At 48.9% G+C, this 123,323-nt stretch overlaps 2 protein-coding genes across 2 annotated transcripts; one reads left to right on the forward strand and one right to left on the reverse strand.

The window, feature by feature from the left end:
- Positions 1-2,178: 2,178 nt before the first annotated feature.
- On the reverse strand, positions 2,179-79,510 carry uroc1 (urocanate hydratase 1). Its single transcript, XM_080218618.1, has 20 exons — positions 79,299-79,510; positions 75,967-76,097; positions 70,318-70,411; positions 68,649-68,708; positions 56,975-57,103; positions 55,330-55,391; positions 53,171-53,237; positions 46,776-46,919; positions 40,834-40,922; positions 37,415-37,477; positions 35,342-35,521; positions 33,839-33,936; positions 28,870-28,942; positions 24,776-24,897; positions 18,174-18,247; positions 16,899-16,997; positions 14,553-14,652; positions 13,569-13,650; positions 4,559-4,658; positions 2,179-2,470 (listed from the first exon to the last, which is right to left on the reverse strand). Exons 1-20 carry the CDS (start codon positions 79,422-79,424, stop codon positions 2,330-2,332), a joined length of 2,034 nt encoding a protein of 677 aa, XP_080074744.1. The 5' UTR covers positions 79,425-79,510; the 3' UTR covers positions 2,179-2,329.
- Positions 79,511-88,926: 9,416 nt separating this feature from the next.
- On the forward strand, positions 88,927-119,409 carry LOC145362926 (netrin-4-like). Its single transcript, XM_080218620.1, has 10 exons — positions 88,927-89,058; positions 92,940-93,481; positions 98,149-98,424; positions 106,076-106,202; positions 107,627-107,815; positions 111,199-111,412; positions 113,687-113,820; positions 115,570-115,638; positions 117,290-117,460; positions 118,362-119,409. The coding sequence occupies exons 1-10, from the start codon at positions 88,992-88,994 to the stop codon at positions 118,496-118,498; spliced, it is 1,926 nt and encodes a 641-aa protein (XP_080074746.1). The 5' UTR covers positions 88,927-88,991; the 3' UTR covers positions 118,499-119,409.
- The last annotated feature ends 3,914 nt before the right edge of the window (positions 119,410-123,323 follow it).

Here is a 123,323-nt window from a genome sequence, read left to right on the forward strand (position 1 = left end):
AGCTCCTTGAAAGTGGAGTCACAGGTGGACAGAGTGGTGAAGAAGGCATTCAGCATGCTTGGTTTCATTGGTCAGAACATTGAATACAGGAGTTGGGACGTCTTGTTGAAGTTGTACAAGACATTGGTAAGGCCACACTTGGAATACTGTGTACAGTTCTGGTCACCCTATTATAGAAAGGATATTATTAAACGAGAAAGAGTGCAGAAAAGATTTACTAGGACGCTACCGGGACTTGATGGATTGAGTTATAAGGAGAGGCTGGATAGACTGGGACTTTTTTCTCTGGAGCGTAAGAGGCTGAGGGGTGATCTTATAGAGGTCTATAAAATAATGAGGGGCACAGATCAGCGAGATAGTCAATATCTTTTCCCAAAGGTAGGGGAGTCTAAAACTAGAGGGGTATAGGTTTAAGGTGCAGACCAGCAGGCTGCAGTTGTTGATTGTGATGGTCCCTGGACAGGCCGGTGGGAGAGGCCGAGGTGGCGGCTCCATCCCTGGACAGGCCGGTGGGCGGCTCGGCCTCCAGCAGCAGGTGAGGGGGAGGCCGGGCAGCCAGAGCCACTCAAGGGGAAAGATACAAAAGGGTCCAGAGGGGCAATTTTTTCACACAGAGGGTGGTGAGTGTCTGGAACAAGCTGCCAGAGGTAGTAGTAGAGGTGGGTACAATTTTGTCATTTAAAAAGCATTTAGACAGTTACATGGGTAAGATGGGTATAGAGGGATATGGGCCAAATGTGGACAGTTGGGATTTGCTTAGGGGTTTAAAAAAGGGGCAGCATGGACAAGTTGGGCTGAAGGGCCTGTTTCCATGCTGTAAACCTCTATGACTCTATAGGGAGGGGTGTAGGGGGCTGGAGGAGGTTATCGTGATAGGAGGGGGTGTAGGATCTGGAGGCGATTACAGAGGTGGGGGGGGATGAGGCTATGGAGACAGTCCCCTCCTTCTCCAGTATGTGGCAGCAACGCCCAGTGCTGGGACTGATTCCGAAGGCAGCGAGTCGGGACTGGAGCATTGCCCAAAGTTCATTCTCGGGGCAGTGGGGAGCGACTCCCTCCTGGATCCATCTGTCTGAAAACACTGTCCTTCAGGACTAACGCGAGGGAGAGTGCCAACAATAGCTTACTGGCTGCAAAGCACTGAGCTCAGGAAAGGTGCTATATAAATGCAGATCAGTTTATTGGGCACCTCCTGTTTCTGGCAGTTCTGCACTTTGTTTCTCCTGCTGGCTCGAACCCAATAAACCAACCTGTTCAAAATAGATTCCAGCAGCCTCATCTGCATATTTAAAGTGACCCCTCGCTCAGTTGCTTCGAGTCCAGTGCCCAGGGCAGGGGCTAAAGAGGGAAAAGCAGAAACAACACGAGTTGTTTCCAAGCTCTGTTCCGCTGACAGAGAGAGATCAAACACACCATCAGCCTGTGACAAATGTGAATCAAATGCTTCCTGGGTCAAAACACAGGAAATCATCATTCAGTAATTTGTTCACAGACAAAACCATTAGTTATTTTTTGAACTTCAGCTGATTCTGGTTCCCCCTCCGCCCCCACCAAGTCCCCCTTTCCTTCCCCCCCCCCCCTCCTCTTCACCTCCCCCCACTCCCCTCCCCTCCTCTCCTCCTGCCCTCTGCTCCCCTCCACCCCCCTCTCTCTTTCCCCCACCCCTATCCCCCTCACCTTCCCCAACTACCCTCCCCTTCTCCCCTCCATCTCCCCCCTCACCTCCCCCACCCCTCCCTCTCTTGCCCCTCTCGCCTCCACCTCCCCTGCCCCTCTCCCCATCACATGTCCCCCCCTTTCTCCTCTCCCCATCTCTTCCCTCACCTCCCCCTCTCCCCCACCTCCACCCCTTCTTCTCTTCCCCTCTCCTCTCCCCCACCCCCCCCCCCAGCCCTGGAGGGCTCAGTGTGTGTGTGTTCTACATATTTAAGGGGGTCATCACACAAGCCCACCTCCCTGACAGGAAGCAGTTATCCTGACGCGTGTGGTTTCAAACAGCGCGACAAGACAATCTGCTGCAGTCCGAGCAGGAACAGCGAGCTCTGATCACTCAGGATCATCGACTCTGGCAGTTCCTGCTCGGAGCAGTTGGGGTGAATTATTTTTCCAGACGCTGCGATTTCTCCAGTCCTGTGATAAATGACACCTTCTAGAAAGACAAATTGAGGGGAAGCAGTCTGTAAATGAAGCAGTCGTGAGCCGTTTATTGTCCAATCATCACAGACATTTAATGTTGAATAGTTCACATTAATCTCAATCACAGCCAGAGCTTGTCTCCTTCTGTCTGGACGGGGAGACGGGGAGACAGTTTCTGCGGCGATCCCGCTTTCTATTTCTGCAATTCTTTATCCAGGATCCCTTCATCCTCGACACGGTGAGGGAGTGTTACCCTCAGGCCGCTCTGCTCCTTCATCGTTCTGCAGATCACCTCGTAAGCCTTGTGACTGCCAGACCAGCAGCGACGTGCTACCTGTAACACACACAAATTGCATTGTCATAGCACCTTTCAGAACCCCCGTCCTCTCATGTGGATGGGAAAGATTCTCTCTTGTCTCTCGGACAACATTTATCTTCAACCTAGTAAAAGTTGATGATCTTGTCCTGATTTAATTGCTGTTTATGGCACGTGTTGTATGGACCTGGAGTATGCAGGTGGATACTCGACTTGTTGGGCCGCATTACCAACACACCTGGGAAGACAATGTGCCTATTTCAACTAACAAAGTGGCAGCCATTCGCTGGTTCATTCTTCAGGATATTGCCTTGACCAGAGTCAAGCTGCCTGGTTTAAATTTCAAACAACACTTGGTAGTTAACTGTCAGTCACCATCAACTAGTGCATTCTCCACAGAAACACTTCTACCAATCAGAGTACAGGTGCCAACCAATCAGCCTTCTCTTCTCATACAAGTTAAATTATTGCTCCCTTTATATTTGGCCTTCTTGCGATTGTCCTGATGAGTGCAAAACAAAAACACTTCAACAAAAATGCCCATTCTTTCAGCAATGCTGACGCTCTGTATCACCAAACAGAGTTACCAGAGTACAGAAAATGGGATTACTCTTCCAAAAACAAAGTAGGTTGTTGGGGGAAGGGGGGGTGGAATTTAACTTTGTAGAGTTTCAGTAAGAGTAAATAAAAGTTTCCACTGGAAGGGAATCAGTGGCCAGAGGACACAGATCGATGGAAATCAGCAAGAACTCGAGTTGAGTTGAGGAGACATTTATATTTTTAGTAAGTCATTATGATCGGAAATTGCTTTCCCTGGGTTGAGGTTTGACCCTGGGTGAGCCTCTGGCCACATACCAGTGCCGTCACCAAAACCATTTAATCCAATCAACTCCACCACTGCCCCAACCTCCCTCCGGCTCATTCACGCTTCTGTTACCTCAGGACAGACTATTCCCAGTCCGTCCCTCAAGTCTGTGAACTTGAGCTCATTTGACATTCTGCTTTCCCTGTCCAGTTCACGGTGTTATCCCTGCGTTTGATGACCTACACTCACTCCTGCTTAAACAATGTCTCAATTTTAAAATGATCATTTCTTTTTCCCAGTTCTTCAATGGCAGTGCCCCTGACCTATCTGCCCATGACCCCAAAAACTACAAAGGGTGGTGAATGTAGCCCAATCCATCACACAAACCAGCCTCCCATCCATTGACTCTGTCTACACTTCCCGCTGCCTCGGGGAAAGCAGCCAGTATAATTAAGGACCCCACGCACCCCGGACATTCTCTCTTCCACCTTCTTCCATCGGGAAATAGAATCAAAAGTCTGAGGTCACTTACCGACCGACTCGAGAACAGCTTCTTCCCTGCTGCTGTCAGACTTTTGAATGGACCTACCTTGCATTAAGTTGATCTTTCTCTACACCCTCGCTGTGACCATAACACTGCATTCCGTACTATCTCCTTTCCTTCTCTATGAATGGTATGCTTTTGTATAGCGCACAAGAAACAATACTTTTCACTAAATACTAATACATTTAACAATAAATCAAATCAAATCTCTGTAACCATCCCTCTATCCTACAGCCCTGGGCATGACTCCGATTCTGGGCTCTGGTTCAGAACTGATCTTAACTGTCACTTCATTGTTGGTTCTGTCTACAGTTCCACGTGGTGTAAGCTCCGGAATTCCCTCCCCTGAACTCTCCATCTCATACTCCTCCTTTAAGATAATCCTTTAAACTCACCTCTTTGACGAAGGTTTTGATTGTCCATTCTAATATCTCCTTTTGTGGCTTGGTATCAAACTTTCTTCACAACATTTCTGTGTGGGGTGCATTGGGATAGTTTGCTACATTAAAGGTTTTATATAAATTGTGGTTGGAAATGAACAGGAGAAATTTGATATGTATTTGAAAAGAGACATCTGGAGGACATGAGGCAAAGGCATGTGTAATGGATAGCACTATCAAAGATCCAGCACAGATACGATGGGCTGAATGGTCTCTCTGTGCTCTACCATTTTACTTTGTTTTAACACATGCAAATATTTGCTGAATTAATGCAATTTGTTTCAATGAAAGGGAGTGGAAATAAGGATGTCACTCACCCCGTTGGAGACATCCCAGTTCAACATCATCATAGCTCGTTCCTCAGCATCCTTGGAGCCATCAAGGACCAGACCAAAGCCACCATTTATCACCTCTCCCCTTTGAACCAACAAGAAACATCAGCAGTCAGTGCACAGATCTAGTAATACTGTCCCCCATCAAACACTCCCAGGACAGGTACAGCACGGGGTTAGATACAGAGTAAAGCTCCCTCTACACTGTCCCCATCAAACACTCCCAGGACAGGTACAGCACAGGGTTAGACACAGAGTAAAGCTCCCTCTGCACTATCCCCCATCAAACACTCCCAGGACAGGTACAGCACGGGGTTAGATACAGAGTAAAGCTCCCTCTACACTGTCCCCCCATCAAACACTCCCAGGACAGGTACAGCACGGGGTTAGATACAGAGTAAAGCTCCCTCTACACTGTCCCCCCATCAAACACTCCCAGGACAGGTACAGCACGGGGTTAGATACAGAGTAAAGCTCCCTCTACACTGTCCCCATCAAACACTCCCAGGACAGGTACAGCACGGGGTTAGTTACAGAGTAAAGCTTCCTCTACACTGTCCCCCATCAAACACTCCCAGGACAGGTACAGCACGGGGTTAGATACGGAGTAAAGCTCCCTCTACACTGTCCCCCCATCAAACACTCCCAGGACAGGTACAGCACGGGGTTAGATACAGAGTAAAGCTCCCTCTACACTGTCCCCATCAAACACTCCCAGGACAGGTACAGCACGGGGTTAGTTACAGAGTAAAGCTTCCTCTACACTGTCCCCCATCAAACACTCCCAGGACAGGTACAGCACAGGGTTAGACACAGAGTAAAGCTCCCTCTACACTGTCCCCCCATCAAACACTCCCAGGACAGGTACAGCACGGGGTTAGATACGGAGTAAAGCTCCCTCTACACTGTCCCCCCATCAAACACTCCCAGGACAGGTACAGCACGGGGTTAGATACAGAGTAAAGCTCCCTCTACACTGTCCCCCATCAAACACTCCCAGGACAGGGGCAGCACGGGGTTAGATACAGAGTAAAGCTCCCTCTACACTGTCCCCCCATCAAACACTCCCAGGACAGGTACAGCACGGGGTTAGATACAGAGTAAAGCTCCCTCTACACTGTCCCCCATCAAACACTCCCAGGACAGGGACAGCACGGGGTTAGATACAGAGTAAAGCTCCCTCTACACTGTCCCCCCATCAAACACTCCCAGGACAGGTACAGCACGGGGTTAGATACAGAGTAAAGCTCCCTCTACACTGTCCCCCATCAAACACTCCCAGGACAGGGACAGCACGGGGTTAGATACAGAGTAAAGCTCCCTCTACACTGTCCCCCCATCAAACACTCCCAGGACAGGTACAGCACGGGGTTAGATACAGAGTAAAGCTCCCTCTACACTGTCCCCATCAAACAGAGGTTTTGTGGATTTTAATGTTGAACCTGGCCATCAGATCGCCTCCCACCCTCTCTCACTCTGAGCTACTCTGTGCTATCGGCCGCCCGATCTTGTTCCCTCCTCTTTGTCACACATTCCCAAAGTGATGAGATTGTCTCTAACTGATTGGTTGATTCTTGACAGTCAAACAGTCATTCTCCCACCTGCAGCATTTATAATAATGTACCAAAGTAAATGGAAGACTACTTTTAATCGCTGCTGAGACTTTCGCAGTGGTGACTGGAGATTAATCTTCAGTTCCTGCAGAGTTGGGGCTAATTCTGAAGGTTCAGTGATTGGATGTTGGATGGAAGCGGATGGGTCAGAGTGACATTGACTGGGATTTTCAGCAAATCGGATGACTCAGAAACCATTTAAAAATGGCGGTCATGCCCTGATCCTGGGATTCTTGACCCCATTCCTGGTCTGTTTGATTTTCAAGAGTATCTTTTCAGGGTGTGGGATGGTTCAGGTCATGACCCCCCCCATACATCCCTCTGCCATCTCCATCACAGAGTTAGGCATCTCCTACTCCTCCACAATTGAGTGGGGCCAGCTTTCAAAGCTCCGTGCTGTATCCGTAACATTGAGCTGCTGGTCGCGGCCTCTCAGTGCACCATAGTCTGCATGAGGAGCTGTGCATTGAAAGTGGAGTCACAGGTGGACAGAGTGGTGAAGAAGGCATTCGGTGTGCTTGGTTTCATCGGTCAGAACATTGAATACAGGAGTTGGGACGTCTTGTTGAAATTGTACAAGACATTGGTAAGGCCACAGTTGGAATAGAGTCATAGAGATTTACAGCATGGAAAAGGCCCTTCAGCCCTTTTATTTTAAGCCTCTAAGCTAATCCCAATTGCCCACATCCCTTTATACCCATCATACCTACATAACTGTGTAAATGCTTTCTAAGAGACAAAATTGTACCTGCCTCTACTACTACCTCTGGCATCTTGTTCCAGATACTCACCATTGCCCCTCTGGACACTTTTGTATCTCTCCCTTCTGACCTTAAACTGATACCCTCTGGTTTTAGACTCCCCTACCTTTGGGAAATGATGTTGACTATCTAGCTGATCTGTGCCCCTCATTATTTTATAGACCTCTATAAGATCATCCCTCAGCCTTCTACGCTCCAGGGAAAAAAGTCCCATTCTATCCAATCTCTCCTTATAACTCAAACCATCAAGTCCTGTGGCATCCTAGTAAAATTTTTCAGCTCTTTCTAGTTTAATAATATTCTTTCTATAATAGGGTGACCAAAACTGTACAGAGTACTTCATGTGTGGCCTTACCAATGTCTTGTACTATTTCAATAAGACACCTCAACTCCTGTATTCAATGTTCTGACCAATGAAACCAAGCATGCCGAATGCCTTCTTCACCACTCTGTCCATCTGTGACTCCACTTTCAAGGAGCTATGAACATGTACCCCGAGATCTCTTTGTTCTGTAACTCTCCCCAACACCCTACCATTAGCTGATTAAGTCCTGCCCTGGTTCAATCGACCAAAATGCATCACCTCACATTTATCTAAATTAAACTCCATCTGCCATTTGTCAGCCCACTGGTCCAATTGATCAAGAGCTTGTTGCAATTGGAGATAACTTTCTTCACGGTCCACTATGCCACCAATCTTGGTGTCATCTGCAAACTTACTAACCATGCCTCCTATATTCTAACCCAAATCATTTATATAAATGACAAATAACAGTGGGCCCAGCACTGATCCCTGAGGCACACTGCTGGTCACAGGCCTCCAGTTTGAAAAACAACCCTCTACACCCTCCGGCTTCTGTCAAGAAGCTAGTTTTGTATCCATTTAGATACCTCATCCTGGATCCTGTGAGATTTAACTTTATGCAACAATCTACCATGTGGTACCTTGTCAAAGGCCTTGCTAAAATCCACGTAGACAACATCAACTGCACTGCCCTCATCTACCTTCTTGTTTACCCCTTCAAAAAACTCAATTAAATTTGTGAGACATGATTTTCCACTCACAAAGCCATAGAACATAGAACACTACAGCACAAACAGGCCCTTCGGCCCACAAGTTGCGCAGATCATATCCCTACCTACTAGGCCTATCTATAACCCTCAATCCTATTAAGTCCCATGTACTCATCCAGAAGTCTCTTAAAAGACCCTATTGAATTTGCCTCCACCACCACTGACAGCAGCCGATTCCACTCACCCACCACCCTGTGAGTGAAAAACTTACCCCTAACATCTCCTCTGTACCTGTTCCCCAGCACCTTAAACCTGTGTCCTCTCGTAGCAACCATTTCAGCCCTGGGAAAGGCCTCTGAGAATCCACCCGATCTATACCTCTCATCTTATAAACCTCTATCAGGTCCCCTCTCATCCTTCGTCTCTCTAAGAAGAAAAGACCGAGCTGTCTCAACCTATCGACTCTCTGAACCTATCGACATGCTGACTGTCCCTAATCAGTCCTTGTGTCTCTAAATGCCTGTAGATCCTGTCTCTCAAAATACCTTCCAACAATTTACCCACCACAGATTTGAGGCTCACTGGCCTGTAGTTCCCAGGCTTTTCCCTGCAGCCCTTCTTAAACAAAGACACATTTGCCCCTCTCCAATCTTCAGGCACCTCACCCATGACTATCGACGATTCAGATATCTCGGCTGGGGGACCCGCAATTTCCTCTCTGGTCTCCCACAATGTCCTGGGGTACGCTTCATCAGGTCCCGGGGATTTATCTACCTTGATGTGCTTTAAGACTTCCAGCACCTCCTTCTCTGTAATATGTACACTCCTCAAGACATCACGATTTATTTCCCCAAGTTCCCTAATATCCATGCTTTTCTCAACAGTAAATATTGATGAGAAATATTAATTTAGGATCTCACAGGTCTCTTGTGGATCCGCACAAAGATGACCTTGTTGATTCTTAAGAGACCTTACTCTCTCCCAAGTTACTGTTTTGCCCTTTATGTATTTGTAGAAGCTCTTTGGATTCTTCTTTGCCTTATCTGCCAGAACAATCTCGTGTCCCCCTTTTGCCCTCCTGATTTCTCTCTTAATTCTACTCCTATACCCCCTATACTCTTCAAGAGATTCACTTGATCCCAGCTGCCTATGCATGTCATGTGCCTCCTTCTTCTTGACCAGGGCCTCAATATCTCGAGTCATCCAGGGTTCCCTACTTCCACCAGCCTTGCCCTTCACTGTAAGAGGAATGTGTTTACCCTGAACCCTGGTTAACACACTTAAAAGCTTCCCACTTACCAGACGTCCCTTTGCCTTCCCTCAGACTCCCCCAATTAACTTTTGAAAGTTCCTGCCTGAAACCATTAAAATTGGCCTTTCCCCAATTTAGAATTTTAACTTTTGGGACAGACCTATCATTCTCCATAGCTATCCTAAAACCAATAGAATTATGGTCACTGGTCCCAAAGTGATCCCCTCACTAACACTTCTGTCACCTGCCCTTCCTTATTTCCCAAGAGGGGGTCAAGTTTTGCCCCCTCTGTAGTCGGGACATCCACAAACTGAGAGAAATTCCTCCTGAATACACTCAACAAATTTCTATCCATCCAACCCTCTAATACTACGGCTGTCCCAGTCAATGTTGGGAAAGTTAAAATCTCTGACTATTACCCCCTATTTTTCTTGGAGCTATCTGTAATCTCTTTACATATTTGTTCCTCAATTTCCTGCTGATTATTTGGGGGTCTATAGTACAACCCTATCAAAGTGATTTCCCCCTTCATATTTCTCAGTTCTACCCACAGACTCGGTGACAAAACCCTTGGATATATCTCCTCTCAGTACGGCCGTGATGTTTTCCCTAATCAAACGTGTAGCTCCCCCTCCTCTCTTACCTCCTGTTCTATCTTTCCTTTAGCATCTGTACCCTGAAACATTGAGCTGCCGGTCCTGTCCCTCCCTTAGCCACGTTTCAGTAATTGCTATAATATCCCAGTCCCATGTACCCATCCATGCCGAGTTCATTTGCCTTGCCTGTCAGGCCTCTTGCATTGAAATAAATGCAGTTTAATCTGGATTTCCCTTGCTCTCAGTCTTCCTTTTGCCTGACCTGTCTGGTACGAGGATTGCTAACACTCCCTTTACTACTTAATGTGCTCTCTTCAACTTCTGTGCTGTCCTCAACTTTCTCTTCTGTCTCCCTACTGCTTTGGATCCCACCCTCTTGCCAAGCTAGTTTAAACCCTCCTGAGTGGCTCTAGTAAATCTCCCCACCAGAATATTAGTCCACCTCCAGCTCAGATGTAACCCATCCCTCTTGAACAGGTCACCCCTGCCTCAGAAAAGATCCCAATGTTCCAAAAATCTAAATCCCTGCACCAGCTCTCAAAGCACACATTCTTCTGCCTAATCTTCCTAGAACACTGGAATACTGTGTACAGTTCTGGTCACCCTGTTATAGAAAGTATATTGTTAAATTAGAAAGAGTTGATGGTTTGAGATATAACGAGAGCTGGATAGACTGGGACACTTTTCTCTGGAGCGTAGGAGGCCGAGGGGTGATCTTATAGAGGTCTATAAAATAATGAGGGGCACAGATCAGCGAGATAGTCAATATCTTTTTCCCAAAGGTAGGGGAGTCTAAAACTAGAGGGCAGAGGTTTAAGGTGAGAGGGGAATTATACAAAAGGGCCCAGAGGAGCATTCTTTCACACAGTGATGAATATCTGGAATGAGCTGCCAGAGGTAGTAGTAGAGGTGGGTACGATTTTGTCTTTTAAAAAGCATTTAGATAGTTACATGTGTAAGAGGGATATAGGAGGATATGGGCCAAATGCGGGCAATTGGGACCAACTTAGTCATTAAATAAGAAAGGGCAGCATGGACAAGTTGGGCCAAAAGGACCTGTTTTCATGCTGTAAACCTCTGTGACTCTATCTTTGGAGTATGGGAGCACCCAGAGGAAACCCACACAGGTATGGGGAGAATGTGCAAACTCTGCACAGACAGTGACCCATGGCTAGAATTGAACCCGGGTCCCTGGTGCTGTGAGGCAGCAGCACTAACCACTGTGCCACCCACTTTCAATAACCTGGAGTTATTGTTGGATATGGGAAATGATCGTGCTCAACGTTCCTCTGACCTTCCCGATCAGCTCTCCTCAGCCATGGACAACCTGAACCACACATCCTCCCACTTTCGATTCTTTCCCTCCCAAGACTTTGAAACCTCAGGAATTGCTCAACTCTTCAAGCTTCCTTCCATCTCAGATCGACAGGGTCTAAAATCCACGTTGAATCTGGTTGAGACTCTGATGGTCAATACTTCTCTCTTTCAGCGTTAATCTTCTCCGTCTGCTCGAAGGCCGGTGTGGAGTTTGGGCTTTTGAATCTCAGTTTTGTTTAACGGTGAAAAGGAGGGTGAAGGAGATGCTGTCAGGTTCATACTGAGACATGTACAGGTCACTGCTACATTAGCTATTCAATTAAATCTCCACAATAGAAACATTCACCGCTGTTCAGAGCTAGCCTAATTGAAGCCACAAGCGAAATAACATTTATGGACTATTATGGAGGATATTAAAAAGAATTCAACAGTATCTGATATCACCAGAGTGTTCAGTGCCAGAGCCCAAGTGTTAAACAGATGCTCGATACGTGGGGAGAGATTTTCATCCTCATCTTCTCTGTGCGAGGGGAAATCCTTTTGGATCCTTTATAGAAGCTGCTGGATTATTGTCCCCTGATCTCCGCAGACAGACAAAGGGGCTCAAATTCAACTCATACAGAGCTCTGGGTCGACTCAATCTGGAGTAACCGTGCCCAGTTCCGGGTCCTGCATCTCCTTCGAAGACGCACACAGCAGTTTCACCAGAATGAATGTTATCATCAGCCAGATCTCTGCCAATCTCCCCCATTACTCCACATTCAATTATTTCTAATCAAGTTTCCAGACAAGCACAGTGGCACTGCTGCCTCACAGCACCAGGGACCGGGGTTCGATTCCCAGCTTGGGACACTGTCTGGGTGGAGTTTGCACATTCTCCCCATGTCTGTGTGGGCTTTCTCCAGGTGCTCCGGTTTCCTCCCACAGTCTGAAAGACGTGCTGGTTAGGGTGCATTGGCCGTGCTAAATTCTCCCTCAGTGTACCCGAACAGGTGCCGGAGTGTGGCGACTAGGGGATTTTCACAGTAACTTCATTGCAGTGTTAATGTAAACCTACTTGTGACACAGATAAATAAACTTTAACAATGTTGTAACATGGAAATGACCTTTATCAAAGTCACAGTTGATATCTTGTGTGACTGCAGCTAAAATAAACTCTGTCCTTTCTTTCCCATTCTATCTGCAGCTATGCCACAGTCAGTCACATCACCTTCCTCACCACTCCTCAGCACTGTTCCCCTCACTCGACTCACTCACTGCGGGAGAAGGCACTCAGGTCATTTCCCATTGCCTGTCCAATGGTTTGGCCTTTGAAGCACTTTCTCATTCGATGGGCAACAGCCAAAGGATGAAGAGGTGCACCTCCATTTCTGATTTGGGGTGACCAGAGAGGCAGGACAACCCATCTGGAGCCAGTACCAGACATTCACCCAGAACACAGAGTTGGCTCTCTGACATTCACCCATCCAGAATGTTTCTTCAGAGGGAACTCTTCAAAATGCAGCTCATGAAAATACAACAAAACTTACTCCAATTTATAAATCAAAGAAAGATTTAATAAAGGAATGTCATAACTCCAAACTTGGAGCCTCACCCTGAGCCAATCCAAACTCTCCACAATGTGACACAGTTCCTTATTTATAGTGAATCAGCTGGTCAGCTGACCATTACATCACTCTGTGATTGGTTCCACGTTTTACTGGGTCAGCTGACCCTTATGTCTTGTTTCCATTGGTCACATTACATCCAAATCAAAGTTGTCACCGGTTACATTCTAACAGAGAATGTCTGGACAGGGTTCAAATCCTACTCCCAGCCGTCTGGCTGAGATTCAATGACCCAGCCCCCTGATCCAGTGGTCAGTCTGTCTGGATGCAGGATCCCGTTGGTGACTCTGTTTCACATACAGGACTATTGGCAAAGAGCAGAACCCTCAAGTCCTCTCCCCTCCCTAACTCGTAACCGCTTCCAGTCCAAAAACTTTCCAAGATCTCCACACCCCTCTCATTCTCTTTAACCATTGGTGGTTTGCCTTTAATCGCAGGGGCCCTAAGCTCTGAACTGTCCCTGATAAAGTTCTCTGCCTCTCTCTCCCTCTCACTCACCTCCTCCAGGCTCAATTTAAAACCTATCTCCATGACTAAATCATTGGTCACCTGTTCCGATGTCTCTTTGTGTGGCCCAGTGTCAGGTTTAGTTTTATAACTTTCCTGTGAAGCGCTTTGGGACGTTTTATTACATTCGAGCACCACAGAAATATGTTGGGTGTTGATCATTTTCTCAAAGAGCTAGCAGGCAGACAATGGCCGAAGGGCCTCCTGCTCGGCACTGCCTGCTCGGCAGGGTTTCACCTGCTGCTTTGCGAAGAGGGGAATTCTGTCGCTGAGTTCAGAGTTCGCTCCTGAGACCGTACACCATTCGCACCTTTCAGTTCACACTCACCATCCCACTCCTCCGCCATTGTGCAAGGAAACCCACGTGGCTCCTCGGAAGGAATCGCCAACAAAGTTCTGCACTGCCATATCTGGGAGAGGGAAGACACAGCCCCCTTAGACAGTCCAGAATGAGGGAAGCATCTTTTCTGCTCAACAAAAGCAATCCACTAATCACCCTGACCGGACAAGCTTCTCCACACTCGATGCAGCAACTCAAACTCTGTGTGGGGTTGGTCACCTCGGTGGGTTCGGTGGCCAGCGTGGATCAGGTTGATGCTAAAAGCAGGCTGTTTGATCCCTCTTTGGGCTGGGATGGATTTAGGACCTGCCCCACCCCACCCCGGGTCCTACCCATGGTGGGGTTTGTGGCACTGAGGGTTGTGACTGGCCTCCAGGCAGTGAGCAGAGGAGGAATGGGGATAGTGTGGGTGAGGTAGCGTTACGTTGGACAGCGCTTTGACAGAGTCAGCGTGGGGTCCTGCTGTCAGTTCCACTGCAGCATCAACACTGAGATCTACCGGTCATTTGTTAGCAATGAGCATTGAGTTACAAAACTACAGCAGGTCGATACAGGTCAGTCATGGGTGGCACAGTGGGTTAGCACGGCCGCCTCACAGCACCAGGGTCCCGGCTTCGATTCCCGGTTTGGGTCACAGTCTGTGAGAAGTTTGCACATTCTCCCCGTGTCTGCGTGGGTTCGGTTTCCTCCCACAGTCCAAAGATGTGCAGGTTAGGGGGATTGACCAGGCTAAATTGCCCCTGAGTGTCAGGGGGATTAGCTAGGATAAATACATGGAGTTATGGGGTAGGGCCTGGGTGGGATTGTAGTCGGTGCAGACTCAATGGGCCGAATGGCCTCCTTCCACACTGTGGGATTCTACAATCTCATTGAATGGCAGACAGTACAGGATCGAGGGGCTGAATGGCCTCCTCCCATTCCTATGTAGACTGATGCCTGTTTTACAGATTCCATCTGGCGAATAACACTGACCTGCACAGAATGCTGACCCGTCATAAATATTGGAGGTTTCTCTGTAAGGGCTGTCTGTCCCACTGACATCGTGGTGGTCTCGGCTAATCACCACTGGACCCTGTGGAGTTTAAAGAGATTCGGTTAATCCGGGTTCTCCGATTTCCTCCCACACCCCAAAGCTGTGCAGGTCCAGGGGGAGTTACCATTGTAAATATACAGGGTTACAGCCGGGATAGAGGATAGGCCTTTCAGAGAGTCAGTGCAGACCTGATGGGCCAAATGGCCTCCTCCTTCTGCACCATCCGGATTCTACGGAGAGAGTTCGAAAATGAGATTACTTTGTGTAAAATTAAACTCTGAAAGGTTGAACTGTCAGGAAAAGTTGAACAGGCTGGAGGATGTTTCTCTGAAAGAGAGAGGGTTTAGGGTAGAGATCTTTAAGATGAGGGAGGGTTTTGACAGGGTCGGTGTGAATGGCAGCGTTCGGTTAGGTGGAGCGACTCGAGAAGTTGGAGATCAGCAAAGAGCGACTTAATAAAGAGGCCAAAAAATAAGAACATTTTCAATCGAGTGAATAAGGAGAAGCTGCTTCCAGCTGATGGAGGTTGGAGGGAGGGGGGTTTTGGGGGAGGGGTGGTCTGGGGGGGAAGGGGTGACAGGGAGCCAAGGGGAGAGTGGGGGGTGCGTGGGGGGGGAGAGGTGATGGGGAGCAGGGGGAAGAGGGGGAGGTGTAGGGAGAGGGGTGACGGGGAGCAGGGGGAGGGTAGGGGGGAGGTGTGGGGGGAGGGGTGATGGGGAGCGGGGGAAGGGAGGGAGGTGTGGGGAGAGGGGTGATGGGGAGCAGGGGGAAGGGGGGGAGGTGTAGGGAGAGGGGTGACGGGGAACAGAGGGAAGGGGGGGAGGTGTGGGGGGGGAGGTGTGGGGGGGGAGGGGTGACGGGGAGCAGGGGGGAGGTGTGGGGGGGGAGGGGTGGGGGGGGAGGGGTGAGTCAATAACTGCAGGTTTGCTGCAAGTGGCAAAAACAAAACCATGGCAGTGAAAAGGAGAGCAGTTTTACACGGAAAGACCGAAGGTGCTGCCTGGAAAGACGGTGGAAGCAGATTCAATATTAACTTTCAAAAAGGAAATAAGATAGAGATTCGAAAAGGAGAGACTGCAGGGCTGTGGGGTAAGAATAGTGAGTGGGTGGGACTAATTGGATCGCTCTTTCAAAGAGCCAGTCTCGACATGATGGACTGAATGGCCTCCCTTGGTACTGAGAGATTCAGTGCTCCTTTTTAATGTGATCAAAATTCACATTACACATTAACCTCCGCTCTCCCCTGGCATCTATCCTCGGCACCCTTCAATTTCTCATCCTGCTGCCCTATGGTGACATCTCAGTTCACTAATGTACCCTGATAATACTGAGCTTTGCTTCATCTTTCAACAATCCCCTCCCCTACCACCCCCTCTCCCCCTCCTCCCCCCCTCCCCTCCCACCACCTCCCCCTTCACCCTTCACCTCCCCTAACCCCCACCCCCCAGATTCTGCTAATCCAGTGTCCAGTACTGGAGGGGCTCAAATTTCATCCAATTCAATTTTGGGAATATCAAAGCCATTGGCTTCAGTCTCCACTCAGACTCTCCGGGTGGGATTTTCCAGCCGCTTTCACCCCCAAATTGGAGAATCCTGCCCAAGGTCTGCGGACCTTTCCATGGTCCTCCACCCGTTCCCCCCGCCCACATTGTCAACAATTGACAACGGTTCCAAAATCACCAGGAAACTAATTTTTCCACTGCAGATTTAAGAATTGAATTTCAATCCCAGCCACTCCCCTGGTGGGATTTGAACCCTCGTCCCGAAAACATTAGTCCCAGCCTCTAGATTAAGGGCCCAGTGACATTCACACTGTGCAACCATCTCCCCCAACTCACAGAAAGCACATGGAATTAAGTCAAGCTAACCTTTGGGATAAAGCGGACCACATTACACAATGTCTCAATCTTAAAATCCTCCTTCTTGTTTTCAAATCTCTCCATGACTTTGTCCCTCCCTATCTCTATAATCTCCATCAGCCCCACAGCCCTCCAGGATCTCTATGTTTCTCTAATCCCAGCCTCTTTAGCATTCCTGATTTTAATCACTCCACCATTGGCGCTGTGCCTTCAGCTGCCTGGATCCTAAACTCTGGAATTCCCTCCCTAAAACCTCCTGTCCTCTTTCTCCCACTTTCCTCTTGCAGGACACCCTGAAAACCTCCCATTTTGACCAAGGTTCTGCCCTAATATTCTCTCTGTGGCTGACATGGAACTCTGCTTTCCAATGTCCCTGAGGGATGTTTCATTCATTAAAGGTGCTACATGAATGCAAGTTGTTGTTACCTTGATCTTGCCTGCAGCAACAGCTTGGTTTATTGCGACCGCTATCTTCACTCGTCCTTTCTGGTCTGAATACAGAATTCGAGCTTGAGATCCAACAACCTGAAAATCCAAGTCAGGAAATTTCAACCGAGTCAATGACAAATAATTCTGACCCTCCGAGTGTATCAATTTCCTCATTTTTGCATCCATTCATTACAGAGTCAGAGAGGTTTACAGCACGGAAACAGGCCCTTCGGCCCAACTTGTCCATGCCGCCCAGTTTTTACCACTAAGCTAGTCCCAACTGCCTGCATTTAGCCCATATCCCTCTGTACCCATGTAACTGTCTAAACGCTTTTTAAAAGACAAAATTGTACCTGCTTATACTACTACTTACATCTACTACTACAATTTTTAACTGCTAATCTATCTCTATGAAATCTAATTCAAGCAACATTTCCCTTAGAGACTTAAACCCCTCTTTATAATTAGTTAGTAAAGTACAGGCATACGTGCTTTGACTTTGGTCACCAGGCTTGGAGCTTTCCTAAAACCTCTGGAGAGAGAGTCAGAGAGGCGCTGCTTTCTTCTAGAAGGTCCAGACAGCAACTGCTTGTACTTTGAAATGAAAATGAAACTGAACTTTCCTTCAAGCTTAGCTCCACTCATTAACCACATGACTCTGTCCCTGTCAATCAACCTAATCAGAGACTCACATGACTCTGCATACCTAGTCTAAAATCCCAGGAGAGCCTAAATAAACAAAAGGTTCATTAACTCTTCAAAGTAACACACTCCACGCTCAAAGCAGTATTATTCTGCACTTGTACGTTTACACCTTGACTCCTGTAACAACACACTGCCTCTAATGCAGCCCTACCTTATACACAAAATATATCAAAAGAGCACAGTATCCTCACACCCAGTAAGCACCATCCAGTGCAGCAGTGACCTACACAGGACAGTAAATGCTGGTTACCTGCTCTGTTAGTTCACCTCAACCATGTACTGGACACTCAGCTGGACTTTTACTGAAAGAAAACCGTCAGCAAAGCTCCCCTGCTCTTGATCAGCACGCGTGTCCTGGGCTGCACACACGTGTCCACCAGGGTTGACATGTGGAAATGTCGGTGACATATCAGAGGTGGCGTGGGGCATGATGTTGTCGGGGGGGGGGGGTGGTGGGGTACGGAAAGGGAGGGGGATGGGGAAGCGTGACTAGTTCCCATGGTGGTGAACTCCAGTCACAGGTGAAGTCTGGAGGAGAGAAGAAGGTTTATTTCAGACGATACAAACCATGTTGTGCTTTGCGGCCTGTCTGATCCAATGGATGTTGTCCAAATATTGTTGCTTCACATAGCTACTGGTCTCTGGAAATAGATCACAGGAACATCAGTGTCACAGTCAGATCTACACAAACTGAACAAGGATTCACCTGGGCGATGGGACAAGGGGCCATTAGATGATAAGAAATAGGAACAGGAGGTGGCCATTCGGCCCCTCAAGTCTGCTCCACCATTCAATAAAATCATGGCTGACTCGACATTCCTCGCATCCACTTTCCCGCCCTTTCTCCGAAACCCTGGATTCCCCGACTGACCAAAAATCTACCCATCCCAGCCTTAAATCTACACAAGGACTCTGTCCCCACAGCTCTCTGTGGCGAGGAGTTCCAAAGACTCTCCACCCCCTGAGTGAAGAAATTCCTCCTCAATAAACTGATGCCTCTTCATTCTGCTGTCCGGTCCCAGGCTCCCCGTGAGGAAAAATATCCTCTCAACAATTACCCTGTCAAACCCCTGAAGAATTCTCTGTGTTTCAATGAGATCACCTCTCATTCTTCTAAATTCCCACAACTACCTCCCCAGGTTCATTTTCTAAGGGGCTTATGTTCACTTTAACCTCTCTCTTCCTTTTTATATATTTAAAGAAGTTCTTATTGTCAATTTTTAATAATCCTCGCGTCACGTGAGTGTACCTTTAAGAAAGTTTTTTTAAATCTTGCAGCTTACAGATTCAGAGATGTCACTGAGGAACAAAGAACAAAGAAAATTCCAGCCCAGGAACAGGCCCTTCGGCCCCTCCAAGTCTGCACTGACCATGCTGCCCGACTGAACTAAAACCCCCTACCCTTCCGGGGACCGTATCCCTCTATTCCCATCCTATTCATGGATTTGTCAAGACATCCCTTAAAACTCACTATCGTATCCGCTTCCACTCCCTCCCCCAGCAACGAGTTCCAGGCATTCACCACCCTCTGTGTAAAAAATCTGCCTCGTACATCTCCTTTAAACCTTGCCCCTCGCACCTTAAACCTGTGCCCCCCCCGAGTAATTGACTCTTCCACCCTGGAAAAAGCTTCTGACTATCCACTCTGTCGATGCCCCTCATAATCTTGTAGACTTCTATCAGGTCTCCCCTCAACCTCCATCGTTCCAGTGAGAACAAACCAAGTTTCTCCAACCTCTCCTCATAGCTAATACCCTCCATACCAGGCAACATCCTAGTAAATCTTTTCTGTACCCTCTCCAAAGCCTCCACATCCTTCTGGTAGTGTGGTGACCAGAATTGAACACTATATTCCAAGTGCAGCCTCACTAAGGTTCTATAAAGCTGCAACATGACTTGGCAATTTTTAAACTCAATACCCCAGCTGATGAAGGCAAGCATGCCGTATGCCTTCTTGACCACCTTCTCCACCTGTGTTGCCACTTTTAGTGACCTGTGTACCTGTACACCCAGATCCCTCTGCCTATCAATACTCCTAAGGGTTCTGCTATTTACTGTATATTTCCTGTCTGTATCAGACCTTCCAAAATGCATTACCTCACATTTATCCGGAGCTGTGACAGTTCAGTGATCGGGGCTTTTCCTTTGGGCTTTCAGTTTCATTTTGAGAAGTGTTTGGCAGCAGTTTAGCAGTCTCTCTCTCTCTCTCTCTCTCCCTGTACTCTTCCTCTCGTTTGGTTCTGCCTTAAAGAAGCCGTGTTTTGGGAAACAGATTTGATTACAGCGTCTTCTGAGTTTCTTCAAAGGGATTCTCAGCATTCAACCCAGGAGGTTGGATTCCTGTAATGAGTGGGCATTAACCTATGCTGTATTGTGTTTATTTGGAGGGGTTTGTGTTCTACGGGCTGTTAGCTTTGGTTGGAACACATTAGAGATATTTCCTCAGGAGTTAAATATTATCGTTGTTGTTGTATTTCTTGTTTGTAACTGTTCAAAGTTCTTGCTAATCGTCTTACTGTAAATGTTAGTAATATTCTTAATTAAACTTTGTTTTTGATAAAAGCTCCTTGTGGGTCAGTTAAATCACAGCTGGAGTCAAACCTCTCACGCTCATCCTAGTTAAATTCAACATAAACCGTTACAGGTCAGGCGAGCTTCATAGAACACCTTGAATTATCCACCCTGACTGGTAACACTTGCTAGTTTGTCCTTCATAGTTTATTTTCTCTCTTTCTCTTTATTATCTTTTTAATTCTCCTTTGCTGGATTCTGGATTTATCTCAGTCTTTGTGATTTTTGCCTCGTTATGTGTTTTTCTTCCAATTTAATACTCTCCTTAACTCCCTGTGTTAGCCATGGTTGGTGTATCCCTCTCTTAGAACCTTTGCTCCTTACTCTCTTTTTGTTGAGAGTCATGAATTACCTTCTTAAATATCTGCCACTGCTTGCTTAATGTCTTTCTTGCTAATCTATCCTCCCTGTCCCCTTCAGCTAACTCTATCCACATTTCATTCTCACTCCCTTTATTTAAGTTAAACACCAATATGAGACAGGCCCAATTCAGAATTCCTCATTCCAAAACAGTATCTGACTAGTCAGATGGAAATGAAGAGTAGTGTGGGCAGCACAGCAATCAAGAGAGCAACACTGTTCCATTTTAATCCTGTCCTTGGAGTGTTTGATGGGGGGACAGTGTAGAGGGAGCTTTACTCTGTATCTAACCCCGTGCTGTACCTGTCCTGGGAGTGTTTGATGGGGACAGTGTAGAGGGAGCTTTACTCTGTATCTAACCCCGTGCTGTACCTGTCCTGGGAGTGTTTGATGGGGGACAGTGTAGAGGGAGCTTTACTCTGTATCTAACCCCGTGCTGTACCTGTCCTGGGAGTGTTTGATGGGGACAGTGTAGAGGGAGCTTTACTCTGTATCTAACCCCGTACTGTACCTGTCCTGGGAGTGTTTGATGGGGGACAGTGTAGAGGGAGCTTTACTCTGTATCTAACCCCATGCTGCAGCTGTCCTGGGAGTGTTTGATGGGGGACAGTGTAGAGGGAGCTTTACTCTGTATCTAACCCCGTGCTGTACCTGTCCTGGGAGTGTTTGATGGGGGGACAGTGTAGAGGGAGCGTTACTCTGTATCTAACCCCGTGCTGTACCTGTCCTGGGAGTGTTTGATGGGGGGACAGTGTAGGGGGAGCTTTAGTCTGTATCTAACCCATGCTGTACCTGTCCTGGGAGTGTTTGATGGGGGACAGTGTAGAGGGAGCTTTACTCCGTATCTAACCCCGTACTGTACCTGTCCTGGGAGTGTTTGATGGGGGGACAGTGTAGAGGGAGCGTTACTCTGTATCTAACCCCGTGCTGTACCTGTCCTGGGAGTGTTTGATGGGGTGACAGTGTAGGGGGAGCTTTACTCTGTATCTAACCCATGCTGTACCTGTCCTGGGAGTGTTTGATGGGGGACAGTGTAGAGGGAGCTTTACTCTGTATCTAACCCTGTGCTGTACCTGTCCTGGGAGTGTTTGATGGGGTGACAGTGTAGGGGGAGCTTTACTCTGTATCTAACCCATGCTGTACCTGTCCTGGGAGTGTTTGATGGGGGACAGTGTAGAGGGAGCTTTACTCTGTATCTAACCCCGTGCTGTACCTGTCCTGGGAGTGTTTGATGGGGACAGTGTAGAGGGAGCTTTACTCTGTATCTAACCCCGGGCTGTACCTGTCCTGGGAGTGTTTGATGGGGGACAGTGTAGAGGGAGCTTTACTCTGTATCTAACCCTGTGCTGTACCTGTCCTGGGAGTGTTTGATGGGGGACAGTGTAGAGGGAGCTTTACTCTGTATCTAACCCCGTGCTGTACCTGTCCTGGGAGTGTTTGATGGGGGAACAGTGTAGAGGGAGCTTTACTCTGTATCTAACCCCGTGCTGTACCTGTCCTGGGAGTGTTTGATGGGGGAACAGTGTAGAGGGAGCTTTACTCTGTATCTAACCCCGTGCTGTACCTGTCCTGGGAGTGTTTGATGGGGACAGTGTAGAGGGAGCTTTACTCTGTATCTAACCCCGTGCTGTACCTGTCCTGGGAGTGTTTGATGGGGGGTACAGTGTAGAGGGAGCTTTACTCTGTATCTAAGCCCGTGCTATACCTGTCCTGGGGGTATTTGGCAGGTTTTTGAACAATGAATGTTGGTTGTTAACCTGGGAATGAATTAAAAACATCAAAAGGCAGGATTGGTTCACAGAATCTCTTCTATCTGATTGGTGTGAATTGTCTTGCTGCTTCTCCTTGTTTCTGTGGGAGTTGGAAAGGGAAGTGGCCTCAGTGTGCCTGTGCTGCTGATTGGGGTTAAGCTGTTTTCAGTTGCGGATTTCAGCTTTGTCGCTTCATTGAAGTTAACATCTGGAACTGGGATTTCAGCTGACTCGAGCCAAAGATATTTCTGATTCCCTTCTGTCCCAGGATTAAACGCAGCTTCGTTGCGTAGTGACAAATGATGTCTCGTTGGGAGTGTGCAATCAGGGGCCTGCGTGGATTAACGAGTCTGTCTGAAATTTAACTTTTCAATTTTACTTGGCAGGAAATGAGGGAGAGGAATGTGGATGGAGAGCAAATCCTCAAGGTGATTCGAAGCAATTGGTGTTCAAATGTAACCTTTCCACTTTTAAATCCAACCTCTTTGACATCTGAATGAGTTTACAAGCGTGAGGGATGTGGGATGTATTAACCTTGCCAGTAAAACAGACCAACATTTTCTTAAAATTACAAAGACTGCCATAAATCTTACAAGGAGATTTGAACCGAATCGAAGCCCCATTTCTTTATTCGTTCCTGTGTTTCTCTTTTCTACTGTGCTGAGGTTTGTGGGCCCTGGAAAATGTCTCACTGCCTCACCGCTCCCCCCCCCCACCCCCCCCAAGGCCTCACCCCCCCACCCCAGGCCTCACCCCTCGCCCCTACATCCCCAATCCCACTGCCTGCACAAACCCCAGACAGTAATCCTGACCAGGGAAGCCAATCAGCCCCTCTGATCTTGACCATCTTGCAAAGAAGTCCACGGCAATACAAAGAACGAAGAACAGTACAGCACAGGACCAGGCCCTTCGGCCCTCCGAGTCTGTGCTAACACATGATGCCCTAACTAAAAATACCTTCTGCTTTTTCTCAGCCCAGTGTGTCTGTGAAATGTACTGTCCAATACCTCTGACATGCTTTTCCCATCAAAGGGTCATTGTTCTTTTCTCTTCTCTGATCAGATCAACAACAGCATCCCTAAATCCCCCAAAATGTCACTCTACCCAGATCAGGATGGAATTAGATGCCATCATTCAGCATTGTGAACCTTTCAGTGTCTCTGGGAGACAGGGTTCCGTGTCCTTGGTGGAAATTTCCAAACGGCGCACAAAGGGAGGTGTGGGAAATGCTGTGACATTTGTCGGCTGCAATAATGGGTTTTCCCACATTATCCCGTCAGAGCGAAGTAAATATCCATCCAACAGAAAGGCTATCTCCGATTTGCCCACCACACCGTAATCTCACCTCTGCCCCAGGTGCTGTGGTTGAAGTGTAATCTCGCAGACCGGGGCTGATACCCGGTGAGGAACCCTTTACCAAACCAAAGGAGATCGCTGCTTCAAAGTTCAGTGACACCTCCCTGGACTGACCGCTGGCTGCAGTTTGAGGTTCGCTGTGATGTCCCCCTCCCCACCCTGGCTACAGGTCCACCAACCTCACCACTCCAACTTGGGAAAGGCTGGTAACGGCACTGAGTGCCAACTGGCCACACAAGACGTCCAGTGCAGAAAGAGGGTGAATGATCTCATCGATTGCACCAGGGTACATCAATCAGCGAATTCTTCTCATCTCACAAACTCCTCAACTCATTGCACCTTTGCATTGATCTCACTCGCACGCTGTCAGCTCAATGGACGCCACCACTCACGTTCTCACTCACCTTCACCTCTCCATTCGGCTTTCATCTTCACTCCATCCACACCTCCGCTCACACACATGCCAAGCATCCTTATCATTGGCCTTGGCATGTGAAGGGATACAGGTCTATAGCAGCGGATGAAGGGAAACGTATGGAGTGAGGAAGCTGAACTCGTGTGACTGTATTTGTGTGCGATGGAAAGGGTTAAAACTTTAGTTTAGCTCCATGCTAAACACCAATGTCTGCAAGTCTATGACTTTTAGTTTCACTTTAAACTTTGCCTGCATTATAATTGCATGGTTTATGAAGCAAAGACAATTACAAGTTTTAAAAAAGACTAGATTGTTGCTTAGTAACCAGGGGCTCATATTAAAAAGCAGAAACATTTGAGTTCAGTTGAACAACTGAGAAGCAAGGAGCTTCCCACAGAAACTGCTGGTACAGGCAGGACAAAACAGAAAACAATCCTAGGAGTTAAAGAACAGAAAGTTCTAGAAACCAGGGAATGGAAACCACGGATTAGGGCTCCCTTCAGGTAACAGTCAAAGAGGGTTGGTGGAGTCAAAACCAAGGGCAACACCAAGGCTAACCATGTGTTTTGCTGAAATTAATTTGTTGCAGGAAAGTCCTGGGGCGATGGAGACGCAAGAGTTGAACTGGGAGTCAAGCGAAACGGAGAGAGGGAGCAGCCAAAAGAAGTCAAAAAACATAAAAACAACAAATTGGAAACAGGTCAGTTTTCCGTTACCTTCTTCATTTATAATGTCTTCCAGCACTGCCGTAGCAATAGCGTCTGTCACAGCCAGGTCAGCAGGGTCAGCTGAGGTGCAAACCCAACGAAATGGTCCAAATCCCAGAGAGAAAATGTCACTGTGGAGGAGAAAGAGAAGATTGGTTCCACCAGCAGCCTCGGTGAGGGCACGGGGAGGTTCTCAAGCGGGTATCAATTGAAGGATGTGTAGGATGCCAGGGGAACATTGGAACTGGGAGAGGCCATTCAGTCCATTGAGCCTCCATTCAATCCAACCAATGGCTGATCTGAAACTCAATTCCATTTATTCACTGCTTATCCAATGAAAACTCTGTCTATCTTGATCCCCAAATCTGCATTTACCACAATGTCCAATGCTTTCCATAAATTTCCATCTCCTCCATCTCCTTCCTTGAATGAGCTGGTTCCAGTTTTAGACTTTTCCCTCCTTTATCTGGACTTTCCCACCAGAGAGAATAGTTTCTCCACCTCCCCATTACCCATTATTCTATTCCAACTGCCCTTGTCATTTAACCCTTTGATCCCTGGCAGCATTTTGATACAGTCTGATGTATTCTGGTAACATCTGTACAGCAAGGTTTTAGTTCTAAGACAGTTGGGGGGTAAAATGGCAATGTCAAACTGGCACAGTACACGGTCCTCATTCCACTGTTCACCTCTGGCTTATCTAACATCTGTTTGCAGTGGCACCATCTCTGCTGTATGGCAGCGCGGAAAACCAGTTTGCTTTGTTGTCATATCAATACAGAAAGCCAGAGGGAATACAGAGGAGGTTCACTAGGCTGATACAGGAGATGAGGGGCTTAGCCTACGAAGAGAGATTGAATAGACTGGGTCTGTACTCGTTGGAGTTTAGAAGGATGAGGGGGGATCTTATAGAGACGTGTAAGATAATGAAGGGGATGGATAGGGTAGAGGTAGAGAGATTCTTCCTGCTCAGAAAGGACAGTAGGACTAGGGGGCACAGCCTTAAGATAAAGGGGGGGCGGTTTAGAACGGAGTTGAGGAGGAACTTCTTCACTCAAAGGGTGGTGAATCTCTGGAATTCTCTGCCCGTTGAAGTGGTTGAGGCTGCCTCGCTAAATATATTTAAGTCACAAGTAGATAGATTTCTGATAGGCAAGGGAATTAAGGGTTATGGGGAGAAGGTGGGAAAGTGGAACTGAGCAGCGACAGATCAGCCATGACCTTATTGAATGGCGGGGCAGGCTCGAAGGGCTAGATGGCCTACTCCTGCTCCTATTTCTTATGTTCTTATGTTAAATAAGAGGTCAAACGAAAGGTCACTAAAGGTCAAGACTGATTGGTGGGATCTCCACCTCTGGAGTCCATTGGATCCCATTCCAGAAATTCCTGGTGAGTGGTAACTGGAATTCTGCCTTGGGACTTTGGGATAATTGTGTCCAATGGGTGTGGGTAATCTTGGGGGTTTGGGGGGGGGGTCTACAAAACCCTTTGTACAGCTGGTCACAGCCACAGGAGCAGAGTTCACACAGCAGCCTGTCAGGCTGGGAGGGACGACCACTATCTGGATGCACATTCAGAACTAATCCCCCAGCCAAGTCAGCCCAGGAATCCTTCCGCTACTCTACACTCTGCAGGGAGCGTGTGAAGATTCCAAAACAAGAATAACTCCATCCCACTAGACCGTTAATAATGTATCCGCCTGTCAGTTCAAACTATTCTCCAAGAGCAGAAAACAAACATTGGAAAAGAACAACAACATGTCACAGGCTTTCACAGACTCTGAGAATTCTATAAAAGGCCTTTTGGCCCCTCTAGTGCATGCCTGCTGTTTGAAAGACCAAGCCCATGTTTCAGAGCTTGCTGTCCCCCTTAGTCATCTAATTATTTTCCTTTCTCCAATGTCCTTTCGAAAGTTCCTGTCCAATCGGCTTCCACCAGCCTTTTAGACAATGTTTTCCAGATCACAACAACTAAATTCCTCATGTTCGCAATCGCCTGAAATCTGTGTCCTCTGGTTACTGAGCCTCCTGCCATTGGAAACAGCTTTTTGTTTTAAAACAAAATTAAAGAATAACAGATGGATTCTCAGACAAGCTGTGAAAAATTGTGCGCTGTTCCAGGAGTGTGTGTGTGTGTTGACATTGTGAAATGGTGCTTGTCTTGGGCTGAAGCCATCTGACTGAGGATCAGAACAAGCTATCACAATCTGATACAGATTACATGGTGATGTTCACAATGCCTATTAATAGCATCCAGAATCATCTGAATGGAACTTGGGAAATTTAAGAATGAGACAGAACGATTTGGCCCATTAAAGTTCAACTATTTCCAGTGAAATCTTCCCTCCCCTGTGCCCAGTAACACTGTGGGTATCTCTGGGGGAACCATGGTCACTGACTGGAACCACATCAAGGGCATTCAGTGTCCAGGTGCAGGAGCTCCAGAACCAAGCAGGTTTCCATCGGGAACAGGAGGGGAGGCGTGGGGGTGGGGGTAGTGGTGCTGGGAGGGAGGGTGGTAGTTGGGGGGAGGGTGGGGAGCACCACTCACTGGCCACCACTTTGAGTTTGGGCGGGAAGTGGCCTTGAAGTGGTTAGTTATTTGTTACTCAACGGAGACGGGGCAGACGAGCTGTCCAGACATTCGGCACCCCTGAGTGAGGGGGTCAGGAGGGAAGGTGGTCGGAAGGCCACCAGGGGAATATTCCGGGCTAGTGAGACCTCATCAAATTCCACCCCTGAGGTGAATGTCACAAAACTACTCAGTTTGTTTTGGAATCACGGTTTGAGAAAACAGGTTCAACAGAAGCTTCTCTGGGCAGTGGGGAAGTTGCACCCTGCTCGCAACGCCCACACCTCCAGAATGATCCATTCAAAAATCAAGAAAGCAAAATCCTTCAGTTGGACTGGGAGGGCAGCAACATAAACCCAACCTTAAATCATGAATAATTTTATCCTGTCTCCATATACGGTGCATGAGTGTCTCAGCAAGAAGGTTGTGGGATCAGCCCAGAGATATGTGTACTAGAGAGGGGCACAATGGTTAGCACTGCTGCCTCACAGCGCCAGGGACCTGAGTTCAATCCCGGCTTGGGTCACTGTCTGTGTGGAGTTTGCACGTTCTCCCCATGTCTGCATGGGTTTCCTCCTGGTGCTCCAGTTTCCTCCCACAGTCTGAAAGACTTGCTGGTTAGTTGCATTGGCAGTGCTAAATTCTTCCTCCGTATACCCAAACAGGCACCGGAGGGGACTTTCACAGTAACTTCATTGCTTTTTAGTTTTTTATTCATTCGTGGGCATTGCTAGTTGACCAGCGTTTACTGCCCATCCCTAGTTGCCCTTGGAGGGCAGTTAAAAATCAGTCACATTGCTGTGGATCTGGAGTCACATGTAGGCCAGACCGGGTAAGGATTGATTTCCTTCTCTGAAGGACATTAATGAACCAGATGAGTTTTTCCGACAATCAGCAATGGTTTCATGGTCATCAGTAGATTCTTAATTCAGGATTTGTTTTTAACTGAATTCAAATTCCACCATCTGCCGTGGCAGGATTCGAACCCAGGACCCCAGATATTAGCTGAGTTTCTGGATTAATAGGCTGGTGGTAATATCACTGGGTCATCACCTCCCCGCAAGTGCGGTGTTAACGTAAACCTACTTGTGACGAATAAATAAACTGTAAAGCAACCAAAAGGTTTTAGCGTGTTATCTGATCATTATCAGATTCCCGTTGGTGGGATCTTGCTGTGTGAAACTTGGCTGCCGTGTTACTGACATTACAACAGTGATGATACTTTGGCTAAGATCAAGCATCAGATCAAGGCCAAGATGGGCTGAAAGGCCTCTGCTTGTCAGCTTGGATCGTGTTTGTCTCTCCTGGGGGGACCTGGAATCGGGTTCAATTGGATTTTGAGTTTGTTTTTGGGGCAAGTACGGAATGGATTCGGATTTCCGCACTCCACTCTCAGCCCTGGCTTTGTAACGTTAAGCATGGAGTAAAACATTTAAAAAGTATGTAAATGGCTATAAAGTATTTGGAGCATCCTGGCAGGGACAGGTGCTATGTAAATACAAGTCTATCGATAGCTTTTCCTCCAAACTCACCCCATGATATGTTGCACATACGAAGGGAACTTGAATTCCAGCTTCCCACCTCCAGCTTTCACCACATCAGCACCTAGAAGACATTGAAAAGAAAAATAGTTCCAGATTTTATGTTTCAAGATGATCCAGGGGCGAGTTTCAGCCTTGGGATATCAAAAATTATTCAATTCAGGAACTCACATTGAGAATCAAACACTTCCAGGACAGGTACAGCACGGGGTTAGATACAGAGTAAAGCTCCCTCTACACTGTCCCCATCAAACACTCCCAGGACAGGTACAGCATGGGGTTAGATACAGAGTAAAGCTCCCTCTACACTGTTCCCCCATCAAACACTCCCAGGACAGGTACAGCATGGGGTTAGATACAGAGTAAAGCTCCCTCTACACTGTTCCCCCATCAAACATTCCCAGGACAGGTACAGCACAGTTAGGTCGAAACGACTGGGTACGGAGAGTGCGCTGGAGGAATATAGAGAGAGTAGGAGGGATCTAAAAAGGGGAATTAGAAGGGCGAAGAGAGGGCATGAAATGGCTTTGGCTGGTAGGATTAAGGAAAATCCGAAGGCATTTTATTCCTATATTAGGAGCAAGAGAGTAGTTAGAGGGAAAATTGGTCCTCTTAGGGACAAAAGTGGGGAGATATGTATTGAGTCGGAGGGAATGGGGGAGCTCCTGAATGAATACTTTGCGTCGGTATTCACGAAGGAGAGGGGTTCGGAATCGTGCGGTCTGTTAGAGGGAGCTGAGGATCAGCTGCAGGAAATATCTATTACGAGAGAGGAAGTGCTAGGGCTTTTAGGTAGCGTAAGGACGGATAAAGCTCCGGGGCCTGATGGTATTTATCCCAGGCTGCTTAGGGAGGTGAAAGATGAAATTGCTGGGCCTCTGGCGCAAATCTTTGTCTCTTCTTTGGACACAGGTGAGGTCCCAGAAGACTGGAGGGTAGCAAATGTGGTACCGCTGTTCAAAAAAGGTAGCAGGGATAACCCTGGGAATTATAGGCCGGTGAGTTTGACGTCGGTGGTAGGGAAATTAATGGAAAAAGTACTTAGGGGTAGGATGTATGAGCATCTGGAGCGTTGCGGTCTGATTAGGGATACGCAACATGGCTTTGTTAGAGGGAGGTCTTGCCTTACGAATCTGGTGGAATTCTTTGAGGAGGTGACAAAAACGGTTGACGATGGGAGAGCCGTTGATGTCATCCATATGGATTTCAGTAAGGCGTTTGACAAAGTCCCTCATGGTAGGCTGGTAGAAAAGGTTAAGGCGCACGGGATACGAGGCCAGGTAGCTAGGTGGATTGAGAACTGGCTGGGTAATAGGAGACAGAGGGTAGTTGTGGAGGGGACTTTGTCCGGCTGGAGGCCAGTGACCAGTGGTGTGCCGCAGGGCTCAGTACTGGGACCTCTCCTCTTTGTAGTCTACATAAATGACTTGGAAGAGAGCGTAGGTGGTGTGATCAGCAAGTTTGCTGATGACACCAAGATGGCAGGGTTGGCGGGTACTGAACTGGATTGTCAGATGATACAACAGGATATAGATAGGTTGGTGCAGTGGGCAGATAGGTGGCAGATGGAATTTAATCCTGACAAATGCGAGGTGATGCATTTTGGAAGGAATAATGTAGAGAGGAGCTATGTGATTAAAGGTAGACAAATTAGGAGTATAGAAACACAGAGGGACCTGGGAGTGCAGGTTCACAAATCCATGAAGGTTGCGACACAAGTGGAGAATGTTGTCAGGAAGGCTTATGGAATGCTAGCCTTTATAGGAAGGGGGACAGAGTTTAAAAGCTGCTGTCTAATCCTTCAGTTGTATAGAACGTTGGTTAGACCGCATTTGGAGTACTGCGTCCAGTTCTGGTCACCTTACTACCGGAAGGACGTGGAGGCTCTGGAAAGGGTGCAGAGGAGGTTTACCAGGATGTTGCCTGGCATGGGGGGACTGGGTTACGAGGAAAGGTTGGAGAAACTGGGACTGTTCTCCTTGGAAAGACGGAGATTGAGGGGGGACATGATAGAGGTATATAAGGTACTGAAGGGAATAGACAGAGTCAATAGTGAGACACTGCTCCCTAGATTGGTAACAAATACAAGAGGGCATGATTTAAGGGTGAGGGGGGAGAGATATAATTTGGATATGAGAGGAAGGTTCTTTACGCAGAGAGTTGTGGGGGTATGGAACGCGCTACCGAGTAGGGTGGTGGAGGCAGGAACGTTGGACTCGTTTAAGGTTCAGTTAGATAGGCACATGAGTGAAACGAGGATGGAGGGTTATGGTAGGGGTTATTGAATAAGGGTTAGAACCTCGGGAGACACCGGAAAGGCAGGCTTGTGATTAACATTTTTGTCTTTTATTCCACAGGTGGAGGTCCACCTCGTTGTCAAACGAGGGGCATGCACACGGTGGGTCGTGCGTGGGCTACTGTTGGAGGTTCCAGGAGTGGCCTAGTACTTCATGTCGGTGTGTGTGCTTGATCCTGGACCGGTAGACGGGCGCCGCAACAGCTCGGTGACTAGCACTGCTAGCTGTGCAGATACATGGATTTGGGCCTGTGTCTGTGGGAGTTTGTGCATTCTCCCTGTGGATGCGTGGGTTTCCTCCGGGCGCTCCGGTTTCCTCCCACACCCCAAAGATGTGCTCTTAGGCTGATTGGTTTTACCAAATTGACACTATTCTCCCCTGAATCTGGCTAAGTCAGGGGTTCTATTCGTAGACATGCAGGGTAGAATAGGTGTAGGGTGATGCGGCGGCACGGGCTTGTTGGGCCGAAGGGCCTGTTTCCCGTGCTGGGTTGTTCTTTGTTCTTTGTTTGTTCTTTAGCACAGGGTTAGATACAGAGTAAAGCTCCCTCTACACAGTCCCCCATCAAACACTCCCAGGACAGGTACAGCACAGGGTTAGATACAGAGTAAAGCTCCCTCTACACTGTCCCCCATCAAACACTCCCAGGACAGGTTCAGCACGGGGTTAGATACAGAGTAAAGCTCCCTCTACACTGTCCCCATCAAACACTCCCAGGACAGGTACAGCACGGGGTTAGATACAGAGTAAAGCTCCCTCTACACTGTCCCCATCAAACACTCCCAGGACAGGTACAGCACGGGGTTAGATACAGAGTAAAGCTCCCTCTACACTGTCCCCCCATCAAACACTCCCAGGACAGGTACAGCACGGGGTTAGATACAGAGTAAAGCTCCCTCTACACTGTCCCCCCATCAAACACTCCCAGGACAGGTACAGCACGGGGTTAGATACAGAGACAGAGAGTTAGTGACTGGACGGTTTGTGTGCGCAGGTTGAAAGGAGCTGAGATGGGAATTGGAGTTGGAATTGTTTGAGAAGCCGATGTGAATATGTTTGCTGTAGCCTGCACACGTGCATTCCATTTCCCACAAGACACAACAAAATTACATCCATTAACCTCAAGCCAATGCAATGTGTGCTGTTTTCAAATTGAGGACAGATCGCACACCATAGCTGAGAGTGAGATTCAGAGAGGTCAGCAAAGTAGAACTGGATCATTCAACCCTTCTCAGAACACAGAGCCCTCCTGAACACAGGCTTTGGTTGGTGAACGGTTGGTGATCATTCACTGTGGAGGGTAGATGTGTTACCAGTAAGTCATTAAAGAAGGAACTTGCAGAGAAATAGCACCCTTTACAATATCAGGATTTCTCCGCGCGCCAACATTATCCACCTTTTTTTGAAGTGTGGGGACTGATGTCGGAAGCAGGGATGGGGTAACCGGGGAGGGTGGGTGGGTGGGGGTAGGCGCCACAGAGTGTGTGGGTGAGAAACGTGGACTGTACACACAAAATGATGCCCGTGTATTCCTTCAGCCTCCCTCCAATGGGAGCAGAGACTGTCAATTCACGTTAATGAAATAGAAATCAAAAACAGACTCAGAAAGGATTTTTTTGATGAAAGCGTTATAAATCCTGGATTAAACTATCAGGCACAAACTGAGAGACAACTTGTGGATTTTTGGGTGTCTCTGGATTCTGGGCAGACAGAATTACTCAGCTCAAACTAACAAATGGACTTTTCCTATCCTGATACTTATCTGAGCTCCTAACTGGTACTGGTGTAAAAATCTGTAAATATCTGTTAAAAGATCTATTAGGTGAGTTATAAATTAACCTCTACACATGATAGCACAGTCCAATAGCATTCTGATTGAAGATCTCAGGCCTGAGAATTAACTCCTGTTTCTCTCTCCACAGAGAGCAACTAGGATAATTTCATAGTAACTTCATTGCAGTGTTAACATAGCCTTACCTGTGACTAGTAAATAAACTTTACTTTCTGGGTGGCACAGTAGCACAGTGGTTAGTACTGCTGCTTCACAGTGCCAGGGACCTGGGTTCAATTCCTGGCTCGGGTCACTATCTGTGCGGAGTTTGCACATTCTCCCCATGTCTGCGTGGGTTTTCTCCGGGTGCTCCAGTTTCCTCCCACAGTCCAAAGGTGTGCGGATTAGGTTGATTGGCCATGCTAAAATTACCCCTTAGTGTCCTGAGATGCGTAGATTAGAGGGATTAATGGGTAAATATGTAGGGATATGGGGTGGGCCTGGGTGGGATTGTGGTCAGCGTGGACTTGTTGGGCCAAATGGCCTCTTTCTGTACTGTAGGGTTTCAATGATTCTGTGAGAGACTTCCAGACCTACTGAGGGTTTCCAGCATTTTATCCCGAAGATTAGCTGTGATAGTATAAGGGTTTGGCACATGTAGGATTAATGTAGGACTGAGTACATCACCACTCCAACAGAATACATGATACAGTTGACAGAATGTGCGTACCCACCAGCCTAGATACAACTCCCCGCTTGTACCTTTAACTGTATATGTGGAAATATCTCTAAGGGTCAGTAAAAACTGCAAGTTAACCTGTGTATGACAACAAAGACTTTTCCAGACTGACGGAGCACCTTACAACAAATCCTGGTCTTAAATTTCACCCACCTGCTCTTTTAGCTTCAAGTAGGAAGGCATTCCCATAATCCCAGAAAAACATTCCCTTCTCTGAGAGCTTGCTGATGGCCTTTACTTGTCGCCTTAAACTAAAGGACAAATTCAACAAAATCAAATCTGTTCGTCAAAGATTCCCCCTCTCCATCTCCCCCCGACAGTCAACCTCAGCAACAGCAAAGAACATTTAAATAATCGCAATCCAGATCCTCAAACCCCTTCCATCCACACCCCCATCTCCACTCTCCCCCTCCCACACCCCCATCTCCACTCTCCCCCTCCCACACCCCCATCTCCACTCTCCCCCTCCCACACCCCCATCTCCACTCTCCCCCTCCCACACCCCCATCTCCACTCTCCCCCTCCCACACCCCCATCTCCACTCTCCCCCTCCCACACCCCCATCTCCACTCTCCCCCTCCCACACCCCCATCTCCACTCTCCCCCTCCCACACCCCCATCTCCACTCTCCCCCTCCCACACCCCCATCTCCACTCTCCCCCTCCCACACCCCCATCTCCACTCTCCCCCTCCCACACCCCCATCTCCACTCTCCCCCTCCCACACCCCCATCTCCACTCTCCCCCTCCCACACCCCCATCTCCACTCTCCCCCTCCCACACCCCCATCTCCACTCTCCCCCTCCCACACCCCCATCTACACTCTCCCCTATCACTGACTGTACCCCCCATTCCCCCTCCCACACCCCCATCTACACTCTCCCCCTCCCACACCCCCATCTACACTCTCCCCCTCCCACACCCCCATCTACACTCTCCCCCTCCCACACCCCCATCTACACTCTCCCCCTCCCACACCCCCATCTACACTCTCCCCCTCCCACACCCCCATCTACACTCTCCCCCTCCCACACCCCCATCTACACTCTCCCCCTCCCACACCCCCATCTACACTCTCCCCCTCCCACACCCCCATCTACACTCTCCCCCTCCCACACCCCCATCTACACTCTCCCCCTCCCACACCCCCATCTACACTCTCCCCCTCCCACACCCCCATCTACACTCTCCCCCTCCCACACCCCCATCTACACTCTCCCCCTCCCACACCCCCATCTACACTCTCCCCCTCCCACACCCCCATCTACACTCTCCCCCTCCCACACCCCCATCTACACTCTCCCCCTCCCACACCCCCATCTACACTCTCCCCCTCCCACACCCCCATCTACACTCTCCCCCTCCCACACCCCCATCTACACTCTCCCCCTCCCACACCCCCATCTACACTCTCCCCCTCCCACACCCCCATCTACACTCTCCCCCTCCCACACCCCCATCTACACTCTCCCCCTCCCACACCCCCATCTACACTCTCCCCCTCCCACACCCCCATCTACACTCTCCCCCTCCCACACCCCCATCTACACTCTCCCCCTCCCACACCCCCATCTACACTCTCCCCCTCCCACACCCCCATCTACACTCTCCCCCTCCCACACCCCCATCTACACTCTCCCCTATCTCCTTTTCTTACCTTTCCTGAACGAGCTTACGGAAATTTTTCGGGTCAGTGTGCATCATCTGATTGGCTGCCTGGAAGGTGAGTTCTGCTGGGTAATATCCTCCGCTGAATGGGTTATGGCAGGAGGTCTGGTCTGAGCCCAGATCCACCAGTAACTCTCCAGTCCGCTCGTACTCCTGTACCAGCCTCTCCCTGGGGGTAGAATTGTATTTTGTCAGTATAGGCGCCATCTTGCATCTCCTAAGGTCCTTGGATCTCTCTTGACGAATGGCCTGGAGATTTGAGAGAACACACCCCATCTCTTTATCCTCCTGATTTCGCCCGAAACCTCTTGTCTGACATCAGCCTAACCCTTTAATCCACACCTCCTTCACTTGCTAAGAACAGCCGATGAATCCTGCGTTTCATTCATTATTTCAAGTTATGGAATTTCTACCAGACTCTCCCTTGTCCCTGTGTTTCCAGATATAAAGCTCTATCTCATCCCCCACCTTTCACAAGATGTCATTAGGCCTACAGAGACTGGACTCCTCCATCTATCGGATATTCGCTCTATTATTGCTATCGAGATATATTGAGGTTACAACACACAGTCTGACCATTCAGCCCAGTCAGTTCATGTTGATGTTTACCCTCCAAACAAGCAAGTCAATCCCATTCACCCACCCTGTTACCATCTCCCTCCCACTCTTTATCCACCACCCTGCTCTTCAATCCAACCCTCGGTACTGACACATTTCTCCCTCAATCGCTGATTCTGGGAGTGAATCCGCAGCCTCACAACTCTGTGAGATGTTTCTACTGGCCTTTGTTCTCAATCTCTGACGTCATGTGTCTGTGTCCCCCTTGTTCCCGACCTCTCACTTGCTGGAAACTGTCTGCTTCAGTCTACCTTGACCCATCACTCGCATCATTTTAAGCCTCACTGTCGCGTTGCCCCGTGATCTGCATTGTTCTCATGAAAACACAAACAATTTTTCAATCCTCCTTTGAGTTTGTAGTTGCTCCATTATCAGGTAGTGTCTCGGTCAATCGATGCTGTTCTCTCTCCAGTAACAACCCATATTTGGAAAGCATCTTTAGTCTCATGAATTATCCCAGGGCATTTCAGAGGAGCGTTAGAAAATAAAGTGAGACAGCGCATCACGCCAGGAGATATTAGGTCAGATATGGAGAGTTTGGTCAAAGAGGTTTAGGGAGGGAGTTCCAGAGTTTGGGACTGAGGCAGCTGAGGACATGGCCACCAATGGCGGAGTGATTGAAATGGGAGCCACGCATGAGGCAGGAATTAGAGGAGTGCGGAGATTATGAGGGCTGGAGGGGATTACTGAGGTAGGGAAGGCCATTGGAAAACTGGGAGAAGAATTTTAACATGTTGTCATTGTCTAATTGGTGGGCAGTGTGGGTGAGGGAGCACGGGGGTGGGGTGGGGTGACAGGGGGATGGGACACACTGCGAGTTAGGACGTAAGCAGCTGGGTTTTGGATAACAAGTACAGCCGGGGAGCACTGGAATAGCCGAGGTTTTCCACAGTAGATCAGCTGAGATGGGGTAAATTCAGGTGGTGTTACAGACGGAACAGGCAGTTTTAGTGATGTCATGGATACCAGATCGGAAATTCATCTCCGGATTAAGTGTGACACCATGATTGTGGTGATTTCATCTCAAACTGTTGCCACGGAGACAGGTGAGTCGGTAGCTAGATATATTCCTACAGCGTTGTCACCAAGTCAGACATTAAGGAACTGCGTTTGGAAGTTCCCGTGGTCCCTTCAATTTGTATCACATCATCCCAAGGTCCCTCCCGCTCTTCCCGCCAGTCACTGGCGCGTTCGGGAGGATTTGGGAGGTTCACCTTCCTTGGCCATCGGGTCCCGGGGGTGGGACTCGATGCCGGAGCCTCAGGGACACTGTCCTCAGCACCACACAAACTCAGGAGGGGAAATAGAGCTGGTGAAACGGGAAATGAGATGTTTGCTTTAGAACCTGAGTAGAACGCAAGGAAATCCACTCAACTTTTACCAAGCAGTTGGAAAGTAGGCACTCACAGCCTCTGCATCTTTAGCATCTAATTCCGGCACTCACCATAGATCCACCATGTTTCCATGGTAACCAAGACTAAGGGTTGTTTTCTCTCGCCGAGCTTCCCTGAGATTCAACAAAGGAACAAAGTTTAATTTAACGTTAAATTCGATTGGTTAAATCAGTTCCTGCAAATCCATCGCGCCCAGACCGAGACAACCAATCAGGGATGGCTATGGTAGCACGTTCAATATGATTGGTACACAGGCCTCGAGTAACATAGAAACAGGAATAGGCCATTCGGCCCTTAGATCTGAGAGGGTTAGGAGGGGATTGAAATACTGAGATCCCGCAATCCTCACTCATGTCTGTTTACACTTTATAAAACTCCAAACCAGCCCATTGACAAGAGCAGCACAGAATTCCTTCTCCATTTCTGTGATCTCCTCTAACCTCACACCCCTCTGAGGCCTCTTCCAATTCTGCTCCCCCTCTCCCTCCCATTTTGGCATTATTGTCAGACACGCCTTCACCGGAGCTCTGAAATTCCTTCACCCAAACCCTGCCCTCTCTCTACCTCTCCCTCCCCCTTCCAAACCCTCAGAAAACCTGTCCCTCTGATGAGGTTGTAGAGGCTCCTTGGCCTGATCCACCTTCCTGTGGTGGAAAGGCCTGGCAGCCAATGGTGGAGTGATGGAACAGGAGGATGTGCGAGAGGCCAGGATTGGAGGAAGGAAGGTTCAGCTTTTGAAATGTAGACAGACTGACTGACACCTCAGGCTTTCCGTAGCCGTGTGACCGCTTCTGGAGGCAGACATCTAGAGATCAGTTCTCTAAAAGCCTCTCGCAGAAACACACTCAAGTATCCGTCCTTATCCTCGCAACAGCGGGGACTGCAGATGGTTATTGAACATGGAGAGGTCGGAGCCCTAAGGACAGCTGAAGACCGTGGAGGGATTTGAACATGGGAGGCGTTGCCAGACTGGGAGCCAATGTAGGTCCATGGGAACAGGAGATGATGGGAGAATGGGATGTTGTGTGCATTAGGACACAGGCACCAGGAAATGGAGTTAAAGCCACAAGTCATATCAGCCATGGTCTTACTGAATGGCAGCAGGCTGGAGGGGCCGAATGGCCTCCACCTGTTCCTATTTCTTGTGCTGTTATGGAGTTTTGGATCAACCAAAGTTTATGAAGGGTGAAATATGGGGTGGGGGTGGGGTTGGGGGCAAGGGGTGGGGGTGGGGATGGGGGTAGGGGTGGGGGTGGGGGTGGATTGTGGGGGGAACCAATTAGGAGAGTATTAAACAAAGAACAAAGAACAACACAGCCCAGGAAACAGGCCCTTTGACCCTACAAGCCCGCGCCGCCCATTTTAACACTCAGTGAGTGCCTCATTCCAATCCTTCTTCTACCTATGACTTTTGTCTACACCTCTTGGACTCCACAAAAGGGGTATAAATCCACAGAACATTGGACTAGAGGGAACTATGGCAACCAGAGAGAGAGAGGGAGAGGGAGAGGGGCTGGGGATGGAGGCTCCCCGGTTTACATTGTCCCCAGCCAGCGAAGACTCAAACAGAGGCGAATTTAACCTGAGGAGAGCAGAGACGGAGTGAGGACAAAAACAAATCGAACAAAAGAGTGAAAGAAAGATGGAGACAGTGATTGAGAAATGGATAGACCGAGAGAACTATTTAAAATACTGAGAGAGACAGAGGGATGAAAGAGAGGCACAGACTCATGTTCTTTCTGAGCCAGCTTGGAGCAGAGAAGCCCCACACCGCAGACTCCACTCTACCTGACTGGAAATAATTAATGCAAAGGGGAACTTCAGGGATTCCTTTCACAACCGACACCCAATAGCAAACTGAGCTTTCACAAAAACATTCCATCTGTCTGATCCACTTTTCCTTCGCATCCCAACATTAAAGGAGTGTTTCCATCCTGTGCATTTATTCCAGATGTTCTGTCGGCGCTGTGACACTCCAAGGCTGGGTGGCAGATTCCCTTTACCCCAGTTTCGGATGCCGATGCTGCTTTTGATTAGAACCAGTTGCAGATCTGGAGCGCCGGGACACTCAGCTCCTGCCCTGCGTACAGCCTTGATTCAAACGCAGACTGATCTCCAGCGGTGAGGTGAGAGGGACTGTCCCTCACACCAAGGCCGCATTTGACCGAGTGCGACATCGAGGAGCCCTTGCGAAACTGGGGTCAATAGGAATCGGGGGGGAAACCCTCCGTTGACTGGAGTCATACCCGGCACACAGGAAAATGGGCAGAAGTTGTTAGCATCACTGCCTCACAGTGCCAGAGACATGGGTTCGATTCCAGCCTTGAGTGACTGTCTGTGTGGAGTTTGTATGTTCTCCCCATGTTTGTGTGGGTTTCCTCCGGTTGCTCCAGTTTCCTCCTACAGTCCAAAGACATGTAGGTTAAGTGAATTGGCCGTGCTGAATTGCTTCTTAATGTCCCAGGATGTGTGGATTAGGTGGATTAGTCATTGTAAATGCACAGGGTTACAGAGATAGAGCAGGGGAAGGGGAGTGCGGGAAGGGGAGTGCGGGAAGGGAGTTGGGTCGGGGGGGGGGATGGTTTGTGGGGCTCCGTCAGAAAATCAATGCAGAATCAACAGGCCAAATAGCCTCTGCACGGCAGGGATTCTATGGTTTTGTGGTTGTGGTGGTTGGGGGTCATCTCAGCTCCAGGATATCTCTGCAGGAGTTCCTCAGGGAAGTGTCCTTGGCCCAACTATCTTCAGCTGCTTCATCAATGACCTTCCCTCTGTCATAAGGCCAGAAGTGGGGATGTTTGCTGATGATTGTACAACATTCAGCACCATTCGTGACTCCTCAGATACTGAAATGGTCCCTGTCCAAATGCAACAAGATCTGGACAATATCCAGGCTCGTGCTGACAAGTGGCAACTAACATTCGGACCACACAAGCACCAGAAAATGACCATCTCCAACAAGAGAGAATTTAACCATTGCCTCCTGACATTCAACGACATCACCATCACTGAATCAACCCCAACATGAACATCCTGGGAGTTACCATTGACCAGAACCTGAGCTGGATTAGCTATATAAACACAGTGGCTACCAGAGCAGGTCAGACATTGGGGATCCTGCAGCAGGTAACTCACCTTCTCACTCTCCAACGCCTGTCCACCATCTACAAGGCACAAGTCAGGAGTGTGATGGAACACTCCCCACTTGCCTGGATGGGGGCAGCTCCAACAACACTCAAGAAGCTCAACACCATCCAGGACAAAGCAGCCCCCTTGATTGGCACCCCATCTACAAACATCCACTCCCTCCACCACTGACACACGGTGACAGCCGTGTGAACCAGCTACAAGATGCACTGCGGCAGCTAGGGGATTTTCACAGTAACTTCATTGCAGGGTTAACGTAAGCCTACTTGTGACTGATAAATAAACTTTCGGAAGGGGGTGATGAGAGAGGGGTGGGAGTTACCTGATTTGAGCGATACACTGATCCAGGCTCTTGGTGACCTTCATTAACCAGCCCTGCTGCAGTCGCTTTGTTAGAGCAGCTTCATCAACCTGAAAGGAAAGGGTTCATTATTCAGTTATTTTTCAATCAATCAAATTGATTCACTTGGTTCAAAGCAAAATACTGCAGATACTGGAATCTGAAACTGAAAATGCTGGAAAATCTCAGCAGGGTTGACAGCGTCTGTGGAGAGAGAATAGAGCCAGAAAAGAACAAAGAAAATTCCAGCCCAGGAACAGGCCCTTCGGCCCCTCCAAGCCTGCACTGACCATACTGCCCCGACTGAACTAAAACCCCCTACCCTTCCGGGGACCGTATCCCTCTATTCCCATCCTATTCATGGATTAGTCCAGATGCTCCTTAAAACTCACTATCGTATCCGCTTCCACTCCCTCCCCCGGCAGCGAGTTCCAGGTACCCACCACTCTCTGTGTAAAAAATCTGCCTCGTACATCTCCTTTAAACCTTGCCCCTCACACCTTAAACCTGTGCCCCCGAGTAATTGACTCTTCCACCCTGGGAAAAAGCTTCTGACTATCCACTCTGTCCGTGCCTCTCATAATCTTGTAGACTTCTATCATGTCTCCCCTCAACCTCCATCGCTCCAGTGAGAACAAACCAAGTTTCTCCAACCTCTCCTCATAGCTAATGCCCTCCATACCAGGCAAAATCCTGGTAAATCTTTTCTGTACCCTCTCCAAAGCCTCCACATCCTTCTGGTAGTGTGGCGACCAGAATTGAACACTATATTCCAAGTGCGGCCTCACTAAGGTTCTATAAAGCTGCAGCATGACTGGCCAATTTTTAAACTCAATATCCCGGCCGATGAAGGCAAGCATGCCGTATGCCTTCTTGACTACCTTCTCCACCTGCATTGCCACTTTCAGTGACCTGTGTACCTGTACACCCAGATCCCTCTGCCTATCAATACTCTTAAGGGTTCTGCCATTTACTGTATATTTCCTATCTGTATTAGACCTTCCAAAATGCATTACCTCACATTTATCCGGATTAAACTCCATCTGCTATCTCTCTGCCCAAGTCTCCAACTGATCTATATCCTGCTGTATCCTCTGATGGTCCTCATCGCTATCTGCAAATCCACCAACCTTTGTGTCATCCGCAAACTTACTAATCAATCCAGTTACACTTTCCTCCAAATCATTTATATATATTACAAACAGCAAAGGTCCCAGCACTGATCCCTGAGGAACGCCACTTGTCACAGCCCTCCATTCAGAAACACACCCTTCCACTGCTACCCTCTGTCTTCTCTGACCGAGCCAGTTTTGTATCCACCTTGCCAGCTCACCTCTGATCCCATGTGACTTCACCTTCTGCACCAGTCTGCTGTGAGAGACCTTGTCAAAGGCCTTACTGAAGTCCATGTAGACAACATCCACTGCCCTACCCTCATCGATCACCTTCATCACTTCCCTGAAAACTCAATCAAGTTTGTGAGACATGACCTCCCCTTCACAAAGCCATGTTGCCTCTCACTAAAACGTCCATTTATTTCCAAATGGGAATAAATCCTGTCTCAAAGAATCCTCTCCAATAATTTCCCTACCACTGATGTAAGGGTCACCAGCCTGTAATTACCTGGTTTATTCTTGCTACCCTTCTTAAACAAAGGAACAACATTGGCTACTCACCAATCCTCTGGGACTTGCCCTGCAGCCAGTGAGGATACAAAGATTTCTCTCAAGGCCCCAGCAATTTCCTCCCTTGCCTCTCTCAGTATTCTGGAATATATCCCATAAGGCCCTGGGGACTTGTCTACCTTAATGTTTCTCTCAAGAACCCCAATACCTCCTTCTTTTTGATCTCAGCGTGACCCAAACTATCTACACATCCTTTCTCAGACTCATCATCCACCAAATCCTTCTCTTTGGTGAAACGTTTCGAGTCTGGGTGACACTGGGATGTCCATGTTTGCAAAGATCAGGTCCGCAGTCTCAGAGTGAAATAGAAGCAACTCGAATTTCTAATCAACACTTTGCCTCAGAGAGGAACAGTTTCTAGAATCTTCACTGACCAGAGCTCTCTGTCACCTCCAGTACCTGTTGACCCCCCTCTCCACTTCCCACGCCCTGAAACTCCTAAAATATTTCATCCATGAGCTGTGTTGTCGAGGTGGCCTAGTGGTTAGCGCTGCTGCCTCACAGCACCCGGATTCCAGCCTCGGGTCACTGTGTGGAGTTTGCATGTTCTCCCCGTGTCTGCGTGGGTTTCCTCCGGGTGCTCCGGTTTCCTCCCACAGTCTGGAAGATGTGCTGGGTAGGGTGCACTGGCCATGCTAAATTCTCCCTCAGTGTAACCCGAACAGGTACCAGAGTGTGGCGGCCTGGGGACTTTCACAGTAACTTCATTGCAGTGTTAATGTAAGCCTACTTGTAATATTAAGAGAACAAAGAACAGTACAGCACGGGGACAGGCCCTTCGGCCCTCCGAGTACAGCACAGGAAAGGCCCTTCGGCCCTCCAAGCCTGTGTTGATCATGATGCCCTAACTAAACAAAACAAAACCCTTCTGCCCTTACCCGGTCCTTATCTGTCGACTCCCTCCTTATTCATGGACCCATCCAGATGCCTCTTAAATGTTGTTAATGTTCCTTCTTCCACCACCCCCTCTGGCAGCGCGTTCCAGGCACCCACCGCTCTCTGTGTGAAAAACTTCCCCCCACACATCTCCTTTAAACTCTCCCCTTCTCACTGTGAACTTGTGCCCCCCCCTGCCGTGTAATTGACATTCCCACCCTGGGGAAAAGCCTCTGACTATCCACCCTGTCTATTCCTCTCATCATTTTGTAGACCAGGTCTCCCCTCAGCCTTCATCTTTCCAGTGGAAACAATCCCGGTTTATTCAACCTCTCCTCATAGCCGCCACCCTCGAGATCAGGTAACACCCTGGTGAACCTTCTTTGCACTCTCTCCAAAACATCCGCATCCTTTTGGTAGTGTGGTGACCAGAACTGCACACAATATTCCAAAGGCAGCCTAACCAAGGTTTTATATCGCTGCAACATGATTTCCCAACTCCTGTACTCAGTGCCCCGGCTGATGAAGGCAAACATGCCGTAATCCTTCTTAATCTTGGCCACCTGTGTTGCCACTTTTAGGGAACTGTGGACCTGCACGCCCAGATCCCTCTGTACGTTAATGTTCCTAAGGGTTCTGCCATTTACAGCATAATTTACACCTAAATTTGATCCCCCAAAATACATCATCTTGCATTTGTCTGGATTAAACTCCACCTGCCATTTCTGTGTCCAAGTCTCCAATCTATTTCTATCCTGTTCTATCCTCAGCACAGTCAGCAACTCCACCCATCTTCGTGTCATCCTCAAACTCACTAATCAGACTGCCCACATTTTCCTCTAGATCATTTATATATATTACAAACAACAGAGGTTCCAGCACTGACCCCTGTGGAACACCACTAGATACAGATCTCCATTCAGAGAAACACCTTTCCACTGATACTCTCTGTTCTCTACAACCCAGCCAGTTCTGTATCCATCTAGACAGCCCACACCAAATCCCATGTGATTTTAGTTTTTGTACCAGTCTGCCATGTGGGACCTTGTCAAGCATCTTACTAAAGTCCATATAAACACCATCCACTGCCCTTCCCTCATCAATTATCTTCATCACCTCTTCAAAAAACTCAATCAAGTTGGTGAGGCATGAACTTCCCCGTACAAAACCATGCTGCCTGTCACTAACTAGTCCATTTTTCTCCAAATATATGCATATATCCTATCCCTCAGTACCTTCTCCTGAAGCTTCCCCACCACTGGTGTCAGGGTTACCGGATTAAAATTTCCTGGGTTATCCCTGCTTCCTTTCTGAAAAACGGGACAACACTGGCTGTTCTGTAGTCATCTGGAACCTTGCCTGTGGTCAAAGAAGATGTGAAGATATCTGTTAAAGCCGCAGCTATTTCTCCCCTTGCCTCCCATAGTAACCTGGGATAGATCCCATCCAGGAGTTCAAATTTAAACAAACTTAAGCTTTAACATGGTTTCTGTGGCTGTGCCTAGCCTTTGTTTGAAAGTCCTGTTATTAACAATGAGAGGAGATGGCGATGTGATTGCTGAAAGAGGGAGTCAGATTTGAAGAATGGGAGTGTTGTTATTTTCAGGCGAGCTGGGAATGTGCTTGTTTGCTCCTGTCTCTGGGCTTTATTCAGAGTGAATGAGCATCTTGTATCTTAGTGCCAGGAGTTGCTCAATGATCGCTATCTTCCCATCGAAAAGACAACTCAGCTCTGCTCCAGTTGAAGAGGAACATTCTCAAACCTTTGCCAAATACCTCCGCCCTCAACAACAGGTAACACCACACCTGGGAGCTGCAGAGATTAGTCACGTTGACTCCAATCTGTTTATGGGATATCAGCAACACTGGCAAGGCTAGCGATTTGCTACCCAGTATCAGCAGTCCCTGTGTTGTAGGTACACCCACAGTGCTGTTAGGAAGAGAGTTCCAGGGATTTTTCCCAGCGTCAGTGAGTGAATGGCGATATATTTCCAAGTCAGGATGGGAAGTGACTTGGAGAGGAACCTCCAGGTGGTGGTGGTGTTCCCAGGTATCTGCTGCCCTTGTCCTGCTAGATGGTAGAACATATAGAACAGTACAGCACAGTACAGGCCCCTCGGCCCTCAATGTTGTGCCGAGCTATGTCCAAACCCAAGATCAAGCTATCCCACTCCCTGGTGGAATGGTAGGTGTGAAGATATTGCAGAAGGAGCCTTGGTGAGTTGCTGCAGTGTATTTGGTGTATTGGACACTGCTGCCCAGTGCCCCGTGCATTGGTGGTGGAGAAAGCGGGAACTGGGGGGGTGGGGGCACACGGTAATAATCACCAGGACCCACACTCTTTTGCGGAGTGAGGGGTACAGGTGTTTGGGGGGGTGGCGGGGGGAGAGGAGAGGGCACACTCATTTAACATGGCCAATCCACCTAACCCGCACATCTTGGGACACTAACAGGGAATCTAGCATGGCCAATGCATCCTAATCTACACATCTTTGGACTGTGGGAGAAACCAGAGCACCCGGAGGAAACCCATGCAGACACGGGGACAACGTGCAGTCTCCACACAGTCAGTGACCCTGGGTTGGCATTGAACCCAGGTCAATATGCCAAACTGCCACGCTGTCACTGAGCAGCTTCACGGGTTGAGTACAGATGTCTGCCGTTCCTGTTCCTGGACTCGAATCCTCTCGCTATGAAGCACAAATAAACCATTTGCCTTCTTTACCACCTGCTGCACCTCTGAGGGAGTGAATGTTGAGGGTGATGGATGTGGTGCCAATCAAGTGAGGCTCTTTCGTCCTGGGTGGTGTCAAGCTTCTTGAGTGTTGTTGGAGCTGCACCCATCCAGGCAAGTGGGACAGTATTCCATCACAATCCTGACTTTTCCCTTGCAGATGGGGGACAGGCTTTGGGGAATCAGGAAGTGAGTGACTAACCACAGAATTCCCAGCCTCTGATCTGTTCTTGTGATCGTAGTATTTATACGGCTGGAACAGTTCTGTTTCTGATCAATGGTAACCTCCAGGATATTGATGGTGGGGGGTTCAGCAATGGCAATGCCATTGAATGCCAAGGGAAGGTGGTTAAATTATCTCTTGTTTGGCATGATAACTGGCTGGAACTTGTGTGGCACGAGTGTTGTACAGGTCTTACACAAACCAATCCCATTTTGAATGGAATGGCGGAAGGCCATTGGAGGGAAAATCATTAGAGAGAAAGTCATTGGAGGGAAAGTTACAGAAGAGCTGGTCGTTCCTGGGTATGCGGGTAAACACCCCCTCATCTCGCTGTCCCTCCCAGTTTATCGCTGCTTTCTCAGAGCAGATATGGTGAGATTTTGGTGGGACAGAGGGACGGACTCACCTCTGCTATCACGGCCACACAGCCAATGATAACCGCAGCCTTGGCCTGCGCACCGCTCATTCCACCCAATCCTGACGTCACAAACACCTTCCCGCTGAGATTGTCCAATCGCAGATACTTCCGGCCAGCGTTTAATACCGTCAGCTGAAACACAAAGAGATACAGACTCTTCAACACACTCTGTTTGCACTCACAACCGTGGCCACGCTTATTGTTCATAACCTACTTCTCCACACAGAGAGGGGGGAGGCAGTGGCGTGGTGGGAAATATCACTGGGCTAGGAACCCGGAACACAACAATAATCCTCTGGGAATGGGCTCAAATCCCATCATTTCAAACTGAGGAAGATAAATCTGTCACAATTTTGTGGGTTCGGGTCCCAGGCCACAGATTTGACCATAATTCAGGATGATAAAATGCAGCCGTGCTGAGGGAGTGCCGCACTGTCAGAAGGTCAGTACTGAGGGAGTGCCGCACTGTCAGAGGGTCAGTACTGAGGGAGTGCCGCACTGTCAGAAGGTCAGTACTGAGGGAGTGCCGCACTGTCAGAGGGTCAGTGCTGAGGGAGTGCCGCACTGTCAGAGGGTCAGTGCTGAGGGAGCGCCGCACTGTCAGAGGGTCAGTGCTGAGGGAGTGCCGCACTGTCAGAGGGTCAGTGCTGAGGGAGTGCCGCACTGTCAGAGGGTCAGTGCTGAGGGAGTGCCGCACTGTCAGAGGGTCAGTGCTGAGGGAGTGCCGCACTGTCAGAGGGTCAGTGCTGAGGGAGTGCCGCACTGTCAGAGGGTCAGTGCTGAGGGAGTGCCGCACTGTCAGAGGGTCAGCGCTGAGGGAGTGCCACACTGTCAGAGGGTCAGTGCTGAGGGAGTGCCGCACTGTCAGAGGGTCAGTGCTGAGGGAGTGCCGCACTGTCAGAGGGTCAGTGCTGAGGGAGTGCCGCACTGTCAGAGGGTCAGTAGGGTCAGTCACTGACAGGCGATGCTGCCGTTTATCTGACGATTGTGGGAACTGGCTGTGTGTGAATTGGGTGATGGGTTTCCAACGTTACCATAGCAACTTCACTCGTGGCAAAGTGCTTTGAAACACATCCTAAGCTCATAAATGCTGAAATTCACAGAAAAACTGCCCGGTCTTTATTTGAAAATGTGGCCATTAGCCGGACACCACATTCACCATCCCATTTTGACAGGTATTTGGCAGACGGGCTGTAACCTCACACTGCTCCCGCTGTGGGTATCCCTGTGTCTGCCACGCAGCCGAAAAACTTTGACAGAAGCCCTGAGACTTTGATAGAATCACAAGGAATTTGTCAAAGAGACTCCGCAGCACATTCGGGATGACCTTAATTCAATTAATTTGCTGTCAGAATCTCAACAATGTATCATGTGCCACAAATATAAATATGAACAGATGTGACAGCAACTGAGCAACATGTGTCTCCAATAAACTGTCCCATAAATCATCCCAACTCATCCCAACTAACTGTTGACACTGTGGAGGGATGTGAGAAAAATGGCTTTTATTTCTGCCAATTGAGTTTGTATCCGTCCCAGGGTAATCGGAAAACAGGATTCTCTCTGCGCCAACAGGATAAATCCCATTGGCAATGGGTTCGGGACATTTTCAGCATTTATGAGCTCAGGATGTGTTTCAAAGCACTTTGCCACGAGTGAAGTTGCTATGGTAACGTTGGAAACCCATCACCCAATTCACACGCAGCCAGTTCCCACAATCGTCAGATAAACGGCAGCATCGCCTGTCAGTGACTGACCCTACTGACCCTCTGACAGTGCGGCACTCCCTCAGCACTGACCCTCTGACAGTGCGGCACTCCCTCAGCACTGACCCTCTGACAGTGCGGCACTCCCTCAGCACTGACCCTCTGACAGTGCGGCACTCCCTCAGCACTGACCCTCTGACAGTGCGGCACTCCCTCAGCACTGACCCTCTGACAGTGCGGCACTCCCTCAGCACTGACCCTCTGACAGTGCGGCACTCCCTCAGCACTGACCCTCTGACAGTGCGGCACTCCCTCAGCACTGACCCTCTGACAGTGCGGCACTCCCTCAGCACTGACCCTCTGACAGTGCGGCACTCCCTCAGCACTGACCCTCTGACAGTGCGGCACTCCCTCAGCACTGACCCTCTGACAGTGCGGCACTCCCTCAGCACTGACCCTCTGACAGTGCGGCACTCCCTCAGCACTGACCCTCTGACAGTGCGGCACTCCCTCAGCACTGACCCTCTGACAGTGCGGCACTCCCTCAGCACTGACCCTCTGACAGTGCGGCACTCCCTCAGCACTGACCCTCTGACAGTGCGGCACTCCCTCAGCACTGACCCTCTGACAGTGTGGCACTCCCTCAGCACTGACCCTCTGACAGTGCGGCACTCCCTCAGCACTGACCCTCTGACAGTGCGGCACTCCCTCAGCACTGACCCTCTGACAGTGCGGCACTCCCTCAGCACTGACCCTCTGACAGTGCGGCACTCCCTCAGCACTGACCCTCTGACAGTGCGGCACTCCCTCAGCACTGACCCTCTGACAGTGCGGCACTCCCTCAGCACTGACCCTCTGACAGTGCGGCACTCCCTCAGCACTGACCCTCTGACAGTGTGGCACTCCCTCAGCACTGACCCTCTGACAGTGCGGCGCTCCCTCAGCACTGACCCTCTGACAGTGCGGCACTCCCTCAGCACTGACCCTCTGACAGTGCGGCACTCCCTCAGCACTGACCCTCTGACAGTGCGGCACTCCCTCAGCACTGACCCTCTGACATTGCGGCACTCCCTCAGTGCTGACCCTCTGACACTGCAGCACTCCCTCAGTACTGACCCTCTGACACTGCAGCACTCCCTCAGTACTGACCCTCTGACACTGCAGCACTCCCTCAGTACTGACCCTCTGACAGTGCAGCACTCCCTCAGCACTGACCCTCTGACAGTCTTCACGTCTCCATGAATCCGTGGCACAAGACGGACAGTCAGTGAACGAATTCGAGGCAAATAATAAACCCACTCTGGGTGCAATAAACTTATTCACCGATTATCAACATTTAAATGTATTGTTGTCAGAGATAGAGGGAGCTTTACTCTGTATCTAACCCCGTGCTGTACCTGTCCTGGGAGTGTTTGATGGGGACAGTGTAGAGGGAGCTTTACTCTGTATCTAACCTCGTGCTGTACCTGTCCTGGGAGTGTTTGATGGGGGGACAGTGTAGAGGGAGCTTTACTCTGTATCTAACCCCATGCTGTACCTGTCCTGGGAGTGTTTGATGGGGGCACAGTGTAGAGGGAGCTTTACTCTGTATCTAACCCCGTGCTGTACCTGTCCTGGGAGTGTTTGATGGGGGGACAGTGTAGAGGGAGCTTTACTCTGTATCTGTAAAAATTCTATGTTGAAAACTGTGGAACTGAGTTGGAGACGGGTTGTGGGGAGCTGCCAGTCGATGGGAGATATCACTTTCTGGGTACTGCTGTTCATATTGTCCATGTTATGCTGAACTTTCTCAGCGAGAATATGACTGCAAAACCTGCACAGCCCTGCAGACAGAATGTGTTCACTGGATCGGAGCCTGTCTGACAGAGAGCAACGGGAAAAATCTCTACTCCTGTTCACTCTCAGAACCTGGGCATCAGCAGCCTGAAGACTGAAGAAGTTTATCTCTCATCCTTACCCCCGTTGGCTAAGCTTTAAATCACAGTGAACAGATTTTCTTTTAGTTAAACATCGATCCATTGGTGCAGGTTTCTGGAGTCACATGAATATAGCAGCAGAATTAGGCCATTCGGCCCATCGAGTCCACTCCTCCATTCCATCACAGCTGGTGTACTCCTCATCCCCATTTTCCTGCCTTCTCTCTTTGATGGCTTCACCCAGGCAAATGTGGTTGGCCTCCTGGAGAATAAACTGCCTGATTGAGCCTGACCTTCCGTACTCACTGGGCACCGCAAGGACTGGGGTGTAATATTGACCACTTTAATCAAATTTTGATATTTTAAATTTCCTTTCCACTTTGGTTCTTGTTGTCAGCTGTTCCCCTCCTTTTAGGCAGCTGTCCTTTTTTGAGTTGCCCCTAAGTTAATTTTGTTTATTTGATTTAACACAAAAAGATGTTCTTGATTGAGTCCTAATTGAAGGCCCAATCAGGGAGCCTCGTGTTCCCTATTTAAAGCAGGTATGTTAGTTTCTCTGCCTGCTGAAGCAGGGAGCACACAGGGAGCACTCTGTTGTGCAATATGTCTTGTAAATAAAGGAACCTTTGGTGATGGGAACTTCACCTCTGAGGAGTTACCGCACTCCCTATAACCCTTCACCCCATTACCAATTAAAAATCTGTCTAATTTCTCAAATTTACCCTCTCCCAGCATCCACTGCACTTTGGGGTAGCGAATTCCACAGATTCACAACCCTTTGGGTGAAGTAGTTTCTCCTCAACTCTGTTTTAAATTTGCTGCCCCTTATCCTGAGACCATGACCTCTCCTGTTGACCCACACGGAGTCAGCAGTCACCTCCCTTCCCCGTGGGGTCAGCAATGAATGCGATGGGGTTTTTTTTGCCACAAACCGGCAGCTTCCTGGCCACTTTTGTATTTCCAGATTTTGTATGAAACTTGAGTTGGTGAGATTTTCACTCAGTTTCTCTGGGTTTTCTGGTCGCTGGATTGTCAGTTCGGGAACACAATCTCTGCATCGCATTCAAACCATCCAAACACATCACCCAGTCCCCCAACTCACACCGCAAACCAGGAGGAAATCCGTGTAAAAGTTGTGAGCTATCCCTGAAATACAGAACATTGGAGAAAGATATAATTCCCACGGCCTTTCAGCCCATTGCACCATTCTGTTACATCTGCCTGATTTTTACCCCAATTCTATCTCCCACCTTTCTGCCAAATCTCTTGAATCCTTACCCCAATACAATCCTAACGGTCTCAAACTCGAATATTCCAGCCCTTTGGGGGAGAGAGTTCCAGATTCCCACTCCCCTCTGTCTGAGGAAATACTTCCTGACATTCCCGCCACACCCCCCCCGCCCGAATGGCCTTGCTCTCATTTTAAGGTTCCCTCCCCCCCCACCTCTTGTTTTGGGCTCCCCCCCCCAACCCAGCAGAAGCAGTTCCCCAGGGCTGGAGATGGGGTGGGTGGGGGGGGGGGGTGGGGGTGGGCAGGGTGGGTGGAGCGGTGGGGGGCAGGTGGGGGGGGCGATCTGATCAGGATAATGAGGAGATTCGGGCTGGGTGGAGAGTTAAAGTTCCAAATCAAAATCAGAATCTCCATCCAAACCGCCACCCCACCACCCGCCCCCCCCCCAAACCTGACCAACTCTGACCTAATCTGAGTGGGGGGGTGGGGAAGGGGGGTGACGGTGGTTGGAGGGGGCAGCGGGGGAATGTTAGCTGGTGGCCAATCTATTCCAATGAGGTGGCCTGGTAATTTGAATATGGTAATGAGAGCTTGCATCTCATTTTCCTTCAGCTTCCCAACTTTCACCGAGGTCAATGTGCCAGTAAACACACACAGCTCCACCCTGGGGAGGGTTCGGTTAGATCCCCCCCTCCCCCCAGACCCCGCACACACAGCTGAGTGAATCTGCAAGATCTCCCTCCATCTTTTCAAGAGGCTCCTGACCTCCCCCAGCCCCAACCCCAACCCCCAACCCCAACCCCCAACCCCCAACCCCCAACCACAGCCTCCAATTCCAATCCCCCTCCTCTGATCCCAGGCAGTCCCAGTAAGGACGGTCCAGGCCTCCGGATCGAGCCTATCCAACCTGTTCGATGTCTGCAACAACATGGTCTCTGAAGCTTCCGGATCCGGGAATGGAGGGCCGCCTGGCCTCGGGATTTAACCCTCTCGGCTCCAGTATCATCCTGGTGGCTCTGTGCTCCGCGCCACCTCCAAGGTCAGACTCTCCTTCCTGTGGTGTGGGGCCCGGAACTGACCGCAGGTACTCCAGGTGGACTCTGACCAAGTCTCTGTACAACTGAATCATCGCTTCAGTCCCCATTGAATCCCATTGAGGTAAAGGCCAACATCCACTGGACTCTTTGATTGGACAGACTACATTAAACAACAGTAACTTCTGTTTATACTTTGCCATTTTTTTTTCTCTTTCTGCACAGAAACAGGCCCTTCGGCCCAACTTGTCCATCCTGCCCTTTTTTTAACCCCCAAAGCTCGTCCCAATTGCCCGCATTTGGCCCATATTCCCTCGATACCCATGTAACTGTCTAAATGCTTTATAAAAGACTAAATTGTACCCACCCTTGAAGCAGGGAAAGGTGTCAAAGTGCTTGACAGCAATGTTAGTGAAAAATATTCACCATCGAGCCATGGAAGGAGATATTGGGAGAGCTGATTTTGGCTAATAGGGTGGATTGAAGGAATAGTTACCACGGTGCCATGGACAATTCCCTGCGGCCCAATGTAACAGTAGCTTCCTGCAGTCATCTGTCCATACCTGAGAGGAAAGACACAAAAAACCTCAAATTAGTCCAATTGTTCACATCTTCAGAGTGTGAGTGAGATCCCGTGTTTCTCCCCAGAGCAGCATTGGGCCTGAGTGCCGTTACACAGGGTCACAGCCGAGTCAACGACCCAATCCTATTCCCAGCTCCAAGGCATGATCACAGCCTGGGATAAGATGAGGAACCAAGGCATATCATTCCCACTGCCACTTCCCAGATGCCTCCTGCGGCAAATGCCAGTGTGGAGATTCACTATGCTGCTATCTAGGTGGAATAGCCCTCTGTAACTCAAAGGCATATCCAGACAGGAAAGATCCACAGTTGGGTTGGGAACTGACAAATGATCGAGTCAAATACCAAATAATTACAGAAAATGCTGCAAAACAGACAGCCTCTGTAGACAGAGAAACAGAGTTAGCATGACACTTCTTCAGACAGCACAGCACTCCCTCAGCACTGACCTTCTGACAGTGCGGCACTCCCTCAGCACTGACCTTCTGACAGTGCGGCACTCCCTCAGCACTGACCCTCTGACAGTGCGGCACTCCCTCAGTACCGACACTCTGACAGTGCAGCACTCCCTCAGTACCGACACTCTGACAGTGCGGCACTCCCTCAGCACTGACCCTCTGACAGTGCGGCACTCACTCAGTACCGACCCTCTGACAGTGCGGCGCTCCCTCAGCACTGACCCTCTGACAGTGCGGCACTCCCTCGGCACTGACCCTCTGACAGTGCGGCACTCCCTCAGTACTGACCCACTGACAGTGTGGCACTCCCTCAGTACTGACCCTCTGACAGTGCGGCACTCCCTCAGCACTGACCCTCTGACAGTGTGGCACTCCCTCAGTACTGACCCTCTGACGGTGCGGCACTCCCTCAGTACCGACCCTCTGACAGTGCGGCACTCCCTCAGCACTGGCCCTCTGACAGTGCGGCACTCCCTCAGCACTGACCCTCTGACAGTGCGGCACTCCCTCAGTACTGACCCTCTGACAGTGCGGCACTCCCTCAGTACTGACCCTCTGACAGTGCGGCACTCCCTCAGCACTGGCCCTCTGACAGTGCGGCACTCCCTCAGCACTGACCCTCTGACAGTGCGGCACTCCCTCAGCACTGACCCTCTGACAGTGTGGCACTCCCTCAGCACTGACCCTCTGACAGTGCGGCACTCCCTCAGCACTGACCCTCTGACAGTGCAGCACTCCCTCAGCACTGACCCTCTGACAGTGCGGTGCTCCCTCAGCACCGACCCTCTGACAGTGCGGCACTCCCTCAGTACCGACCCTCTGACAGTGCGGCACTCCCTCAGTACTGACCCTCTGACAGTGCGGCACTCCCTCAGCACTGACCCTCTGACAGTGCGGCACTCCCTCAGTACTGACCCTCTGACAGTAAGGCACTCCCTCAGCACTGACCCTCTGACAGTGCGGCACTCCCTCAGCACTGACCCTCTGACAGTGCGGCACTCCCTCAGCACTGACCCTCTGACAGTAAGGCACTCCCTCAGCACTGACCCTCTGACAGTGTGGCACTCCCTCAGCACTGACCCTCTGACAGTGCGGCACTCCCTCAGTACTGACCGTCTGACAGTGCGGCACTCCCTCAGCACTGACCCTCTGACAGTGTGGCACTCCCTCAGCACTGACCCTCTGACAGTGCGGCACTCCCTCAGTACTGACCCTCTGACAGTGCGGCACTCCCTCAGCACTGACCCTCTGACAGTGTGGCACTCCCTCAGCACTGACCCTCTGACAGTGCGGCACTCCCTCAGCACTGACCCTCTGACAGTGCGGCACTCCCTCAGCACTGACCCTCTGACAGTGCGGCACTCCCTCGGCACTGACCCTCTGACAGTGCGGCACTCCCTCAGCACTGACCCTCTGACAGTGCGGCACTCCCTCAGCACTGACCCTCTGACAGTGTGGCTCTCCTGCAGTATTCACCCCCATATTATTTTGACACCGCTGTGAGAATGACTTTGCTGCAGTGCTGACATTTATCACTGTCCAGGTGACAGATATCAATATCCTGCTGATTGGGAAGTCAGGGATGGGTGTGGGGATAGGTGCAGGAGTCTCTTACATGGTCACACCCATGGCAAACATCTTCTCATACTCATCCCTCGAGGAATAGTTTGGAATGACCTGGAAGAGAGCAGAGGTGAAAGGAGAAGGAGTCAGATTGACAAACCGGACTATCGCTCTCTGTACAATCCTCACTGATCAGGGTCGGGATTGGAAATGGTGCCGGTGCTGACACCCTGGTGCCTTGCACCGTGCCCAGAGACCCTCTCTGCACAGGGTTACACCGGGTATACAGCACAGGAACAGGCCATTCAGCCCACAGAGTCCGTGCTGCTGTTAATGCTGCACTCGAGCCTCATCTCCATCGACTGTTGTAACCCTCTGTTCCCTCGTCTCTCCCTTATTTTGATTAGGTTCGAGGAAATAGATGACACAGGCATTGACATAGAACCCCAACAGTGCAGAAGCAGGCCATTCTGCCCATCAACTCTGCACTGACCCTCTGAAAGGGCACCCCACCCAGGCCCACCCCTTGCCCTATCCGCGTAACCCCACATATATATCCCACTAATCCCCCTAACCTACACATATGGGACACTAAGGGTCAATTTAGCACAGCCAATCCAACTAACCTGCGCATCTTTGGAGTGTGGGAGGAAACCGGAGGACCCGGAGGAAACCCACGCAGACACGGGGAGAATGTGCAAACTCCACACAGACAGTGACCCGAAGCCAGGAATCGAACCCGGGTCCCTTGCGCTGTGAGGCAGCCGTGATAACCCACTGTGCCACCGTGCCGCTCCAAGAGGGGCAAAAAGCAAATAGGAGATGGAAGAATTTCTGAGGCACAAAACTAATATTAAACTGGGAGCCAGCGTTACTGATTCAGGAGGAAAGGGAGAGGATAAATATGCAGAATTAAATGAGATGAAAGGACGAGAGATGGAGAGAGTGTTTGAGAGAAACAAATACAAGGAGAGAGAACGAAAGAGAGAAAGTGAAGAAAGAAAAAGGAAGGAAGGGAAGTTAAAATGAAATGAGAGGGAAGGAGAAAAATCAAACATGAAAGATACAGGGTGGGGAAAAGCAGGGAAGGGAGAGGGAACAGTGTGGTTCCAGGACAGGAGGAGGAAATTTGACCCATCATGAAATGGAGCAAGAGAGACAGAGAGAGAGAGAGAGGCAGGGGAGGTCGGGGGTGGGGGTGGGGGGGTGGGTGGGAGGGGCGGGGCGAAACGCAGCTTCATGTTTAAATAATTTCACAGGTTGTCGGCATCGCTGCCCAGCCTCACATTTATTCCAATCCCTCATTGCCCCTTGAGAAGGTGGTGGTGAGATGCCACCTTGAACCGCTATGGTCCATGTAGTGTAGGTCCACCCACAGTGCTGTTCGGGAGGGGCTTCCAGGATTTTGACCCAGCGACAGTGAAGGAACGGTGATATATTTCCAGGTCAGGATGGTGAGTGACTCGGAGGGGAATCTCCCAAGTCGGGGTGTTCCCATGTGTCTGCTGCCCTGATCCTGGGTTTGGGAAGTGACTGCAGTTAATAAAGGACATTATGAATCAGTGAGGTGGACAGTGCAGCCTGGGTGAAACACAGAGCAAAGCGAAGACAAAACAGGGGAAAATACTCTTTATACGAAATGGTGACGCTGGAATGCTGCAGGAGTCCGGCACACCGAGAGAAGCTGTCTCGCTCACCATGCCATTTGTGATAACCACACGTGGGGCACTCTGGGGACTTGGAAACAAGCCCTGTGGGTGTCCACTGTACATGACCAGAGTCTGCTCCTCCGTCATCTCCGACAGGTAGTGCATCGCCAATCTAAACTACAAACAGGGAGATCCAAAAGGCACAAGCATGAGAATCAGAGAGCAGATAAAATCAGAAAATTATTACACACACAAAGCCTGGTTAATAACAGAGCTCCAGCTGTGCATCAGGCACACTGTCCCCCATCAAACACTCCCAGGACAGGTACAGCACGGGGTTAGATACAGAGTAAAGCTCCCTCTACACTGTCCCCCATCAAACACTCCCAGGACAGGTACAGCACGGGGTTAGATACAGAGTAAAGCTCCCTCTACACTGTCCCCCATCAAACACTCCCAGGACAGGTACAGCACGGGGTTAGATACAGAGTAAAGCTCCCTCTACACTGTCCCCCATCAAACACTCCCAGGACAGGTACAGCACGGGGTTAGATACAGAGTTCAACAATATTCCACTGAAGTTGGTAACCCTCTGAGTGAAGTGGTTAATTTTGTGTCAATGGGCAGTTTTGTGACCAGCTCTCTGGATGTCTGGAGGGACTTTGCTCCCCAGGGATTGCAGGTTGGATGTGTCCAGGGATCAGTGACCCAATGGATCTTCAGGACGTTATTGCTGTGTGTGCACCTTTATGGAAAAAACTGGTTGGAATTGAACCAACATCAATAAATGTGTAGCTGACTCGCAGACAGACATGTTCTTGCTACGTGTCTCCCAGTAAAATCCTTATCAATGAAACAGCCATCTTCTATCTCCATCAAAGAAATTGCTCCAGTCTTCAGTTACTTGTTTTATCTGTTTTACATTCCGAGGCTACACCTGGAATATATAAAGATCGGAAATCGTTCCCTAGCTGCTGACTTTCACATGATTTTTTTCTTCAATTCCATTTTAAATACGTCAGAAAGGAAACTCTTCATACCCGCCGTGTCCTCTGGAATGTTGAGTCTGAAGCTTCTTAAAGGATTGGCTCTTTCAGAGTGATTTGCTCTCAGGTTTTGCTGTTCTGCTGTCTCTCAGCAGGAATTGGGTGGCTGGGCTATGGTGAGGGTTACTTGCTGAACGCACGCTGTGTCGTATCCAACCTCATACTCTCCACCTTCTGGAGACTTCAGCACATCCAAGGCTGCCCCAATTCTCATCCTCTCAACACCCCCCGTGCCCTCTGACCCAGTAAAAAGTCTGACAACACCAGGTTTAAGTCCAACTGATTTATTTGATAGTGAACTCACAAGCTTTTGGGGTTTTCCCCTTCGTCAGGTGAATGGAGAGTTCTGGCCTCAGACAGAGCATATAAAGCACAGACAGTTTACAGATTACTGATTAGAATGTGAATCTTTACACCTAACCTGCTGTTCAAGTCCTGAAGTGGCTGATAATGTGAGTGGAAGGAGCACTGATCACAGTTTAAAGAGATGTGTATTGTCTCCAGACAATACAGTAAGTGAGGTTTTGCCAACACAGGCAAGTCACGGGGGTTACAGATAGTGCGACATGAACCCAAGATCCCCGTTGAGACCGTCCTCATGTGTGCAGAACTTGGCTATCAGTCTCTGCTCAGCGACTCTGCGCTGTCGTGTGTCGTGAAGGCGCCACAGCGAAAAACCGCACTGATCTCCTCAGAAGACAAACACGGGACACAGTGGACAGAGTACCCTTCGTCGTCCAGTACTTCCCCGGAGTGGAGAAGCTACGACATCTTCTCCGGAGTCTTCAACATATCATTGATGAAGACGAACATCTCGCCAGGGCTATCCCCACACCCCCACTTCTTGCTTTCAGACAACCGCACAACCTCAAACAGACCATTGTTCGCAGCAAACTACCCAGCCTTCAGGAGAACAGTGACCACAACACCACACAACCCTGTCACAGCAACCTCTGCAAGACATGCCAGGTCATCAACATGGATGCCATCATCACACGTGAGAATACCATCCACCAGGTACACGGTAAATACTCTTGCACTCGGCCAACATTGTCTACCTGATACGTTGCAAGAAAGGATGTCCCGAAGCATGGTACATTGGGGAGACCATGCAGACGCTACGACAACGGATGAATGAACATCGCTCCACAATCACCAGGCAAGACTGTTCCCTTCCTGTTGGCGAACACTCCAGTGGTCACGGGCATTCAGCCTCTGACCTTCGGGTAAGCATTCTCCAAGGCGGCCTTCACGACACACGACAGCGCAGAGTCGCTGAACAGAGACTGATAGCCAAGTTCCGCACACACGAGGACGGCCTCAACAAGAAATCCAGTGACCTGAGGAACACAGGAGCTTCCTGAGGAACACGGGAGCTTCCTGAGGAACACGGGAGCTTCCTGAGGAACACAGGAGCTTCCTGAGGAACATGGGAGTTTCCTGAGGAACACGGGAGTTTCCTGAGGAACACAGGACTTTCCTGAGGAACACGGGAGCTTCCTGAGGAACACAGGAGCTTCCTGAGGAACACAGGAGTTTCCTGAGGAACACGGGAGCTTCCTGAGGAACACGGGAGCTTCCTGAGGAACACAGGAGTTTCCTGAGGAACACGGGAGCTTCCTGAGGAACATGGGATCTTCCTGTGGAACAGAGCACTTCATGGGGGAGAAACTAATCCCCAATTCACCAAATCAGGTCACAAAAACACAGGGACTATGCAGATCAGGGAAACCACTCAGCACAGTGACCTTGTAAAGCACAGCAAAGACCAGCGTCCTGTGAATATTGCCCAGAGCTTCCACTGAACACACAAGGACATCTTGGTAAATCTGCGTGTCGGAATCCGAGCGCTGCACAGACAAACCAAAGGTCATCCGACAGGAAGCCCAGAAGGCGCATTCTTCTTGTGTGAGATCAAAGAGAGTGTCTCTTTCTTTTTTGGATTGTTGCCATTCTGGTAAACAGTCTACACTTCCCACTGCCTCGGCAAAGCAGCCAGCAAAATAAGAACCCCACACACCCCGGACATTCTCTCTTCCAGCTTCTTCCATCAGGAAAAAAGAATCAAAACTCTGAGGTCCCGTACCGACCGACTCGAGAACAGCTTCTTCCCTGCTGCTGTCAGACTTTTGAATGGACCTACCTCACATTCAGTTGATCTTTCTCGACACCCTAGCTATGACTGTAACACTACATTCTGCACCCTCTCCTTTCCTTCTCTATGAACGGTATGCTTCGTCTATATAGTGCGCAAGAAACAACACTTTTCACTGTACGTTAATACATGTGATAATAACAAATCAAATCAAAACGGTCAACCAATTAGACTCAGGGGCTGGGGTCACGGCCGGGGTCACCGTCCTCTGACAAAGATGACAAGACTTCCAACTCCAATCGACAAATGAACAGACGGGGAATAGAAGAATAGATGATTGATCGAGATAGAATAACATGACCAGCACAGGATTGGAGGGCTGAAGGGCCTGTTCCTGTGCTGTACTGTTCTTTTTCTTCATTCTTTGACAGAGAATTTGCTCCAGGCAGCAGGGGGACGCCCCATTCCAGTTCAAGGCACCCTGCAGCGTCTCTCCATAAAGTACAAGGACAAAGCAATCCACCTTATCCTCTTTGTTGTCCCAAATAAAGATGTCTCACTGTTAAAAAGCCAGAGTGCCTGCACTGTGCCTCCTGCGATAGATTGGCAAAGGGTCTTGCTCCAAATTCAGATTTATAAAAATTATTTTTATTCGTTTATGGAACACTGGTGTCGCTGGTTAGGCCAGCATTTATTGCCCATCCCTAATTGCCCCTTGAGGAGGTGGCGGTGAGCTGCCTTCTTGAGCTGTTGCAGTCCATGTAGTGTAGGTCCACCCACAGTGCTGTTAGGGAGGGAGTTCCAGGATTTTGACCCAGTGACGGTGAAGGAACGGTGATATATTTCCAAGTCAGGGCGGTTTGGAGGGGAACGAGCAGCTGGGGGTGTTCCCAGGTATCTGCTGCCCTTGTCCTTCTAGATGGTGGAGGTGGTGGGTTTGGAAGGTGCTGCCTAAGGAGCCTTGGTGAGTTCCTGCAGTGCCTCTTCCAGATGGTTCACACGTCTGTCACTGTTTGTCGGTGATGGAGAGGTTGAATATTTGTGGAAATGGTAACAACCAAATGACAGCTTTGTCCTGGATGGTGTTGAGCTTCTTGAGTGTTGTTGGAGCTGCCCCCATCCAGGTAAGTGGGGAGTATTCCATCACACTCCTGACCTGTACCTTATGGATGTGAGAGGACAGATTTTGGGGAGTCAAGAGGTGAGTTACTCTCTGCAGGATTCCCAGCCTCTGACCTGCTCTGGTAGCCACAATATTTATATAGCTGGTCCAGATCAGTTTCTAGAACATAGAACATTACAGCACACTACAGGCCCTTCAGCCCTTCATGTTGTGCCGAGCTTTGTCCAATCCCAAGATCAAGCTATCCCACTCCCTATCATTCTGGAGTGCTCCATGTGCTTATCCAATAACCGCTTGAAAGTTCCTAAAGTGTCCGACTCCACTATCACAGCAGGCAGAGTGTTCCACACCCCAACCACTCTCTGAGTAACCTCGGACATCCCTCCTATATCTCCCACCATCAACCTTATAGTTATGCCCCCTAGTAACAGCTACATCCACCCAAGGAAATAGTCTCTGCACGTTCACTCTATCAATCCCTATCATCATCTTTCAACCTCTATTAAGTCACCAGCTCCCTCAACCTTTCTTCATCAGACCTACCCTCCAAACCAGGCAGCATCCTGGTAAATCTCCTCTGCACTCTCTCCAATGCTTCCACATCCTTCTTATAGTGAGGTGACCAGAACTGAACACAATATTCCAAATGTGGTCTCACCAAGGTCCGGTATAGTTGCAGCATAACCCCACAGCTCTTAAACTCTAACCCCCTGTTAATAAATGCTAACACACTATAAGCCTTCCTCACAGTTCTATCCACTTGAGTGACAGCCTTCGGATCTGCGGATATGAACCCCAAGATCTCTCTGTTCCTCCACATTCTTTAGAACCCTCCCATTGACCCTGTAATCCGCATTCAAGTTTGTCCTACCAAACTGAATCACCTCACACTTATCAGGGTTAAACTCCATCTGCCACTTTTCGGCCCAGCTCTGCATCCTATCAATGTCTGTTTGCAGCCTGCAAGATCCCTCCATCTCATCCACTACTCCACCAATCTTGGTGTCATCAGCAAATTTACTAACCCACACTTCAGCCCCTTCTTCCAAGTCATTGATAAAAATCACAAATAGCAGAGGACCCAGCACTGATCCCTGTGGTAAACCGCTGGTAACTGGCCTCCAGTCTGAAAAGTTTCCCTTCATCACCACCCTCTGTCTTCTATGATCCAGCCAGTTACTTATCCAATTGGCCTCATTTCCCTCTATCCCACACCTCCTTACTTTCTTCATGAGCTACCGTGGGGAACCTTATCAAACACCTTACTAAAATCCATGTATACGACATCAACTGCTCTACCTTCATCCACACACTTAGTTACCTCCTCAAAGAATTCAATCAAATTTGTGAGGCAAGACTTACCCCTCAAGAAACCCTGCTGACTATCCCTTAATTAAGCTGCATCTTTCCAAATGGTCATAAATCTTGTCCCTCAGGACCTTTTCCATTAACTTACCAACCACTGAAGTAAGACTGACTGGCCTATAATTTTCAGGGTCATTCCTATTTCCTTTCTTGAACAGAGGAACAGCATTCAGCACTCTCCAGTCCTCTGGCACAATCCCCATGGACAGTGAGGACCCAAAGATCAAAGCCAAAGGCTTTGCAATCTCCTCCCTTGCCTCCCAAAGAATCCCAGAATGTATCCCATCTGGCCCAGGGGACTTATTGGCCCTCAGGATTTTCAAAATTGCTAATACATCTTCCCTCAGAACATCTACCTCCTCCAGCCTATCAGCCTGTATCACACTCTCACCCTCAAACATGGCCTCTCCCCTTGGTGAACACTGAAGAAAAATTTTCATTCATCGCCTCTCCTATCTCTTCTGACTCCATGCACAAGTTCCCATTACTATCCTTGACCAGCCCTAACCTCACCCTGGTCATTCTTTTATTTCTCACATAAGAGTAAAAAGCCCTGGGGTTTTCCTTGATCCGGCCCACCAAGGACTTCTCGTGCCCCCTCCTAAATCACTTAAGCCCTTTTTTATCAGTTTCTGGTTAGTGGTAACTCCCAGGATGTTCATCATGGGGGATTCAGTGATGGTGATGCATTTGAATGTTAAGGAGCGATGGTTAGATTCCCTCTTGTTGGCGATGGTCATTTCCTGGCGCCTGCATGGTATGAATGTTCCTTGCCACTTGTCAGCCCACGCCTGGATATTGTCCAGGCCTTGCTGCATTTGAACATGAACTGCTTCAGTATCTGAGGAGTCACGAATGATGCTGAACATTTTGCAATCATCAGCGAACATTCCCATCTGTAACTTCATGATAAAAGGGAGGTCCTTGATGAAACAGCTGAGACTATTCCCACTCTCAAGATCACTCTGAAATGGAACTGTTTAACTTACAGACTCTATGTCTCATGCATTGTCCAGGGACTGGGTTAACTAAATAAAACTCAATTATTGCAGACAGCTTAATAATTGCAGCTCAGTCAATCCAGTGTAATCTCCGTGAGTTCAGATCAATCTGTTCTTTGGGCACGTTACTTCACAACTGGCTGAGAAAGCCTTTCTTTTTTTTAAATACTCTTTGTTTTGCCGTTTGGAGATGTTGGAAAGTTTTTAGCTGGGTGTTACACGGGGTGGAGCTGGGCAGAGTTAGATGGGCAGAGTGGCCTTAGCTGACTGTAGCCAAGAGTTTGTTTAGGCGGGGGAGGGGGTGGAGTTTGCACAGCTGGCACCAATGCAGCCAGAAGCCTGAGTGTCGGACAGTCTGTTCCGGAGATTCCTTGTTGTTAGACACACTTACTTATTTAACGGCATAACTTTAAGGTTCATAGTGGGAGATATGGGAGGAATGTCCGAGGTAGATTCTTTACTCAGAGAGTGGTTGGGGTGTGGAATGCACTGCCTGCTGTGATAGTGGAGTCGGACACTTTAGGAACTTTCAAGCGGTTATTGGATAGGCACATGGAGCACTCCAGAATGATAGGGAGTGGGATAGACTGATCTTGGGATTGGACATAGCTCTGGACACCATCGAGGGGCCGAAGGACCTGTACTGTGCTGTAATGCTCTACGTTTCTGTCTAACGAGTTGGGTACTGAGCCTCGCTTCTCTCGGTTTAAACAATTTTTGGCCCCGCTTGGAAATGGGTCAACTTTGTGTTTGAACTTTTCAGGCACAGTTTCTACCTCACAGTATTCCCCAGGGGACAATCCGCTGTACAGAGAGTACGAGCTGTCTTTCTTTTCCCCTTCCCCCTCCTCTAATATTGGGCTATTTGTCAAACGGGGTAGACCCGTCACATCAATTGAATACAGATTATTGTGGATGTGTTAAAGGTAATTAGCCATAAAGTGAAAGGGTTACAGAGCGCAATTCAGAGAAAAACGATACCCCGTCAGCTGAAACATTGAAGCTGTAAAACTATATTTTTATAAGAAACACATTTATCAGACACATAAAATGGCAAGCTGTGCGAATCTTGGAGAGCCCAGGTGCTGTGTTCCTCAGGTGCGGTGGGGAGTGTGGGCATTCTTATTGCACAGATTAGTGAATTTCTGTATCCACTCACAACGTGAGGACAATGAAGGCAGGTTCATGTCGCTGGATGGGATCATCGGTGGGACAGAGGGTTAGCTGATAATTGAATATGCCCCAAATGTGGACAACCCAAAATTTATCAAACAAATCTTCTACCTCATCTTAGGTAAAAGTACAGGATTGTTCTGATTGATTGGGAATGTCCCAGTGGGAGACAGGTCCTCGGCACCGTCAAACCCAGGTTTCAAAGTGAGTGAGTCATTGGGAAATGGTGTCACAGAGATGGCAACACAGGGCGGAACCTGAACCCCAGTAGGAGAGACTTTACATTTTACACCAACAAGCATTGCTCTTCCTCTCACATTGACTATCTCTTTACAATTAAGTCAGAGGCTCAGAGAATAATTGACAGCGACATTCTAGCAATGACCCCCTCTTCATGAGCTGTGACTTGGGATTTGAGACAAAAATCTCCCTCAAAGAGGTGGGGATTGAATCCATCTCTCCTAAATTATAAATGATGCGGGTAGCACAGTGGTTAACACACTGCTGCCTCACAGCGCCAGGGACCCGGGTTGGATTCCTGCCTCGGATCACTGTCTCTGTTCTGCCTGCACGTTCTCCCCATGTCTGCGTGGGTTTCCTCCGGGTGCTCTGGTTTCCTCACACAGTCCAAAGATGTGCAGTTTGGGGGATTGGCCGTGCTAAATTGCCCCTGAGGAGTGTCCCGGGATGTGTAGGTTAGGGGGATCGGAAATGTGTGCGGTTACAGGGATAGGGCAGGGAAGAGGGTCTGGGTAAGATACTCTATTAGAGAGTCGGTGCAGACTCGATGGGCTGAATGGCCTCCTTCTGCACCGAAGGGATTCTGTGACTCGATGAACTTGTGAGAATTGTAACGTTATCTGGAACTCAGTGCAGCAGTGGAGCTGACCTTATGGGAATGCACGAAGGGATATTTAAGCAGTTGCATCATCTTGTTTGTTTGTGCTGATAGAGAAATGGATGGAAATGGATTGAATGAGAAAGGGAAATTCAGAATCAAGAACAACAACACAAAAATCAGCACACACCAGCTTCGATCGCTTCCCTCACAATGGCTCACAGAGCTCGCGATAGTTTGCTTTCGGAACCGGTTGAAGGGTGTTTACAGTTTGATAGAATCCCTATAGTGCAGAAGGAGGCCATTCCGCCCATCGAGTCTGCACTGACCACAATCCCACCCAATTATCCCCATAACCCCTACATTCACCCTGGTTAATTTAGCATGGCCAATCCACTTAACCTGCACCTATTTGGACTTTGGACTGCGGGAGGAAACGAAAGCACCCAGAGGAAACCCACACAGACATGGGGAGAATGTGCAAACTCCACACCGACAGTGACCCAAACTGGGAACCGAAGCCAGGTCCCCTGGCGCTGTGAGGCGGCAGTGCTAACCCACAGTGCCACAAGACAGAGCGATTGTGGATACAGTGACAGGGCGAGTCACTTGTTGACATTTCAGTGAAAGAAACGGCAATCGTGGAGGATTGGTCCAAAATGCAAGTCTCTCACACACACACACACACACACACTCCATCACCTTCTAACCCAACCAGAACAAATCTCTGTTGCTTCTGTGGATTTCTTCCGGAAATTGTCCGAGGAATCTACTGCCTGTAACGAGTGGGGAAAAATGAACAACTTTCTGCAAAGCATCAATGTGACAAGGCTGTTGGGAAATAGCGCAGAGGAACTGCACAGAACTATCAGTGGTTTGGAAATGGATGAAGCAATAGATGCATTTAAAAATAATCACACCCCCGACCCGCTGGCTACATAAACAGGTTTTATAAGATCTTTAAATATAAACTTGAACCTTTCCTTTAGCGAGCCTATCGTCACTCACCAGAAACTGGCTCCTTTGTGGAGCGATGCAGACATAACAGTCATTCATAAACAGGGCAGGGACACAGCCCCGTGTGGGTCATGTTTCCCCCATATTGTTACTAAACATCAGAAAACCGGATAATATCTGAGATTATTCACCCGGATCAAACTGGATTCATAACGGGCCGTTACTCTGGAGACAATCTCCGTAGGCTCCTTAATATCCTGACTCATTCCCAGAGTACTGGAGTTAGGGCCGTGATTTTTAGATACTGATGGTGGCTGGACTGATCTCGGGCTTGAGATGGCGTGGGGTTTGCAGCAGCTTTGTGAGATGTGTCCCCATCCTCTATTCAAATCCACGGCTCTCTGTTAGTGAACGGTCATGTTTCTGGAGCCTTTAGGGGACAAGGCAGGACTTCCCTCTGTCCTCCCTCCTGTTTTCAATATGTATAACCCTCGGCACGATTGGTGAGACAAAATACGGACATTAAAGGTGTTACAGCTGGAGAAGGAGATCACAAACTGTCCCTAGGTGTTGCTGATGTCCGGCTGTGCCTATCAGACCCTGCTATATCTGTATTTTCTCCGAAAGAAAGCATTAAAACTCGGGTTACAAAGTTAATGTTGATAAATCTGAAGCAATGGAAATAAGTGGACAGATTCCCCAATCATATTCCAACACTAAGGGTGAGATTTTCCTGTCACGGGAATGGTAGTGGGAGGGACTGGGCCATGCAAACGTCCACTGACCTCAGGCAGGATTTTCCAGTCTTGGGGCGAATGCAGCTGGAAAATCCGGCTCAAAATGCCTTTCAGTGGCCCCCTTGGGGCACGAAATACCTGTATCTGGAGTGATCTCGATCAGTCCCTGTCCCTCTCTCTGTTTGTGCAGATTGTTGTACCTGTTCCAGATATTCTCCATTCAGATTCCAAAATCTACATTCCATACACCGGATTGTCTGATATCCCGTTTCGTACGGCAAGGAAATCATCCAGAGTCTGATTTCAAACATTCCAGCTCACTGGATCAGAAGAAGGTTTAACACTCCCCAATCTTAAATTCTAATTTTGGATAGCTCAGTTGAAACCTATGGTTAACAGACAGAGTGGAAAAACGATGGCTGAACCTGGAGAAACGTACACGGCAACTTTCACTAACGGGAAGGGCACATGACCAGAGCCTGGGTAAGTCTCGAGGTGATGTGGAGATGCCGGTGTTGGACTGGGGTAAACACAGTAAGAAACCTGACAACACCAGGTTAAAGTCCAACCGATTTATTTGATAGTAAACTTGAGTTTACTATCAAATAAATCAGTTGGACTTAACCTGGTGTTTTCAGATTTCTTACTAAGTCTCGAGACAGACAGAGATGGTAAAGACCAGGGATGGACTCAGCCACGTACCTGCACACTCTACTCCGTATCTTTATAGAGTTTTCAGTTCACAGAATCACAGCATCGTTACAATGCTGAAAGAGGCCATTTGGCCCATCACGTCTGCCCCGCTCTCCAAATGAGCATTGTGACTCAGTACCATTTCCCTGTCTTTTTCCCATACCCCTTCACACTGTTTCTATTCAAATAATCATCTATTACTCTCTTGAATGCCTCGATTGAACCTGCCTCCACCTCACATCCAGGCAGTGAATTCCAGACCCCAACCACTCACTGGGTGAATTTTTCTTTCTCAAATCACATTTGCTTCTTTTACAAATCACTTTAAATCTGTGCCCTTTCGTCTCGATCCTTTTACGAGCAGGAACAATTTCTCCCTAGCTACTCTGTCCTGCCTCCGCATGATTTTGAACATCTCTATCAAATCTCCTCTTTGCTTCCTCTTCTCAAAGGAGAACAGTCCCAACCTCTCCAATCTATCCTCATAACAGAAGTTTCTCATCCCTGGAACCATTCTTGTAAATCTCTTTTGCGCTCTCTCCAACGTGTTCACATCCTTCCGATTGTGTGGCACCCAGAACTGTGCCCAATATTCCAGCTGAGGTCTAACATAAGTTGTAAATGAAGATTTGCTGTTAATATACTCTGGATGACAGAGCTTACATCCTGGTGTCTGAAGCAGGGTTTTTCTTACCTGGGCCCAGTTACTGAAGACTTGTCCATTCCCACCGTATGTAACAAGCTCCTGGGGAAACTGAAACCAAAAACATTAAAGCGAGTCACCAAGAATCCGAGGTTAACATCCGGTCCAGAGTGAAACGGACAGAGCAGGATGCTGGATTCAATCCTTGCTCAGCTATTCTCAGGGTTAGGAGTGTGGGGGAGGGGAGAGGGGGGGAGAGATGGGAGGTGAGGGGGAGATGGTGGAGCCAGGGGCATTAGGAGTGGGTCATTACCCCTTGGTCTCAGTGAGGGAGGGCGCTATTGTTCAGGGTCTGTGAACCTGATGATTTCGTACCAAGCCCCCACTGACCATGGACAATCTCCAGGAGGAGGCGTGAGGTGGTTTCTCCTGGTGGAACAGGGACTGTTCAGCCATGGAGCACAGGCTCCTTGGTGGGATATTTGACCGAAAACAGCAGAATGACAGAGTCAAACCCTGCTCCTCCTCAAATCATCGAAAATTCAAAACAGCAGTATAGCAGGCGTCTGATCTGGGGCTATAGCTTCCCCTCTTGCCCTCTCCTATATCACTGTTTTCCCAGAGAGACTGAAAGTATATCTACTTCAGTCATAAATTCATTCAAGGATGGAGGATTTCCAATTCTCTGGGGTAAAGAATTCCAAAGATTCACAATCCTTTGTGTGGAGAAATTTCTCTCTTCATCCCTATCCGACACTATCATCTCCTGATCCCAAGATACTCACTCCATGTGTTTTAAATTCCCCAACCAGCAGAAGCAATTTCTCAACGTCTGCTCTCTGGAGATGGTTACAGATCTTGTATAGCACAAAGAGATCATCTCCCATTCTTCAATTCAATTCAGTTCTCCGTGAATACACATCCAATACACTCAGCCCACCCATCAGAACACAACTCTCCCATAAAGCAGCGGTACTGAGGGAGTGCCACACTGTCAGAGGGTCAGTGCTGAGGGAGTGCCGCACTGTCAGAGGGTCAGTGCTGAGGGAGTGCCGCACTGTCAGAGGGTCAGTGCTGAGGTAGTGCCGCACTGTCAGAGGGTCAGTGCTGAGGGAGTGCCACACTGTCAGAGGGTCAGTGCTGAGGGAGTGCCGCACTGTCAGAGGGTCAGTGCTGAGGTAGTGCTGCACTGTCAGAGGGTCAGTACTGAGGTAGTGCCGCACTGTCAGAGGGTCAGTACTGAGGGAGTGCCGCACTGTCAGAGGGTCAGTACTGAGGGAGTGCTGCACTGTCAGAGGGCCAGTGCTGAGGAAATGTGTATCTGAGAGAAGATTCTAATCTAAGGCTGTATTTGGTCTCTCAGGCAGGGTTGAAAGACCCCATGGCTTTATTTGGAAAGGGATTGGTTGATACGCTTGGTGGAAGAGGAAGATATTAATCCTTCAGCCACCATCAAACACAGATTCTCGTGTCACTGCTCACAGTTCTGTTTGTGGGATCTTGCTGTCACAGTTTCTGCATTACAGCAGTGAGCGTATTTCACACCTCCCTCTATCTGTGAAAGGTTTTGGGAGGTACGGTGATTCTGAAAACTGCTGGAGATACTTTACCGACTGTGGGATTTCTGCTCTTTCCTGGGTTTAAACGTCCTGAGACTGAACCAATCTTAGACAACCCAGGACCCAGGTCATTCTGAAAGCGATTCTCACTGACAGTTTACCTGAGCCACTTGTGGATCCAGGTTGTTCATGATCATGTGCATAATAGCTGCAGCTGCTGTTGTTTTGCAGGGATACTGAGTGATTGGGTACGCTCTGTAAGAAACAGGAATGAAATCGGTTTGTTAACTGCCCACTGCAGTGCACACAACCTGTCTTTCTGTGAGATCCACCAACATTCTCATCACCATCTGGGCTTTAACCCGGTGCTGTGAGATTTCTTACTGTGCCCACCCCAGTGCAACGCCGGCATCACCACACCACCTGGTTTTGTTGTTTCAGCGGCAGGGAGTGGAAAACACACTAATATTCCGGTTAGAAAGCCCATTCCTGCTTTAAACACTCACTCCCTTCACCATCGACGCACAGTGGCAGCCGTGCGCACCATTCTGTTACTTGCTTCCCTGTCCTGGTCTTGAGAACCACCCCACCAGCCAACTCCCCAACCTCCCCCCGCAACCCCAGCCCTGCCCCCTCACCCCTCCACCCTCTCCCCCCTATCCCCCACTCTCCCGGGCCAAGACAGAGAGGAACTAAAGAGAGTAACATTTTGGGAGGGTTGCCAAGAAAATAAAATGAACATCAGTGATCAGTGGACAGGAATAGAGCCTGGGTGGGATTGTGGTGGGTGCAGACTCGATGGGCCGAACGGCCTCCTTCTGCACTGCAGGGATTCTATTTTTAAAAATTCTACAATAAATTGTAGTACAACATTCAAGAGTAGAGAAAATTAATAATAAAACAAATTTAAAGTGCTTGTATCTGAATGCACCTAGCATTCGGAATAGAATTAATGAGTTAACCATGTACATAGAGACAAAGGGATAAGATTTGATGGTGATTACTGAGATGTGGTTGAAGGAGCCCGGGTTTGGTAGGTTAAGGATACTCAGTGTTTCGGAAGGCTAGATGGAAAGGTAAACGAGGTGGTGAAGCTTTGTTAGTGAAGGAAGGGAGCAGTGCTGTCGTAGGAAATGATCTTGTCACTGGACTCCAAGACAAAGAGCGGAGACTCCCTGTCCTGCTTGTCACGGGAATTGTTGTGGTCGGAACACGGACAAGCAACGGTCCATTGACCTTGGAGGGATTTTCCGGTCTTGGGGCAAGTGTGGCCGGAAAATCTCAGCCATAGAATCAATCTGGATGAAAATAAGAAATAGCAAAGGAAGGAATTCCCTGGTGGGAGTAATTAATAGGTCCCCAAACAGTCGTTATACAGTAAGATCCAATATAAACCAGGAAATATCGGGGGCTTGTAAGAAAGATGACAATAATCATGGTGATTTTAACATGCGTATAGACTGCATTAATCAAATTGGCAAGGATAACTGCGAGGGAGAGTTCAGAGAGTGTGTTAGAAAGTGTTTCTAGAAGCAATACATTGTCAAACCAGCTAAAAAGTAGGCTCTATTGGAGTTAAGCCATGATCTTATTGAATGGCAGGGCAGGCTCGAAGGGCCAGATGGCCTACTCCTGCTCCTATTTCTGATGTTCTTATCTAGTATTGTGTAATGAGATGGGATTAATTAGTGGTCTTGCAGTGAAGGATCCTGTAGGAAAGAGTGATCATTGTATGCTCAAATTTCAAATTCAGTTTGAGGATAATAAACCCAAGTCCCACATTAGTGTTCTGGTGTTAAACCAAGTTAATTACATCGGAATGAGGACAGATGTGGCCCTGGTGGACTGGTCAGGGAAGGCTAAAAGGCAGGACAGGTGATGAGCAGTGGCTGATATTTCAGGAGATATTCAATTTCTCCAAAATAAAATATATTCCAGAAAGGAAGAAAAATTGTAAGAAGGGAAAATCAATCCATGGCTAAGCAAGGAATAAAGATAAGTTAATGGCAAAAACAAGGGCATAGCATATTGTAAGGGCCAGGAGCAGGCTGGAAGACTGAGAAACTTTTAAAAACCAAATTAAAAACCTCTAAATTAATAATAATAAAAGCAAAGGTCAACAATGAAAGAAGTGCAAAATATAAGAATGAATAGCAAAGAGTTCTGTAAGTATATAAAAAGGAAGAGAGTAGCTAAAGTGAACGTTGGTCCATTAGTGGACAAGACTGAAGAGATAATAATGGGGAACACAGAAATGGCAGAGACAGTAAATCAATATTTTGCCTCCGTTTTCATGTGGTGGATTCTAGAACCATTCCAGTAGGAACAGATAATGCAGCGGTTGTTGAAAAGGAGGAACTTAAAACAATCAAAAACAATCTCCATCACAAGGGAAGAAGTATGAAGCAAATTATTGGGATTAAAGCCAGACAAGTCCCCAGGGCCAAATGGCCAAAATCCCAGGGTCCTGAAGGAAGTGGCAGCAGAGATCGTGGAGGTATTGGTTATAATATTCCAAAAATCCCTGGATTGTGGAAAGATTTCAGTGCATTGGAAAAAGCTAATGTAACGCCCCTATTCAAAAAGGGAACAAGGCAGAAAGTAGGAAACCATAGACCTGTTTAACATTTGTTGTTGGGAAACTGTTGGAATTCATTATTAAGGAAATAGTAAGAGGATATTTGGAAAACCAAACGCAATCCAGAGTCAGCATGTGTTTATGAAATGTAATCGTGTTTGACTAATTTGCTGGAGTCCTTTGAAAATGAAACAAGCAAAGAGGATAATGGGGATCCTGTAGATGTAGTATATCTGGACTTCAGGATGGTGTTAAGGTGCCACACGACAGGTTAATACACAAGGTAAGATCACATGGGGTTTGGGGTAATTTATTCGCTTGGATAAGTGACTGGCTGATGGACAGAAGACCGGGAGTCAGGATAATTTAGTCTTTTTCTGGTTGGTGAGCTGTAACTAGTGGGGGTGCCACAGGGGTCAGCCAGCTATTTACAATCTATATTAATGACTTGGATGCAGGGATAGAGGCTTTATAGGCAAATTTACAAATGACACTAAAATAGGTGGGACAGGAGGTTGCAATGAAGAAATATGTTGTTTACGAATGGATATAGATAGGTTAGGAGAGTGGGCCAAAATGTGGCAGAGAGAGTTTAACATGGATAAGTGTGAGGTTATCCATTTTGGTCACAAAAAATGGAATGGCGAATTATTATCTAAATGGAGAGAGAGTTCAGGGTGCTCCAGTGCAGAGGGATCTGGGTGTCCTTGTGCATTAATCACAGAAAGTTAGTATGCAGATACATCAGGTAATAAGGAAGGCAAATGGAATTTTGGCATTCATTATTAATGGAATAGGGTATAATGGTGGGGCGGTGCTGCTGCAACAGTAATGGGATTGGTGAGATATTACCTGGTGAACTGTGACGTTTTGGTCCCCTTACTGGGGAAAGGATGTGGGGTTATTCCAAACGGAAGGTTTGGGGCAAATGTATTGCCATGTAGAATTATAGATTCCTACAGTGCAGAAGGAGGCCATTAGGCCCATTGAGTCTACACCAGCCACAATCCCACCCAGGCCCTATTACTGTAACAATGTTCTGTCCAGTCTTCTCACCTGTCACAGTGGGTGGCACGGCAGAACAGTGGTTAGCACTGCTCCCTCACAGCGCCAGGGACCGAGGTTCAAATCTGGCTTGGATCACTGTCTGTGCGGAGTTTGCATGTTCTCCCCATGTCTGCATGGGTTTCCTCTGGGTGCTCCAGTTTCCTCCCACAGTCCAAAGATGTGCGGGTTAGATTGATTGGCCAGGCTAAATTTCCCCTTAGTATCAGGGGGATTAGCAGGGTAAATGTGCGGGGTTATAGGAATAGGGTTTGGACGGTGCAGACTTGATGGGCTGAATGGCCTCCTTCTATGATTTTGTGGAATTATATATCTTTCTTCCAGTTTGATACTATCTTTAACTTCTTTCTTTCATCACAGATGGCTTGTCCTTCCCTTCGAATCTTTCTTTCCCACTGGAATGTATCTTTTCTGAGTATTTTCAAATATCTCCTTAAATGTTATTAAATGAATTATTAGGGATAGGATTTATAGTTATTTGGAGAGTAATGAATTGATTAGAGACAGTCAGCATGGTTTTGTAGCAGGTAGGTCGGGCCTTACGAACCTTATTGAGTTCTTTGAGAAAGTGACCAAAGAGGTGGATAGGGGTAAGGCAGTTGACGTGGTATATATGGATTTTAGTAAGGCGTTTGATAAGGTTCACCATGGTGGGCTTCTGCAGAAAATGCAGATGTATGGGATTGGGGGTAATCTAGGTAATTGGATCAGGAATTGGCTAGCGGATAGGAGACAGAGGGTGGTGGTTGATGGTAAATATTCTTCATGGAGTTCGGTTACGAGTGGTGTGCCTCAGGGATCTGTTTTGGGGCCACTGCTGTTTGTAATTTTTATCAATGATCTGGATGAGGGTATAGTTGGGTGGATTAGTAAGTTTGCTGATGACACCAAAGTCGGAGGTGTGGTAGATTGTGAGGAAGGGTGTCATAGTTTGCAGGAAGACTTAGACAGGTTGCAGAGCTGGGCCGAGAGGTGGCGGATGGAGTTTAATGCGGAGAAGTGTGAGGTAATTCATTTCGGTAGGAGTAACAGATGTGTTGAGTATAGGGCTAACGGGAGGACTTTGAATAGTGTGGAGGAGCAGAGGGATCTAGGTGTATGTGTACATAGATCCCTGAAAGTTGGGAATCAAGTAGATAAGGTTGTTAAGAAGGCGTACGGTGTCTTGGCGTTTATTGGTAGGGGGATTGAATTTAGGAGTCGCAGCGTCATGTTGCAACTGTACACAACTCTGGTGCGGCCGCATTTGGAGTACTGTGTGCAGTTCTGGTCCCCACATTACAGGAAGGATGTGGAGGCTTTGGAGAGGGTGCAGAGGAGGTTTACCAGGATGTTGCCTGGTATGGAGGGGAGGTCCTATGAGGAGAGACTGAGGGATTTGGGGTTGTTTTCGCTGGAAAGAAGGAGGCTAAGAGGGGATCTTATTGAAACATATAAGATGATTAGAGGTTTAGATAGGGTGGATAGTGATAGCCTTTTTCCTCGGATGGAGAAAGCTAGCATGAGGGGGCATGGCTTTAAATTAAGGGGGGGTAGTTATAGGACGGATGTCAGGGGTAGGTTCTTTACCCAGAGGGTGGTGAGGGATTGGAATGCCCTGCCTGCTGCAGTTGTAAATGCGTCTAGTTTGGGGGCGTTTAAGAGATCTGTGGATAAGTTTATGGACGAAAAGGGATTGGTTTAGATTAGTGGGTCAGTGTTTTTTTTTAAAAAAACTGGTCGGCGCAACATCGTGGGCCGAAGGGCCTGTCTGCGCTGTAATGTTCTATGTTCTATGTTCTATGTCTCCACTGACCTATCCCCTAACCTAATGTCAAGCAAACTGGTCGACAGTTTCCTGTTTTCCTCTATATTGAACGGAAGGGTTATATTTGCTACTTTTCAGCCTGATGGAACCTTTCCAGAATTTAGTGAATTTTGGAAAATTAGCGTCAACGTATCCACTAACCCATTAACCACTGGTTAAAACCCTAGGATGAAATCCATCGGGACTTGGAGGCATCTGAGGCCACAGTTCCATCAGTGAGCTCAGTAAGGCTTCCCCAGTGAATTAATCTCACCAAGTCCCTCTCTCACTTCCACCTCCTGATTTCCAGCTGTTACTGGAACTTCCTGTACTGTTTTCCTTGCCCACACTTCAGGTGCTGAGGTAGCTTCACAAACTCACCTCATCTTCATCTGTGGACAGAACCTGTACATGTAGATATGGCCAAACTCCCGGAGCTCACTGCCGAATTCCGGGGCCAGGATACTGTGCAGATCCGGAGGAAAATAACGTAGAGCATTCCTCAGAGCTACCTATCAGATCAAAATAAAATAATTCACATTGCAAAGATCACCGATTTCTCCACAGTCAAAAACTCCCTCAGCACTGACCCTCTGACAGTGCGGCACTCCCTCAGTACTGACCCTCTGACAGTGCGGCACTCCCTCAGCACTGACCCTCTGACAGTGCGGCGCTCCCTCAGCACTGACCCTCTGACAGTGCGGCGCTCCCTCAGTACTGACCCTCTGACAGTGCGGCACTCCCTCAGCACTGACCCTCTGACAGTGCGGCACTCCCTCAGCACTGACCCTCTGACAGTGCGGCACTCCCTCAGCACTGACCCTCTGACAGTGCGGCACTCCCTCAGCACTGACCCTCTGACAGTGCGGCACTCCCTCAGCACTGACCCTCTGACAGTGCGACACTCCCTCAGTACTGACCCTCTGACAGTGCGGCACTCCCTCAGCACTGACCCTCTGACAGTGCGGCGCTCCCTCAGCACTGACCCTCTGACAGTGCGGCACTCCCTCAGCACTGACCCTCTGACAGTGCGGCACTCCCTCAGTACTGACCCTCTGACAGTGCAGCACTCCCTCAGCACTGACCCTCTGACAGTGCGGCACTCCCTCAGCACTGACCCTCTGACAGTGCGGCACTCCCTCAGCACTGACCCTCTGACAGTGCGGCACTCCCTCAGCACTGACCCTCTGGCAGTGCGGCACTCCCTCAGCACTGACCCTCTGACAGTGCGGCACTCCCTCAGTACTGACCCTCTGACAGTGCGGCACTCCCTCAGCACTGACCCTCTGACAGTGCGGCACTCCCTCAGCACTGACCGTCTGACAGTGCGGCATTCCCTCAGCACTGACCCTCTGACAGTGCGGCACTCCCTCAGCACTGACCCTCTGACAGTGCGGCACTCCCTCAGCACTGACCCTCTGACAGTGCGGCACTCCCTAATCCTTGCCTGAGATTGATTGAATTCTGGCTGAACTTTTTAACTGGGTCAGATAAGATTTTTAATAAAATGTTATGTTTCAACCAGGGGAAAGACTAGTTCAAGATTTTCAAGTGAATTATTCACTAAATTTGCTATGTTGCCATAGTAACTGAGAATCCCAAACTTACAGGCTCCCTTGGACATGGGAAATGATAAAGTCTGGCTTTGAAATTGTGAAACTATGTAAATCTAACGCACTGAACCCTTTCACCATCAGACAGCTCTGGAGCTCTGCCCTCTGCCTCCCTCCTGTCCCCTCTGCCCCTCTCCTGTGCCCTTTGCCCCCCTCCTGTCCCCTCTGCCCCTCTCCTATCCCCTTTGCCCCTCTCCTGTGCCTTTGCCCCCCTCCAGTGCTGTTTCTCCCCCTCTCTGCTCCAGTGCCACCACTGTCCCTGCTGACACCCCAGCTGACACCAGTTAACTCGTCATTTTCCAGAGCGAGCAACAGTAGGAGGCCATTCAGCCCCTTGACCCTGTTCTGCCTTTCCAGGAGATCATTGTAGTGCAGTGGGCAGCCTTCCTGCCTCTGAGTCTGAGGCTCTGGGTTCGAGTCCCACTCTGGGACGCGATGACCAAGGAAGTTGCAGTTCTTTCTGAGATGTTCCTGGCCGGCGGGGCCTGAGTTTCCTGTTGGCTGGAGTCAAACAGCTTCCCCCTTTCTTAAAAGACTCGAAGTGCGAACTCCAGCTGCGTGTTCTGCAGCCAGTGACCTTCCTGCTTTGCTGAACCGAGAGAACATCAAAAAACTACAGCACAAACAGGCCCTTCGGCCCACTAGTTGCGCTGATCATATCCCTACCTACTCGGCCTACCTATAACCCTCAATCCTATTAAATCCCATGTACTCATCCAGATCCAGAGACCAAAGTCCCAATCCAGAGAGACACTCCATTTCCCTCGCCGTCCTTACCCAATCAGGACCGATTGATAAAAGCTAATTCCTGTGGAGACTGGAATCTGAAACAAAAACACAAAACGCTTCTGACAGTCGCTGTGGAGAGAATATCGAGCCAATGGTTCCAGTCTGGATGGTTCTTCCTCAGAACCCAGTGATCTCGGTCTGTAACGCTCCAGCTGATCCCCGGCCCCTCCTGGGGGGTCAGGGTCCCAGATTCCCATTCCCTTTGTGGGACGTCCATCCCGATTGCTGCGGCTCGGATTTTAGTGTGGTGCCCCTTGTTCAAGCCCCCCCAAGATTCCACCCCCCACTCCCTGCTCACCCGCCCAGCTTCCTCCCATCGCCTCCCCTCACTCCCCCTCACCCCCCCGCTCCCCCCCTCGCCGCACACACTCCCCCCAGCTTCCTCCCCTTGCCCCCTCACTCCCCTCTCACCCTCCCCACTTCCCCATCACCCCCTCACTCCCCTCCCACCCTCCCCACTTCCCCCCAACTACCCCCCACTCCCCCAGTTCCCCCCTCGCCTTCCTTCACTCCCCTCTCACCCCTCCCACGTCCCCCTCACCGCACTCACTCCTCCAGCTTCTTCCTCCCTCCCCTCTCAGACCCCTGTTTCGCCCCATCGCCCCCCCCTCACTCCCCTCCCACCCCCCTGCTCCCCCCCTCTCCCCCCCCCCAACTCCCCCAGTTTCCCTCCTCGCCATCCTTCACTCCCCTCTCAGCCCTCCCGCTTCCCCGCCTCACCTCCCCTCACTGCCCCCTCACTCCCCCAGTTTCCCCCCTCGCCTCCCCCCCGCTCCTCACTGCCCCCCACCCACCATCTCCCCTCATTTAAATGGAAAGTTTCCTGATGTGTAAACCGCACAGAGGGAGGGAGAACATTTCCGTAGCGCCTGTCACTATCTCAGCAAGTTCCCCATGAAGCACTTCTTAGAGATCTAGTCAGTGCCCAAAGGCATTAATTCACACGCAGCAACTCCCAGAAACAGCAGCAGGATAAATAATCCATTCATTGCCTTCTGTACTGACGTTAGTCGGGGGATAAACATTGAGCAATAACATTCCGGAGGAGGACTCTGCTTTCTCTGAATTCCAGCAGAATTCCTGTCCCGGGACGGCTGGGTTGAATAAAGGGGACAATTTACGCACTGACCCCCACCCAGGCACGCAGCCCCCTGTCCCGCTCTCCCTCACATTGTTCCAGAATGACAGCAGTCAAACACTTTTCCCTAAACATCAAATATCCAGGCTGATAATAAATCCACGCGCCAATCCCAGCCCAGCCACTGACCACGGGTCTCACGGCTACAAACACTTTACAAAGTTGTTGACTACCTTCTGTTCGGCGGGGGTGAGGTTCGGGGTGCGGACGGGAGCGTGAGGCACCTTGCTGTCTCTCCCTCTGTTCGGGGGTAGAGGGTAGAACGGGATTCCGGAGCACAGCTCCAACAGACTGCTCATCCTGCAGCTGGGATCCAGGCGGATACTGGGATACGGCGCGAGTCACAGGTTGGGAATGGGCATTTCCAGAATTCACCTTAAAATGGGACGTAGCCCCTTCCCCCACCCGACTGCCACCCCCTGTTCTCATTGGACAACAACCCTCCGCCATGAATAAATGATTAATACACTGACTGACAAATAAACACTCTGCAAATATCGGTTCTTTCACAACTCAGTAACTATTAGATATGTTGTGATGCAATTAAACATTAGTGTGGATCACTGTGCAGTGAATAGTGAGTCTGAACTATCGAGGGTTCCATCTGGGAAATCATTTTGATCCAGATTGAATGAGGTGCTGGTTCCACAGTCAGGCAGCAACTTGTGGCATCAATATCCCCTCCAGAGACAGCACCTCCACTGCACCCATACACCCCGAGGGAGAGCTGCAATATCACAGGGTCAGTACCCAGGGACTGTGTGTGAGAGAGAGACAGAGTGAGCGTGTGAGAGAGAGTGAGTGTGACTGTGAGTGTGCATGAGTGTGTGAGTGTGAATGAGTGAGTATGAGTGTGTGTGAGTGTGTGTGAGAGAGTGTGAGGGAGTGTGAGTGTATTAGAGAATGTGTGTTGAGTGTGATTGTGAGTGTGTGTTGTGTGTGAGTATGTGTGTGTGTGAGAGAGAATGTGTGTGTGTCAGTGTGTGTGAGAGAGTGTATGTGTGTGTGTGTTTGTGAGTGTGTGTTTGTGAGTGTGAATGTGTTTGTGAGGGTGTGTGTGTGTGTGTGAGTGTGTGAGTGTGAGTGTGTGTGTGTGTCTGTGTGAGTGTGTGTGTGTGTGAGTGTGTGTGTGTGTGTCTGTGTGAGTGTGTGTGTGAGTGTGTGTGAGTGTGTGTGTGTGTCTGTGTGAGTGTGTGTGTGTGTGAGTGTGTGTGTGTGTGTCTGTGTGAGTGTGTGTGTGTGTGAGTGAGAGTGTGCGTATGAGTGTGTGTGTGTCTGTGTGTGTGTGTGAGTGTGTGTGTGTGTGAGTGTGTGAGTGTGAGTGAGAGTGTGAGTGTGTGTGTGTGAGTAAGAGTGTGAGTTGTAATCCACAATTTACAAAGTAGAGCCAGGCCGTTTTACACGTTATCCCTGAGTGTGTGCAGTCTGTCCATCAGCAAATAATTCCAGTCAGGATTCCCCAGCCTGTTCCCAACTCCGTCCAGCCCCCTTACCCATCGCTCCCCTCTTCAATCCAATCCTCAGTCTCTCCGGATGGATAGAGGGAGGGTTGGAGGTGAATTGTCAGTTGTGGTAACGCCTACATCCACACAATCCCTTTAAGAATGTTACCCCTAATTTTACAATGGGTGGGATTTCCTGGCCACGCCCACCCTAAGACCAGGAATTCCCACCCGGGGTAAATGGACCTTTAAATAGTCTGTCAAAGTTTGTGTGCCGCCCATTACCATTCCCGCAGTGGGTGGGGCAGAAAAATTCCACCCATTGTCTCTCCATATTCTTCCTACAAAACTGTATTCCGTTACACTCCTCCACATTGAACTTCATCCACCATCTACCTGCCCACTCCCCCAACCTGTCTGTGTCCATCTGAAGTTCGGCAATCTCCTCTTCAATTTCCAATGCTTCCAAGTTTTGGGGTCACCCACAAACTTTGAAACTGTCCCCGGCACCAAGATTTAGATCATTGATATGGGTCAGGAAAAGCAAAGCTCCCAACACTAATCCCTGGGGAAGCAGCACCACAAACCTTCCTGTACCCTGAAAAATACCCACTGACTGTTAGTTGGGACACCCGTTGGCATGAGACGTGACAGTGTGCGCAACAGAAACTATGTACAACCACTGTGTGACATACACTTAAACAGACAGACAATGCATAACTATTTACATAGATGTGTATTGAGGATAGGATTAACTGTAGCAACTAATGCATTGCCCATCATGTCTCCTTCTCCCCTCCTCACAACACCCACCGCTCCACCTCCCCACCCCCCCCCCCACCATTTCTGTTGGAAAAAAACTGAAATTGGAAAATAATTTCTCAGCTGAGCGGTGACACAAGAGCAGGGATCTTGTGTTCAGCTCGTTCAGGCACCCTGGGATTACACCGCTCGGTGATCTCGGGGTCTGCCTATGGTCACTGTCTTCATTATTAAGAACACAGGTCGTTTCATCCGTGTGTGAGACACGGTCACAAAGATTGGCCGGGCGTACCAGATTATGAGGGGCATGGACAGGGTGGATAGGGAGCAGCTGAGGGGTCACTCACAAGGGGACATGGGTTGAAGGTGAGGAATAGGAGGTTTTGGGAGGGATGTGAGGAAATTTTTTTTTACCCAGAGGGTGGTGAGGGTCTGGAATGCGCTGCCTGGGGGGGTGGTGGAGGGGGAATGCCTCACATCCTTTAAACAGTATCTGGATGAGCACTTGATGCATTATAACACTCAGGGCTATGGGCCAAGTGCTGGCGGATGGGAGTCGGTGAGAGTTCAGGTGTTTCTAACGTGTCGGTGTGAACTCGATGGGCTGAAGGGCCTCTTCTGCACAGCATGATTCTGTGCAGGATTCACTGTGTTGGTCTGTTTAGGAGGCTGTATGTGGGCTAGTGCAGGGAGCTGGTGCTGAATCTGTGGGCTTTCTGTTGCTGCTGGTTCTGATACATGCAGAAGGTGACTGCGATTGTGGGCACTGTCTGAGGCGACCAGATAACTGTTTGGTTGTGGGGCATTACTGTGTCCCATCGCCAGCTGGTCACAGCTACACAAGGCCTGAATCCTGCTGGTTTAACCAGCTGTTAGAGAGCTGAGTCCGTGGGCATCTCTTCCCATGTCTGCGTGGGTTTCCTCAACTAACTTTACTCAAAAAAGAGTCATCCCTTTCATTAGTATCCCTTATCTGTGTGTCTGTGTGGAGCCTGCACGTTCTCCCCGTGTCTGCGTGGGTTTCCTCTGGGTGCTCCAGTTTCCTCCCACAATCGAAAACTGCGCTGGTTAGGTTGATTGGCCAGGCTAAATTGATCATAGTGTCAGAGGGGATCAGCGGGGTAAATATGTAGGGTTATGGGGATAGGATCTGGGTGGGATTGTGGTCAGTACAGACTCGATGGACCGAATGGCCTCCTTCTGCACTGTAGGGATTCCATTAATTCCTTTTCCTTCATATCTGGAACACAAGCTCCCCATTAACCTCTGTCGAGAGTTGAACTCCTCTGGAAGTTCTGATTTATTTGATTTTTTTAGGTGAGTGAGGAAACACATCACCCTTTGAAACTAAATTTCCAGAGTCTCTGATAGCCTGACATCCTTCACTCAAAATCCCACAAGAGCCCTCGCTTTGGTTACAATCCTCGCTCTTGTCACTATTGGACAGTCAGGACCCGGAATGGAACCCTGGCTCAGTAAATCCTAACTTTTTTTCGGTTAGAGATTTGGGTGACCAAAGTCACAGGACAACTGATTAACTCTTAACAAAGGAATAAAACATTTCTTAAACTGAAAAGATGAACTATAATACAACACTCCTCTTAGAATCATAGAATCCTCTAGTGCAGAAGGAGGCCGTTCGGCCCAAAGAGTCTGGACTGAACCACAATCCCACCCAAGCCCTATCCCCATACATTTACCCTAGCTCGTCCCCCTGATACTAAGGGGCAATTTAGCAAAGCCAATCCACCTCAGCTTCCAACATCTTTGGAGTGTGAGAGGAAACTGGAGCACTTGGAGGAAACCCACGCAGACATGGGAAGAACATGCAAACTCTGCACAGACAGTGACCCAAGCCGGGAATCAAACCTGGGTCCCTGGCACTGTGAGGTAGCTGTGCTAACCACTGTGCCACCGTGCTACCCCACATAGCTTCAGAGATGTACATAGATTTTTAATGATGAAACAAATTAGAAAATATATCTTCTCAGTAAGTGCACAGTCCATGGAAACCAACAGACCAACTGTGGTCTGACACACCGCGCTCTGAAACCAAATGACGTCACCACCCAATACCACACCTGTGGATTTCTCAACAAATCCGCCCGGATTCTTGTTACACTCTGCACCAACTGGTCTCACTGGAATTCTGGCTTCCACACGACTGTTTCCAAACTCCACTCCCAGAAAAACACACCTTGAAGTCTTCTTCCAAAACTTTTCCTCAGATGCCTTCACCAAGGATCCACTTCCAGGATTTCAGTCTCACCTTTCAGTATTCCTCAGTCTTGGGTTGCCATGTGCATTCAAGCTTTCAAACAATCTCTTAATACCCAGCCATGCCAACAGACCCCTACTGCTTCCCAATCTTAGGATTGTCACCAAACTTAGGATGACTTCTGATGTAATCCAGATGTAGCCATGTGCAAAATTACTGAAAACTATGTCTGTTTCCTGACAATATCTCCTCCGCTTGCTACAATGAATTGATGGCAACTCATTGAGTCAGGAGGTTGGGGGTGGAAGTTCCATTCCAGATACTGAAGCACAAAGTCTAGGCTGACATTCCCAGTGCAGGGCTGAGGGAGAGCTGTACTGTTGGAAGTGCTGTCTTTTGAATGATATTAAACTGAGTCCTCTTGGGTAAATATCAAATATTCAATGGTCAGTATTTCTGAGCAGGACAGGGTGTTCTCGCTGGTATTCTGGGACAATATATAAGAAGGAGATAGTCATCAACTTCAGGAAGTGTAAAGGAGAACATGCCCCGGTCTACATCAATGAGGATGAAGTAGAAAGTGTCAAGAGTTTCAAATTTTTAGGCGTCCAGATCACCAATAATCTGTCCTGGTACCCACCCCCCCCCACCCCCCCCATGCTGACACTATAGTTAAGAAAGCCCGCCAATTCCTCTACTTTCTCAGAAGGCTAAGGACATTTGGCATGTCAACTACAACTCTCACCAACTTTTACAGATGCCCCATAGAAAGCATTCTTTCTGGTTGTATCACAGCTTGGTCTGGGCTCCTGCTCTGCCCAAGACCACAAGGAACTACAAAGAGTCGTAAATGTAGCCCAATCCATCACACAAACCAGCCTCCCATCCACTGCCCGCTACACTGCTCGGCAAAGCAGCCGGCATAATTTAGGACCCCACGCACCCCAGACATTCTCCTTTCCACCTCCTTCTGTCGGGAAAAAGAGACTTTTGAATGGACCTACCTCGCACTGATCTTTCTCCACACCCTAGCTTTGACTGTAACACTACATTTTGCACACTCTCCTTTCCTTCTCTATGAATGGTATGCTTTGGCTGTATAGCACGAAAGAAACAATACTTTTCACTGTATGTTAATACATGTGACAATAATGAACCAAATCAAATCACTCAGTCAACATCACTAAGATACAAAGTATCAGGACTAGAGGGCACAGCCTCAAGATAAAGGGGGGGGCGGTTTAGAACGGAGTTGAGGAGGAACTTCTTCACTCAAAGGGTGGTGAATCTCTGGAATTCTCTGCCCGTTGAAGTGGTGGAGGCTACCTCGCTAAATATATTTAAGTCACGGGTAGATAGGTTTTTGGTAGGCAAGGGAATTAAGGGTTATGGGGAGAAAGCGGGAAAGTGGAACTGAGCCACGACAGATCAGCCATGATCTTATTGAATGGCGGGGCAGGCTCGACGGGCTAGATGGCCTACTCCTGCTCCTATTTCTTATGTTCTTATGTTCTTATGTTCTTATCTGCACAGACTATTAAATTGCTCCTTGTGGGATCTTACTGTGCACAGTTGCTTTGTTTCCGACATTTCACCAGTTCAGTTTGTTTCATAAATTTATAACATCAAGATTGAGGTGACTGGATCGAGCTGTCGAAAATAATGAAGGGATTCAATTGGATTGATGAGAAAGGAACTATTTCCTCTGGTGAGGAAGGAGACACAGTAAGAAGTCTCTCAACACCAGGTTAAAGTCCAACAGGTTTATTTGGTAGTACAAGCCACTAGCTTTCAGGGCTCTGCCCCTTCATCAGGTGAGTGGGAGTTCTGTTTACAAACAGGGTATATAAAGACACAAACTCAATTTACAAAATAATGGTTGGAATGTGAGTCTTTACAGGTAATCAAGTCTTAAAGGTACAGACAATGTGAGAACAAAGAACAACATAGCATGGGAAACAGGCCCTTCGGCCCAACGAGCCCGCGCCACCATTTTAACAATGTGTTTTTCCTCCTCCACCCCGACCCATGTCTATGCTTATGGTACCCCCATTGGAAACCAGATTCAGGGGAGAATAGTTTAGGGACAATTTGTTACACCAATCAGCCTAACAGCACATCTTTGGGGTGTGGGAGGAAACCGGAGCACCCGGAGGAAACCTACGCAACCACAGGGAGAATGCGCAAACTCCCACAGACACCGGCCCAAATCCATGTATCTGCACAGCTAGCAGTGATAGTCACTGAGCTGTTGTGGTGCCCACCTGCTGGTCCAGGTTTAAGCACACACAACGACGCGAAGTACTAGGCCACTCGAAACATCCAAGAGCGGCCCAAGAGATGTGTATTGTCTCCAGACAGGACAGATAGAGAAGGGAGATCCCAGAACAAGGACATTAAATTGAGATCAGGCTGTTGATGGAAGCATTTCCGCAGATACAGGAGTGGGAATCAGTAACTCTGCCTCCCGGAAGGTTATTGATGCTGGAGATAAGTTGGAAATTTCAGCTGTGAGGAAAACAGATTCGGAGTCAAGGCTGGAAAATGGAGCTGAGCTCCAGGTCAGCCATGATTGGTCTCCCCATGTTCCTTTTTCCCCTTATTGCATTTGGCTGAGATGAGTGAGGCTGAATAAGCAGAGCTAAGGTGAATCAGACAGGCCCAGTGTGTCAGCAAGGTTCAGCCCCTGAACAGGGTGACATACTGCCAATCCCTTCACCAAAGAAAGACTGGGGAGAGGGGGTGGAGAAGAGGTGATGGGGAGAGGGGGTGGGGGAGAGGGAGCAGGGGGAGAGGGGGCAGTGAGAGGGGGTGGAGAAGAGGTGATGGGGAGAGGGGGTGGGGGAGAGGGGGCTGGGGAGAGGGAGTAGGGGAGAGGGGATGTGGAGAGGGGGTGGAGGAGAGGGGGTAGGGGAGGGGGGGGCAGGGAGAAGGGGTGGGGGAGAGGGGGTGGAGGAGAGGGGGTGGAGGAGAGGGGGTGAGGGGGGGGGCATGGGAAGAGCGTGCGGGGAATTGGTACAAATTCGGCAGGGCCTGTGGTTCTGGGAGGAATTAAAAGAAGGGAAATGACCTGATTGGGTTTTTGAGAAAGATGACAGGTATTGGGGTGGGGCCTTTGTGTTCCTTCCTGGTTTAATGCATCAATTTCATTGCAGAATAACAGACATGTGTGAACCAGGAGGGAAACTAGCACAGAGAAATGAGGAGGCAGTGAGAGACAGACAAGCAGAGTGAGAGATAGAGAGAATGAGGTAGAGGGAGTGAGACAGAGAGAGACAGAGACAGAGAGAGACACAGAATTTTGATTTGATTTGATTTGATTTATTATTGTCACATGTATAAACACACAGTGAAAAGTATTGTTTCTTGCGCTCTGTACAGACAAAGCATACCATTCATAGAGAAGGAGATGAGAGAGTGCAGAATGTAGTGTTACAGTCACAGCGAGGGTGTAGAGAAAGATCAGCTTAATGCAAGGTAGGTCCATTCAAAAGTCTGACAGCAGCTGGGAAGAAGCTGTTCTTGAGTCGGTTGGTACGTGACCTCAGACTTTTGTATCTTTTTCCCGACAGGAGAAGGTGGAAGAGAGAATGTCCGGGGTGCGTGGGGTCCTTAATTATGCCGGCTGCTTTGCTGAGGCAGTGGGACATGTAGACAGAGTCAATGGATGGGAGGCTGGTTTGTGTGATGGCTTGGGCTACATTCACAACCTTTTGTAGTTTCTTGTAGTCTTGGGCAGAGCAGGAGCCCAGACCAAGCTGTGATACAACCAGAAAGAATGCTTTCTATGGTACATCTGTAAAAATTGGTGAGAGTCGTAGCAGACATGCCAGATTTCCTTAGTCTTCTGAGAAAGTAGAGGCATTGGTGGTGCTTTCTTAACTATAGTGTCAGCATGGGGGGACCAGGACAGGTTGTTGGTGATCTGGACATCAGAAACATGGAGCCATCGACACTTTCCACTTCGTTTCCATTGATGTAGACAGGGGCATGTTCTCCTTTACACTTCCTGAAGTTGATGACAATCTCCTTCGTTTTATTGACATTGAGGGAGAGATTATTGTTGCCGAACCAGTTCACCAGATTCTCTATCTCTTTCCTATACTCTGTCTCATCGCTGTTTAAGACCCGACCCACTACGGTGGTGTCATCGGCAAACTTGAAAATCGAATTGGAGAGGAATTTGAGAAAGAGTGAGAGACAAAGTAAGAGACAGAGAGAAAGAGAGTGAGAGTGAAAGAGAGAGAAGGAGAGAGTGAGAGACAGGGAATCAGAGAAAGTGAGAGACAGAATGAGAGAGAAAGCGAGAGATTTTAAATGAGGGAGGGTGACAGACAGTGTGAGAGACTGAGTGAGAGACAGACAGAAAGAATGAGATTTAGAAACAGAGAGATAGTGAGGGAGAAAGAGCATGAGAGGGAGAGAAATAATGAGATAGAGAGTCAGATAGTGACTGTGTGAGAAAGAATGAGACAGGCAGAAAGTGAGAGATAAAATGAGAGACAAAATGAGAGATACAGAGAGACAGAAAGAGTGAAAGTCAGAGAGAGTGAAAGAAAGAAGGAGCAGAGGTATCAAGAGATAATAAGGAAGAGAGTGCAAGAGAAGAGGTAAGAAAGAGAGTGAGAGACAGAGAAAGAGTGAGAGATAGAATGAGGGAGAGTTAGAAACAGAGAGAGAGACAGGGTGAAAGAGAAGCAGAGAGGCAGAGAGTGAAAGAATGAAATAGAGTGAGAGAAACACTGAGGGACAGAGACAGTAAAAGAGTGAGATAAAGTGAGAGACAGAGTGAGAAAGAAAGCTAGAGAAAAGATGAAATATAGAAAGAATGAAATGAGATACAGTGAGAGAGACTGTGATGGAGAAAGAGGCAGGATGAGCGAGTGAGTGAAAGTCAGAGAAAGCGAGAGAAGGAATGAGAGGGATTAAGAGGGAACGAGAGATAGAATGAGAGACAGATAAAGAGTGTGAAATAGAATGAGAGAGAGAACCAGAATGAGAGGCAGAGTGAGAGATGGAATGAGAGAGATAGCGAGAGGCAGAGCGAGAGAGAGAGAAGGATATAGAGCAGCTCAGTATCCGGGGAGGAAGCAGTTACCTTCTGTCTGTAACAGTAACTCTGGAATGCAACAGGCAGATTTAACTGCAACACATTGAGTTTTAGCAGAAACACAAAAATATATTTATTAAATTACCACTTTTGCTTTTCTCACCTGACTATTTTTGCATTGATTGTTGGAAATATTTTTATTAAATTGTGTTCCAGCCCCCATCCCCTAGCGGTTTCAATCCCTCCAAATTGTTAATTTAGAAAAAATGTGATGCCAGAGAATGTAAGAAGGCGAGGCAGTTCTGGAGGCAGGGTTAGAGAGAGGGAGATACCTGAGGACAGCGGGCACTCGCCACTGCTGCAATGTAAAGCAACCCCCTCCTACCGAGCTGTCATGCAGACTCCGACTCTCAAACTCCTCCTGTTCCTGGGATCCATCGCCTGCCGGCCAGGGCTAGCGGGTAAGAGTCTATTAGCTCCATTCTGCCTGGATTTCATCTGGGCTTGTCTGTCTGGCTGGCTCTCTGTCTGTCTGTCTGGCTCTCTGTCTGTCTAGCTTTTTGTCTCTCTGTGTGTCTGCATCTATAGCAATTTATCTCTCGGTGTCAGTCTCTCTGTATCTGTCTGGTTTTATGTCAGTCTTTCTGTGTCAATCTCTGTTTCTGTGTTTCTCTCTGTCTGCGTCAATCTCTCTGCATGTCTGACTCTGTGTCAGTCTCTGTGTGACTCTCTGTGTCAGTCTCTCTGTGTCTCTGACTCTGTCTCTCGGTGCCTCTGACTCTGTGGCTCTGTCTGACTCTGTCAGTCTCTGTGTCACTCTGTGTCAGTCTCTCTGTGTCTCTCTGTCTGACTCTGTGTCAGATCTGTGTCACGCTCTGTCTCTGTGTCAGTCTCTCTGTCTCTATCTGTCTCTCTGACTCTCTGACCTCCATCTGTCTGTCTCACTCTCAGTATCTGTGCGTGTCTGCGTCTATTTCTTATCTCAAGCCAATTGCTAGTTATCTGACAGAACTCCCTATCCACTATAATTTGCACTTGATTTCTCTCCGAGATAGAATCTATGATTAGTTTACAGATTCTTTGTGACCCAGCTGTCAATATGCAGAGTCCCAGCCGGAGAATTCTCCAGGATTCTGTCCCCTCTTTGATTTGTTTTATAAATCCGCGGCTTTACTTGTTTCCAATGTTTTTTTTGTTGCGTTTATTTTCTTGCTCCAGCTGTTTATTAATTTCTCTCGAATGTAATCTTCCACATCGCCTAAACTGTGTTTAAAGATCCCGGCTCCTGTTTAGCGGCGAGTGGAGTCAGCCCCACTGTAAATAATATTCCCATAAACACTTCTCTCAGGCAGGACAGGGTCTGCACACCAGGTTTATACATCTCCATTTTACATGTAGATAATATTTTTTGTATATCTATTGTTATTATCAGTAAATAGGATTCCATTCTTGAGTGCATTATTTTCATATCGGTATTTATATTCATGCTGGATGTTAAATATATTTCCTTATTTCATCTCCAGAACCATGTTTAGTGACATGTTCCACTTATACTTGGACCCTTAGGGTGGCACGCTGGCACAGTGGTTAGCACCGTTACCTCACAGTGCCAGTACTTGGGTTCAATTCCCGGCTCTGGTCACTATCTGTGTGGAGTTTGCACATTCTCCCCATGTCTGCGTGGGTTTCCTCCAGATGCTCCTGTTTCCTCCCACAGTCCGAAAGACGTGCTGGTTAGGCATTGGCCGTGCTAACTTCTCCCTCAGTGTACCCAAACAGGCGCCAGAGTGTGGCGACTGGGGATTTCCACAGTAACTTCATTGCAGTGTTAATGTAAGCCCACTTGTGACTAATGAATAAACTTTACTTTTACTTTACTTTTGTATTGAAGTTATCTAACTGGAAAGATGCTCCTTCACCAGTTTAGGGAAAACACAACTTGTTTATTTACAGATTAAAACTATCCAGAGATTTACAGCCTTGTGGCTGTAATCAGTTCCCGAGGTATTTCTGAGTGACTCCGGGTACAGGAGCCCGTACTTAGCAAGAAAATCCTCCACCATGCTCCCCCATTGGTTCCCTGTGTGATGTGACTCTCACTCCCAGATTAATCTTTAAAGGACAATCAGAGCACGAACACATCCCTCTGTCACAGCATTATCTGAATCCACATCTGCACAGACATTTCTGTAATATGATTATTATTAATGATAGGATATTAAATACAAATTCATTTGTGATTTGCTCGTGTGTGTGGGTTAGGAATGAGTAAACACTCTGGGCTTTTGTCTTTGGGCTGCTGCTGTCAAAGTCTGGAATTAATTGGATTTACCTTCCGGAATTGATCCGATTCACAATCCAGAATTAATCCGATTAACTCTCCGGAATTAATCCGATTCAGACTCCGGAATTAATCCGATTCACAATCCGGAATTAATCCGATTCACAATCCGGAATTAATCTGATTCACAATCTGGATTTAATCCAATTCAGACTCCAGAATTAATCCGATTCACACTCCAGAATTAATCCTATTCAGACCCCGGAATTAATCCGATTCACAATCCGGAATTAATCTGATTCAGACTCCGGAATTAATCCGATTCACAATCCGGAATTAATCTGATTCACAATCTGGATTTAATCCAATTCAGACTCCAGAATTAATCCGATTTACACTCCGGAATTAATCCGATTCACAATCAGGAATTAATCCGATTCAGACTCCGGAATTAATCCGATTCACAATCCGGAATTAATCCGATTCAGACTCCGGAATTAATCCGATTCACAATCCGGAATTAATCCGATTCAGACTCTGGAATTAATCCGATTCACAATCCGGAATTAATCCGATTCAGACTCCGGAATTAATCCGATTCACAATCCGGAATTAATCCGATTCAGACTCCGGAATTAATCCGATTCACAATCCGGAATTAATCCGATTCAGACTCCGGAATTAATCTGATTCTCACTTCGGAATTAATCCGATTCACAATCCAGAATTAATCCGATTCACAACCCGGAATTAATCCAATTCACAATCTGGAATTAATCCGATTCACTCTCCGGAATTAATCCGATTAAGACTCCAGAATTAATCCGATTCACTCTCTGGAATTAATCTGATTCACAATCCAGAATTAATCCGATTCAGATTCTGGAATTAATCCAATTCACAATCCGGAATTAATCCGATTCAGATTCTGGAATTAATCCGATTCACAATCCGGAATTAATCCGCTTCATTTTCAGCTCTGCGTCCAACAGTTCACACCTGCACCTTACCCGCTCTCCCCCATCATCACCCCCACTCCCCCCCACTGTTCACATGCTTTATCAAACATCCTTCTTTCATTCTCAAGGCAAAATTGGGTGAAATCTAACTGTAAACATTTATTAAAATATGAAATAATCCCTGGTTCTGAGTTGAATTTGGAAAGAATGGGCGCTCTATCTAATCCTGGGCAGACTGTTCCCAGGATTTGGCAAGATCCCTGGCACAATGAGGCAGCAGTGCTAATCTCTGTACCGCAGTAAAAAGTCTGACAACACCAGGTTTTAGTCCAACCTATTTATTTGATAATATACTCGCAAGCTTTCGAGGGGTTACCCTCTTCCAATCTCTGTACCACCATGGCACCCTGTTCCCCCAGTTCTGCCTCACCACCCCCCCTCTCACTCCCTCCATATTTCTGGCATCACTTGTTCTTCATCCAGTCTTAGAGCAGCAGCTGTTTTTTGCTGTTAATATTGGGAAAGTAATCCTCCATCTGCCACAGACTCCATGCTCTCGTTGCCAATTCCATCCCCTTGCTGAGACTGCTACCTCACACACAGGCAAGCTCCTCACAGCCTTAACCTCCTGCTTTTATACCCTCCCTATCAAAAAGAATATTTAATTCCACCGATATTGCCCATCCCTGCCCCGCCTCTGAACTCTGTTCCTGAAATTCTCATCCATGTTCTAATTACCTCTAACCTCAATGATCCCAAATCTCTCCTGGCTGACCTCCCAGCCTCCATCCTCCATAAACTGCAACTCATCCTCAGCTCCATTTCCCATCTCCAACTCCCACCAAATCCGTGTTTCCATCATCCCTGGGATAGGGAGACAGAGAAGGGGTGAAGGGTCAGGAAGGGGAGAAGGGGGTGAGATTGATAGCTGGAGGCCAGGGTCTGGAAGATTCCTTTTTCCTGATATTCTTTCAAGGGATTCTGGAAAAGTCTCCCACACCTGGGAGTCTCATTCCACAGAGGTGCTTTGTGGGGAGTGTGTTGTAACTGGAAATCTGCAGTTGACTCCAGTTGTCTAATGTTCCTTTCTCCTTGATATCAGACAGGGGGACGTGGCGGAGCTCTCGATGTGACGGCCAACCTTGCAATCCTGCTGTTGGTAATCTGGTAGTGGGGAGAAGAGTGCAAACTCTCACCGCTTGTGGTGACAATGGAACAGAGTTATACTGCTCCTTCCTCGATGCTGAACATCCCGGAGACCTCGGCTCAGTCTGTACACGCGTTGCGTGTTCCAAATGCATTTCCAACCAATCAGAGTACTCCCACCCGGCGTCAGGCATGACGGGTGGTTTATTCCAGCGCCGGAGCAGATGGTGGCAGTCTGCCCAAGGAGTGCCCAGGGAAGAGATCAGATTGGACCTGGAGACTGAATTCTATCTGACACATGCCATCCTGGTCTTCAAGTCGCCCAGGCCAGCAGCCATGATACTGGAGCGATCCCAGGACTATGGACGGAGCTGGAAGCCCTACAAGTATTTTGCCAGGAATTGTATGGAGATGTTCGGAATGGTGGATGACATCGTGCAGGAGAACTCGCTCTGCACCTCCAGATACTCCAACCCACTGCCCTGTTCCAAGGGTGAGGTAAGAGTTTAAGATGTGGAGATGTCAGCATTGGACTGGGGTGGGCACAGTAAGAAATCTCACACCAGGTTTATTTGGTATTACTAGCTTTCAGAGCACAGCTCCTTCATCAGGTGACTCACTCAGGACTTTAACCTGTGCTGTGGGGATTCTTAGTGTAAGAGTTTAAAATTGACAAGTGATTTTTAGTTTAGCGTTGGCCCTGGTTTTAAATACCACTCCAGAGGCTTGAACACAAATCCCAGACTGACACTGCTGGTACAGTACTGAGGGGGTGTTGCATTGTTGGATGCACCATTTTTCAGATGAGATGTTAAGCCAAAGCCCTACCGGCCCCCCTCAAGTGGACGAGAAAAATCCCAAGGTATCCTTTTGAAGAACAGAAAGGGAGTCCTCCTCGATGTCCTGGTGCTAAAATTGACCCCTTAAGCAACATTACTAAAACAGACTATCTGATTGTTAGCACATTGCTGCTTATGGGATCTTGCTGTGCGATCTACAAAACTGTGATCACACTTCAACAAGCGCTTCATTGGCTGTTCATTGCCTTGGGTGGTGATAGTCACACAATTGATACAAATATATCGAGAGCTTTTTATGTTTAAGGGGAATGTTTAAAATATTTATTCTACAGTCAGTCAGTATGTCTGGTAGTAATGCAGGCCAGGTTTCGGGAGAGGCAGATAATTACTCATTTTAGCCATGTAATACTTGCTTCGGAAAGAGCTAATGGATTTTTGTTTATAGATGGAGATTTCCCTTGGGGTTTTTTAATTAATTGAAAGGGCCATGAATTATCCATCAGGTGCTGGTGCAGTGGTGGGAGAAGTTAGGTCTAAGCAGGGAAAAAATAAGGAATTAAAGATCTGCTAAAATCAGAGGCATGTGCAGACTGTTCCCGAGAATTCACCCCCCTCTCCACAAAATCTCGCTCTGAAAACTTCAAGACTGTTAACACAATTTATAACAAGTATGTCTGGGTTTGCTAATTGTATTTATTTAAAAGTGGTTTGGATATATGCATGAATGGAACTGGAATCATAAGCTCAAAAATAAAGTTGTTTCCATTCATTTATAAATATTGTTCAACTGCTAATAGTTAAGCTGCTTCATTTGTTGGAGTCATATTTAAACTGTTATAAAATAAAGTTTGTTTTACTATTTTAAAAAATGCTCATTTGTCAGTGGAATTGCCCCTGGAATGAAGCATCCTATCCTCACATGTAGCCAAAATAGAAAAATTGTTGTGGTCTAGTCCTAATGTAATTTGGGGGATGAGGAAGGTGCTAATAAAATGCAAGTTTGGTTGCATGGTATTGTGGAGCTTGAATTTTGTTTAAAGGTTGTACAGGGTCCAGGGAGCAGGTGTATAAAGTTACCAAAAATGTTGTAAGCCTGAGGACTGGGAGCATTTCAGAATTTACCAAAGGAGGACAAAGAAATTGATAAAGAAAGAGAAGATAAAATATGAAACTAAATTAGTGAGGAACATATAAATGGACTGTGAAAACATCTATGGCATATGAAAAGGAAAAGATTAGCAAAGACAAACGTGGGTCCGTTACAGGCAGGTTCAGCAGAATTTATAATGGGGAATAAGGAAATGGCAGCAAAACTAAACACATGCTTTGTCTCTGACGCCATAGAAGGAGACACAAAATCCCTCCCTGGAATACTGGAGAGCCAAGCGGCTAGTGAGAACGGGATGCTGAAAGAAATTAGTAAAAAGAGGTAGCTGAGAAGTTAATGGAATTGACAGTTGATAAATCCCCTGGACCTGATCATCTATATCCCAGAGTGCTGAAGGAGTTGGCTGTGGAGATTGTGGATGCATTTTTGGTCATCTTTCGAAAGTCTGTACATTGAATGATTTGGTTGGTAGTACAGAACTTGAGTTTTGCTGAAAGAGGTGGCATGTTGTTGATTGGCCATGCTAAATTACCCCTTAGTGTCCCAGGATAAGTACGTTAGAGGGATTAGCAGGGTAAATATGTGGGGTTCTGGGGATAGGGTGGGATTGTGGTCGGTGCAGACTCGATGGGCCGAATGGCCTCCTTCTGCACTGCGGGGATTCTTTGACTCTATGAGTCATCTTGCGCTCATCGGGAAACTTTGCGAGAATTCCAGTATAAGGGAAAACAACAATTTATACTTTTTGAGAAGAGAATGCTGATTTGTTGGCAAATGTAATTTGATTGATGGAGTCATTGCCATGCAGAATGCACCAGTTGATGGTGACTGACAGATAACTGCCAAGCAACGTTTGGAATTTTAATCAGGCAATTTGATTGGTCATGGCATTGACCTGGGGAATGAATCAGTAATTGGCTGTCCACTTGTTTTGATTAGTGCCTGAAACAGGTACAATGTCTGCACATGTTCTTTCTGGGGCCCCCTGTATTAATATATGTAGCTTCCAGAGCACAGAAATATGTAGCTTCCAGAGCACACCTGACTGATAATATTAAACTGGTTGTCTCTGTCATTCTTAGCATTGTTTAGCAAACACTGTCCAATCGTGGAGTCACATCTAATGATAGCACATTTCAAGCCCGTTTTTGAGTTTGTGTGATATACAGTGTGAGATGTTCCAGTCGCCATTATCCCACAGGATATCTTTGCACCATATTCCAGCATCAAGCTTGCATGGTGAACTTACATCGTTCTCACCGTGTATGCGTGGGTTTCCTCCGGGTGCTTTGGTTTCCTCCCACAGTCCAAAGATGTGCGGGTCAGGTTGATTGGCCGTGCTGAATTGACCTGAGTATCAGGTGGATTAGCAGGGTAAATACATGGGGTTATGGGAATAGGGCCTGGGTGGGATTGTGGTCAGTCCAGACTCAATGGGTCAAATGGCCTCCTTCTGCACTGTAGGGATTCTATGATTCTACGAAATGGCTTGGGTTCTATTTACAAAGTAGTTGATTAGGTCATCCTAAACCCCACATATTACCCTGATTAAGGGCGAGTGGACAAGAATTCCAATGCATGTATTAACCAGTAAAGGGAGGTTTGTGGTAGACTGTGATACAAGAACCAATTGGCAGATTTCTCAGCTAGTACATGAAGGAAAGGGAGTTCATTCGACTGGTCTTATCGGCCACTTTGGAAACAGAGCCCAAACAATGCAAACTTGATGCTGAGGTAGGATTCATCGAAGACATCTTACTGAATGACTCTGCACAAACCAAAAAGCTTCAACACGTCCCTTTTTTCAGCAATACTCAACAGTTTCTGGAACGGTTCTTCCAGGTTGGAATGTGGCAAATGTAACCCCACTGTTTAAGAAAGGGGAGGGAGGAAAGCTGGGGAATGACAGACCTGTTAGCCTAACATCAGCTGTAGGAAAAATGCAAGAAACTGTTACAAAGGATGTGGTAACAGGACACTCAAAATACAGGCAGAATTGAGAAGAGTCAACAGGGAAACCAGGATTAACAAATCTGTTAGTGTATTTTGAGGATGTGACCAGCAGTAAGGGGGGAATTGGTGAATGTGGGAAATCTGGATTTTCAGAAGCTTTTGGTCAGTTCCCACACAGGAGGTCAGGAAAGAAAATCAGAGCACGGGGGATTGGAGGTGTGCACTAACATGGATTGAGAACGGACAAAAAACAGAGTAGGAATAAATGGATCATTCTCAGGCTTACGGACTTACTGCTGAGAGATTGTTTCCCCTCGTGGGAGAGTCTGGAACCAGAGGGATCATTACAGAGTGAGGGGGTCGCCCACTGAAGACAGAGATGAGGAGGAATTTCTTCTCTCAGGGGGGAGTGAATCTGTGGAGGGCTGTAGAGGCTGCGAGGTTAAGCATGATCAAGGCCGGGATAGACAGATTTTTAACCAGTTAGGGGATCGAGGGTTACGGGGATAAGATGGTAAAGTGGAGTTGAGGATTATCGTATCAGACTATTGAATGGTGTGGAAGATTCGATGGGCCAAATGGTCTATTTCTGTTCCCACGTCCTGCGGTGATCAATCCTGTGCTGACTCTCAGCAAGGGCAGGAGGTTTAGAGGGAATGTGAGAAAAATCCTTTCCACCCAGAGAGTGGTGGGAGTCTGGAACTCACTGCATGAAAGGGAGGTAGCGGCAGAGACCCTCCACATCTAACAGGTATTTAAATGTGTATTTGTGATGCTGAGGCATTCAAGGCCAAGGACCAAGTGCTGGGAAAGAGGATCAGAATAGTTGGGTGGTCTTTGACCAGCACAGACTCGAGGGGTTGAAGGGCCCTTTTCTGTGCTGTAGACCTCTATGACTCTAATTGGATAGGTCTTCCAAAGGACTAGCACAGATATGATTGTCTGAATGGCCTCGTTCTAGACTGTATGTTTCTATGATTCATACACATGGACCCTTCTCTGCAATCAAAAGGAATGTGTCCAAGCTTTGCATTTTTTTTAATGACCCAAGAACTTGGGAAACCTATAGTTCTCCATTGCTTACTCCATGGCAACACCTGAGCCAATCAGAGTTAACTTGCCAACCAATCAGCTTCCTGTACTCCTTTCATATAGATTGTGATTTCTGAAATTTGGCATTCTTGTGTCCTGATGAGTAGGGCGTAAAAAACTTTGGCAACATGACCCTCTTTTCAGCTATGCTCACGTTCTGTCTGACCAAGTGACTGTGTGTAGGATTCTTTACGCTGGGTTTTGTGTTGCAGGTTATATTCCGTGCCTTAACTCCAGCCAATAGGATTGAAAACCCTTACAGTGCAGAGGCTCAGGACATCATGAAGGTCACCAACCTCCGACTGCAGTTACTGAAGCAACAGGAATGCCCCTGTGCCCCTGCGAGGCCGATCGAGAAACCCCAGAGATTTGCTCATTACGCTGTCTATGACTTGATTGTCCGGGGGAGCTGTTTCTGTAACGGACACGCTGAGGATTGTCAGCCATTGGATGGAGACAGGAAGGGAGACAGGAACGTAGAGGGCATGGTGAGTAAAACCAGGAGGTGAACAGTCTCTCGGTAACACATCACACACAGGTATCAGCCATGACTCAGGGGCCAACTCTCACCTCTGACCTCAGAGAATTTCTATCCAGATACTTGAACACAAAATCCCAGCGCAGCATTGAGGGAGTGCCGCACTGTCAGAGGGTCAGTGCTGAGGGAGTGCCGCACTGTCAGAGGGTCAGTGCTGAGGGAGTGCCGCACTGTCAGAGGGTCAGTGCTGAGGGAGTGCTGCACTGTCAGAGGGTCAGTGCTGAGGGAGTGCTGCACTGTCAGAGGGTCAGTGCTGAGGGAGTGCTGCACTGTCAGAGGGTCAGTGCTGAGGGAGTGCCGCACTGTCAGAGGGTCAGTGCTGAGGGAGTGCCGGACTGTCAGAGGGTCAGTGCTGAGGGAGTGCTGCACTGTCAGAGGGTCAGTGCTGAGGGAGTGCTGCACTGTCAGAGGGTCAGTACTGAGGGAGTGCCGCACTGTCAGAGGGTCAGTGCTGAGGGAGTGCTGCACTGTCAGAGGGTCAGTACTGAGGGAGTGCCGCACTGTCAGAGGGTCAGTGCTGAGGGAGTGCTGCACTGTCAGAGGGTCAGTACTGAGGGAGTGCCGCACTGTCAGAGGGTCAGTGCTGAGGGAGTGCCGCACTGTCAGAAGGTCAGTACTGAGGGAGTGCCGCACTGTCAGAAGGTCTGTACTGAGGGAGTGCCGCACTGTCAGAGGGTCAGTACTGAGGGAGTGCCGCACTGTCAGAAGGTCAGTACTGAGGGAGTGCCGCACTGTCAGAGGGTCAGTGCTGAGGGAGTGCCGCACTGTCAGAGGGTCAGTGCTGAGGGAGTGCTGCACTGTCAGAGGGTCAGCGCTGAGGGAGTGCCGCACTGTCAGAGGGTCAGTGCTGAGGGAGTGCCGCACTGTCAGAGGGTCAGTACTGAGGGAGTGCCGCACTGTCAGAAGGTCAGTACTGAGGGAGTGCCGCACTGTCAGAAGGTCAGTACTGAGGGAGTGCCGCACTGTCAGAGGGTCAGTGCTGAGGGAGGGCCGCACTGTCAGAGGGTCAGTGCTGAGGGAGTGCCGCACTGTCAGAGGGTCAGTGCTGAGGGAGTGCCGCACTGTCAGAGGGTCAGTGCTGAGGGAGTGCCGCACTGTCAGAGGGTCAGTGCTGAGGGAGTGCCGCACTGTCAGAGGGTCAGTACTGAGGGAGTGCCGCACTGTCAGAGGGTCAGTGCTGAGGGAGTGCCACACTGTCAGAGGGTCAGTGCTGAGGGAGTGCCGCACTGTCAGAAGGTCAGTGCTGAGGGAGTGCCGCACTGTCAGAGGGTCAGTACTGAGGGAGGGCCGCACTGTCAGAGGGTCAGTGCTGAGGGAGTGCCGCACTGTCAGAGGGTCAGTGCTGAGGGAGTGCCGCACTGTCAGAGGGTCAGTGCTGAGGGAGTGCCGCACTGTCAGAGGGTCAGTGCTGAGGGAGTGCCGCACTGTCAGAGGGTCAGTGTTGAGGGAGTGCCGCACTGTCAGAGGGTCAGTGCTGAGGGAGTGCAGCACTGTCAGAAGACATAGAAACATAGAACAGTACAGCACTGTACAGGCCCTTCGGCCCTCGATGTTGTGCTGAGCTTTGTCCAAACCCAAGATCAAGCTATTCCCTCCCTATCATTCTGGAGTGCTCCATGTGCCTATCCAATAACTGCGTGAAAGTTCCTAAAGTGTCCGACTCCACTATCACAGCAGGCAGTCTATTCCACACCTCAACCACTCTCTGAGTAAAGAATCTACCTCGGACATCCCTCCTATATCTCCCACCATGAACCTTGTAGTTACGCTCCCCTAGTAACAGCTACATCCACCTGAGGAAATAGTCTCTGCATGTCCACTCTATCTATCCCCCTCATCATCTTATAAACCTCTATTACGTCGCCTCTCATCCTCCTCCACTCTAAAGAGAAAAGCCCCAGCTCCCTCAACCTTTCCTCATAAGACCTACCCTCCAAACCAGGCAGCATCCTGGTAAATCTCCTCTGCACTCTCTCCAATGCTTCCACATTCTTCTTATAGTGAGGTGACCAGAACTGCACATAATATTCCAAATGTGGTCTCACCAAGGTCCGGTATAGTTGCAGCATAACCCCACAGCTCTTAAACTCTAACCCCCTGTTAATAAATGCTAACACACTATAAGCCTTCTTCACAGTTCTATCCACTTGAGTGGCAACCTTCAGAGATCTGTAGATTTGAACCCCAAGATCTCTCTGTCCCTCCACATTCTTTAGAACCCTCCCATTGACCCTGTAATCCGCATTCAAGTTTGTCCTACCAAACTGAATCACCTCACACTTATCAGGGTTAAACTCCATCTGCCACTTTTCCGCCCTGCTCTGCATCCTATCAATGTCTGTTTGCAGCCTGCAAGATCCCTCCATCTCATCCACTACTCCACCAATCTTGGTGTCATCAGCAAATTTACTAACCCACGCTTCAGCCCCTTCTTCCAAGTCATTGATAAAAATCACAAATAGCAGAGGACCCAGCACTGATCCCTGTGGTAAACCGCTGGTAACTGGCCTCCAGTCTGAAAAGTTTCCCTTCATCACCACCCTCTGTCTTCTATGATACAGCCAGTTACTTACCCGATCGGCCTCATTTCCCTCTATCCCACATCTCCTTACTTTCTTCATGAGCCGACCATGGGGAACCTTATCGAACACCTTACTAAAATCCATGTATACGACATCAACCGCTCTACCTTTGTCTACACACTCAAAGAATTCAACCAAATTTGTGAGGCAAGACTTAACCCTTCACAAATCCATACTGACTATCCCGGATTAAACTGCATAGAATCATAGAAACCCTACAGTGCAGAAAGAGGCCATTTAGTCCATCAAATCTGTACCGACCACAATCCCACCCAGGCTCTACCCTCATATCCCTATATATGTTACCCACTAATCCCTCTAATCTATGAATCTCAGGACACTAAGGGAGAATTTAGCATGGCCAATCAACCTAACCCGCACATCTTTGGATTGTGGGAGGAAACCGGAGCACCCGGAGGAAACCCACGCAGATATGAGGAGAACGTGCAAACTCTACACAGACAGTGACCCAAGCCAGGAATCAAACCCAGGTCCTTGGCGCTGTGAGGCAGCAGTGCTAACTACTATGCTGCCATACCACATCTTTCCAAATGGTCATAAATCCTGTCCCTCAGGACCTTTTCCATTAACCTACTGACCATTATAGTAAGACTAACTGGCCTATAATTACCAGGGTCATTCCTATTTCTTTTCTTGAACAGAGGAACAACATTCACCACTCTCCAGTCTGGCACTATCCCCATGGACAGTGAGGACCCAAAGATCAAAGCCAAAAGCTCTGCAATCTCATTCCTTGCCCCCCAAAGAATCCTAGGATATATCCCATCTGGCCCAGGGGACTTATCGACCCTCATGTTTTTCAAAATTGCTAATACATCTTCCCTCAGAAAATCTACCTCCTCCATCCTATCAGCCTGTATCACACTCTCACCCTTAATTATGGTCCCTCTCCTTGGTGAACACTGAAGAAAAGTTTTCATTCATCGCCTCTCCTATCTCTTCTGACTCCATGCACAAGTTCCCATTACTATCCTTGACCAGGCCTAACCTCACCCTGGTCATTCTTTAATTTCTCACGTAAGAGTAAAAAGCCCTGGGGTTTTCCTTGATCTGACCCACCAAGGACTTCTCATGCCCCCTCCTAGCTCTCCTAAGCCCTTTTTTTAGCTTATTCCTTGCTACCTTTTATCACTCAAGTGACCCAACTGAACCTTGTTTTTTTCATCCTTACATACGCTTCCTTTTTCCTCTTGAAAAAACATTCAACCTCTTTTGTGAACCATGGTTCCCTCACTCGGCCATTTCCTCCCTGCCTGACAGGGACATACCTATCAAGGACAAGCAGCGTTTGTTCCTTGAACAAGCTCCACTTTTCATTTGTACTCATACCTGACAGTTTCTGTTCCCATCTTATGCTCCCTAATTCTTGTCTAATTGCATCAGAATTACCCCTGCCCCAATTATAAACCTTGCCCTGCCCTGTGGCCCTATCCCTCTCCATTGCAATAATTGTGGTCACTATCTCCAAGGTGCTCTCCCACAAATAAATCTAACACTTGTCCTGGTTCATTCCCCAGTACCAAGTCCAATGTGGCCCCACCTCTTGTTGGCTTATCTACATAATGTGTCAGGAAATTCTCCTGTACACACTGTACAAAAACTGCCCCATCTGAACTATTCGACCTATAAAGGTTCCAATTAATATTTGGAAAGTTAAAGTCACCCATGATAATGACCCTGTGACCTCCACAACTATCCATAATCTGCTTTGCCATTTCCTCCTCCACATCTCTATTACTATTTGGGGGTCTATAGAAAACTCCTGACAACGTGATCGATCCTTTCCTATTTCTAACTCCAGCCCATATGCCTTTCAGCAGCCGTTAAACTATCCTTGATTAACAATGCTACTCCTCCACCTCTTTTATCACCTTCCCTACTCTTACTGAAACATCTATACCCCGGAACTGCCAACAACCATTCCTGGTCCTATTCTAACCATGTCTCCGTAATGGCCACAATATCATAGTCCAAAGTACCAATCCACACTCCAAGTTCACCTACCTTATTCCGGATGCTCCTTGCATTGAAGTAGACACATTTCCCCAACCCAACTTCCTTCTGCCAGTGCACTCCTGTGACTTTGATACCCTTCTCAGTACCTCACTACACTCAACACTAGCTTCTATTCCTTGGATAAAATATGAACCTAAAACTCCTTTTGGTCTCACAGAATTGTTACAGCACAGGAGGAGGCCATTTGGCCCATCATGTTTGTGCCCATCTCTGCAAAAGTGCATCATGACTTGGTGCCATTCCCCTTCCTTTTCCTCATACCCCCTGCACATTATCACTACCAGAAGGGTGTGGAGGCTTTGGAGAGGGTACAGGAAAGATTTACCAGGATGTTGCCTGGTATGGGGGGCATTAGCTATGAGGAGAGGTTGGAGAAACTTGGTTTGTTCTCATTGGAGCGACAGAGGTTGAGGGGAGACCTGATAGAAGGCTACAAGATTATGAGAGGCAGAGTGGATAGTCAGAAGCTTTTCCCCAGGGTGGAAGAGTCAATTACTCGGGGGGACAGGTTTAAGGGGCGAGGGGCAAGGTTTAAAGGAGATGTACGAGGCAGATTTTTTACACAGAGGGGGGTGGGTGCCTGGAACTCGCTGCCGGGGGAGGGAGTGGAAGCAGATACGGTCGTGCGTTTTAAGGGACATCTGGACAAATACACGAATAGGATGGGAATAGAGGGATACGGTCCCCGGAAGGGTCGGGGGTTTTAGTTCAGTCGGGGGCAGCATGGTCGGTGCAGGATTGGAGGGGCCGAAGGGCCTGTTCCTGTGCTGGAATTTTCTTTGTTCTATTTAAACAATCATCCAATGCCCTGACGAATGCCTCGATTGAACCTGCCTCCACCACACTTCCGGGCACTGTACCGGTTCCCTCTGGTTACTGATTCTCCTGCCACAGATTTATCTTTATTTACTCAAGGGGTTTGGAACATTGCAATTAAACCGCCTCCTCTGCTCCGAGGAGAACAATCCCAGCTTCCCCAGTCTTCCTTTGTGAGAGGAAGTGGGAATGGAGGGATAAAAACAAATAGTCTAGTTGGGAGCATGAGCGGTGTAGGTTTGGAGGGCCGAAGGGTCTGTTTCCTGTGCTGTACTGTTCTTTGTTCTTTGAACTCGTAATATCAAAACTTTTTGCAGAGCGCAGGAGCGTATCAAAGCAAAATGAGAGATCAGAGCCAAACATTAATGGGCAAAGAGAGGAGATTGAAACAGGAACATCAACATCGGAGCTTTAACTCTGGAAATTGCAGGAAAATTGGGTCAGATTTGTAAATAGTCTGAGAAACGCTCTCTTTAAATAGTCCAGTAGAAAGGACAATGGGTTTAGTTAAAGTTTATTTATTAATGTCACAAGTCGGTTTACATTAACACTGCAATGAAGTTACTGTGAGAATCCCCTGGTCGCCACACTCCGGCACCTGTTCGGGGACACTAAGGGGAATTTAGCATGGCCAATGCACCCTAACTAGCATGTCTTTTGGACTGTGGGAGGAAACCGGAGCACCTGGAGGAAACCCATGCAGACACAGGGAGAATGTGTAAACTCCCCACAGACAGTGACCCAAGCCGGGAATTGAACCCAGGTCCGTGGCACTATGAGGCAGCAGTGCTAACCACTGTCCCAGGGTGCCAAGCATGACATGGAAGAATTGAACTGTCCAAGTGAGAGCTCCCTGGATGAGTCTTGTTAAATTTCACCTGTGTATGGTCCCACCTCAGGAGGTGTGAGAGTTTTGAACATCTGGACCCTGGGGTAAATGTTGCTTCTGGTGTCTCACCAGCTGTGCTGCCAGGTGTGGAGGGAAGGCAGGAATTGAGATTTGCAGAGAGCGGAGAAGAGTCTGATACCATCACCCCTCCCTAAAATCAATCTCTCATCTGTCACCTCATCTCAAAGGACCAGGAGGAGACCATTCTGCCCCTCAAATCTCTTCTGATATTTACTTATTCCGTGGTTTGCTTAATTCCATATAAAAGAAGCAGGATGAAGAGGAACTCCCTACGCAGTGATTGGTTAGGGTCAGAACCTGACCGTCTGGTGGAGATGGATTCAATCCTCGGGGAGGATTTTGCCGTCCTGCCCACCACGGGAATCATCGCGGATGAGGGGTGAACATCGCAAAGGAACATTGACCAGGGGTGGGATTTTCCAGTTTTGGGATGATTCTGGTTGGAAAGTCCTGTCCATATTGGTGGAGAAGGGGATTGGGGAATTATCTGAAGAAACTCATTCATGGGGCTATGGGGAAAAGCTTGGGTTGGGGCTTGCAGTTTGTGGGGCTGGAACGATGGGCTTCTTTCAGTGCTGTAACCTTCTGATTCTATAGACCTGCCTTGGGTCCTGACCCCTTTAATCCCCTTACCCAATAAAACCAATCTCAGTACTGGAATTTTCAGTTGATCCCAACATTCCCGCAACTTTGGGGGAGGGAGTTCTAGATCTGTGTTCCCCTTTGTGTGAAGAGTTGCTTTGTGATATCGCACCCAAACAGCCTGGCTCTCATTCCCCGCACGTCCCAGGTTATCCAGTGGGAGAAAAGGAAGAGGACAGACAGGGATTCTCCGCAGAATAGATCGCCAGTGACTCCCAGCTGGGAAGTGGCCGTGTGTGTTGTGTTTAAGGGAGAATGGAGGGAGGAGAAGCATTTGCAGGAGCATCAATCTAATTGGAAAGTTAACGACGCTGTGAAGTTTCAGTCTTAACTTTCTGTGGAGAGTTTAACAGATGGTGAATTTATAAATACAGCAATTTGAGGGGAGATTCAGGATGTGGTTTACAGTGAATCTCATCCATCCATTTGTGGTAATTGCCAATGCACAGAATAACTCTTCCCCAGCGGACAGGTTACACACACACTGATAATAACAATGCCATTAAACTGGCCGCTGTTTTCACAGCAAATTCTGGCCTGCAGGAAGATAGAAACGGAACAGCTAACCTTTGATTTCTCCTTTCAGCCTTTTCCTTAATGTTCCTGTTGTTTAGGTGCACGGGAAATGTGTCTGTCAGCATAACACAGCAGGGGACCACTGTGAGAGATGCGCACCCCTCTACAACGACCAGCCGTGGCAACCAGGGGATGGAAAGACAGGGACACCAAATCAGTGTACAAGTAAGAGAGCCGAGATCACATTAATATTTATCGTGCAACCTCAATCCTACAAAAGGTCACTGTAAAGGGAGCTTTACTCTGTATCTAACCCTGTGCTGTACCTGTCCTGGGAGTGTTTGATGGGGGGACAGTGTAGAGGGAGCTTTACTCTGTATCTAACCCCGTGTTGTACCTGTCCTGGGAGTGTTTGATGGGGGGACAGTGTAGAGGGAGCTTTACTCTGTATCTAACCCCGTGCTGTACCTGTCCTGGGAGTGTTTGATGGGGGACAGTGTAAAGAGAGCTTTACTCTGTATCTAACCCCGTGCTGTACCTGTCCTGGGAGTGTTTGATGGGGGGACAGTGTAGAGGGAGCTTTACTCTGTATCTAACCCCGTGCTGCACCTGTCCTGGGAGTGTTTGATGGGGGGACAGTGTAGAGGGAGCTTTACTCTGTATCTAACCCCGTGCTGTACCTGTCCTGGGAGTGTTTGATGGGGACAGTGTAGAGGGAGCTTTACTCTGTATCTAACCTCGTGCTGTACCTGTCCTGGGAGTGTTTGATGGGGACAGTGTAGAGGGAGCTTTACTCTGTATCTAACCCCGTGCTGTACCTGTCCTGGGAGTGTTTGATGGGGATAGTGTAGAGGGAGCTTTACTCTGTATCTAACCCCGTGCTGTACCTGTCCTGGCAGTGTTTGACGGGGGGGACAGTGTAGAGGGAGCTTTACTCTGTATCTAACCCCGTGCTGTACCTGTCCTGGGAGTGTTTGATGGGGGACAGTGTAGAGGGAGCTTTACTCTGTATCTAACCCCGTGCTGTACCTGTCCTGGGAGTGTTTGATGGGGACAGTGTAGAGGGAGTTTTACTCTGTATCTAACCACGTGCTGTACCTGTCCTGGGAGTGTTTGATGGGGGGACAGTGTAGAGGGAGCTTTACTCTGTATCTAACCCCATGCTGTACCTGTCCTGGGAGTGTTTGATGGGTTTTTTCATGTGGGTTTGGCATCAGAAGTAATGACTTTGAAATCTGCCTTAAAACTCCCACTAATATGAAATCTCATCCATTACCTGGTCTTGGCTCCATGTAACTCCAGTCCCCATTTGTGGGGAGATCACATTTAGCCATCTGGAGATCAATGAGTGAGCCAATCGCCTTTGCTTCAGGTCAGAACCCCAAAGGATGCCGGGATAGCTGACAGAACACGATAAATGGGAAGAAGTCACATGAGCGTCCCAGGAGAAAGCTCAGAGTTCCTCAGTGTGATTGGCTCGTTAACCAGGGTTCAGATGGGGTTGTGATGGTGGAGGGGAGGGCTGGTTGAAGTCAGTCACAGACTGAGGTCACTCGGTGATGCTCTGGCCAATTGGCTGAGTGCCCTCAGGGGAGGTGTGAGTGGTTTCCACATCCAGAGGTAATGAGACTGCACTCCTGCCCTGACAGAATGCCAATGCCATGGACACGCCGAGAGCTGCCACTTTAGCCAGAAGGTCTGGCTGGCATCGGGCAAGCGGACAGGAGGAATCTGCCACGCCTGCCAGCATCACACCGAGGGTCGTCACTGCCAACGGTGCCAGCCTGGGTTCTACCGAGATCGCAGGAAACCGCGATCAGCACCAGATGTCTGTAAAGGTGAGGGCAGTGCCAGATAGCCGGAGAATGTCCCGTCGGGAGTCCGCAGCGGCTCCAAACCCCACTCCCAACTTCCCCACAAAATCCAAGCTGACTCACCCATTCAGTGCTGAGGGAGTGCCGCACTGTCAGAGGGTCAGTGCTGAGGGAGTGCCGCACTGTCAGAGGGTCAGTACTGAGGGAGTGCCGCACTGTCAGAGGGTCAGTGCTGAGGGAGCACTGCACTGTGGGAGTGTCAGTGCTGAGGGAGTGCCGCACTGTCAGAGGGTCAGTACTGAGGGAGTGCCGCACTGTCAGAGGGTCAGTGCTGAGGGAGCGCCGCACTGTCAGAGGGTCAGTGCTGAGGGAGTGCTGCACTGTCAGAGGGTCAGTACTGAGGGAGTGCCGCACTGTCAGAGGGTCAGTGCTGAGAGAGTGCCGCACTGTCAGAGGGTCAGTGCTGAGGGAGTGCCGCACTGTCAGAGGGTCAGTACTGAGGGAGTGCCGCACTGTCAGAGGGTCAGTGCTGAGGGAGCACTGCACTGTGGGAGGGTCAGTGCTGAGGGAGTGCCGCACTGTCAGAGGGTCAGTGCTGAGGGAGCGCCGCACTGTCAGAGGGTCAGTGCTGAGGGAGTGCCGCACTGTCAGAGGGTAGTGCTGAGGGAGTGCCGCACTGTCAGAGGTTCAGTGCTGAGGGAGTGCCGCACTGTCAGAGGGTCAGTGCTGAGGGAGTGCCGCACTGTCAGAGGGTCAGTGCTGAGGGAGTGCCGCACTGTCAGAGGGTCAGTGCTGAGGGAGTGCCGCACTGTCAGAGGGTCAGTGCTGAGGGAGTGCCGCACTGTCAGAGGGTCAGTACTGTGGGAGTGCCGCACTGTCAGAGGGTCAGTGCTGAGGGAGCGCCGCACTGTCAGAGGGTCAGTGCTGAGGGAGTGCAGCACTGTCAGAGGGTCAGTACTGAGGGAGTGCCGCACTGTCAGAGGGTCAGTGCTGAGGGAGTGCCGCACTGTCAGAGGGTCAGTGCTGAGGGAGTGCCGCACTGTCAGAGGGTCAGTGCTGAGGGAGTGCCGCACTGTCAGAGGGTCAGTGCTGAGGGAGTGCAGCACTGTCAGAGGGTCAGTACTGAGGGAGTGCCGCACTGTCAGAGGGTCAGTACTGAGGGAGTGCCGCACTGTCAGAAGGTCAGTACTGAGGGAGTGCCGCACTGTCAGAGGGTCAGTACTGAGGGAGTGCCGCACTGTCAGAAGGTCAGTGCTGAGGGAGTGCCGCGCTGTCAGAGGGTCAGTGCTGAGGGAGTGCCGCACTGTCAGAGGGTCAGTACTGAGGGAGTGCCGCACTGTCAGAGGGTCAGTGCTGAGGGAGCGCCGCACTGTCAGAGGGTTACTACTGAGGGAGTGCCGCACTGTCAGAGGGTCAGTACTGAGGGAGTGCCGCACTGTCAGAGGGTCAGTGCTGAGGGAGCACTGCACTGTGGGAGGGTCAGTGCTGAGGGAGTGCCGCACTGTCAGAGGGTCAGTGCTGAGGGAGCGCCGCACTGTCAGAGGGTCAGTGCTGAGGGAGTGCCGCACTGTCAGAGGGTCAGTGCTGAGGGAGTGCCGCACTGTCAGAGGGTCAGTGCTGAGGGAGCGCCGCACTGTCAGAGGGTCAGTGCTGAGGGAGTGCCGCACTGTCAGAGGGTCAGTGCCGAGGGAGCGCCGCACTGTCAGAGGGTCAGTGCTGAGGGAGCGCCGCACTGTCAGAGGGTCAGTGCCGAGGGAGTGCCGCACTGTCAGAGGGTCAGTGCTGAGGGAGTGCCGCACTGTCAGAGGGTCAGTGCTGAGGGAGTGCCGCACTGTCAGAGGGTCAGTGCTGAGGGAGTGCCGCACTGTCAGAGGGTCAGTACTGAGGGAGTGCCGTACTGTCAGAGGGTCACTGCTGAGGGAGCGCCGCACTGTCAGAGGGTCAGTGCTGAGGGAGTGCCGCACTGTCAGAGGGTCAGTACTGAGGGAGTGCCGCACTGTCAGAGGGTCAGTGCTGAGGGAGTGCCGCACTGTCAGAGGGTCAGTACTGAGGGAGTGCCGTACTGTCAGAGGGTCACTGCTGAGGGAGCGCCGCACTGTCAGAGGGTCAGTGCTGAGGGAGTGCCGCACTGTCAGAGGGTCAGTACTGAGGGAGTGCCGCACTGTCAGAGGGTCAGTGCTGAGGGAGTGCCGCACTGTCAGAGGGTCAGTACTGAGGGAGTGCCGCACTGTCAGAGGGTCAGTGCTGAGGGAGTGCAGCACTGTCAGAGGGTCAGTACTGAGGGAGTGCCGCACTGTCAGAGGGTCAGTACTGAGGGAGTGCCGCACTGTCAGAGGGTCAGTGCTGAGGGAGTGCCGCACTGTCAGAGGGTCAGTGCTGAGGGAGTGCCGCACTGTCAGAGGGTCAGTACTGAGGGAGTGCCGCACTGTCAGAGGGTCAGTGCTGAGGGAGCGCCGCACTGTCAGAGGGTCACTACTGAGGGAGTGCCGCACTGTCAGAGGGTCAGTACTGAGGGAGTGCCGCACTGTCAGAGGGTCAGTGCTGAGGGAGCGCCGCACTGTCAGAGGGTCAGTGCTGAGGGAGTGCCGCACTGTCAGAGGGTCACTGCTGAGGGAGCGCCGCACTGTCAGAGGGTCAGTGCTGAGGGAGTGCCACATTGTCAGAGGGTCAGTGCTGAGGGAGCGCCGCACTGTCAGAGGGTCAGTGCTGAGGGAGTGCCGCACTGTCAGTGGGTCAGTGCCGAGGGAGTGCCGCACTGTCAGAGGGCCCATTCTGCCTCTCAGTAGAACAATCCAGTCCGTTCCACTCAGTCCCCATGACCCTGCTCCATCCAGTTTTCATTCATTGTCTCCACTTCCACCGCTCTCACAGGCAGTGAGTTCATTATCACTCACTGTGAATAAAAGTTCTTTCTTATGTTCCTCCTGCATATCTTGTCCTGAACCTTAAATCCATATCCAGTCTCTGTACAATCAGCTAATTTGAATGGCTTTTCTTTCTCTGTCGATTTAACCCAGTCACAATCGAGTTCCCCTCGATCGAGTCTCCCCTCAACCTCCTTCACTCAAGGAGAACAATCCCAGCTTCTCCAACCCAACCTGGGAACTGAAACCCCTCAGTGCAGGAACCAACCTGGTAAATCTCCCTCCACACTCTCTCAATGACCCTCACATCCTCCCTGAAATGTAGTGACCAGAACTGGACACAGTTCCCATGTTGTGACCTATCCTGAGCTTTGTAAAGGTTGAGTGCAGCTTCCCGACTTTCCTGCTCAATGCCTGGTCTACAAGCTGGGATTTGGGAAAGGGAAAGTATTCACATTTACAATGGCTGGGTTGGAGAGACAGAGAGAGGGAGTTTGGATTGGTCAGCGCATGGTCATTTTCAACTTTGACCTTTCCCCTCAGCTTGTTCCTGCCACCCTGTGGGCTCGACGAACTCCACCTTTAACAGAAGCTGGAAGTGTGACCCCCAGAGTGGATACTGCTACTGCCAGCCCGGAGTGGGTGACCCACAGTGCAGCAGCTGCCTGCTGGGATACTGGGGCTTCGGAGACTCTGGCTGTAAACCTTGTGACTGTGCAGGAGCCTGCGACCCCCAAACTGGCCAATGTCTGGGCAAGTGAGTATAACTCCTTTCCCCAATTCCCTCACCTCCTGAAAATGGTGACAATTAACTGGTGGAAGCTTCACCAGTGACAGAAGCCCTGATAAAAAATACCTCCCGATTCGCCCACAGAAAGTATTGGTGGGCAATTCCATTGTGGAAACCATCATAAATCATAATGTACTCAGTGTAGAGGGAGCTTTACTCTGTATCTAACCCCGTGCTGTCCCTGTCCTGGGAGTGTTTGATGGGGGACAGTGTAGAGGGAGCTTTACTCTGTATCTAACCCCGTGCTGTACCTGTCCTGGGAGTGTTTGATGGGGACAGTGGAGAGGGAGCTTTACTCTGTATCTAACCCCGTGCTGTACCTGTCCTGGGAGTGTTTGATGGGGGGACAGTGTAGAGGGAGCTTTACTCTGTATCTAACCCCATGCTGTACCTAGAGTCATAGAGGTTTACAGCATGGAAACAGTCCCTTCAGCCAAACTTGTCCATGCTGCCCTGTTTTTTTTGAAAACCCCTAAGCTAATCCCAATTGCCTGCATTTGGCCCATATCCCTCTATGCCCTTATCCATGTAACTATCCAGATGCTTTCTAAAAGACAAAATTGTACCTGTCTCTACTACTGCCTCTGGCAGCTTGTTCCAGACAGTCACCACCCTCTGTATGAAAAAATTGCCCCTCTGGACACTTTTGTATCTCTCCCCTCTCATCTTATCCCTTTGCCCTCTCGTTTTAGACCCCCCTACCTTTGGGAAAAGATATTGACTATCTAGCTGATCTGTGCCCCTCATTATTTTATAGACCTCTATAAGATCACCCCTCAGCCTCCTATGCTCCAGAGGAAAAAGTCCCAGTCTATCCAGCCTCTCCTCATAACTCAATCCATCAAGTCCCGGTAGCATCCTAGTAAATCTTTTCTGCATTCTTTCTAGTTTAATAATATCCTTTCTCTAATAGGGTGACCAGAATTGCACACAGTATTCCAAGTGTGGCCTTACCAATGTCTTGTACAACTTCAACAAGACGTCCCAACTCCTGTATTCAATGTTCTGACCGATGAAACCAAGCACACCGAATGCCTTCTTCACCACTCTGTCCACCTGTGACTCCACTTTCAAGGAGCTATGAACCTGTACCCCTAGATCTCTTTGTTCTGTAACTCTCCCCAATGCCCTACCATTAACTGAGTAAGTCCTGCCCTGGTTTAATCTACCAAAATGCATCACCTCACATTTGTCTCAACTAAACTCCATCTGCCATTCGTCAGCCCAACTGCATTGCCCTCATCTGCCTTCTTGGTTACCCCTTCATCAAATTTGTGAGACATGATTTTCCACTCACAAAGCCATGCTGACTGTCCCTAATCAGTCCTTGCGTCTCTAAATGCCTGTAGACCCTGTCTCTCAAAATACCTTCCAACAATTTACCCACCACAGATGTGAGGCTCACTGGCCTGTAGTTCCCAGGCTTTTCCCTGCAGCCCTTTTTAAACAAAGACACAACATTTGCCACTCTCCAATCTTCAGGCACCTCACCCGTGACTATCGATGATTCAAATATCTCGGCTAGGGCACCCACAATTTCCTCCCTAGTCTCTCACCTGTCCTGGGAGTGTTTGATGGGGGGACAGTGTAGAGGGAGCTTTACTCTGTATCTAACCCCGTGCTGTACCTGTCCTGGGAGTGTTTGATGGGGGACAGTGTAGAGGGAGCTTTACTCTGTATCTAACCCCGTGCTGTACCTCTCCTGGGAGTGTTTGATGGGGGATAGCGTAGAGGGAGCTTTACTCTGTATCTAACCCTGTGCTGTACCTGTCCTGGGAGTGTTTGATGGGGGGACAGTGTAGAGGGAGCTTTACTCTGTATCTAACCCCGTGCTGTACCTCTCCTGGGAGTGTTTGATGGGGGATAGCGTAGAGGGAGCTTTACTCTGTATCTAACCCTGTGCTGTACCTGTCCTGGGAGTGTTTGATGGGGGGACAGTGTAGAGGGAGCTTTACTCTGTATCTAACCCCGTGCTGTACCTGTCCTGGGAGTGTTTGATGGGGGGACAGTGTAGAGGGAGCTTTACTCTGTATCTAACCCCGTGCTGTACCTGTCCTGGGAGTGTTTGGTTTAGATACGGGAAACACATTGAGTATTTGTGCTGTTCCATTGCAGTAACATTGTGCAGTTTGGACATAAAATACCCAAATAATCCGCTTGCAATCGCTGATGAGATTACTGAGTATTTGTTATCATTTTTATTTGTCCAAAATACTCACCGGCTCCCTTTGTACTTTGTAGTTTTGAAAATAAACACATTCTGAATATTCCCATTGGTGGTCGGATTCCAGACATGGGCGACATTGCAACCAGTGAGAGTGGGGAAGATTGGAGCTGGGAAGATGAGCAGGGATTCTCAGCGCTCAGACATTCTGGTAGGTCACAACAACAACTTGCATTCATATAGCATCTTTACAGGAGTGTTATCAGACAAAACTCGGCACTAAATCAGGTTCGAGAGGCTATTATGTTGGTGAAAGCGTGGGGTTAGGGAGGGAATCCTGGAGTTTTCGTCTGGCAGCTGAATTCACGATGGCCAATGGTGGAGCGATGGATATCGGGAAATGCCTGAGAGTTGGAGAAGTGCAGAGATATTGGAAGGATTGTAACATTGGAGATTACTGAGATCCAGAGGGGTCAATTCTCCAGAGGTTTTAGAATGAGTAGGAAGGGAATGGGAGGTAACATCACCAGGCTTAGATACATATCTTATACCCACCCCAGTCTCCAGTCTCCAGATCAGAAAAACCATCTTCAGGCACTGGGGAAGAGGAGCAAAGGTTTTGGAAGATAACTTTGCAGACGCACCTATCAGGAAGGACAGACTGGGGCTCCTTTCTCCAACAAACAGACAGAAGGAAGAAACCATTAAAATAATGAATAGTTTGAGAGATAGTTCGGGAATGTGGGACTTGCTCCCACAGGGAGCGGGAAGAATGTGGGACTCACTCCCATGGGGAGTGGGGAGAATGTGGGACTCGCTCCCATGGGGAGTGTGGAGAATGTGGGACTCGCTCCCACGGGGAGTGGGGAGAATGTGGGACTCGCTCCCACGGGGAGTGGGGAGAATGTGGGACTCGCTCCCACGGGGAGTGGGGAGAATGTGGGACTCGCTCCCACGGGGAGTGGGGAGAATGTGGGACTCGCTCCCACGGGGAGTGGGGAGAATGTGGGACTCGCTCCCACGGGGAGTGGGGAGAACGTGGGACTCGCTCCCACAGGGAGTGGGGAGAATGTGGGACTTGAGCAGAGGTGGATCAACACACGAGGGAGAGAGAGGGTGAGGTGAAGAGGAGACGGGAGGAGGCTTGTGTGGAAACACTGACATAGCCAGTTGGATCAAACAGATATTAGGAATTTTTAATAAAGGAAGTAGGTAGCCCTTTGACACTTATTGATAGCAATAATCCAGAGATTGTTCGGATGGGGTGAAATAAAAAGCTGGTTTCAGTAAAAGTGACCATGAAGCTGGTTTATTGGGAATATTGGGATTTCTGGATGAGAGTGTAAAATGGTGTATCTAATCCTCGTTGTAAAATCCCGGGTCTCGGAGGATTTGGCCAGAATGGAGTTATTAATTAATCAGTAATCAATCTCTGTCAATTAGTCTGAGACGCTGAGGCCCAGTCCAATGGGGGTTTATACGTGACTCCAGGTCCATACTGACATTGTTGATGTTCAGTGTGATCTGGAAATGTCCGTCAAGGCTCTCAGTCAGTGTAACTGGGAATGAGCGACACAGACTGAGTCACCCACATCTCCAGCCTGGCACCCCAGGAGATTCAACATTTCCCTTCAAATAAAAGCTGGTGCCTTGGTGAGTCGATGGTTACCAATTCTATTTCCAGCATCTCTTTAAAATCTGAAGCAAACAGATGTAGATGAGACTTGTGGAGTGTGGAGGGACAGACTGTTAGATAAAACCTCCCGTTGCATTGCGAAGGAATGGGTCAGAACACAGGGACAGAAGTTTCACATCAACAATACCAGGATCCCAGACTGGGGGGTTTCCTCACATTGTCTGATGTGTGAATTATCATCAGTGACATTAACTGGAATATTCTTACTCAATTTCCTTGTGTTTGTTTAATACCCACTTGACCCCGTTCTCTCTGTCACTCTAGAGAAGTGCTTCTGTAAGGAGACCTTGCTGGGCGGCGCCACATACTTTTGTCAGATGAAGTACAACTACGGTAAGCGATGTTAAAACCCGTTACCGTCCAGACACAGGGAGGTCCCAGCATTGCCTTCCCACTTTCCAACCCTGCAGCAACTTAAACACCAGCTGTTCCCAACCAGAGCTCCACTTTCGGGTCACTGAAACACACTCCCCAAGGCCATTCAGCCCATTCAGGTGTTTGTGTTGGCTCTCTGCCTCACCCAATATCCCAGATACATTAGCCCTCCAGCAGAGGTAACTGGATATAGATCAGGAGCAGAAATCCCAGCTGAACTCCCCCTTCCCGAATCCAGCACCATGAACTGAATGGCAATCCCCTGATTTCTGCCTCGTCTGAGATGACTTGGTTGAGCACAGAGCTCAGTTGTTCTCTGCTCTCCCTGACACGGAGTGTGGAGGCAGGGAGACTGGTTAGCTACACGGGACACTGGCTACACGGTACACTGGCTACACGGTACACTGGCTACACGGGACACTGGCTACATGGTACACTGGCTACACGGGACACTGGCTACACGGGACACTGGCATTCCAGAACCCTGCCACTCCCCAGAATTAACCCCTGTGCAGTAAGGCTCGTGGTTCCCCTCCCAACCTGCTGTTTACAGAGGCCTTTAGATGGCCAATTAACAAATAGTTGTGGGTCTCATCCACTGAATCCCTACAGTGCAGAAAGGGACCATTCGGCCCATCAAGTCTGCACCACCTCTCCAAAGGAGCAACCCACCCAGGCCTTCCCCTCCAGCTATCCACGTAACTCTGTGCAGTTACCATGATTAATCCACCTAACCCACACGTCTTTCAGACTGTGGGAGGAAACTGGAGCACCCGGAGGAAACCCACACAGATACAGGGAGAACGCGCAGACTCTGCACAGACGGTGACCCGAGCCAGGAATCGAACCCGGGTCCCTAGCGCTGTGAGGCAGCAGTGCTAATCACTTTGCCACTGTGCTGCTTCTATTAACCACTGTTGGCCGTGTCTTTTGCTTTGCGATGTGCACGACGGAAGAACCTTTGTGAGCTCCTTGTCACCTCCGGTTGGGGGGAAAGGGAAGAACCTCGATCAGAGAGACTGGACATCGGGAAGAGGGGGTCACGATGAAAACCAACCCCTGTCTTTCTGCTGAACCCCTCTCCCTTCCACCATTGGCTCCACAGTCAGGATTCTGGTGTCTGTCCCTCCACCCAGCCCATTACTTCCCCAATGCTGGTCCTGAGCACAAGCTGCCAGCTTCTGATTGGCTGCCGGCTCTCAGTCGGCCCCCAGGTCAGACTCCATGGGAAGGCCTCGCCCCGCCTGATTGGCTGTGATCCACTGGGCCTTCCCGGGGTGGCTCTGCCCCAGCAGGCGAGACCCCAGAAGCTCGACAAGATCCCACCCGATGTCCCAAGTGCTGCACCTAGTGCCAGGGTTAGCTCTCACCCAGCTACCAGTCACAGGCTGGTGGAGGTTTACATGATGGAAATAAACTGGGAACCAGGTCCTGACCAGATGTGATCGAGCCCCTGTCCAGCTTCCCCAGGGACCATTCCACTTGCACTCAATATCTTGGTGATGCCAGAGGCACAGTGACTTCATGGTGGGGGGGGGTCTCTGACTCTGTCCTCTTATTAAACTGGAACGGGTTTTCCAGTGTAATAAACTCTGTTCTTCCCCATCAGTTATCAAGGCGAGGGTCCTCTCTGCTCATGACAAAGGAAGTCACGCTGAGGTCAGCGTCAAAGTGAGGAAGGTGATGAAAACCGGCAAAGTGAAAATCACCCGGGGTAACTGGAGCATTTACCCCGAGTCTTGGACCAAGCGCGGATGTACCTGCCCCTTACTCAACCCTGGTGAGTGACAGAGGGGCCTGTCGGGGCTGGGAACGTGGGCTGAGTTCAGCGTAAGGAATGACCGGTGTAATTTTATCTGATCTGTGGGCAGCTTCCCCTGGCCTTGCTCCCTTGCTCACTCTGGAACATCCCCTAGCCGACCCTCCCCACCTGCAAATATATCAGTTAGAGGGGGTTGTGAAACTCTCCTCAATGTAATATTGCACCCCCACCCTGCCACCAACCCCCCCACCACCTCCCCCCCCCACCCCACCCCACCCCTGCCACACCAGCTTGGTATAAACCTCAGTTAGAATAATGAGGTTGAGTTTCTGAGTTATTTCTGTAATAAGTCACCGGATTCTGGATGCTAAAATTAGCAGAATTTTAAATGCGTCTCTCCCCCGTAACCACCGGACACTGGAATTCCCTCATTCCTTGCTGCCCGCTCAGATATCCATTTGCCTGAAACAGTTCAAACGCAAAACTAGCCATGCCCCCCCGCCCCCCCCCCCCCCCCCCCCCACCACTGAACACCACCACACGCCCCCCACACCCCACAGCCATGCCATCCCTGGACATCTCCCCACTGACCATGCACCTCACCAAGCCATGCTCCCCCTGGACATGACCCCAGTGACTATTCATTCCATTCACCCTCCCCACCCACCCCCAGGCCATGTCTCCCCCAAGCTGTGTCCCCCCCTCCCCCCCCGCCTCCAGGCCGTACCCTCCTGGCTGTGTTCCCATTGGCAGTAGTGAACTTGCTGCGAGGCGCTCGATGGGTTAATCAGTCTGTCTCCGTGCCAGGACATTCTTGACTCCTTGAAGCTGAGAGTACTTTCTCCTGTTTCTCTGTGAGAGTTTGTCACTCAAAGACAGTTCTTGTTTTCCTCTCTCTCTCTCTCTCTCTGTGGGGCAGGCACCGATTACCTGATTGCCGGTTACGAAGAAAGCCAAACGGGCAGACTCCTGGTCAACATGGACAGCCTCGTCACGCCGTGGCGAGCGGGCACGGCCAAATGGGTGGCGCACAACCTGCGCGTGGGCTGCAAGTGACCGCAGCCCGTCGGCACGGCGCCAAGCTGAGTGGCACAGGCCACTCACTGTAAAATGCGTGTAATCAGCTCCAGGGTAAAGTGTTGAGGGAAACTACAAGATGGCAACTGGCGCGGTCCCCCTTTCAAAGCAGCCACAGATTCATGCATCTTGCTTGGAGTAAATGTTTCAGTCCCTCCCGCCCCTCTGCTCTGTCCGTCATCCTGAAAGATCAGGAGCTCTTATCATCAAACAATATGGTAGCGGTATTTCTAATTGTTGGATCTCTGGACCTTCCGTGTTGTCCGTGTTGTGTGTGTCCGGAGCGCTCAGCCTGCGCTCCAGCCGGCTCTGTGCCTGGGACTCACATCCACAATGGTGTCTTCACCCCAGCACTTTGTCTTGCTTTGGACCCAACCAATAGATCCATTCAAACCATGTCTGTTTATTTGGCTGTATTTTTTAGTCACAGGTTTCGGTACTTTGAGAAGTTTTGTAAAAATGATTAAAGAGTTGTTCTTGTTTTCTAAATTGACTCTCGCGCTGACCACAAGACACCTCAAACAATAAGCTGTTCCCAAATTGAGTTACCCACCCTCCAGGATTGCCCTGGAGGTCCCCGGAATACAACGTCAACCTAGAGTAAAGTTTATTTACTAGTCGCAAGTAAGGCTTACGTTAACGCTGCAATGAAGTTACTGTGAAATTCCCCTAGTCGCCGCACTCCGGTGCCTGTTCGGGTCACTGCACCCCAACCAGCACGTCTTTCAGACTGTGGGAGGAAACCGGAGCCCCCGGAGGAAACCCACGCAGACACGGGGAGAACATGCAAACTTCACCCAGACAGTGACCCAAGACGGGAATCGAATCCGGGTCCCTGGCGCTGTGAAGCCGCAATGCTAGCAAAATCCTCGGAAGAAAATCCTGGAGCCGTTTAAGAAATGTGTCTTCCATTCTCTTAAAGCGTCCTTTTGTGAGAATGTTGGTGAGATGTGAGGCTTGGGCAGTTGGGGGGGGGGTGGGTGGGGAGGAGGGATGTGGTGGTGTGGAGGGGGGGGATGGAATTGGAAAGGTTCTTAGATCTGTCGGGATGTGATATGATAAACCTGCAGGAATATATCCAACCGGAGTTGGCAATTGCTACTGGGTGATGTTAGTGCGACGGTGCAATCAGAGAGAAACCTTCCCGGATAAAGCACACCAGTTTCAGTGAAAAACAAACAGAAAATGATGCAAGTTCCCAGTATGTCAGGTATGATTTGTGGAGAGAAACAGAGTTAATGGCCTAGATTTTACACCCCCTCCCTGACAGGTTTGGGGGCGGAGGGGAGGGGGAGGGTGCAGAGAAGTAGGGGGAGGGCAGGGGGGCAGAGGAGAAGGGGGGGGGTGGGGTGTCAGAGGAGAAGGGGGTCAGGGGACAGAGTAGGGGGGCGAGAATGAAATTAAAGGAACGGGAAATCGTACAAACATCTGAAATAAAACAAGTAGGCCATTCAGCCCCTCGAGCCTGCTCTGCTATCCCACTATCTAATAAGACAGAGACTGACCTGTCTGCCTTTCAAACTCCACATTCCCATCCCCCATAGCGAGAATCTATCTACCAGAAAGAGAAAATGCTGGAAAATCTCAGCAGGTCTGGCAGCGTCTGTAAGGAGAGAAAAGTGCTGATGTTTTGAGTCCAGATGATCCTTTATCGAAGCTTTGTAAAACGTCAGCTCTTTTCTCCCCTTACAGATGCTGCCAGACCTGCTGAGATTTTCCAGCATTTTCTCCTTTGGTTTTCAGATTTCAGCATCTGCAGTAATTTGTTTTTATAAGAATCGGTCTAGTTCCGCGTTAAAAATACTCGATGACGGCGCCTGCCTCCACCAGAGTCCCAATCCTTGGACATAATGGGCTTTGAGCAAACAGAAAGGTTAAGAGTGGAAGTGGCTTTAGACAAATAAAGGGAAAAAAAATATTAAATAAACACAAAACACTGCAGATGCTGGAAATCTGGAATCAAAACAGAAAGTGCTGGAAAAACTCAGCAAGTCTGGCAGCGTCTGGAGAGAGAGAAATAGTTAACGTTCCGAGTCATTTACACTTCGACTGAAGACAAAACCAAAGGTGTTTTCGGAGGGGGTGGGAACGATAACAGAATAAATAACTGCCACACAAAAACAGAAAGAAAACTGAACCCAGCAAACAGAAAAAAATTCCTGGAGGCAGAGATTGAGATAGATTATCAATAAATAATGCATTAATAAATAACTCAGTGTTGGCTGTAAAGAGCCAATAGGACAGATCAGCCATCATCTAACTGAGGAATGGAGAAACAGGATCTCAAACCCAAGGCTGAGGGTGTGGATTATTGGACAGCAGTGACCCCACATTCCGAGATATTTCAGACACTTGGACAATCTACTGCAGGCACCTCCAAGCGCTGGAGAAGAACCACCGATAGGCCCTTCACAAGATCCTCCAGCTCCAGGAGCTGGAAAGGCAACCAATCCCAGCATCTTCTCCCAGTCAAGACCAGCTCAATGGGCAGGGCACGCCATTCGTACACCTGACACCGGAGCCCCGATGCAACGATTCAACTCCATTGTGGCAGGGGGCTCCCAGGAGGACACTGAGAATACATTTTGTTGGCACCATGTTGTCTGCAGCTGGTGTCCTCTATTGTTACTGAAGCAGTATAATTGACATCATGTTTGTTTTAGTCTGAACTAATGTCGTGTTGTTTTAGTGCTCTCCGGCATTGCAGAGTGGAATTTGATTGGGATGATTGACAAGTCAGGTTATATGACTGGGGACAGCTAGCCTTTCACAGAGGATTCCAGCTTAGCTGTTTCAGATGCTATTTGGAGTTAAGAGAGAGAGAAAGAAGTGTTTCTTTTTCCCCCTCTCTGGAGTTGGAGATTCTGCTGTCTGAGTGTTACTGTTTTGGAAGCTATCTCTGAAGTCTGAAGCTGGAAGCTGTGAGGGGTTAGGCTCACTTCCCTGTTTTTTTTATTTTGAGGATATATCTTTCTCTGAAAACTTCTGATTTCTGTGCATAGGTATTAACAAGCTGGAAGCCTAGCATCACGTAAGCATTCTTGTTTTAACGCTAACTAATTCTGAAGAAGGGTAAATGGGGTATTGCTTTAAAATTGGAACAACAGAGATAGCTAGCTGTTAAGAATTATACTCTGTTATGTTTAAGTACTTTAATTGGTAAAAATTACACTAATTCTTTTGTAATATTCTAACTGTGTTCTTAAATAAACTTTGTTTTGATCAAAGCTTCCCAGTAGGTCAGTGGAATCGTATCTGGAGTGAAATACTTTATGCTCACCCTAATGCCAAAATCAAATGTAAAAGTAAGGGTCTGGGTGAACTGCACAAAACACCTTGGAGTTTCTGGCCTGAGTTTTAACACCTCAAGAGATCAAACATGTCTCTACCTGATGGGAGGTCCCAACTTGTAATGACCAGAATGGAGAATGTTCATTGGGAAGGCATCCAATACAGATCCCAATTACTGGGATCTCACAGAGGCAAAGTCACGGTGTCAGAGGGAGTCACTAACCTTTCAAAAACTCATCTAACCAACCCTCCGAACATCTGTCCCAGATGTGGCAGAGTCTACAGATGGGCATTGACTATCAATCACTCAGAAGCCATCAAATTGAACTGGAAGGAAATCACTCTCAATCCCGAGGGACTGCCAAAGGAGGAGAAGTAAAGCACCTCATCAAAAGAACAAAGAAAATTACAGCCCAGGAACAGGCCTTTCGGCCCCTCCAAGCCTGCACTGACCATGCTGCTTGACTGAACTAAAACCCTCTACCCTTCCGGGGACCATATCCCTCTGTTCCGATCCTATTCAAATACTTGTCAAGACACCTCTTAAAAAACACTACTGTATCCGCTTCCACTACCTCCCCCAGCAGCGAGTTCCAGGCACCCACCACCCTCTGTGTAAAAAATCTGCCTCGTACATTTCCTTTAAACCTTGCCCCTCGCACCTTAAACCTGTGCCCCCCCTAGTAATTGACACTTCTGACTATCCACTCTGTCCATGCCTCTCAATCTTGTAGACTTCTATCATGTCTCCCCTCAACCTCTGTCGCTCCAGTGAGAACAAACCAAGTTTCTCCAACCTCTCCTCATAGCTAATGCCCTCCATACCAGGCAACATCCTGGTAAATCTTTTCTGTACTCTCTCCGAAGCCTTCACATCCTTCTGGTAGTGTGGCGACCAGAATTGAACACTATATTCCAAGTGCGGCCTCACTAAGGTTCTATAAAGCTGCAACATGACTGGCCAATTTTTAAACTCAGTGCCCTGACTGATGAAGGCAAGCATGCTGTATGCCTTCTTGACTACCTTCTCCACCTGCATTGCCACTTTCAGTGACCTGTGTACCTGTACGCCCAGATCCCTCTGCCTATCAATACTCTTAAGGGTTCTGCCATTTACTGTATATTTCCCATCTGTATTAGACCTTCCAAAATGCATTACCTCACATTTATCCGGATTAAACTCCATCTGCCATCTCTCTGCCCAAGTCTCCAACTGATCTATATCCTGCTGTATCCTCTGATGGCCCTCATCGCTATCCGCAAATCCACCAACCTTTGTGTCATCCGCAAACTTACTAATCAATCCAGTTACATTTTCCTCCAAATCATTTATATATATTACAAACAGCAAAGGTCCCAGCAGTGATTCCTGAGGATCACCACTTATCACAGCCCTCCATTCAGAAACGCACCCTTCCACTGCTACCCTCTGTCTTCTTTGACTCAGCCAATTTTGTATCCACCTTGCCAGCTCACCTCTGATCCCATGTGTCTTCACCTTCTGCATCAGTCT

The sequence above is a fragment of the Carcharhinus amblyrhynchos genome, chromosome 3 (assembly GCF_965287045.1).
Source record: "Carcharhinus amblyrhynchos chromosome 3, sCarAmb.v2.hapA, whole genome shotgun sequence".
NCBI classification, from domain to species: Eukaryota; Metazoa; Chordata; class Chondrichthyes; order Carcharhiniformes; family Carcharhinidae; genus Carcharhinus; species Carcharhinus amblyrhynchos.

What these genes read in the sequence shown, in the direction of transcription:
- uroc1 (XM_080218618.1), bottom strand. Translation starts at nt 79,424, where the DNA reads ATGAGCAGTCTGTTGGAGCTGTGCTCCGGAATCCCGTTCTACCCTCTA. An exon ending in TCACCCCCGCCGAACAGAAG is followed by an intron (nt 76,098 to 79,298) that starts GTAGTCAACAAC and finishes TTGATCTGATAG; the next exon opens with GTAGCTCTGAGGAATGCTCT. An exon ending in GGAAACATGGTGGATCTATG is followed by an intron (nt 35,522 to 37,414) that starts GTGAGTGCCGGA and finishes TTCTACCCCCAG; the next exon opens with GGAGAGGCTGGTACAGGAGT.
- LOC145362926 (XM_080218620.1), top strand. Translation starts at nt 88,992, where the DNA reads ATGCAGACTCCGACTCTCAAACTCCTCCTGTTCCTGGGATCCATCGCC. An exon ending in CTGCCGGCCAGGGCTAGCGG is followed by an intron (nt 89,059 to 92,939) that starts GTAAGAGTCTAT and finishes CCTTGATATCAG; the next exon opens with ACAGGGGGACGTGGCGGAGC. An exon ending in AGCACCAGATGTCTGTAAAG is followed by an intron (nt 107,816 to 111,198) that starts GTGAGGGCAGTG and finishes CTTTCCCCTCAG; the next exon opens with CTTGTTCCTGCCACCCTGTG.